The sequence below is a fragment of the Helianthus annuus genome, chromosome 15 (genome assembly GCF_002127325.2).
Source record: "Helianthus annuus cultivar XRQ/B chromosome 15, HanXRQr2.0-SUNRISE, whole genome shotgun sequence".
Classification (NCBI taxonomy): domain Eukaryota; kingdom Viridiplantae; phylum Streptophyta; class Magnoliopsida; order Asterales; family Asteraceae; genus Helianthus; species Helianthus annuus.
Genome location: NC_035447.2, coordinates 56340494 through 56477216, shown reverse-complemented (window position 1 = coordinate 56477216; position 136723 = coordinate 56340494). Strand labels below are relative to the sequence as shown.

The 136723-nt window shown below is 37.2% G+C and overlaps 3 protein-coding genes, 2 long non-coding RNA genes and 1 other non-coding gene across 8 annotated transcripts; 3 read left to right on the top strand and 3 right to left on the bottom strand.

Moving 5' to 3' along the window:
• The first annotated feature begins 58744 nt into the window (after positions 1-58744).
• On the top strand, positions 58745-61638 carry LOC110868629. The gene is made up of 2 exons (XM_022117837.2): positions 58745-58953; positions 59995-61638. Exons 1-2 carry the CDS (start codon positions 58770-58772, stop codon positions 61506-61508), a joined length of 1698 nt encoding a protein of 565 aa, XP_021973529.1. The 5' UTR covers positions 58745-58769; the 3' UTR covers positions 61509-61638.
• A 2698-nt stretch (positions 61639-64336) lies between these two features.
• LOC110868628 lies at positions 64337-65715 on the top strand. Its single transcript, XR_002552622.2, has 3 exons — positions 64337-64608; positions 65116-65262; positions 65440-65715. It is a non-coding gene; the product is annotated as an uncharacterized LOC110868628 (long non-coding RNA).
• An 11043-nt stretch (positions 65716-76758) lies between these two features.
• Positions 76759-79710, bottom strand: LOC110868625 (vacuolar protein sorting-associated protein 32 homolog 2). Of its 3 annotated transcripts, none has more exons than XM_035984594.1 (8): positions 79573-79710; positions 79292-79428; positions 78550-78676; positions 78213-78298; positions 78023-78114; positions 77611-77725; positions 77230-77427; positions 76759-76914 (listed from the first exon to the last, which is right to left on the bottom strand). In XM_035984594.1, the coding sequence occupies exons 2-7, from the start codon at positions 79361-79363 to the stop codon at positions 77236-77238; spliced, it is 684 nt and encodes a 227-aa protein (XP_035840487.1). In that variant the 5' UTR covers positions 79364-79428; positions 79573-79710; the 3' UTR covers positions 76759-76914; positions 77230-77235. The 3 variants fall into 3 exon arrangements, with proteins under 3 accessions (XP_035840487.1, XP_021973527.1, XP_035840488.1); XM_022117835.2 differs by having other exon boundaries at positions 78577-78676; positions 79573-79709; XM_035984595.1 differs by having other exon boundaries at positions 79292-79455; positions 79573-79685.
• A 20606-nt stretch (positions 79711-100316) lies between these two features.
• On the top strand, positions 100317-101025 carry LOC118487608. Its single transcript, XM_035984593.1, has one exon. It carries the CDS (start codon positions 100434-100436, stop codon positions 100860-100862), a length of 429 nt encoding a protein of 142 aa, XP_035840486.1. The 5' UTR covers positions 100317-100433; the 3' UTR covers positions 100863-101025.
• A 2365-nt stretch (positions 101026-103390) lies between these two features.
• On the bottom strand, positions 103391-103472 carry TRNAS-GCU. The gene has a single exon. It is a non-coding gene; the product is annotated as a tRNA-Ser (tRNA).
• Positions 103473-120674: 17202 nt separating this feature from the next.
• On the bottom strand, positions 120675-121667 carry LOC110865882. Its single transcript, XR_002551042.2, has 2 exons — positions 121469-121667; positions 120675-121398 (listed from the first exon to the last, which is right to left on the bottom strand). It is a non-coding gene; the product is annotated as an uncharacterized LOC110865882 (long non-coding RNA).
• Between the last annotated feature and the right edge of the window lie 15056 nt (positions 121668-136723).

Here is a 136723-nt window from a genome sequence, read left to right as displayed (position 1 = left end):
TGCAACGTCAAAAGGTTATAGCTTATGCCTCTAGACAGCTTAAGAGTCATGAAGAAAATTATTCAACCCATGATTTGGAATTAGGAGCTATAATTTTTGCCCTTAAAATTTGGAGACATTATCTTTATGGTAGTAAGTTTACCATATTCACAGATCATAAGAGTTTAAGGTATGTTTTTGGGCAAAAAGAGTTGAATATGAGACAAAGACGCTGGATGGAGTTACTTAGTGATTATGATTGTGATATCCAGTATCATGCAGGAAAAGCAAATGTAGTGGCAGATGCTTTAAGTAGAAAGTATCATGAAAAGCCAAAAAGGGTACGTTCTCTTAAATTAAATCTTCAAGTAGATTTAAATGATCAGATTAGGAACGTTCAAGAATCAGTAATCAAGGAAGATACTGAAAAATTAAAAGGAATGATTAAAGAATTAGAACAAGGAACAGATGGAATTTGGAGGTTCCATAAAAAGAGAATGTGGATACCTAAATTAGGAAATTTACGTCACCGTATATTAGAAGAAGCCCATAAGTCTAAATATACGATGCATCCAGGAAGTGATAAAATGTACCAGGATTTACGGAAAAATTTCTGGTGGGTAGGAATGAAAAAGGATATAGCAGCTTATGTTTCTAAATGTCTAACTTGCTCTCAAGTTAAAGCTGAACATCAGAAACCCTCAGGATTGTTACAACAATTAGAAATGCCAGTTTGGAAATGGGAATTGATAACAATGGATTTTGTTACCAAATTACCCAAAACAAGAAAAGGTAATGATACAATCTGGGTGATTGTAGATAGGCTAACCAAATCAGCTATTTCTTACCAATGAAGGAAACCTTTAGTATGGAACAATTAGCCAAATTGTATGTAAATGAAATCGTTTCTTTACATGGCATTCCTTTATCAATTGTTTCTGATAGGGATAGCCGTTTTACTTCTCATTTTTGGTCAAGTTTCCAAAAAGCAATGGGAACCAGGTTAAATCTAAGCACAGCTTATCATCCTCAAACGGACGGACAAAGCGAAAGAACCATTCAGACAATGGAAGACATGCTTAGAGCTTGTGTAATTGATTTCGGAGGTAATTGGGACGAACACTTACCTTTAATAGAATTTTCTTATAATAACAGTTATCACACAAGTATCAATGCTGCGCCATTCGAAGCACTTTATGGACGAAAGTGCAGAACCCCAGTCTGTTGGGCAGAAATTGGGGAAAAACAATTATCTGGACCCGAGATAGTACAAGAAACAACTGACAAAATCATTCAAATCAAGGAACGACTAAAGGCAGCACGTGATCGACAGAAAAGCTACGCTGATAACAGACGCAAACCCTTAGAATTTCAAGTAGGAGATAGAGTATTATTAAGAGTCTCTCCTTGGAAAGGAGTAGTAAGATTCATCAAAAGAGGAAAGCTTAGTCCCAGGTATATTGGACCTTTCAAAATTCTTAAAAGAATAGGACCTGTAGCCTATCAGCTACAACTGCCAGAGGAAATGGCAGGAATACATGATGTATTTCATGTATCTAATCTCAAAAAGTGTCTAGCTGATGAACCACTCGTAGTACCTCTCAAAGATATAGAGGTTAATGAACAACTCAAATTTGTAGAGAGGCCTCTACAGATTGAAGATAGGAAAATTAAGAATCTCAAGCATAAGAGATTAGTTCTGGTCAAAGTGAAGTGGGACTCCAAAAGAGGACCTGAATACACATGGGAGCTTGAATCAGAAATGCAAAAGAAATATCCACACTTGTTCCAGTAGATCTCGAGGACGAGCTTTGAAACAAGGTGGGGAGGATATAACAACCCTCGGTAAAACCGACACCCTCATAATATTTTTGACACCCTAATATATCTTAAAATATCCCAATATGTTTTTGTATATGCCCCGTATGTGAAAACCGAACCCAAAATACACATAAAATAAATCAAAAACATTAAAAAGTAAGCTGAGGCGGGCCGCGTAGGGCCTCACCTCAAGTTCATGCGGGCCGCATCAGGGTATAACCAGACTTCGCCAAAACCTTAAGTTCATGCGGGCCGCGTACGAATTCGTTTAAGTTAATGCGGGCCGCGAGCGACCTAGAATGTGGCGCAGCCCGGTGATGACACGTGTCATCACCGTGTCAAGTCTAGAGGGTGACCGGACCAAGCTATACGTTGACCGGAGGTTGACGCGGGCCGCGTAAGGGTTAGCCTTACTTAACGCGGGTCGCGTGAAGACGCGATTACAACCCTATAAATAGAGGCCATCAGCCTTCAGTCCGTCTCGCTCATTTCTTTCTTTCTTTCTCAAATTTTCTGTAGTGGCGTTATTATACCCGGGCATTATACCCCCTAAAATAGCGAGGTTCTGCTACGATGTAAGTATTATAACCCCTTGAGACGTATTAGATACGCTGCCCGATTGATCTAGGGTTCCGTAACGGCTGTCGTGGTTCTGCCCGACGTAGTCGTTGGAATGCCGTCTCGGGGAGGGTATTACTAATGTTAAAATGGGTTATTATACTAACACACGTGCATTTGTGTAAATTATAGATATTCACCAGGAAACCCTAAAGAATAACCTAAAACAGCAATGTGAGTGATCCTTCTTTTTATGTACTCATTTTTGTGAGTTGATCCACTTTTTGTAAATCTTTTTGTTACCTGTTTTTACAAAACCTTAAATATTTCTTCATGTGAAAGACAGTTATTGAGTATTTGTAAGGGTACAATTATGATGGTATATTTGGGGTTTTGTATACAAAATTTGTTACCACCTGGGGAGAGGAGTAACATGACCATAAGTCAGATGACAGTACCATGGATGTTAATTGGTATTACCTGTAAACAAATGTAATTGCGGATGCGCCCTCAAAACTGTACACTGTGAAAATGGTTTTATTTAAACTTCATTAAACTGGGATTCACTCACCAGTATTTCCCACTGACAAAATGTTTTTAAAACGCGTTTCAGGTAACAATATGTGAAAGCCAAATAGAAGCCAGCTGGACAGCACTGAAGGCTTGGAAAAGTGGCAATAAAGTTACCTAAGAATAAAAAGAGATGTTTTTAATAAATAAATAGGATTTATTCCTATGAAACGTGTGTATTGCAAACTTGGGTTTTACCCATATGTTTAATATTATTAAACGAGGTGGTTTACTCTGATTAAATATTTCCTAACTACGGTCCTGATGAAAATTTCCGCTGCCAAATTGGATAAATAAACGTGATACCACCGAAACTGGCTCACGGCCGCCCGTTCCCGGGAGATAGGGATCGGGGGTTGTGACAACGCCCGCGTGCTCAACGTGACCAGTAACTTTAATTAAAACGCCCAGATACAGATCCTGAACACGGGGCCGTGTTCACCCAACGCGAGGCCATGTCCAGCCTCTGTTTCCGTCTTTATTTTTGTTTTCTGGTCTCGAGACTCAGTTGTGGTCTGCTGAGTGATTCTTATGGATTAATACTCAGGAGGTTACAACTACGCCTATGAGGAGGATGATTATATGAGGGACTATTGCACTAATTGTGGAAACCCGCACTCGGTACAATATTGTAACTTGTTCCAACCATCCGCTTCATACAACCATTATGAGGAGCCCAGGTACGAGCCATCAACTTCATACACATCCTATGAAGACCAAAGGTATGAACCTTCTCCCTCATACTCATATTTTGATGAACCAAGGTATGAGCCTTCATACTCATACTTTGAGGATTCGAGATATGAGCCACCACCTTCATATTCTTATTATGAGGAACCATGGCGTGAACAACCCACCTCATATGAGTATTATGAAGAACAAAGTTTCGACCATTATCCATCATATACTTACTATGAAGAACAATGGTGTGAACCATCTACTTCATATGAGTACTATGAGGAGCCAAGGATCGAACAACGGGATTCAAGCTTTGAGGATCCCAATTCTTTTTCTCTCACTGAAGTGATGTGACACTCGAGGTTTTTTCCGAACGATCACCTTGTAATATTTTGTGTATATGATTATTATTAAATGAAAACGTGATCCTTTGTGCATTTTATGTGTTGTATGTATTATATATGTAGTATAGATATATTTATGAGAACCGAAACCACGACCCGAGACCACGACTCGCAACCACTCGGTTGCGAGTGGGTCACTCGGTTGCGAGTGGGCCTTTGGGCCGTAACCGGTTTGGGTCGAAACCCCAAGCCCAACCCGAAACATCCCCTTGTATATATCCAACCTTTCCCTCATTCCTTTCATTTGGCACTACACACAAACACATACACTTCTTATTCTCTCTCAACTAAGAAAACCCTCAAACAACAAACCATTCTCTCCTTCTCTTCTCGGTTCAAGCAAAGATCCCGGACAAGAAACTCGGTCAAGACTATCACTCGGACATACCATCTTCTCGGTTCTCTTTTCTTTGTTTTCGGCTCCTCTTTTCATAACCGGTTAGTGCTATCTTTTGTGTTATCTTTTGTGTATAAGATTTATGTGGGTTAAATGAACTAGATTTTTATGCATGTTTGGTTAGAAATATTTTGCTTGCTAGAAATACTATGCATGATTTTTAGGAAGTTTGTGAAGTTTTGACTATGTGTGTTAAACCTTATGAATGATACTTACTAACATGCTTAAATGGTTATGGAATAATGGTTTAAGGATGTTTAGGGCCAACCGAGTTATGTTAATGCCACTAAGTGTATGTTTTACTTGTTCTTGCATCATAATCTTGCTAGAAATATGTGATTTTTGGTTCATAAATGTGTGATTTGTTATGGTGAAAACCCTAGAAAAATATGAAGATAGGATGAACTTGTTTGAATATGACTTGAAGATGTAAAATGGCAAAGTTTGATCTATCTTTACTAGTATTCAGCTTTGGCAAAGTGTTAGTGAAACCTTATTGGTAGTTTCCTAAAATGGGCCTGAATTCTTGGTACAAAAGGGACTGATGCATCTGCATCATCACGTGTACATGAAAGTGACAGGTTACGACTCGCAACGACAGCCTTCCGACTCGAAACCGCACCGTTGCGACTCGCAACCAAAGCATGACAAGTCGAAACCACGTGATTGCGACTCGAGACTACGTCGGTTGCGACTCGCAACCACAGCATGATGACTCGAGACCACGGTTACGACTCGCAAACACAGCGTGGCAGGCCGAAACCACCTGGTTGCGACTCGAGACCAGCTGGTTGCGAGTGGGCTGTCCATTTTGGTTATTGGGCCATTCTGTGTTAACTTGGGCTATCTGTTAAGTGAACTAAGTGTTGCTGTGTTGCTGTTGACTGTTTAATGGTTTAGGCCGGCCCAATAACCCAATGACTGTTTACCTGTATGTATGTTACGTGCCTTGTATGTGTTTTTCGTAAATGCTTGTACACCGAACCTGACCTATACCGGTAACCATGTTAGGACGTGGTGACCAACGTGATTGACAAGTAACCTAAACCTACCGAGCAACCCAAGGTGAGTTCACAACTTAAAAGCATGCGTCCCGGTGGTTTGGGACACGAGACTGACAACCCTATCCCCTGGTAAAAGGGGATACCATTTACATACCTTCCCTAGTTATTGGGAGCACAACTCACTTTTCCTTCCCTGGTATTGGGAAACCTTTTTGGTTAATTACTGTTTATACGGATTGCAACTAACGGCACTAAACGAAACTCTATCACTCAAGTCCCTACTACAAATACCGATTAGTCGCCGGGTTAGGCGAACGGGTTATTAGTTGATAGCGCTATTTAGGTGTTTACCAGCCTCACACCGTGCCCTGGTTTGGGACGGGCGTGAACTAATGAACTCAGAAATCCGTCAATGATGATAGAACATTGACATCGGGGCATCCTGCGGATACGCAACGGTTACCTAGTGTTCGGTATTGGAAAAACAGTTTAGTCGCTAACTTTTGGGGTAGCTCCCCAGGGCATGTATAAACGGATAAATTAACCGGTGAAACAATGTTTTTGGTAATTATAACTGGACAACTAGTGGACTCACTCAGCATTATTGTTGACCCCTTACTGCATGCTTTGCAGGTAACCCGTGACGATGGAGCTTGCTGCTTGGGAACGTGTAGTGTTTGTTCACCCTTGTGTTGGGTGTTACCTTAATTTGAAATATGAACTTTGTTTTACTTATGCTTCCGCTACTTATTAACTGTTTGAACTTAAAACCTTAAACTCTGAACTTGATATTTGCTATGCTTATGAATAGTAAGTATTACTTTTAATATCAACTCAAGTATTCGGTATAATTGGTGGCTGGATCCTGGTCGGTCACGCCCTCGAAGCGGGTGCTATCCGCAGGTGGATTTTGGGGGTGTGACAGATTGGTATCAAAGCCATTGGTTATAGTGAACTTGGTTTTAAAAAGGGGAAAATCTTTTTGGAGAAAACCAGACTATAACCCGTGACTCGTAACGACACTACACTCCAAGTGCAAGGCTCGACACATTTGACCTCATAGCTCGGACCAGTGTTTACTTGTTTGCTTACTTTATGTTTCCTGATTTGCTATACGTACTAGTATGCTTAAACTAGATAGATACACCTCTCTCTTCTATCTCATTCTCGCTACACTACGACATCACACTCATACTGTGTTTTCTGGTTATGAAGACAATGAGTGGACGCGGAAGAGGAAACATTAACATGACGCAGGCTCAGTTCACTAACCTGCTCAACACAGTGGCTGCGGCTTTTGCAGCTCACCCTTTAGGTAAGCTCGTTGTTTTAGGATGTTTAGGTCCTACCGCCACATCGACTTTTCGCCTCTAAACCTATACGCTTCGCTTCTCACGAACAGGTCAGCATGCACCTGCGCAACCACCAGTGTGTACTTTCAAAACTTTCATGGATTGCAAGCCTCTCCCTTTCAACGGCACTGAGGGTGCCATAGGTCTTCTGCATTGGATTGAGAAAATTGAAGCTGTTTTTGCTGTTTGCGAGTGTTCCCCTGCGAACTGGGTGAAGTTTGCTACTGCTACGCTTGAAGGAAGCGCGCTTTCTTGGTGGAAGGCGCAGATTCAGATGTTTGGGTTGGAAACTGCTAATGCTACTGCGTGGGAGGATTTCAAGGATATGATTAAGGATGAATACTGTCATCGGGATGACATCCACAAGCTTGAGAATGAGTACTACGAGCTCAAGATGGTTGGGTCGGAAATTGAAACCTACACCAAGCTGTCTAATGACTATGCTGCTCTCTGCCCGAACATGTCACGACCAATGTACCGAAGGATCGAACTGTATATCAAAGGATTGGCTCCAGAGATTCGAAGCCATGTCACTACAGCCAACCACACTACCATTCAGCCGATCGTTCGACTTGCTCACAAACTCACTGATCAGGCCGTAGAGGAGGGCAGGTTGCCCAAAAGGATCAGTGCTACCGTCGGAACTTCTAGTGACAACAAGCGTAAGTGGGAAGGAAGTCAAAGCAAGGATGCTAACCCCACTCAGGCCCCAGCGCAGCAAAGGAAAACCGAAAACAACAAAGGCACCCAGCAACAGGGTGGCTATCGTGGAAACCACCCCAAGTGCAACAAGTGCAATCGACACCACAGCGGGCAGTGTGTGAAGGGCCAGTGTCAGCGATGTAACAAAATGGGGCATGAGGCCAAGGATTGTCGAAGTCAGTTCCCAGCTAGACAGAATCAGCAACAACCCCAACAGCAACAGCAGCAGGGAAACAACCGGGCATGTTTTAAGTGTGGAGCTGAGGGGCACTTTAAGAAGGATTGTCCTGAACTGAATCAGAACCGCAACAACAATCAAGGAGCTGGGAACAACAATCAGAACAACAATGCTGGGAATGGTGCTAGAGGAAGAGCTTTTGTGATTGGAGCTGGAGAAGCAAGGAATGACCCCAATGTTGTGACGGGTAAGTTCCTACTCGATGATCGTTATGTTTCTGTGTTATTTGATTCCGGTGCCGATGCTAGTTATGTATCCCTACGTATTAGTAAGAAGCTTAAGCGTCCGCTTTCGTTACTAAGTTCTCCTCATATCGTCGAGTTAGCTAATGGTAGAAACATCGAGGCCTCACATGTTGTCAAAGGCTGCAAACTAGAGTTGTCTGGTCAGACATTTAGTATCGACCTTTTCCCTGTTACTCTTGGAAGCTTCGAAGTCGTTATTGGTATGGATTGGTTATCCAAGCATCGCGCTGAGATCCTCTGTCAAGAGAAAGCAGTTCGTATTCCTCGCCGTTCTGGCGAACCCCTCATTGTACAAGGTGGCAAAAGTGGAGAAATCTCCGGCATTATCTCGTTCTTGAAGGCTCAGAAGTGTTTACGGAAAGGGCACACCGCTATCTTAGCACTTGTTACCAACACGCAGGAAAAGGAAAAGAGGATTGAAGACTTTCCAGTAGTGCGTGACTACCCCGAGGTATTTCCTGAGGAATTACCTGGACTCCCTCCCCATCGTCAGGTCGAATTCCAGATCGAGCTAGCTCCCGGAGCAGCGCCTATAGCTCGTGCACCTTATCGACTAGCCCCCGCAGAATTGAAGGAACTCTCGACGCAACTACAAGAACTTTTGGATAAAGGATTTATCCGTCCTAGTTCATCACCCTGGGGAGCACCGGTACTCTTTGTTAAGAAGAAGGATGGCACGTTCCGAATGTGTATTGACTACCGTGAGTTGAACAAGGTTACCATCAAGAATCGTTACCCTCTCCCGCGAATCGACGATTTGTTTGATCAATTGCAAGGATCAAGCTACTATTCTAAGATTGACCTGCGATCAGGCTACCATCAGTTAAGGGTCCGTAGCGAAGACATTCCCAAAACCGCATTCAGAACTCGTTATGGTCATTATGAATTCCTCGTTATGCCCTTTGGAATGACCAACGCCCCTGCAGTGTTCATGGATCTTATGAACCGAGTATGCAAACCCTACCTCGACAAATTTGTGATTGTGTTTATAGACGACATCTTGATCTACTCGAAAAGTCAGGAAGAGCATGAACAGCACCTACGCCTTATCCTCGAACTCCTTCGCAATGAGCAACTGTATGCCAAGTTCTCGAAATGCGACTTCTGGCTTCGAGAAGTCCATTTCCTTGGGCACGTGGTTAACAAGGACGGAATCCACGTCGACCCAGCTAAGATCGACTCTATAAAGAATTGGCCTACCCCTAAGACTCCGACTGAAGTTCGCCAATTCTTGGGATTGGCAGGTTACTACCGCAGATTCATTCAGGGATTCTCAAAGATCGCTCAACCCCTCACTACACTCACTCAGAAAGGCGTCACCTACAAGTGGAACGAAGCGCAGGAATCTGCTTTTCAGAAATTAAAGGATAACCTCTGCAGCGCTCCTATTCTATCGTTACCTGAAGGAACGGACGACTTTGTGGTTTACTGCGATGCGTCTATTCATGGGCTCGGTTGTGTGTTGATGCAACGCGAGAAAGTTATTGCTTACGCCTCTCGACAACTTAAGACACATGAAAGGAACTACACAACACACGACTTGGAACTGGGAGCAGTGATATTTGCGCTTAAGATATGGAGACATTACTTGTACGGTACCAAGTGCACCATTTACACCGATCACAGGAGTCTCGAGCATATCTTTAAGCAGAAGGAATTAAACATGCGTCAACGTCGATGGGTCGAACTTCTGAATGATTATGAATGCGCCATCAAGTATCATCCGGGCAAGGCCAATGTTGTGGCAGACGCCCTCAGCCGGAAAGACACTATACCAAAGCGCGTGCGAGCATTACAACTTACCATCCAGTCTAGTCTTCCTACCCAGATTCGAAACGCTCAGGTTGAAGCTCTGAAACCGGAAAACATCAGGGCTGAGTCCCTGCGAGGATCGAGGCAACAACTAGAACAGAAAGAAGACGGCGCCTACTATGTGGCAGGGCGCATTTGGGTCCCACTTTACGGAGATCTACGAGAGCTTGTGATGGACGAAGCCCATAAGTCCCGTTATTCAGTACATCCTGGTGCAGATAAGATGTACCACGACTTGAAAACCACTTACTGGTGGCCTGGCATGAAAGCCCACATAGCAGCCTACGTTGGCAAATGTTTGACCTGTGCAAGAGTCAAGATCGAGTATCAGAAACCAGCAGGCCTACTACAGCAACCGGAAATCCCGAAATGGAAATGGGAACAGATTTCCATGGATTTTGTTACAGGGCTACCTAGATCTCAACGCGGGAATGACACTATTTGGGTGATAGTAGATCGATTGACTAAGTCTGCACACTTTCTGGCCATTAAGGAAACAGACAAGTTTTCTACCTTGGCAGAAATCTATTTGAAGGAAGTAGTCTCCAGGCACGGGGTGCCAACTTCTATTATTTCTGACCGAGATGCTCGTTTTACTTCCGAGTTGTGGCAAGCTATGCACAAATCCTTTGGCTCACGTTTGGACATGAGCACCGCTTATCACCCGCAAACGGATGGGCAGTCTGAACGCACCATCCAAACCTTGGAAGACATGCTTAGAGCATGTGTGATCGATTTTGGCAAGAACTGGGAGAAGCATCTACCGTTGGTGGAATTCTCCTACAACAACAGCTACCACACTAGCATTCAGGCGGCACCTTTTGAGGCATTGTACGGTCGTAAATGCCGATCACCTCTCTGCTGGGCGGAAGTTGGTGATAGTCAACTCACAGGCCCGGAACTAGTGGTAGATACAACGGAAAAGATTTCCCAGATCAGGCAACGCATGGCGGCAGCTCGTGACCGTCAGAAAAGCTACGCTGACAAGCGTAGGAAACCGTTAGAATTCCAGGTCGGGGACCGGGTTCTACTTAAAGTCTCACCCTGGAAGGGTGTGGTTCGTTTCGGTAAACGAGGCAAGCTGAATCCACGGTATGTTGGACCATTCGAAATTACCGAGAAAATCGGTAAGGTTGCTTATAGATTGAACCTGCCTGCGGAGCTGAGTGCAGTGCACAACGTTTTTCACGTATCTAACCTGAAGAAGTGTTTGTCGGATGAGACACTTGTGATTCCTTTTAAGGAACTGACGATTGATGAACAGCTACACTTTACTGAGGAACCGATTGAGATCATGGATCGAGAGATCAAAACCCTCAAACGTAGCCAGATACCCCTTGTGCGAGTTCGTTGGAACTCACGGCGCGGCCCAGAGTTTACCTGGGAGCGGGAGGACCAGATGAAGTCCAAGTATCCCCAGTTATTCCCAAACGAAAACCCCAGCACTGAAGCTACAACCGAATTTCGGGACGAAATTCCAAACTAACGGGGGGATGATGTGACACCCCGTTGAAACACGCTAGCTTGGCAGTGGCTGCTTCAACTTTCGGGACGAAAGTTCTTAAAACTTGGGGATAATGTGACACTCGAGGTTTTTTCCGAACGATCACCTTGTAATATTTTGTGTATATGATTATTATTAAATGAAAACGTGATCCTTTGTGCATTTTATGTGTTGTATGTATTATATATGTAGTATAGATATATTTATGAGAACCGAAACCACGACCCGAGACCACGACTCGCAACCACTCGGTTGCGAGTGGGTCACTCGGTTGCGAGTGGGCCTTTGGGCCGTAACCGGTTTGGGTCGAAACCCCAAGCCCAACCCGAAACATCCCCTTGTATATATCCAACCTTTCCCTCATTCCTTTCATTTGGCACTACACACAAACACATACACTTCTTATTCTCTCTCAACTAAGAAAACCCTCAAACAACAAACCATTCTCTCCTTCTCTTCTCGGTTCAAGCAAAGATCCCGGACAAGAAACTCGGTCAAGACTATCACTCGGACATACCATCTTCTCGGTTCTCTTTTCTTTGTTTTCGGCTCCTCTTTTCATAACCGGTTAGTGCTATCTTTTGTGTTATCTTTTGTGTATAAGATTTATGTGGGTTAAATGAACTAGATTTTTATGCATGTTTGGTTAGAAATATTTTGCTTGCTAGAAATACTATGCATGATTTTTAGGAAGTTTGTGAAGTTTTGACTATGTGTGTTAAACCTTATGAATGATACTTACTAACATGCTTAAATGGTTATGGAATAATGGTTTAAGGATGTTTAGGGCCAACCGAGTTATGTTAATGCCACTAAGTGTATGTTTTACTTGTTCTTGCATCATAATCTTGCTAGAAATATGTGATTTTTGGTTCATAAATGTGTGATTTGTTATGGTGAAAACCCTAGAAAAATATGAAGATAGGATGAACTTGTTTGAATATGACTTGAAGATGTAAAATGGCAAAGTTTGATCTATCTTTACTAGTATTCAGCTTTGGCAAAGTGTTAGTGAAACCTTATTGGTAGTTTCCTAAAATGGGCCTGAATTCTTGGTACAAAAGGGACTGATGCATCTGCATCATCACGTGTACATGAAAGTGACAGGTTACGACTCGCAACGACAGCCTTCCGACTCGAAACCGCACCGTTGCGACTCGCAACCAAAGCATGACAAGTCGAAACCACGTGATTGCGACTCGAGACTACGTCGGTTGCGACTCGCAACCACAGCATGATGACTCGAGACCACGGTTACGACTCGCAACCACAGCGTGGCAGGCCGAAACCACCTGGTTGCGACTCGAGACCAGCTGGTTGCGAGTGGGCTGTCCATTTTGGTTATTGGGCCATTCTGTGTTAACTTGGGCTATCTGTTAAGTGAACTAAGTGTTGCTGTGTTGCTGTTGACTGTTTAATGGTTTAGGCCGGCCCAATAACCCAATGACTGTTTACCTGTATGTATGTTACGTGCCTTGTATGTGTTTTTCGTAAATGCTTGTACACCGAACCTGACCTATACCGGTAACCATGTTAGGACGTGGTGACCAACGTGATTGACAAGTAACCTAAACCTACCGAGCAACCCAAGGTGAGTTCACAACTTAAAAGCATGCGTCCCGGTGGTTTGGGACACGAGACTGACAACCCTATCCCCTGGTAAAAGGGGATACCATTTACATACCTTCCCTAGTTATTGGGAGCACAACTCACTTTTCCTTCCCTGGTATTGGGAAACCTTTTTGGTTAATTACTGTTTATACGGATTGCAACTAACGGCACTAAACGAAACTCTATCACTCAAGTCCCTACTACAAATACCGATTAGTCGCCGGGTTAGGCGAACGGGTTATTAGTTGATAGCGCTATTTAGGTGTTTACCAGCCTCACACCGTGCCCTGGTTTGGGACGGGCGTGAACTAATGAACTCAGAAATCCGTCAATGATGATAGAACATTGACATCGGGGCATCCTGCGGATACGCAACGGTTACCTAGTGTTCGGTATTGGAAAAACAGTTTAGTCGCTAACTTTTGGGGTAGCTCCCCAGGGCATGTATAAACGGATAAATTAACCGGTGAAACAATGTTTTTGGTAATTATAACTGGACAACTAGTGGACTCACTCAGCATTATTGTTGACCCCTTACTGCATGCTTTGCAGGTAACCCGTGACGATGGAGCTTGCTGCTTGGGAACGTGTAGTGTTTGTTCACCCTTGTGTTGGGTGTTACCTTAATTTGAAATATGAACTTTGTTTTACTTATGCTTCCGCTACTTATTAACTGTTTGAACTTAAAACCTTAAACTCTGAACTTGATATTTGCTATGCTTATGAATAGTAAGTATTACTTTTAATATCAACTCAAGTATTCGGTATAATTGGTGGCTGGATCCTGGTCGGTCACGCCCTCGAAGCGGGTGCTATCCGCAGGTGGATTTTGGGGGTGTGACAAGTGACCAATAAGATATTAGAACACATTAAAACTATCGAACGTTGCATAAAAGAATCTCGCACAAGGGAAGAGGAGTCCCGCGCAAGAGAAGAGTTAAATTGTATTAATAACGTAGAGATAGTTGAAAATGTAAAAATGGAAGAACAAGAAAGTGAAAAACCGACACATGAGTTAAACAACGAAAGGGGTGAGGTCGATAACGTTAAATTACAAGAAGAGTCTAATTTAGAAGAAATTAATCTCTTGTCACCTACTTTCGAAAATCATTGTTTAGTAACCCCTCATGCTAAGTTTTTAAAAGAGCTAAACACTAATACTAAAGTTGAAGAAATGGTAAGTGTTAAGTTAACTAATGATCAAACCTCGCTAATAAAAGAAGATCCTTTTGAAATTAACATTACACCGGTTCCATGTTTCTTTCAAAATTCATTTATTAGTAATATCACCATTGATAAAGATCTTTGTGTTAACATAATGCCTAACTATATTTTTGAAAAATTAAGTATTAGTGATTTTTCTCCACTTCAAATACCTATTTTTCTATCCGATCGAAAGGTAATAAAATCAATCGGTGTGGTTGAGGATGTCTTGGTTCAAACAAATCAAATGGTTATTCCAACCGACTTTGTCATCCTCGATGACGCTCCTCTAGTCTTAGGAAAACCTTTTGTGAAAACTCATGAAGCTTTGAAAAACCGAAAATTCAACAATCTACCTCTTCAATTAGGGGCATTCAAAAGGAGCATAGATCTTGAGTGTTCAATGAAGTATCCTTTTGGCAACAATGACCCCCTAATTGAAGATGAAGATGAACCACCCGATACAATTGAAGAAGATGACCACTTTGTTGAAGAAGAGATCGCCATAGAGCAAACCTTTAAGGTTCTTGATCTAGATGAGCCGCAAAATAAGGTGTCTCCTAAAGACCCACCCATTGAGCTCAAAGAACTTCCTAAAGGTTTGGAATATGCTTTTCTAGGCAAAGATGGTAGTTTACCTGTAATTATTTCATCTAAATTAAGTAACATAGAAAAAGAAAAATTAATTAGCCTACTTAAAAAACACAAAAACGCGATCGCTTGGAAGCTTGTAGATATTAAAGGAATAAGCCCTTCCATGTGCACGCACAAAATTCTAATGAATGATGACTACAAAACAGTAATTCAACCACAACGAAGAGTAAATCCCAATGTACAAGAAGTGGTTAAAAATGAAGTCATCAAGCTACTTGACGCCGGACTAATCTATCCTATCTCCGATAGCCCATGGGTGAGTCCCGTCCAAGTAGTCCCAAAGAAAGGAGGTATGACGGTAATAACTAATGAGAAAAATGAGTTAATACCAACAAGAACCGTCACAGGATGGAGAGTTTGTATAGACTATAGACGATTAAATGAAGCAACAAGGAAAGACCACTTTCCTTTGCCCTTCATTGATCAAATGTTAGAACGACTGTCCGGTCATAAATTTTATTGTTTCTTGGATGGTTTTTCAGGTTACTTTCAAATAAAGATAGCACCTGAAGACCAAGAGAAAACAACTTTCACATGCCCCTACGGAACTTTCGCCTATCGACGCATGCCATTCGGTCTATGTAATGCACCTGCAACATTCAAACGTTGTATGGTAGCCATTTTCCATGATATGATAGAAAAGACAATGGAAGTCTTCATGGACGACTTTTCTATCTTTGGAGACTCATATGACCAATGCCTCGATAACCTTGAACGAATGCGATCCCGATGTGAGGAAACCAACCTCGCCCTTAACTGGGAAAAATGCCATTTCATGGTAACAGATGGAATAGTACTCGGTCACAAAATCTCAAGCGAAGGTATGGAAGTTGATCGAGCAAAAATAGAAACTATTTCTCGATTGCCTCCACCAACCTCCGTTAGAGCAATCAGAAGTTTCTTAGGGCATGCCGGATTTTATAGAAGGTTTATCAAGGACTTTTCAAAAATTTCAAGACCTCTAACAAAATTACTTGAAAAAGATGCACCTTTCATCTTTGACAAGGAATGCAATCAAGCATTTCTAACCCTCAAGGAAATGCTAGTCAATGCACCTATCATGATAGCGCCAGATTGGAAATTTCCTTTCGAAATCATATGTGATGCAAGTGACTTTGCCGTTGGAGCAGTCTTGGGACAAAGAAACGAAAAGCATTTCCACCCAATTTATTACGCTAGTAAAACGCTTAACGATGCACAAGAAAATTACACAACTACAGAAAAAGAATTACTAGCTGTGGTGTTTGCTTTTGATAAATTCCATTCTTACCTTGTTCTTTCTAAAACTGTAGTCTATACAGATCATGCAGCTATCAAATACCTCTTCAAGAAACAAGACGCAAAACCCCGTTTGATCAGATGGATTCTACTCCTCCAAGAGTTCGACATTGAAATCAAAGATAAAAGAGGAGCAGAAAACACTGCTGCAGATCATCTTTCACGCCTAGAAGACCCAGCTTTGGAGGCGACCAGGGACGAGCAGATCAACGAAAAATTTCCCACGGAGTCCTTGGAGATGATGGAGAGTAGACAAGAACCATGGTATGCCGACTACGCTAATTATCTAGCTAGCGGTATAGTCACCAAAGGATGGCCGCATCACCAAAGGAAGAAATTCTTTGCTGATGTAAAGCATTACTTTTGGGAAGACCCTTATCTTTTCAAAATGTGTGCCGACCAACTCATTCGAAGATGTGTCCATGGTAATGAAGCATGAAGAATTCTCCGTCATTGTCATGAAGGTCCATTCGGAGGACATCATGGTGCCACTAGTACCGCACGAAAGGTATTTGATTCAGGATTTTATTGGCCAACCATTCACAAGGATGCACAAAATCTTGTAAAGACATGTGACGCTTGCCAAAGATCAGGTAATATTTCTTCCAAAAACGAAATGCCTCAAAACGGCATTCTCGTTTGTGAAATTTTTGATGTGTGGGGCTCGATTTCATGGGACCTTTCCCACCGTCAAAAGGAAACAAATATATACTTGTGGCAGTCGATTACTTGTCTAAATGGGCAGAGGCTGAATCTCTTCCAACAAACGATGGAAGAGTAGTGGTAAAATTTCTGAAAAAATTATTATCTCGTTTTGGAACACCAAAAGCTTTGATAAGTGATAGAGGTACCCATTTTTGCAATCATCAACTCGAAAAAATATTAACAAGGTATGGGGTCTATCACCGGGTCTCAACAGCATATCACCCTCAAACAAATGGGCAAGCCGAAGTGAATAACCGAGGTTTAAAACAAATACTTGAAAAAACCGTAGGTTTAAATAAAAAGGAATGGGCTGATAAATTAGACGATGCTTTATGGGCTTTTCGAACTGCTTTAAAACCACTATAGGCACAACTAGAGGTGTACAAAAAAACTGGTTTTAGAATCGGAACCGGAAAAAAAACCGAAACTGGTTTTTTTTTAACCGGTTTTTTTTATAACAGGTTTTTTTTAACCGGTTTTTTTTAACCGCCGGTTTTTATACCGGTTACTATTCTTGATTTCAAAAACCGGTTATTAACCGAACCAGTTATTAAAAAACCGGTTAAAACCGGAAAAAACCGGTTTTTTTGGGAAAAACCGGTTAAAAACCGGTCCCAACCGGTTATACCGGTTATTGTTTTGGACCTCAAAAACCGGTTATTAACCGAACCGGTTATTAAAAAAACCGGTTTTTATTTTGGGTGAAAAAAACCGGTTTTTTTTAACCGGTTTTTTAAAAACCGATTAACCGATTTGTACACCTCTAGGCACAACCCCATATAAGCTCGTCTATGGAAAAAGTTGTCACTTGCCGGTAGAAATAGCTCACAGAGCCTACTGGGCAATAAAAAACGTAAACTTAGACTAAGAAACTGCAGGTAAAAATCGATTCTGTCAAATGAATGAATTAGACGAATTAAGGAACTACGCATACTCTAACTCCGAAATTTACAAGGAAAGAATGAAAAATTTACATGATAGATATATTAAGTCTAATGAATTTCGGGTAGGAGATCAAGTTCTGGTGTTTAATTCACGACTTCGATTATTTCCGGGTAAACTAAAATCTAGGTGGTCAGGACCTTTTTCCGTCACCCATGTTTTTCCTCACGGTGCAGTAGAAATTAAAGCTCGAAATGGTATACCATTTAAAGTCAATGGCCAACGGCTAAAACTCTATCGAGGATCCATTGAGGATGAAGAGGAGGAGATCTCACTTCAAACGGTTGACGAATGAAAAGCATCCACATCATACCCGACATGTTACGAACAAACGAGTATACATCAAAAAAAGGGTAAGTCTTCTAACCATTTTTCGGAAAAATGGGGGCCTACACACGAGCACAAAAAAAAAACTAAAAACTTTTGCTCAGCACGAGGCCGTGTCGAGGCAACTGTCGGGATAAAACCCTCTTTTCATAACAGTTACCTCATTCCACACGCCCCGTTTTGCCGAAAACGCTCTGGTTCAAGGCGATTTTCCGCAGATTTTCGACGTTACCTCCACGTTTAACAACATCAAGGTATGATTCTATCATCATTAGTAGTTAGATTAGTTACTTGCATGTAGTTAAACATCCAAAATTTGGGGAAAAATCTAGGGTTCTTCAAGTTCATCCGGATCGAACTTCAAATTTTTGATGAAATCTGTTAGTATTAGTTTAGATTAGTATTATGGAAAGTAAATACACTTGTATTGTTGATAGATTTGTCCGATTTCTCACCAAAACCTCAAACCCTTGTTTTTTAACCGAAAAAGATGAAATTGGAAGGGTAAACGGGTTATTTTGGAAAAAACGATACTTAGGGTTTCATTTTCGGGGGAAACCGCACATACTTGGCCAAAAATTTTCAGATTTTCGGGACCGGGACGAAAAATGAAGTTTTTGGGTTACAGACATCTGGACACGGGGCCGCGCCCGCTGAACACGGGGCCGTGCCCGCTGAACACGGGGCCATGCCCAGCCCGCTGTTTGCAGTTTCTTTAAAAAATCTCATTGTTTCGTGCTGACTTTTGGTGTATTCTTTCAGATGGCAAAGTTCACAAGGTTCAACGCAAGTGAGCTCGATGCTAGGGCAAGATACGAAATACTTCAAACAAGACTCGAAGAGTACCCCAGGCGAGCATGCACGGACCTGTTAACCTTAGTAAACCAGCTGGACCGATTCAACAACATCATTACGGGACCACTAGCAGTTACATTGAACACTCGGCTTCGGTCGGTGCATCAATGCACCATGGAGTTCTACAGTACTTTCACCTTCACTTCAAGATGTGACCCGTTCGACAATGAAGGGGTTGCATTTCGGTGTGGCGGGACAAAGTACTCGATCTCTATGGCACAGTTTGGAGCTATAATAGGACTGTACGGGGAAGAGGAATCGGGAAACGAGGAAAATACCGGGGGATTACGAGACTTGGATGAAAATGAACGTCAAGCCGCATGGGCTCAAATCGGTGAAGGAATCTACAACCCTAGCAGCACCAAGAGTACTAAGCTGAGGGATCCGCTCTATCGCTACATTCACAGGCTCCTCACATACTCTCTTAACCAACGTCACGACAGTAGTGGCGTTGTAGGGTTGAAAGATTTGGTTGTCCTTCACTGTATCCACAACCGGAAGCCTCTCGATGTTCCATATCTCCTGTTACGCAACACGCATCTCAGCCGCCTTGCTCGCGCTCCAACACCTATCTTCTTTGGAGGGTGGGTGTACCGTCTTTTCAAGCATTTCACGCGAATTCCGAGGTCCTTTGAAAGAAGCCCATGGTCGGGACGAGTTGACTACCACATTTGCCGAGCCATGAACTTACTTTATGAGGCGGAAGACGGGTCGGTGAGCTTCCAAAGGACGCAAGGCTATGCATGGAACCCACAGGAGGCCCTAGTTCTTCACGCACCACCTCCCCACTACCAGTATCAACCCCATGGTGATCCGGGTCAATCCTCCTCACAAGGAGGCGGTTTTCCTAACTTTCAAAGCTTACATGATCTTTTGCAGGAAAACCTCATGTGTACCAGGAACACCTACAACCTCGCCAACAACACATACCACCGGGTTGGAGCTGTGGAACGCAACATCAACGATATACAAGACGATATCAGCAGCATCCGGGAGTATATGGCGGGGCATGGGGATGGAGGTGATGATAGCGATGAAGACATGGAGTAGGGGGTTTGAAGGAGCAGGAGCGGGTTGATGGCGAGCCCACAGGTTTAAGTCCCTTTATCTATCGAACAATTTGTGGCCTGCGTGCCAAGTGTTGAACAATTTACTTTCCTTGACTACTTTTATTTTCCGTTTTATTTTTCTTTTACTTTATCCTTGAGACAATTAACTATGGTAATGTAGGATGTTTGTGTTGCTTGGTGTGGTATTAAGTGATGAAACAGGTACAAACCAAGGCTTGGAGTGTTAAGCCTTAGCACTTATAAAGCCAGGATGGAAAAACCAGGGGAAGAAACCTGTTTTTCAGGCTTACAGACTGTCCACACGGGGACGTGTCCAGCCAACACGCCCCCGTGCTCACCTCCCAGGCCTGCTGTTTGGTTACTGTCCTGCAGATTTTTGTCAGACACGGGGCCGTGCCTAACCTACACGCCCCCGTGTTCGCCTTCTGCAAGTTTTCGTTACTGGCAGTTCACCACGGGGTCGTGTCCAGCGGACACGGGGCCGTGTCCAGACTGCCAGTAACATAAATTTTTGCTTTTAACACCATATTACACATCTAATCAACCAAAAAATTTATTTTTGGGACACATTGAGGACAATGTGTAATTTAAGTGTGGGGGGGAAGCTAAAACCTTGAAATTTTGCAAGTCCTAATAACAAGCCTTACACAAAACTCCATTGGAACCGCTAAACACCCCAAATTTTTCAAAAAAAATTCATTTTTTTTACTTGTCTAAAGTTTAAGTTAGGAATCCTAAGATTAATAAGGTTATATTTTTACAAATTTACAACCGAGAGCGTCGTGATAACAAGAACCAACATAAGAAAATTATGAAAAGGCATGACAAGCTTAGTTAAAATTTGATTATATATACTTGATCACATAGAAAAACCCATTCCCACAAAAAAGTGTGTTTTGAGCCTTTATTGAGCATACAAATTTACATCTTTAGACTAAATGCTCATTTTTCGTTTCTTGTGTGAATAGCCGCTTGGTTCTTACGACTCTAGAACTTGCCACGACGATTCATTCCCGGTCCTTACCAACTTAAACCCAAGTAAGTAAATGATGGAGGCATTAGGACTAACCATTTTTCTTTCTACACCATTATTTTTCAAATTTTTTACCACCTACCCAAAATCTCCCTAGTTAACCCCTTTGAGCCTAAACCTTTCATTTCTTTACCCTAAAAACCCTTTTACCCACTAAAACCCTTTTTATTTTTACCCTTTATTTTAGTAACAAGCTCGGTTTTTCGTGTGACTAAAAAAAATGAATGATGAAGTTAGAAATAAACAAACAAAGCTCTTAAAACAAAAAGCTTGTTTGGAGAAATACTTCAAAATAAAAAGTCACTAAAACAAAGTGTTTTACGAAAACCGACGCTTTTTACGCTTTTCGCCCTTTTCTACTAACCCATTCACCCACCTTTAGCCCAAGCCTTTACCCAAAAAAGTCCTCTTGATATTTACAAAGGTAACAAGTTAAAAAGGAGGAGGATTGATTGCTTGGCAAGCTTATGGTAGGAATAAGTTCCATGCCGCTCTCGAGTGATTCACTAAAATACACCTTCGGCCGAGTGTGAGTGATTTCTCCCGTGAGGTATGTGAACTTGTATATAAATGGAATTTTAAAAAAGGCATGTTATGCCCAAATAAGTAATTTCTCCTATGAAACGTTCTAAACAAATCATAACGAATAGGATTGTAAATAAATAAAAATAAAACCCAAAAAGATCTTGGATTCTCAACACTCTATGACAAGCCAAAACCTTCTCTTCTACCTATTCCATTTGGGAGTGTAAGCCACATATTAAAGAGTTTTGCTTGAGGACAAGCAAAAGTTCAAGTGTGGGGGTATTTGATGTGTGTAAAATGCAACATATAAATTACATCAAATGAGGCATAAAACTAACCCTTTTTAAGTACTAATGTTGGAAAAAGAGTGTTTTTGTCTTCCTTTTGTATTTTCAGGATGAAATGAGCTCAAATTCACAAAAGAAGCAAAAAGACAGCTAAATCTAACATAAATACAAGAAAAGGAACATAAGCGGACTGCCCGACCCCTCAACGGCATCCTCCCAAGCAAAATAGAGAAGGCAGAAGACTGAACACGCCCCGTGCTCAGCCAGCACGGGGCCGTGCCCAAGAAGCAGCAGAAAAGACAAACCTATAGAAGCTTCTATTGCCCACCACGGGGCCGTGTCCAGTGGGCACGGGGGCGTGGCGAAAGTACAGCAGGCGCATTAATTGTAATTGCAAATTACAATTAATGAAGAGAGAGATTGTCAGACGGGCACGGGGGCGTGTCTAGCGGACACGGGGCCGTGCCCAGCCTATAAATAGGAGTGTTTGGTTTCATTTCAACTCATCCCTTGGCACACCACCTCTCTCACACTTCATCCACCACCCACCACCATCACAACACCATCATCCACCACCATCATCCATTTTCCATCATAGAGTGTGTGAGTCGTCTCGGGATCCAATATTGATCGTAAGAGTTCTTGACAATCAAGGCCATGTTTGCCTAAGTCTCTTACATCACTTGGTGAAGACAAGTGTTTAGTATAATACTTTTTATTTTTAATCTTTTGCACTTTTTATTTGGTTTTGTATTAATGACTTTAATAACTAGTTACTTATGTTGAAGGTGATCTTTCCTTATCGTTTGTCCGTGGTGTCTTGGCATTATTTTACTGTCTATATAAAATAAAAGATTTTCACCATTCATATCTCCACGGTCTATATGGAGGTATGTTGGCTACCTGGTCGGGGGTTAAGGGAACGGTTTGGTAAGGGTCTTGCCCTTGTTCAGCGTTTAGAGGTCCTGCAAGGGACCTGGGTTAAATTTAGTAGGATCTCCTTCAATGCCCATAGGTATTGGATGGCGGGGATCCAAACTCTTTGACCCCCTCATAAGTTAACTACTATTAATACTATAACCCGGCTATTTAGGACTGTATCCCTGCTGACTCAGACTACTTAGTCGAGGGTAACGTCACCGCCAAAAGCGGGGCCTACCATAATTTGCATTAATAACTTAATTCATTATCTTCCAATAATCCAACCCTTTAGGATTGTATCCTTGCTGACTCAAACTACTGGGTTGAGGGTAACGTCGCCTTCAAAAGAGGGGCCTACTACAATAACTAAGATAATCTCTTAAACAAGTGCAAAAGTGCGAAAATAATCAAAGGTTATACTAATACACGAGTCGGATCCAAGTGATTCATCTTGTCTATCTGTTTTTATTTTTATCTTATTTTTCAGCATTTAGTTAGTTTTTATTTTCTTAGTTTAAAAACATTTTCTAACATTTTGATTTGATTAGACGTTGAGGATAAACCGGTACTAAAAGCTCTTGTGTCCTTGGACGACCTCGGTATGTTACCAACACTATACTACGTCCACGATGGGTGCACTTGCCCATATGTGTGTTTAGTGTTAGTAAATATCGTGTTTTATAAATTTAAAATTTGGCTAAAAGTGTAAAAAGGGCTTAAAATATACATCAAAAATATATTACACTACACGCACATCAAAGGACCACAAAACTACTTCACTAGGTGATAGTTTAAGTGTCGGGAAGTGTCTAAAACCCACATAAAGTGCAGAATTCTGCATATTTCAGCAAAATTCCGCAATTTAACAAGCTAGTTACATGCAAAAATATGGCAAAATGGTCCTGAATGCTTTCCTAAGTGTCGGGAATTAAAAGTGTCACAAAAGGTAACATAAAGATCACTAAACGGAATAGTTTGACACTTTAACGAACAGGTATCTAACCGAACAACCTGACACTACCCGAAACACTAAAATTATACTAGAAGCATTGTTTTATTATTTCTAAGCTAGTTATGATCCCCGAACACCCAAACATACTATATAACATAACATACACATAAACACTAAACTTTACACTTAAGATCCTAACTAGACACTTAACTTACCATTGAAAATAAACTAATACCCCCCCCCCCTTTCACATTTACGGTCACCAAGGGAGTGGCTCCACCTCCAAAATCTTACAAGATTTTCCCTAATCTTCCTTGATCTTACTTGGATCCTATAAAGATTATGTTGTGTACTTTACAAACACAAGAACCATTGGATAAAAGAGTTAGGGATTATAAGATGGACCAAAGACTCATCATTCTCACACCACACCCAACACCACAACTCTCTCCTTCTCGCTCTCCCCCCTACGGCCGAGAACAAGCACACACCCACCACCACCTTTCATCCACCATCCATCCATTCCAAGATCATTCTAAGGTGTAAGGAGCCATACAAGGGAGCTTGGTGCCTGTGGATCTTGAAGGACCTTCATCATTTGCTTTTATCCATCACTTTTGTCATCACCATCATCAAGTGTTCTTCCCTAGCCTTGTGCTAGTAGTAAGGCTCTTATGATCTCTTGATCTTTCATATATAGTTGGTTAATAAGTGATGAACATTGTTAAACATGATGAACATTAAAAGACATAATCATAAATCTCTAACATAAGCTTATAAACATATGAAATCTTGTTGATTTATGATTGTTTGCTTCTTGTTGATTGATTATTAGTGTTAGTGATGCTAGACATCATAAGTAACCTACTAGATTGTGATTAAACACATGATCTAGTAAGTTAAAGTGGTGATCTTGTGAAAGACCAAGATCATCATGCTTTATGTTACATGAACTTGAATGATAAAAGTTGTTTTCATAAGATGATGATTTAAACAAGATAAAAGTCTTGTGAGTTGATGATTTCTAAAATAGTTTTCCAAAGGAACCAAGGTAAATAACAAGATTTGCATAAACATTGTTTTAAGGAAAACCAATCATGTTTCTAGTATTGAAACAAGTATAAGAACACTTTGTTTACAAGAAAAATCCAAAAGAATGATTTTTGGAAAAATCATCTAGTAAGTTGTAAACACTTAAAACTTTTAAGAATGAGATCTTTAAAGAAATACACACACTTTAAAGGGTAACTAAGTCTACTAAAACATACTACCAAGTTACTACAAGTTTTTATGAAAACTCAAGTTCATGATCATTATGTAGATAGCTTTGTTTTAGCACTTGGTAAGTGTAGATTGATTGTTGATTGTTTGGGATGATTTTTGAAAAGAAAATGATATGCTTTAATAGCATGGACACCTCCATTTTTAGGGGGAAACTATGGCGAAATTTTCTAAAAATACAAACACTTAGAAAAATATTTTTAAACAAATATTTACAAGTATGTTTAAACTATGGTTTTCAATATAAACTTTGCCATAGATCTTGTTACAAAAATAAAATTATCGGGGGTTGGTTTTTTATAAATAAAAATGGATAAATATGTATTTAGAATATATATTTTACTTTAATAACACATTGTGTGTGATTATTTATGTACTTGGTGTAATAGTTATGTTATTTTAGGATCTAAAGTAATATAACTTAACAAAATACCAAGAATTTACAATCCAAAATAATAAATATATAAGTTACACACTTAATATTGTGAAATCGAATGCAAGAACGTAACTTACAAATATTCCGGAAAATACCGTTACAAATATATTTTTGGCAAATATTATTTTGGATGCAAGAAACGAGAATATGATTTTTATTATTATTACAAAGTATATCATATTTTCGACAAGGAGAAAATATATTATTTTTGAAAGTTAAAATATATTTTCTTGAGTACTTAGAAGATATATGATTTTTGAGAAAAATATATATATATATATATTCTTGAAATACATTATTTTTAGACAAAATAAGTTTATATATATTTTCTAAGTAAGACTTGAAAATATATCATTTTGGAAATATATTGGCATATTTTTATTTGGAATAATACATCGGAATACGACGCCAATACGTGGCAAGTTATACAAATACAAGAATACGAAAATACGTGTATAAGATACCCCCATCCTTGGGAAGGAAATACGAAAAAAATACTTGAGAAGTATTATTACAAAATATTGTTTAAACAATTATTCCAAAACTAAATATAATTTAAAGTTAAAATACTAAGGCAAGGCATGGCCTGTTAGTCTAATAGATATTAGTACATTATAGGGAGTCGTGTTTGTCACACCCCAACCGATGGCGGAATCATCGGGGCGTGGCACTGAGCGAAATAGATTGTCCAGAAGTTTCCACAACAACTATCATTACCATTTAGTTTAATTAATACGTCCCATACCGTATCCCAAATAGTAAACAAATTATTACAGATAACAACTAGTCAAATATTCTGTTCCGACAACTCAGATTCAAATATAAATATAAAAATTGTTCAATTGCCTCTAGAGACTCGATCTACAAGATCTATAGACAACTATGCTCTAGACGCTTATTCTAAGCTCGTCTTCCTAGCAGATAAGCATCCTAATTGCCTGTCACATACGTTAAAATAAAGTCAATACATAAAATGTAAAGGTGAGCATACAAGTTTGATAATAGCATATAGAGTTCGAAATAGTTTACGCATAACCAGCACGTACACAGAGGAAAACGATGCATGTTAATTATCGACATGGATCTATCGATACCAATGACTGCGGGTTGACTGTTCGAGACAGTTCGCAATACATGGTTACCACCGTAATCCATGCAAGTAAATGTCCTTAACAACCCCCGTGTGAACGGGTGCTGAGTCCAAACTATAGTACTACGTCGTTAAGGCAGGTAGACAGCGTTCCACGTGTAAACATAACAACAAGCATTCATTTAATCACGTAATACATGCAGAACGGTTAGCGTTTAAATAATTGAGTAGTGTGTTCGATTGTGATTTTAGATAAGTAACGTATGTAACACCCAAAAGTGCTAAAGCAAAAAGGGTTCGAGTATACTCACCGCGATTGATTGATGGATTGAAGGGAGCGCTTGAGAGTAGGGTTAGCCTGAATAGTTCGATAGTATAACGATGAGTAACACGCCAAATGGAAACAAGTGATGATGGGTCGAACAGCCTGGTCGATCGAACTGCAGGTTCGATCGAACGGGTTGTTCGTTCGGTTAGACAGTCCGTTCGGACAACCTGTTCGATCGGCCGGTAGGCTCGATCGGTTGGACTGTTCGAGTGGATTGTTTCTTCCTTTGAGTAGGATGTGTTTATGTATGATGGCTTGTCCTTTTGAAGTTTTCGTTGTAGTATTTGAGAACATTGAAGTGTTCTTACCTTTCAAGTCGATCGATCGAACGGTCTGTTCATTCGGCCAGCCTAACTGATCGGTTAGACACTTCAGTAGTGTGTCCTCAGCAGGATTTCACCTGATCGAACAGCATGTTCGATCGGGTGGCACTCCAATACATCGAACAAGTTGAAAATCGATTAAGTGTTGAAGCATAGTATCTCATGATCCGAAGAGTAATTCAACGCAAACCATAGTTCGGTCGAACAGCACTTCGTTTAATACTAGACTTCATGAAATTGTTAAAGTGTGGGGCCATGTGCTAGCCGATCGGCTGGCCTGGTCGATCGGCTTACATGTCCGATCGGTTGGGCTGTTCGTTCGAACAGCCTGTTCGATCGGTCAGCATTCTGACCTGGTCGGCCTGTTCGTCTAACACTTGGCTGTTCTGATTGTTTGACGTTATATCAAGGTATTTTGATAACGAGCTGAACCATGGTACCTTCGTTCTTACTTGTTTCCCCTGGTCGGACAGGAATCACCCAAGTCCGGCCGGTGAACGTTTCGGAACAGTAGTTTAACGTTTAACCCGAAATCGGTGAACCTCGTAGATAGAATCCGAATCTTGAACCACACAACCATTAGAATGATTAGTGAGTCGGCTCAAGCTCCGTTTCTACCAGTTTGAAGGCATTGAGTGTAAAAGAGTTGAAAGAAAGTTGGAAATCCTTCTTTCAATCCTTCACACCATGTAAATGTTCAGATCTGTTATAGATCTTAGTTTGTTTCTGTGGAAATCGGCTAGATCCAAGTGATTCTTGGTGGATTGAGGCCAAAACATGAAGTTCTTGAAGAACACCATGATGACATCATCATAGAACACTTAGATCTTGATGATTTCACGGTTAGAAATCAAGATTTGAAAGGTAGAAAGTTGTAGGAGTGTGCATAGATAAAAAAACGTACAAGATTTAGGATGAAATCTTACCGGGATTGAGAGAAATCTGAGAAATAGTGAAGAGCATGAGCTGGTCGGTTAGAGGGTTTCCAAAAGTGGAAAGAATGACAATGACAGGCCTATTTATAGGCTTCCAAAAGGGGAAAGAGCTGGTCGATCGGCCAGGCATCCCGATCGGACAGCCTGCTCGATCGGACAGTCCGTCCGATCGGCTGGGCTGTTCGATCGGCTAGGAGCCTGATTGATTCACAGCCTGCTTTGAGCATTCGGTGCGACGATTTCTGATATTTCGATTTCGACTGAAGACGATACGAATACGATAGAGTTTCCTATTCAAATTACTTTTAATCCCAACCACTATATCTACATACAAGCATCTATATTTCACACTATCATTCATCATAATTCGATTTCGATTGAGTTCGATTGAGTTTCGAGTTTCGATTCGATTGATCACCACACATAACATAAAGTAAACACGCACAGGTAACACGTAAGGCACACATACACGTAATATAACACCAAATTCGCATAATTCGAGTTTCGAGTTCGATTGATGATTCGATTAGCTTGATTATTGATTTATTAACTTTATCGCATTGTTACTTCCTACGATTCACAGTCGTAAAGCGTTTCGCGTCGATTAAACATTCGATTCGTTCGATTACTTTGATTAACAACACTTACTCCACATAATACAAGTAATAAAACATAAAATAGACTAATTACAGTCAAAGAAGTCAGACTTGACTTGGACTTAGACTTTGACTTTGACATTAGGTAACACGGGGTGTTACAGCCTCCCCTTGTTTAGGGAATTTCGTCCCGAAATTAGGCTGAAAGCTGCACAGCTCCGTGAATGATCTTACCAATTTCTCGCTTCAGATCCTCATTTAAACAACTGCGGGTACTTAGCCTTTATGTCGCTTTCGAGTTCCCAAGTGAACTCTGCGCCTCGTTTGCCTTCCCATCGGACTTTCACGATAGGGATGCGCGAGCGTCTGAGTTGCTTGGTTTGGCGATCCATGATTTCGACAGGCTTTTCCACGAAAAGCAGCGTTTCGTTGACTTGAAGGTCGTCGAGAGGTACAATCAGATCATGATCAGCTAGGCATTTTCGGAGGTTTGACACATGGAAAGTCAGGTGGACGTTACTAAGTTCCTCTGGTAGTTCGAGTCTGTAGGCGACTTTTCCGATCCTTTCCAGAATCTTAAAAGGTCCAACATATCGAGGCGCTAGTTTCCCTTTCTTGCCGAATCTGACCACACCCTTCCAAGGTGATACCTTTAGGAGTACATAGTCGCCAACGTCAAATTCAAGAGGCTTGCGACAAGTTGTCTCGAATCTGGAGGATTTTGTCAGTCGTCTCTTGTAGTAGCTCGGGACCAGTTAGTTGCGAATGACCGATCTCGTGCCACACAATAGGTGAACAACATCTTCTTCCATATAAGGCCTCGAATGGTGTCATTTGTATGCTGGCATGATAACTGTTGTTGTATGAGAATTCGACCAACGGTAGGTATTTGTTCCAACTACCACCGAAGTTTATGACACACGCGCGGAGCATGTCTTCAAGAGTACGGATTGTTCTTTCAGTTTGTCCGTCGGTTTGCAGATGGAATGCGGTACTTAGGTTAAGCAACGTACCGAGAGCTGCTTGAAACATTTCCCACAATCGCGAAGTAAACCGAGCATCACGGTCTGAAATGATGTCACGAGGCGTACCATGATTACAAATGATCTCGTCGGTGTAGATTCGGGCTAGTCGTTCTACCTTGTAGTCTTCCCGTATTGGCAAAAAGTGGGCTGATTTGGTCAAGCGATCAACTATAACCCAAATGCTGTCATTACCTGATGGCGTGGGCGTAAGTTTGGTTATGAAATCCATAGCTATACTCTCCCACTTCCATATAGGGATTGGAGGTTGTTCGAGTAAGCCAGAAGGTCGTTGATGTTCAGCCTTAACTCTCGCACAAGTCAGGAAACTTCCAACATAAAGAGCGATATCCCGTTTCATGCCCGGCCACCCGTACTTATAACGAAGATCCTGGTACATTTTATCGGCACCGGGATGAATAGAATATCAGGATTTGTGACCTTCGTCCATTATAATCTTTCGCAAATCGGTCCGCTTAGAGATCCAAATTCGATCCAGATAATAGAAAATCCCATTTGCTTTGCTTACCAGCTGAGCTCCATCGTGATAGATCCTCTCTTTCTTCAAAGTGTGTTCGTTAAAACAAGCATGTTGGGCTTCGCGGATGAGGGTTTCGAGATCATGCTGGGCTTGGGTATTGCGAATACTGAGCAAATAACTCCGTCTGCTGAGCGCGTCGGCAACAACATTTGCTTTGCCTGGGTGATAATGAATCTCACAGTCGTAATCGTTAAGAAGTTCTACCCATCGGCGTTGACGCATGTTAAGTTCTTTCTGATTAAAGATGTGTTGTAAACTCCTGTGATCGGTGAAGATCATACACTTGGTACCATACAGGTAGTGTCGCCAAATCTTCAATGCAAAAACAACTGCGCCTAGCTCGAGATCATGGGTCGTATAGTTCTTCTCATGGATTTTGAGCTGACGAGATGCGTAAGCTATAACCTTGTCCCGTTGCATGAGAACACAGCCAAGACCAAGGTTGGAAGCATCACAATAGACAATGAAATCGTTGTTTCCGTCGGGCAATGTGAGAACATGAGCATTGCAAAGCATATGCTTGAGGGTTTGAAAAGCAGACTCTTGTTCGGTTCCCCAAACAAAAGGCTTGTCTTTATGAGTAAGGGCGGTAAGCGGCACAACGATCTTAGAGAATCCTTCGATAAATCATCGATAATAGCCTGCTAGTCCGAGAAAAGAACGAACTTCAGACGGGTTCTTAGGCGTAATCCAGCTCTTAACTGCTTCAATCTTCGCGGAATCGACATGAATACCTTGACTATTAACGATGTGACCCAGAAATTGAACCTCCTCCAGCCAGAATTCGCACTTGGAGAACTTGGCGTAGAGTTGATTCCCTTGGAGTAGCTCGAGAACCAAACGTAGATGTTGCGCGTGTTCGGCTTTCGATTTAGAATAGATCAAGACATCGTCGATGAACACGATGACGAAACGGTCTAGAAATGGCTTACACACGCGATTCATCAGATCCATGAAAACCGTGGGTGCGTTGGTTAAACCAAAAGGCATAACAACGAATTCATAGTGGCCGTATCGAGTACGAAAAGCGGTTTTGGGGATGTCTTCCTCTTGAATGCGCAATTGATGATATCCTGAACGTAGATCGATCTTCGAGAAACACTTGGCACCTTGCAGCTGATCAAATAAGTCATCGATTCGAGGCAAAGGGTAACGGTTCTTGATGGTTAACTTATTCAACTCCCAATAGTCGATGCACATCCTGAACGACCCATCCTTCTTTTTAACGAAAAGGATTGGTGCGCCCCAAGGAGAGGTGCTCGGGCGAATAAAGCCTTTTTCAAGTAACTCCTGGAGTTGGTTCGAAAGTTCCCGCATTTCGGACGGCGCGGGTTGATATGGGGCTTTGGCAACAGGGTTAGCTCCAGGAATAAGGTCGATACGAAAATCGATATCACGACTTGGCGGTAGTCCATGAAGATCATCAGGGAATACCTGAGGAAATTCTCGGACCACTGGTACGTCTTTGACTTCGGCCTTCTTTTTCTTTTCCTTCTCCGCTACTACAATGTTGGCCAAGAAAGCTCTGTATTTGTAACACCCCGAAAACGGGTTTGGTAATCAAACCACGTTTATATTAAAAGACGGGTAATTTACCTTTAGTGGTAAAAGTAACCCGGTGAATATTGGGATTATTAAATAAACAAGAATTTACTAACTAGGAATTTTAACCTAGTTAGCTAATAGTCTAGAGATAACTTATAATAGGGTTAAAATTTAGCCAAACTATAAGTTATACAAAAGTGGAGGGACCTAAGTGGTAGAACTAGAAACTAGAATTTAATAAAACAAATAAAAATAAACCAAACACCCCAATTAGAGGTGTCTGGTCGATCAGAGAAGAGAGCAGGTCGATCCCCACTCTTCAAAACCCTAGAACTTCACTAAACTTGCAAATTGAAGGTCCAATTCAGTCTAAAATCGAAATTAAAGCATGGATTATTGATCCTCATCACAAGAGGATTAAAAGGTATGTAAAATTTGATGAAAACTCTTAGCTTGAAATTCTCATGAAATTGGGAATTTCTGAATTTATGGTTGCATGTGTATGTTATGATGATTTAGGAACAACTATAGTGTCTAGGGACAAACCCTAGACAAACACAAGCTGAAATCATGTGAAATTTTAGTGAAAACTATAATCACCATTGTAGGTGATTAGTGAGTTATGTGGAATTTGATGAACACTAGGAAATAGATTGTTGATCTAGTGTAAATTGACAATTTTGAAGTGATTTCGAAAATTATAGAAGTTAACCACTTTGTAAGATGGTTGATTTATGTGAAATTAGGGCTAAGAGATAAGCTAGAGATTTGATAAATAAACATGCAAAATTCTGCCCTTAAAGTGTTTGTTGAAATGCCTCAAAGAAGGCTCGAAACTAGAATTTTTGTAGTTAAAACACCTAGTTGTGATGTTTTGGCTATTATGCAAAATGTGATTAAAAAGAGTTCCAAATGTGATGAACGTGGTTAGAACTTTGGTTAAAACGGTGGTCTAAAGATAACGCCTATCAGGTAATTAAAGAATGCTAGAACTAGATGATGAACTCGAATATGCAATTAGTATACTAATGGGCATTTGACTTTTAAAAAGTCATACTGACCTATAATTCGATAAACGGTAAATTTTGATATAAAATGTGTAAGGTGGAATAATCGTATTAAATTATGATTAAACTAACCACCTTGAAAACGAATGATGATAGTTTGACTCTTGACAAGCTAGAAGGAGACTTGGACAAGGAACGGGTTAAACGGTTCGTGTATGGGAAAAAGAGCATAACCGGAGGCAAGGTAAGCGACGCTTACATCCTTTTTGTAGAATATGCATTATTTTGTAAATTACTAATGCGATTAGTGTAATATCCGAATTAAGGGTTCCGACGCTATTAACATGAGTCGGAACAAACAAAAATGATAAAAACCATGTATTATGGTAAAAAGAGGCGAAACGGTAATTTGGTCATGTAATGACTAATAACTAAGAAGTTTTCTTAAGATTATTTTAAATGCAACTAATAACGAGAAAATGAGTAAGAATGGAAATTTAGTCAAGTATTGGCTAAAGTAAATTAGAGTTAAAAAGGGGCACCCGTGGCGTAAGCCGAATGGGTGAAAACATAAGAAAGGTGTTTAAGAGAAAAAGGGGTCTAGTAGCAAAAATCCGAAATGGGTCGGATGAACAAATTGGCAATTAATAACCATGTTTTGCTACTTATGAAAATGCCTAGTCTTATAGGCCAAACGGGTCAAATGGTGTGATAACACCATTTGACAATATCGACTAATATGGTTGTCAAGTCTTATGCTAACAGGACCGATTAGCAAATCAGATAATTTCGTCACTATTGATTGTGTGATAATGAAAACAAGGTATAAAACGGGTCTACTTGTTGATCCGGGCCAGGTACGCATATTCATGTTGTAGTTTAAATTGCTATTTTGGTCGAATAAATGGGAAAGAGAATCTTTCGTAGTAAAAAGAACAAAATCGACCCAAACGCCCTTGTTGGCTAATTCGAACAAACAACCTTTAAAAGTTGTTTGGAAACGAGTTCTATGATTAGGTAAATACTTAGAATAAGTATAGAAGCTGAAAGAGGTATTATTTTTAGTTAAATGGCACTATTAGAGTTTTGCCGTAAAATATGGATTCTAGAGGTAAAATTTGGGTTATATAAGATCACCACAAGAAACCCACTTTAATACAGTCGAGGTGGGATATTATAGGGTAAGAAATGTGGTGATGGTATACTAGAAGCAATCGAAAAGCGTTTTTTTGGCTCGAAAGTGCGTATATACCCTTAACGGGTCAAAATAAACATTTGAGTAATAACGGGTTCAAAAATGTATGTAAACCGGGATTTTGAACCTCTTATAATAAATAACAATGAATTTATGGAATTTATAAGAAATCGGAGTCAAATAAATATGATTGTTTGACAAATACAAGAATGGGTCAAAATTGGGTAAAAGGGCGATAAGCCGAAGACTTAAAGGTCTGAATTTTTGTTAAACCGAATGTTGGATTTTAACCTCTAAAGGTGAGGAATCAAATTAGAATCACGTAGGAAGAAACGGTAGGTCAAACGGACAAGCGGTTTGAAAGATACGAAAGTTTTCGTGTCAAAATGCGGCAAAATGGAAAGGATGGATGCAGGGGCCGCCGTAACTTACGGTGCCACCGTAAGTTACAGTTGAGCCAAAAATGCTACGGTAGGATACCCCTGATTTACGGTAGGGGAAATGAGGATTCAGGGGCCACCGTAACTTACGGTGCCACCGTAAGTAACGGTGGAGGCCAGAAATCAATTGTTTGTTGTGGATCAAGATTTAAATGTTGGATTTTCTTGATTTCCTTGTTATATTAGTTAATTAATTATCAAAACTGACCTTTAAGTTGGTTTTGATCACAGGTGGATGTCGAGAGTCCCGGATGAAGATCGAGCATCGAGCAAGAACCGAACACACATTAAACAAAGCTTCCGCAACGTTGTTTTGTCGTTATTCTAAGCGGCGAATTAAATCACATTATGTTTATCACTTAAATTGTAAAAGTTTTTAACAAACCCGTATTTCCGATGTATATGTAATCTTAAATTACATGATTATTTTCGCAAAATATACGTTAAACCTTGATTTACAAGAACGGGTGTTACAAGTTGGTATCAGAGCCTTGGTTTAAGAGATTCGAGTATGGTGGGGAGGAACCATGCTTGGACTTAAACCTTATGCTCTTGACAAAGAATAGTGTTCGGTTCGAGGCTTGATCGCAAATCCGGTAAGTGCATGTATGCTAATGGTTTAGCGTATTAAAGTGTTGTAGACAACACATAGGGTCACCGTGTAATACACGCTACCCCAATTAAATGATTGATATAGTTGACAAAAATACGCGCGTTGACGTGTATAGTAGAAAAAGCCTTGTATTATAATACAGGAGATTATTGAAGTTGATATTACTAACTTTTGTGAATATCTTGATTGAAGGATACTTGCATTTAAAGATGACAAGAGTTGAACAAATTAAGGATATGATAGAGGAACGGTCCGAAGTATGACGATAGGAGCATGCTCACTAAGGACTAAATCGCGTAACGACCGCAAACAAGGTTAATGGCAAGAAACGCCCGTTGGGGCAAGCATTACCAGGTGCGTGTTTTTAAATATAATCGCACAATTAGCAATATGCAACAAACATGTAGAGAATGATCATTGCATAGGTAAATTAGAAACTTGGAAAAAACCTGAACAGAAATACATATCCAGGATATAATTTCCAAGAAAACCGAATAGAGGCGTTACTTACATAGGGCGTGATGTGAAAACTATAAAAAGGTCGCGTATGTCATGTGTTAAATCGCTTACTCTGGCCAAGTAAGTAGTGGCATATGATACCATGAGTTTCTTATAGCGGACACATTTACATCCGATGTAGTAAGGGCGGAGTGAATGGGACTAATTAAAAAGTACCCAAATGAATCAGATAAGCAAAATGTTTGATAATAATGTAAACGCACAACCGAGTGGCGGAAGCGTATTACATCAGGATAATGAGCCCGAATGAAGGGACAAAGAAGCATGTAAAATGATTCAGACAAGTATTGGGAGGGAGTGTACTTACACTCGAACCCAGAAAACACAAGCATGAAAAGTGATTTAGACAAGTATTGGGAGGGAGTGTACTTACACTCGAACCCAGAAAACGGAAGCTGTAAAATGATTTAGACAAGCATTGGGAGGGAGTGTACTTACACTCGAACCCGGAAAATGCAAATATGTCCCTTAACGGGTCGTTTTTTTTTTGTAAAACGTCAAACTTAAAGACAAAGTCGGAATATAAAAATGAAGCGAGGTCTTAATGCATACCGGGAGGGTTGCAATAATAACGACTTCAGTAAAACACCCGGTGGATGGGTAAGAATTAAACACATGCGTAAACCAAGAGACGTGAACGCGGGTTGAAAAATCAAAGTAACTTGGATTACGAGTTAGGAATATAAAATCTCGTATATAGAAATTGTGAGTAAATATGTTCAACTATTCAAAGTCGAATGGGTTGAATAAAGAATAAAGTTGATTGTTTATTAAGTGATGGATTTCACATTAATAGGTCAAACATGTTGAATACAATATAACGCCGAATGGCACAAATGAGCGCTAGCCAGATAAAGGTAGCGTTAAATGCAAGAGAATAATGAGCCCGGTAATGGGATATAACCAAATAAGAATAAATTAGGGACTGTCAATATCCTGGTATGGATAATTGACAAAAATTAAAGAGAAGATCCTAAAACTAAAACTTCGGTTTTAGTAAGAAATAATGTTTTTACAAACATAAATTCTGATAGGAATTTAAATAGTAAGCATGAAAGATACAAGTCTTGACACTGATAGGCGCAAGACGATATATTCGAAAAGTGATATTTTCGAAAATGAATTTTGATATAAATTAAACATGATGTAACACAATCACGGTCAAGAAATGTAATGTGAAGTAGAATCACATTATAACCAAGCAAGCGGTAAAAAGTAACTGGACTAATAAGTCTAGTTAGCGAGACCGGTTAAGGCCAGCAATTCAAATCAATAAAATTTGGCTTGCTTGTAAGCGATGGATTCGGTATAACTAAACCGAATGAATAAATCTGAAAACAAAAGAAATTATTACTGAAAGTGAAATATTTCACTAAAGACCTTTAAACGGGTTAAAGTAACGGATTCATAAAGAATTCGATATTATATGAAAGCAATGGATATCGCTAAGTTAACTAAACCAGTGGAAATAACGAGATTACGTTATTTCAAGTTGCACTATGTCGTATGAGTAAAGTAGACAATTAGTAACTGAAAAGATGTTGTCGTACTTTTCTGGTAATACTAACTATTGGATAAAAGAACAAGTAATGTGTAAAAGATTTCGCGGATCGGATACATTGGGTTAAACTCAATAAATTATGTAAGAAAAGGTTTCGAGGACGAAACCTCTTTAAGGGGGGTAGACTTGTAACACCCCGAAAACGGGTTTGGTAATCAAACCACGTTTATATTAAAAGACGGGTAATTTACCTTTAGTGGTAAAAGTAACCCGGTGAATATTGGGATTATTAAATAAACAAGAATTTACTAACTAGGAATTTTAACCTAGTTAGCTAATAGTCTATAGATAACTTATAATAGGGTTAAAATTTAGCCAAACTATAAGTTATACAAAAGTGGAGGGACCTAAGTGGTAGAACTAGAAACTATAATTTAATAAAACAAATAAAAATAAACCAAACACCCCAATTAGAGGTGTCTGGTCGATCAGAGAAGAGAGCAGGTTGATCCCCACTCTTCAAAACCCTAGAACTTAACTAAACTTGCAAATTGAAGGTCCAATTCAGTCTAAAATCGAAATTAAAGCATGGATTATTGATCCTCATCACAAGAGGATTAAAAGGTATGTAAAATTTGATGAAAACTCTTAGCGTGAAATTCTCATGAAATTGGGAATTTCTGAATTTATGGTTGCATGTGTATGTTATGATGATTTAGGAACAACTATAGTGTCTAGGGACAAACCCTAGACAAACACAAGCTGAAATCATGTGAAATTTTAGTGAAAACTATAATCACCATTGTAGGTGATTAGTGAGTTATGTGGAATTTGATGAACACTAGGAAATAGATTGTTGATCTAGTGTAAATTGACAATTTTGAAGTGATTTCGAAAATTATAGAAGTTAACCACTTTGTAAGATGGTTGATTTATGTGAAATTAGGGCTAAGAGATAAGCTAGAGATTTGATAAATAAACATGCAAAATTCTGCCCTTAAAGTGTTTGTTGAAATGCCTCAAAGAAGGCTCGAAACTAGAATTTTTGTAGTTAAAACACCTAGTTGTGATGTTTTAGCTATTATGCAAAATGTGATTAAAAAGAGTTCCAAATGTGATGAACGTGGTTAGAACTTTGGTTAAAACGGTGGTCTAAAGATAACGCCTATCAGGTAATTAAAGAATGCTAGAACTAGATGATGAACTCGAATATGCAATTAGTATACTAATGGGCATTTGACTTTTAAAAAGTCATACTGACCTATAATTCGATAAACGGTAAATTTTGATATAAAATGTGTAAGGTGGAATAATCGTATTAAATTATGATTAAACTAACCACCTTGAAAACGAATGATGATAGTTTGACTCTTGACAAGCTAGAAGGAGACTTGGACAAGGAACGGGTTAAACGGTTCGTGTATGGGAAAAAGAGCATAACCGGAGGCAAGGTAAGCGACGCTTACATCCTCTTTGTAGAATATGCATTATTTTGTAAATTACTAATGCGATTAGTGTAATATCCGAATTAAGGGTTCCGACGCTATTAACATGAGTCGGAACAAACAAAAATGATAAAAACCATGTATTATGGTAAAAAGAGGCGAAACGGTAATTTGGTCATGTAATGACTAATAACTAAGAAGTTTTCTTAAGATTATTTTAAATGCAACTAATAACGAGAAAATGAGTAAGAATGGAAATTTAGTCAAGTATTGGCTAAAGTAAATTAGAGTTAAAAAGGGGCACCCGTGGCGTAAGCCGAATGGGTGAAAACATAAGAAAGGTGTTTAAGAGAAAAAGGGGTCTAGTAGCAAAAATCCGAAATGGGTCGGATGAACAAATTGGCAATTAATAACCATGTTTTGCTACTTATGAAAATGCCTAGTCTTATAGGCCAAACGGGTCAAATGGTGTGATAACACCATTTGACAATATCGACTAATATGGTTGTCAAGTCTTATGCTAACAGGACCGACTAGCAAATCGGATAATTTCGTCACTATTGATTGTGTGATAATGAAAACAAGGTATAAAACGGGTCTACTTGTTGATCCGGGCCAGGTACGCATATTCATGTTGTAGTTTAAATTGCTATTTTGGTCGAATAAATGGGAAAGAGAATCTTTCGTAGTAAAAAGAACAAAATCGACCCAAACGCCCTTGTTGGCTAATTCAAACAAACAACCTTTAAAAGTTGTTTGGAAACGAGTTCTATGATTAGGTAAATACTTAGAATAAGTATAGAAGCTGAAAGAGGTATTATTTTTAGTCAAATGGCACTATTAGAGTTTTGCCGTAAAATATGGATTCTAGAGGTAAAATTTGGGTTATACAAGATCACCACAAGAAACCCACTTTAATACAGTCGAGGTGGGATATTATAGGGTAAGAAATGTGGTGATGGTATACTAGAAGCAATCGAAAGCGTTTTTTTGGCTCGAAAGTGCGTAAATACCCTTAACGGGTCAATCTAAACATTTGAGTAATAACGGGTTCAAGAATGTATGTAAACCGGGATTTTGAACCTCTTATGATAAATAACAATGAATTTATGGAATTTATAAGAAATCGGAGTCAAATAAATATGATTGTTTGACAAATACAAGAATGGGTCAAAATTGGGTAAAAGGGCGATAAGCCGAAGACTTAAAGGTCTGAATTTTTGTTAAACCGAATGTTGGATTTTAACCTCTTAAGGTGAGGAATCAAATTACAATCACGTAGGAAGAAACGGTAGGTCAAACGGACAAGCGGTTTGAAAGATACGAAAGTTTTCGTGTTAAAAAGCGGCAAAATGGAAAGGATGGATGCAGGGGCCGCCGTAACTTACGGTGCCACCGTAAGTTACGGTGGAGCCAAAAATGCTACGGTAGGATACCTCTGATTTACGGTAGGGGAAATGAGGATTCAGGGGCCACCGTAACTTACGGTGCCACCGTAAGTTACGGTGGAGGCCAGAAATCAATTGTTTGTTGTGGATCAAGATTTAAATGTTGGATTTTCTTGATTTCCTTGTTATATTAGTTAATTAATTATCAAAACTGACCTTTAAGTTGGTTTTGATCACAGGTGAATGTCGAGAGTCCCGGATGAAGATTGAGCATCGAGCAAAAACCGAACACACATTAAACAAAGCTTCCGCAACGTTGTTTTGTCGTTATTCTAAACGGCGAATTAAATCACATTATGTTTATCACTTAAATTGTAAAAGTTTTTAACAAACCCGTATTTCCGATGTATATGTAATCTTAAATTACATGATTATTTTCGCAAAATATACGTTAAACCTTGATTTACAAGAACGGGTGTTACAGTATTCCTTGCGGAGACACTTGCTAGCTTGGATTCATGTCATGAGCTTGAGACCTTTCAAAGCTGTTTCACCGTATACACATAATAGATCACCATTCGATAGCGAGAATCGAATCATTTTATCAAAGCACACAACTTCAGCATGGTTTTCGCGAAGAAAGTCCATGCCTACTATGATATCAAAGCTTCCGAGCTGCATTAGAATAAGGTCGATAGGGAAGATATGATTGTTGAGCTCGAGAGTACAATCACGGAGAACAGAGTTAACGGTGACAGTTCTTCCAGTAGCGACTTGAACTTCGAATGACGAGGGGAGATAAGAGCGCTTACGACTAAGGAGCTTCTTGAATTCAAACGACACAAAGCAGTTATAGGCTCCAGTATCAAACAAACATGATGCATAAATACCATTCACAAGGAACGTACCATTAACCACGTTGTTGTCAGCCTGGGCTTGACGGGCATTGATGTTGAAGGTTCTGGCACGGGCTGCTTGTTGCTGCTGCTGCTGCTGTTGGGGCTCTTGTTTCACCACCCTGTTCGGGCACATGTTTGCAAAATGGTTAGGATCACCACATGTAAAGCAGACTCAAGCATTGACCGCGGGTGCTTGAGCTGCGTGTTGGCCTTGAGGGGCTGGGAGTAGAGCTTGAGGAGCGGCGGCAGGAGCTGCGGTGTTATGGGGACCATAGCGACAGTTCGCAGTGAAATGACCGTAGAGATTGCAGTGAGCGCAGAAACGACAGGCGATTCCCACCGGATGATGGTATGAGCATGTCGGGCAGAGCGGGTGGGGACCTGTGTAAGCACGCTTTGCTAGCAGTGCATTGGTCACTGGAGCTGGTCGGTGATGAGACTGCTGCTGAGCCTGTACGGCTTGTAGAGGAGCAGCAGTTGTTGTAACAGCACAGTTCTTGTTGCTGGAGCTGATGTTGTTGTGCTTCTTCTTTCGGCGTGATGACTTGGATGACTGAGCAGTGGAGTCGGCGGTCGGTACAGTAGTAGCTTGATGCAGGGACTTTGATGGCTTATTCCAGAAACCAGACTTTACCCGCTTGTCATTGATCTCGGCAGCAAGCAAGTAGGTTTCCTCAATTGATGATGTCTTGGCGGCGTGAAAAAAGTCGGCAACACAATCAGGTAGAGCTCGAATGTACTTCTTGATGGCCATGTCTGGCGTCTTGACTTGATCGGGACAGATAATGCTAAGCTACTTGAAGCGGGCAGTTAGAGCAGCGTTGTCTCCGTCCTTCTGCTTGATGTTCCAAAACTCATCCTCCAGCTTTTGGCGTTCATGAGGAGGGCAGAATTCGTCCAGCATGGTGGCCTTCAGCTCATCCCAAGTCAGCTCATAAGCTGCATCATTCCCGCGTTTGTTTCGTTCGGCCGTCCACCAGTCTAAAGCTCGGGACTGGCAGACACCGGTCACATTGAGGGTACGGAGATTTTCAGGACAGCTGCTTTGGCGCAGAGTGACTTCAACCGAATCAAACCATTGAAACATGGCGGTAGGGCCATCTTCTCTGGTAAACTCTTTTGGTCCGCATGCCTTAAACTGTTTGAAGCTGAAAACGGTCTTGTTAGCATCTTTAGGAGCATCGGTTCACGACTCCTCAGACGATTTGCTGACGTTTTCGTACACCTCGCTCACAGCTTTTGCCACTTGCTTGGCGATGATAGCAGCGAGATGCTTGTCTCTCTTTTCTTGGCGAGTAAGAGGGGTCCGGTGTCCAGATGACGACATGGTCTGCAACGGACATTGTCGTAGGTCTCAGACACAACAAATCGAATCTCACCTCACACGTCTACTACTTACTAAGGCTCAGGAACACGATAAGGTATGAATCACATAAACACATAGGCACAAAACCACAAATTCATGTATTCACAGAAGCACAAAAGCACATAGAGCACAGAATCACAGAAGCATAGAAGCACATAAGCACATACGCATTTAAGCACAGATGTAGTCAGAATACAGAAACCTATCCTTCCAAGTTCACGTGTCATTCGAATATAGTGATCGCGAATAGCATATCGGGTAGTATAGTATAGTCGTATAGCGTGTCGAGTAGTATAACATAATCGTAGCATAATATTGTCTAAAATTGCAGCGACTTGTTAGCGTCTTGAGATAGAATAGCAATACGAGTCGTGTATGTCGATTGAAGTGATAGCAAAAATCGAATAATGCTCAAAATTCAAACACGTAAACAGACAAGTACACTTAAAACACATAAAATCAACGAGTTATCAGAGTTGGCAGTTGCAAGATGAGAATCGAAACACATAAAATCGAGGAATAGACTGTCTGCGGCTACTATACATCGACTACCCAAAGCGATTCGACTATTCGCAGTGGACTTGTCGTCACTTTTTGACTTTCGGGTTCGCGTTGCTGCCTCGATTCTTGGGCATTCAACACGCATTCCCTAGGTCATACTTGTGAGTTCAGGTCATTGGAGTCCGTCGAGGCTTCGGTGAGATAAATAAAAATCCGGATCAAGTTGTCAAGGTTAGGGTGTCACCCCTAGCTTAGCAACTTCTTCCTTGTTTTAGTAAAATTGAGGAGATTATTCATCAAAATATGGATTTCACTCCTGATTTGGTATAATTCTCCTCATTGGTTTTGAAAAATTAATGAAGAAATCATCGATGAATTGATAAAATCAACATTGATCAAGCAATTTAGTCGAGATTTTGCGGTTGTCACACCTAATCCTGACTAAATCGCTTGATTCTATTTGAATATTCGAGTGCAGTGATAGCGAAGAGTAAAAGGATATAGCACATAAGCTTGGTCTATTGGTTCCTAACTATAGTCTAGCTCTCTAAGACAGCGACCCGGACTAGGTCGTGTCTAGCCTAATTCCCTATAGTTATAGCTCTGATACCAATCTGTCACACCCCAACTGATGGCGGAATCATCGGGGCATGGCACTGAGCGAAACAGATTGTCCAGAAGTTTCCACAACAACTATCATTACCATTTAGTTTAATTAATACGTCCCATACCGTATCCCAAATAGTAAACAAATTATTATAGATAACAACTAGTCAAATATTCTGTTCCGACAACTCAGATTCAAATATAAATATAAAATTGTTCAATTGCCTCTAGAGACTCGATCTGCAAGATCTACAGACAACTATGCTCTAGACGCTTATTCTAAGCTCGCCTTCCTAGCAGATAAGCATCCTAATTGCCTGTCACATACGTTAAAATAAAGTCAATACATAAAATGTAAAGGTGAGCATACAAGTTTGATAATAACATATAGAGTTCGAAATAGTTTACGCATAACCAGCACGTACACAGAGGAAAACGATGCATGTTAATTATCGACATGGATCTATCGATACCAATGACTGCGGGTTGACTGTCCGAGACAGTTCGCAATACATGATTACCACCGTAATCCATGCAAGTAATTGTCCTTAACAAGCCCCGTGTGAACGGGTGCTGAGTCCAAACTATAGTACTACATCGTTAAGGCAGGTAGACAGCGTTCCACGTGTAAACATAACAACAAGCATTCATTTAGTCACGTAGTACATGCAGAACGGTTAGCGTTTAAATAATTGAGTAGTGTGTTCGATTGTGATTTTAGATAAGTAACGTATGTAACACCCAAAAGTGCTAAAGCAAAAAGGGTTCGAGTATACTCACCGCGATTGATTGATGGATTGAAGGGAGCGCTTGGGAGTAGGGTTAGCCTGAATAGTTCGATAGTATAACGATGAGTAACGCGCTAAATGGAAACAAGTGATGATGGGTCGAAAGAATGACAATGACAGGCCTATTTATAGGCTTCCAAAAGGCGAAAGAGCTGGTCGATCGGCCAGGCATCCCGATCGGACAGCCTGCTCGATCGGACAGTCCGTCCGATCGGCTGGGCTGTTCGATCGGCTAGGAGCCTGATCGATTCACAGCCTGCTTTGAGCGTTCGGTGCGACGATTTCTGATATTTCGATTTCGATTGAAAACGATACGAATACGATAGAGTTTCCTATTCAAATTACTTTTAATCCCAACCATTATATCTACATACAAGCATCTATATTTCACACTATCATTCATCATAATTCGATTTCGATTGAGTTCGATTGAGTTTCGAGTTTCGATTCGATTGATCACCACACATAACATAAAGTAAACACGCACAGGTAACACGTAAGGCACACACACACATAATATAACACCAAATTCGCATAATTCGAGTTTCGAGTTCGATTGATGATTCGATTAGCTTGATTATTGATTGCTTAACTTTATCGCATTGTTACTTCCTACGATTCACAGTCGTAAAGCGTTTCGCGTCGATTAAACATTCGATTCGTTCGATTACTTTGATTAACAACACTTACTCCACATAATACAAGTAATAAAGCATAAAATAGACTAATTACAGTCAAAGAAGTCAGACTTGACTTGGACTTTGACTTTGACTTTGACATTCGGTAACACGGGGTGTTACAGTGTTCACTGAGGAGATTTGGGTTACGATTCTGAAGACGCAATACTGTGAGTTCATGTCCCCCTTTTTCTTTTAATTGTTTTCAGTTTTATAACTCCGGGGGTGAAATACATGTTACAATTGTTTACAAACGTTTTATACATGGTATGATTAGCTTAAGGAGGGTTACTGCTTGATCATGGGAAAGGTGGGTACAACACTTAAGGCCATTAATCCTCATTGTAGGACCGAGGGACATGAGTGATAGATCTATTTGGGTGTAGCGAGCCCACACCCATGCGGACCAGGATGGCCCATGGGGTGACTATGTCTTCATCCCGGAGACAAATTTGCTAGGTTTGAGTTTTCCTGCACCATTTCACACATGCCATTGGCCTTGCAAACCATTGGTGATCTGTTTTTCGTTATTGCTACATACCAGGGACATACATTCATACAGACATACTTTGCAGGTTTATTCATACACAAACACATGAACTTGCTCAACTTTTGTTGATGTTTTTCAAGTTACATGTATTTCAGGGAACTAAGTGGATCTGGCAGTGTTGCATGTTTTTCAATGTAACGCCTCGCGTTTTTGAACTTTCTATTTATAGCTTGTTGACTTGTACTGTCCTATTTTAGACGATTGTACTCTCGTTTATTCCCAAATTTCATTCCGAGACTTGAATCCTAATGAAAAATGCATGATTTTGTTCATATTTGTGTTTATATACTATGTTATGTTATTACACGATGAAACACGTTGAAACTATGTTAAGCTCGTAAAAACAGTGAAATTACATCTTAATCTCAGCTCTTAACTTCGTCGTTGCCAAGAGATTACCCTAAACTGTACGAAAATTTGGAATTTATACGTCAAATCGGGGAAAATATCAAGATTTGGGTTAAAAATGATTTTTATATTATTTTATTAATATTTTAAATAAGTAAATTAACAATTAAAATTAAAATAATAAATATTTTTCTAAATTTTTATTGATTTCTAAGATCTTTGTTAACTATTTTAACCCCGTTAGTGAAAACCCGGTTAAATGAGCCTAACCAGGTTAGTTTTATTAAAGGGCAGCACTAACTGAGTTAGAAAACTCAGTTAGTGGCTAACCCAGTTGGTTGGTTAGTTATTTAAAAAAAATGGGATCCATATGCGTGGGACGGGGATCGAACGCGCGCACATCAAACCAAAAACACACGCATTAACCGGTCGGTCATTGGCCTCATTCGATCATTTATGGAAACTAATTAAATCTTATACGCGTTTTCTGTTCAAAGCAACTTTCAAACTAGGCGCCAAAAGGCTGTAACCGTGTGAAAAACCAAAACCAACCACCGGATTCTTTCCTTTTTCTGTTGATTGATCTTCGCAACTTCCATATTTCACAACCAAATTCCGTCAATCAAGCTCGGTTACCATTCGAACTTACCTCGTTTCCAAACGAGACCCGACACCACTCGACTATATATACCCGACTCCACCCCTCTCCGAAACCACACCACCACCTTCCTTCAAGACACCGGAATACAAGCTTCGCCGGAGAGGACAACCTAGCCGGAATCACACACCTCGACACCCGAATTCCGAACCAAAACCAAAGCAACCCGGACTCAAACCGACTCGAGCCTTCGACGCCGGAACTACCGCTTCGCCGGAGAACCTCCGCTCCACCGCACCTCCATCCCGTCGCCGGAGAAGACGACCGGTAACCCGGCTTTCCTTCTTTCTTTCTGTTTACGTTTCTTTTTTTCGGATGTTCTTATTTCTTTTCTTTTTGGTCACTGTAATACTATTAATATTATTATTATTATTATTATTATTATTATTATTATTATTATTATAATTATTATTATTATTAATATTATTATCATTATATTATTACTAGTATTATTATTAATATTATTATATTCTAAATCAGATTTATTTATTGTTAACTATTATTATCAAAACAGATTATTAATATAAATAATATTATTAAAAACAGAATTATATGTATTATACTATATAAAACAGTATTTGTATTATTTATTTCAGAATTTATATTAAAATCAGAATTTAAAACAGAAATATTATTTCAAAATAATATTCAGAATTTATATTTTATATTTTAATCAGAAATTGTTATGATTTATTTAAATCAGAATCTTTATTTAAATCTGAATTATTACTTAATTTCCTATTAAATCAGAATTTTTATTTAAAATTTACAATTAGGAATGTTATTCAGAATTTATATCTTTATTTTCATTAAATTAGAATTATTATTTTATAATAATTAGAATTATCAAGTTATATATATATATATATATATATTAATGGGAATTATTATATAAATAGATTTATCATTTGATTTAGCAATATTATATATATGTGAATCAGATTTATTATTTTAATTATTAATCACCATCTTATTTATTTATAGGTATATATATATATATATACACATATCATAATTACTATTTATTTAACCCAACAATCTAGTAATAATATTTATAACATTTTGATTAAATCAGTAATATTATTATAATAACATATAAAAATCAGTATTTATTGTGATTTACTTGTTTATAAATAAATTGCCATTTATTTTTTTATTAAATACACAATATATAAAATAAGGGCATATTGTTATTAAATATTTTAGGAATATAATTTTGCCTTGTTATTTAAACAATCCCCAAATTCCCAATATTTAACAAATACTCAAAATTAATAGGGTAAATCTCTTGTGCAACGACACTTGGAACAATCCTCATATTCTCTTTACAAGAAATCGCAACGCAACCAATGTGAGTATACATGACCCATTTTCGTTTTACACTTTTGGGTGCAATATGTATTACATAACAAACATCACAACACATTAAACATTTTATGCACACTCATTCCATATTCTATGTGACACACTCTATTCATGTTAGACATGTTATGCTACTGTAAACACCTAATGACTATGTATTCATTAACTTCGTATAAGCCTCCCCTAACAATGGTAGCGCTATAGGTTGAGAAACGCCCCTCTTGTTCTTTGAGCAGGTATTGTTAGGTTAAACTATGTCAACCTACTCAAACTCGTTTGGGTACACTTTAATTGCGTTAAACTTTGGTTTGGGCACATAGAGTAACATCGTTTCGAGTATATACTGTCAATATGGTTTGGTATTTCACATTTGGAATTGAGTAAACATTTTAAACATGTATATACTATGTATGAAAACTTGTATACTCGCCAACATGCTTTTGTTGATTTTATTTTAATACATATTGCAGGTTAATGTTCAAGAAATAAAGAAATCAAGCTAGGATGGAACTAGAAACCCATTTTAGCATAGTATTTTATTATGTTTGGTTTATGATGTACTTGAAAACAATGTATTCCATTTGATATTTATGAAATAAATTTAAATCATATTGTCACAATAGTGTTATGTTGTTTTGAGCAATTTGTACGTCTCATCCCGATGTTTCCGCCATCGGTTGGGGTGTGACAGATTGGTATCAGAGCCATAACTATAGGGAATTAGGTAGGATTGCCTTACTTTTCCCTAGTCTATAGTAGGAATACTCTGATACCAGATTGGTATCAGAGCCATAACTATAGGGAATTAGGAATGCCTTGCCTAGTCTATAGTTTAGGAGCTTTCTCACTATGTGTTGCTTAAAACAACTTCCTTTCTCTCTCCTTTGCTTCCCTCTACTTTCTTTTGGACTCTAATATACATGTCTTTCCTAAGGCTAACACAATACACACTTGGAGGCTTTGAAGACACTCTTACAACACAATCGAAATGATTCATCAAGATAGGGGTGATTCCCACACTTGGTGATGATTTTCACTCAGCTATACTTTGATTTTTGCACGAAATCTACCCTCAAGTTAGGAGTGATATCCAAACCTTGAAGGGAGTTTTCCATTTCATACTCTAGTGGACCCTTATCTTTTGATAAGTACCAACCACGTTAGGGTACGACGTTATCAAGTTAGAGGTGATACTCGCATCTTGTTTAACTAGTCCCACTCCTCGATTTTCGCTCTCGCCAAAGTCTCGATTTCCCAATCGATTAAGGATGTGTAGTAACTGGAAGGGTTAGGTACCGGTAGTCGGGACGTCCTGTCTAGGCTTGGCATTCGTATAAATCCATTAAGGACCCGTTGCCTACCTGGGGACCATCGATGAGAGTACTAATACCTAATAGGCCATAGCACGTTTCCTTAATTCGAGAAGGTCTTCGATTCACTTTGGAAGTGTCATATGTTACGTTCCGTGACAATCCATGTTTTATGTTAAATATCTTTTATGTTATCTCAATTTCTATGTGATTTTACATCGAGCGTTATCTTCATTTCGAGCTAGGAAGCCACAATTTGCACTATTGTCGCAATCTAAAACAATTAATGATACTCTTTCGTAAACAAATTAAATTTATTATGCTTTCATCATACATGTTACACTATGTGAAAATCTATGACATTTCATTCATTTTATTCTATGTGAACAACAATGTGAAACAATGTGCTACATGTTGCATTCATAAAAACAAATCCTTTTAAACATTATGATCAAGTCTCATTCTCGTTCTCATTTCATTTGGAAACTCATAGATGTCTTCGTCGCGTCAACTCTCAAGCTCGTCCAGAAAATCAAAGGCCAATTCTCAAAAGAAGATGATGGCATTTATGGCCAAACAGTTCGCTCGTCTTATCCCCAAGGTTGTGACCGAAATCCAAGCTTCCAACACCCCAAACTCTTCCCATGATTCCAAAATTGCCCAACCTAAGCCAATTACCTTTAACTACAAGCACTTTGTCTCTTGTCACCCAAAACCCTTCACTGGTACAGAGGGTGTGACCGCTATGTTCGAATGGTTCGACAGCATAGAGGTCACCTTTATCAATAGTGAATGTCCTGATGAGCTCAAGACACGTAATGCTACTGGTGTCTTCCAAGCAAGGGCCCTAGAGTGGTGGACGAATGAAAGGAACATACGTTCAAACGAGTTGGCATACGCATTGTCATGGGAGGAATTGAAGCAGCTCATGATGGAGGAATTCTGCCCTCCTCACGAGCAACAGAAGCTTGAGGAAGAATTTTGGGCCCTCAAGCAAGTTGGAGACGATAACCTCGCGTACACCACCCGCTTTAAGCAACTTAGCTTTGTTGTACTCCACCTAGTCCTCACCGTTGATCGTATGATCAAGAAGTATATCCGCGGTTTACCCCCTACCATGAGAGACACCATCGAGGCAGCCCAGCTTGACAACATCGAGGCTGTTTATCGACTTGCTGCCAGTTTAAACAATAATCGTGTTCGTGATAAACAAGCCGCAACATCCACTCGAGTAGCCCACCAAGTTACCATTGACCTTGAAGCCCCAACAAATGGCGACGAGGGTAGAAAACGAAAATTTCAAGGCTCAGAGGCAAACAACAGAGTTCGCGCGTGTTTCAAGTGTGGAGACACGACTCACCTTCGTCCACACTGCCCTCTATGGAATCAAGAGCGACAACCAGCACCAAAAGATCCAGCCCTAAATGCTAACCAAGCTCAAGATACCGACAACTAATGGTGAAGTCGTCACGACCAGCGTTGTTCTTCAACTATTGCATCGTTTCCCTTCTTTTGGTCTTTCATCTTGATTTCGAGGACGAAATCTCCTAAAGTAGGGGAGACTGTAACGCCTCGCGTTTTTGAACTTTCTATTTATAGCTTGTTGACTTGTACTGTCCTATTTTAGACGATTGTACTCTCGTTTATTCCCAAATTTCATTCCGAGACTTGAATCCTAATGAAAAATGCATGATTTTGTTCATATTTGTGTTTATATACTATGTTATGTTATTACACGATGAAACACGTTGAAACTATGTTAAGCTCGTAAAAACAGTGAAATTACATCTTAATCTCAGCTCTTAACTTCATCGTTGCCAAGAGATTACCCTAAACTGTACGAAAATTTGGAATTTATACGTCAAATCGGGGAAAATATCAAGATTTGGGTTAAAAATGATTTTTATATTATTTTATTAATATTTTAAATAAGTAAATTAACAATTAAAATTAAATAAATAAATATTTTTCTAAATTTTTATTGATTTCTAGGATCTTTGTTAACTATTTTAACCCCGTTAGTGAAAACCCGGTTAAATGAGCCTAACCAGGTTAGTTTTATTAAAGGGCAGCACTAACTGAGTTAGAAAACTCAGTTAGTGGCTAACCCAGTTGGTTGGTTAGTTATTTAAAAAAAATGGGATCCATATGCGTGGGACGGGGATCGAACGCGCGCACATCAAACCAAAAACACACGCATTAACCGGTCGGTCATTGGCCTCATTCGATCATTTATGGAAACTAATTAAATCTTATACGCGTTTTCTGTTCAAAGCAACTTTCAAACTAGGCGCCAAAAGGCTGTAACCGTGTGAAAAACCAAAACCAACCACCGGATTCTTTCCTTTTTCTGTTGATTGATCTTCGCAACTTCCATATTTCACAACCAAATTCCGTCAATCAAGCTCGGTTACCATTCGAACTTACCTCGTTTCCAAACGAGACCCGACACCACTCGACTATATATACCCGACTCCACCCCTCTCCGAAACCACACCACCACCTTCCTTCAAGACACCGGAATACAAGCTTCGCCGGAGAGGACAACCTAGCCGGAATCACACACCTCGACACCCGAATTCCGAACCAAAACCAAAGCAACCCGGACTCAAACCGACTCGAGCCTTCGACGCCGGAACTACCGCTTCGCCGGAGAACCTCCGCTCCACCGCACCTCCATCCCGTCGCCAGAGAAGACGACCGGTAACCCGGCTTTCCTTCTTTCTTTCTGTTTACGTTTCTTTTTTTCGGATGTTCTTATTTCTTTTCTTTTTGGTCACTGTAATACTATTAATATTATTATTATTATTATTATTATTATTATTATTATTATTATTATAATTATTATTATTATTAATATTATTATCATTATATTATTACTAGTATTATTATTAATATTATTATATTCTAAATCAGATTTATTTATTGTTAACTATTATTATCAAAACAGATTATTAATATAAATAATATTATTAAAAACAGAATTATATGTATTATACTATATAAAACAGTATTTGTATTATTTATTTCAGAATTTATATTAAAATCAGAATTTAAAACAGAAATATTATTTCAAAATAATATTCAGAATTTATATTTTATATTTTAATCAGAAATTGTTATGATTTATTTAAATCAGAATCTTTATTTAAATCTGAATTATTACTTAATTTCCTATTAAATCAGAATTTTTATTTAAAATTTACAATTAGGAATGTTATTCAGAATTTATATCTTTATTTTCATTAAATTAGAATTATTATTTTATAATAATTAGAATTATCAAGTTATATATATATATATATATATATATATATATATATATATTAATGGGAATTATTATATAAATAGATTTATCATTTGATTTAGCAATATTATATATATGTGAATCAGATTTATTATTTTAATTATTAATCACCATCTTATTTATTTATAGGTATATATATATATATATATATACACATATCATAATTACTATTTATTTAACCCAACAATCTAGTAATAATATTTATAACATTTTGATTAAATCAGTAATATTATTATAATAACATATAAAAATCAGTATTTATTGTGATTTACTTGTTTATAAATAAATTGCCATTTATTTTTTTTATTAAATACACAATATATAAAATAAGGGCATATTGTTATTAAATATTTTAGGAATATAATTTTGCCTTGTTATTTAAACAATCCCCAAATTCCCAATATTTAACAAATACTCAAAATTAATAGGGTAAATCTCTTGTGCAACGACACTTGGAACAATCCTCATATTCTCTTTACAAGAAATCGCAACGCAACCAATGTGAGTATACATGACCCATTTTCGTTTTACACTTTTGGGTGCAATATGTATTACATAACAAACATCACAACACATTAAACATTTTATGCACACTCATTCCATATTCTATATGACACACTCTATTCATGTTAGACATGTTATGCTACTGTAAACATCTAATGACTATGTGTTCATTAACTTCGTACAAGCCTCCCCTAACAATGGTAGCGCTATAGGTTGAGAAACGCCCCTCCTGTTCTTTGAGCAGGTATTGTTAGGTTAAACTATGTCAACCTACTCAAACTCGTTTGGGTACACTTTAATTGCGTTAAACTTTGGTTTGGGCACATAGAGTAACATCGTTTCGAGTATATACTGTCAATATGGTATGGTATTTCACATTTGGAATTGAGTAAACATTTTAAACATGTATATACTATGTATGAAAACTTGTATACTCGCCAACATGCTTTTGTTGATTTTATTTTAATACATATTGCAGGTTGATGTTCAAGAAATAAAGAAATCAAGCTAGGATGGAACTAGAAACCCATTTTAGCATAGTATTTTATTATGTTTGGTTTATGATGTACTTGAAAACAATGTATTCCATTTGATATTTATGAAATAAATTTAAATCATATTGTCACAATAGTGTTATGTTGTTTTGAGCAATTTGTACGTCTCATCCCGATGTTTGCGCCATCGGTTGGGGTGTGACATTCAAGCTGCGTATAAATAAGAGATGTCATCCAAGTCTTTAGAGTTTAGGAGATGTATCTTACTCCTAGACGAGATACATGGTTCTAAGCTCAGGTTTGTTTAAGTTATTTTGTCGAGTCTTTGTGAACTCATTAAATCATGTTGTGGTTTGTATCTTGAATTTGGTGTCAATGTTTCAAACAAGTATGTTGTGTTATTTTCAAACTTAACATACGGATGAACATCTTATGGTTTTTATCATATAGCGTTGTTATGATTGAATGCCATGGTATTAAGAAAGTCACACCAATAATCACGCTTCCGCAAAAGTCAGGGTGTGACACCGGTGGTCCTCCCCGCCCACCCCCTGGGCCGGCCATGGTGGTCCCCACCGAATCTTGTTAATTACTATCGAAGTAGAAGATCGGTGGGACCTTGGTATTGGATATCATGAATGTAGGATGATTTATGGTTATTATGAAAGGGTCAGTTTCCGAGCTGTTGCCTACTAGTTCGGTCGACGAGGTCATTACCTCTGCAATATGAATAAGAGAAATAATGTCGAGAATAGTTCATGTTAACAAGTGTAAGAGGAAAGTGCAATTTCCGTCGCTGTGATTTGATGGTGGGATCAGCTTGCATCCTTATTTTGAAAAAAGGGGATACCTGAGTCCCTGTGGTTTACGTTTTGTTATACTTTGAGAGTCCTTCCGTCAAGTGGATGTTAGTTTGACCATCAGTTGAAAGGGTATTTTTGTAATCTTGCACTGCACAGCACCCCCACTACCACCACACCACCACCACCACCATCTTCTCTCTCTTTATCTTAATCTATAAAACCACCACCACCGTCAACTACACCTTCATCATCAATTCACAAACCTTCATCAATCTTAATCTCATCATCCCCACACACCAATTTCTTAACAGAACCAGTAGATCTTGCAGACAAAAACCCCCAAACCTGCAATCAACCACCATCGACCATCTTCTCCACCGAAAACCCTAACCCCTCAATCAAGATCTGTGGAGATCAACTACAACAATCAAAACAAACACAATGCTAATTTCATTCAAATACAAAAACAATTATAATTCCATTCAAAAACATCAACCAATCAAAACAAACCTAAGCTTCACCCATCAATCAAGAACGTCCACCTCACCCACACCATATTGACTCATTAACATTTATAAAAGCTAATATAAGCGGTGGATGTACCACTAACATAAAGTCTAAACTTGGTTAAAGAGAAAGAAAAAAGAACAAAAAAGGAAAAAAAATCATTAAAACATATTCATGTCATGTGGCGGGCAAAGGTTTTTTTTCTATACATGTGTCATAAACCGTGGTTGTGTAATAAGTCGTGTGGTTTTAAAATGAACTAAAAGAATAGAAAAAACAAATTGATACCCTTTCGTGTTTTCAGCAGTGCTAGAAACACGTCGAATTATTCATGAAGTTATTTGAGAACGACTTTTTAAAAGTTAAATCAATTCAAGCGTATACTATCTCTAAATCGACATCATTAGCATTAATTATTAACAGAATAACCTTTCAAAATCAGTTTGATAGTGATTGATACAATTAGCCAATTACATTTTTGCGTTGCTAAAGGAAAGTTCGAATAAAATTGTGAACATACCATGTTATGGGAATCGGATTTGATTATTCACTTTACAATTGTGGCAAATATACATTTTCTTTCTTTTACGACACCACATTCGATATGTTTAACTAAATTCATTTTATTCAAGTTAATCTTTATTATGTTTGGAGTAATATCATAAATTAACAATATATTTCTTTTTCCTACTCGACAAAAATTACACCATTGATTTGTGTGGTTTCTAAAAATTACACCATTGATCTTTGTGGTTTCTACCAAATTTTAATGTCGGGTACTAATAGTTTTTTGTTGCAAAATCAGGTATTAATGTTCTAATTTGTCACAATGTTGAGTATTAAGGCCAAATCTTGTTAACTTTTTTGTTAAAGTCTTACTAAAATGCCCTTTAATAACTAGAGGATTTTTTTTTAATTAATTATATTTGACTAAAATAATTCAATTTTTTTTTCTGTTTTATTTATATTTTTTATAAAATTAAATGGATTTGAAGTTTATTATTTATAAACTTTGAGTTTATAAATAATATGCTAGTAAAATAAATATTTTAACTTAATCCAAATAATAAACCAAGTTAAGATTTAAAAAAAATAATTAAAACAAATTTCTGACTTAGGGATATAACAGTTTTGTAAGTTAAAATAAGTATGTGGCTTTGGTTTTGTATGATAAAAGGAACAAATAGCATATAATATTAGTACCACTTTGCGATGTTATGTACAAGAATTGCATCTTCGGAGTTTCGGTATTCTAATTAGGGCGGATCTAGCATACCTCAAGGGTAGCCTGCGCTACCGCTCAACTTTCTTGGCGAATTACATTTTTAGTGTAATTTTTTTTCTTCTTCATTTTTTTCTAATGCGTCTGATTTGATTTTCGTGTTCGTGTCGTGTTCTAGTTCATATGTCTAATATGATTTCGTGTTCGAGTTCATGTGTCTGACACGATTTGCGGGTTCATGTCCATGTGTCTTATACGGTTTTCAGGTTCGTGTCCATGTGCCTGATAGGATTTTCAAGTATGTTGGGTTCAGGTTCTAGGGTCTCATGCGTCTGATATGACTTTCATGTTATAGTGGGGTTCAGGTCATGTGTCTGATATGATTTTTATATTCTTGTGGGCCTCGTGTCATTTTTGAGTTCATGTTTCTATACTATTTTCAGAGTTGGTTGTGTTCATGTTAACGTAAATTTTCATGTATAATCCATCAACCCACATACACATCCTATTTAAAATCCATGTTTGTGATTTGGAAAGATGTTCAAAGTTAGAGTTGTATACGAACACGAACAAAGCCTTGTTCGTGTTCGTTCATTAAGGAATGAACATGTTCATGAACTGTTCAGAACGCTTACCAAACAAGATTTATTGTTCGTGTTCGTTGATTAAGGGAATGAGCATATTCATGAACACTTACTAACCAAACGTAAATAGACGCAAATTAATACAAACAAATGTTCATGAACATAAATGAGCACAAACAAACGTCATATATCTATTTTAAAATAAAATATGCATTTTTCATAAAAAGATTACAAAGAATCAACCAAAAATAAACAAATACTTAACATAACTATGCGAACATAGTTGACATAATTACCATAAACAAAATTAACAAAAAAATTAACATAGTTTATCAAGTTTTAACATAAACTGAATTTGAAATGGTCAATAATAATTATCGTATTTTTAAACATAACTAGTGATTGATGATAATTGGCAATGATTAAAAATTTGTTAGTTTATGTATTATTTTAGCTATGTGTTTAGCAAAACCAATAATATAGGATACGTCAACCTAATATGACATGACAACTCCTTAAGCTTATTTACATGATATAGGTTGTGCTCATGTTACATGTTTTTAAATATTTTTAACGGCCAATGAATCTTTAAATAGCCTACGGCGAAATTCAACACACCGGGATACAATCACCTGTAAACTGGGAAAAACCCTCATCTAAGGCCAAAGCCCGTAAACACTCGCCCGAAGGCACGATAGTGCGGTCAGGTAAAACCCGCTCAGTTCAAGAATCGAACTAGTGAATAATGGGGAGGGCATGAATCGAATTTGTATCCCTTAGAACACCATGTCTCTCTCTTACCACTCCACCACCACCACCACCTTATTGGCACATGTTTTAAAAAAAAATTAGGTTAAGATTAATATCAATCAAACGTTTTAATCTGTCAACCCTATACGTTTTTTTAACCCTGTGTATGCTTAGACAGCTGTTATTATAAAAGAAATGTGCAAAATTAGTTAACTTTTGATAAGATGATAAATAGGTATATGGTTCACATGCATCGTCACGGGTTAAGCAAATAAAATAAAACCAAACAAAACGACACAGAACATGGCTAGTTTATCGATCCACGAGGCAAGCATAAAATATGGTCTTCCATAGTTACACTTTCTTATCATAAAATTATATAATCACTGAGGTAGTGTTTGGTATGCAGGAATGAGAGGTGGAATGGAATGGATGATTACGAGGGAATGAAGAAAAGGATGTTTGCTTGGTCAATGGAATGGAATCACTCATTCCAAAAGGCATTCCATTCCCTCAAAATCATTCCTTCCACCCCCCATGTTTTTTTTCCATTCCATCCCCTCTTGCACCATTCATCAACAACACCACAACCCACCACCTTCGCCACAACCCACCACCACTATCCACCACCGACGCCATCGCCGCCACCCGCCACCACCTCACCCCGACAGCCACCGCCGCCACCCGCCACTGCCGCCGCCACCACCCACTCGCCACCATTATCACCCACAGCTGCGACTAACCGCCATCGCCACTCGCCGCCGCCGCCCAACACCATCGTCGACGCCACCACCACCGCCACCGCCACCACCAACGGCCGCCGCCGCCGCCACCAACGGCCACCTCTGCTACCACCCACCACCAACGACCACCTTGTCACAACCACCACTCGTCGTCACCGCCGCACCGCCACTCGCCGCCACCACCACCACCCATCGCCGCCACCGACACCCACCACCGCCACATATAACCACCCGCAATTACTACCACCGGCCACCACCACCACTCACCGCTGATTTTATTACTTTGTTTTTCTTGCCTATTGAACAACACACAATAATAATTCATTCCATTCACACATGGTAACCAAACAAGACATAGAATGGTAATGATCCATTGCATTCCCTCGTCCATTCCATTACCTCGTCCATTCCATTCCTTCGTCCATTCCATTACCCCATACCAAACAGACCCTGAAAGTATATTCAAGTATAATGGTAATACAAAATTATACATTATAACTTTTATTTGATTTAATTCTAGTATCATCGTGTGGACGTTCCACTACCAAGTATTAAGTTATCCATATTTGACTCTTTTTAACATTTTATTTTATTTATTTATTAATTTAAGGGTGTGAATTTATACTAAAATATAAACATATCAAATGAATCTACCACTAAATGCACATATTTGAGCTTATTCTAAACAAGTTTGAATAAATTTCATATTGAACTCTAGAACTAGTTTATATAATTGTTGTAACTTCTAACATCACAAATAATCTAATAAATGTTTAGAATAAAAGGAACATATAAACCTTACTAGATGTCGGAGCTTGTTTAAAAGAGAATAAAACTTATAAAAAAAATTCAAACAATACATAAAGAAAGAAAAATATTATTTAATCTGTAAAAGTAAACAACTAAAAAGGCCATTCATTCAACTTTTTATATTTGGTATTTGTTTCTTCCAATAAACATGATTGACAAATCACAAAAGCATCATTTGTTGTTCACCAATATTGTTTCCTTACAAAAGATGCATTCATCAGTCACCACTACCCTCCTCTCTTTGTTCTTCATCCTCTGTTTCAATGGCCCAACAATGGTGCATTCACAAGACACCTTCAACCTTCCTTCTCCTTTACCCAAATGGCCTCCTGGTACCTCTGTCTCTCTCTCTCTCTCTATCTATAAATATATATGGGTGTTGTATGTATGCATAGGTTACATTACTAACATCATAATATGAGAGTTGACTTTTGAAATCTCTTTTTTTTTTTTTTTTTGAAATCTCTTGTTGTTCATCCCTGACATACCTTATTATTCATATACTTTTGGAAGGGCGGATAATTTTATAAAAGTAAAACTAAGGAAGGTAAATGTAGAGTGCCATTTAAGACTTACATCACATCATTTTAGGCCATGTGTGTTATAAATCCCTTTATGGGGCGTTATGCGACAAGTGGCGAAACGCATAAGAGAGGGGCTTTATGGAGTTTTAATAACTTGAGTGTGTAGTAGCGATATATATGTATGTGGCTTTATATATATGTATGTACATATATGTGTGTGAGTGGAGAAGAAAGGGCCACGCCGTGATGGTGTTCGCGAGGAGGAGGGAGAGGCCACACATGACGCCCCCATAATGGTGTTCATGAGTGTATGGGGCGTTATGGGAGGATGAGGCGCCATATACAGCCCCATTACAGGTGTTCTTATATGACCCTTTCTATAGGAGTGTTATAAGCTCAAATCTTGGAATTTAATATGGAAAGAATAAAGGTTAATTAGAAAGCTAAGTAAACGTGTGACATAATGAAATACATGAATTAATTAACACGTTTTACAACTGAAAACCAAATCAAATGAAAGTGCGAAAATCGAGGTTGAAGGTGAATTAATTTGCCGGGCATACCATCTATGGGGACGTAGCAGTGACATGGCGGGGCGTTATGTTAAACCACAACGCATAGCCTGAGACATTTTTGCTCATATTCGATGGGGAATAATTCCAAATGTATAAAAGTTATATACATTTAAGTTGGGTGTTTATGTTTCTCACTCTTTTATTCTTCATTAATTCGTCTTTAATTGATTTATTATATAAGAGCCTCCTAACGTTTGGATCAAGTATGTAGTATTTGTGGTTGATCATCTCATTTATAATTATTCTTATCGTTTGTGCATTAATTTTATTATAGGTGAAGGGTTTGCAAGTGGAATCATAGATTTGGGAGGATTGCAAGTGAGTTATGTAACAACATTCAACAAAATATGGGCCACAAATGAAGGAGGACCCGATAATCTTGGGGCAACATTATATGACCCGATTGCAATCCCACAAGGATTTTCAAGTTTAGGATCTTATGTCCAACCAAACAATATCCCACTTTTTGGGCATATTCTTGTGGGGAAAGATATATCAAATGACCCTTCAAAACCCACTCTAAAATCACCAATTGATTACACTCTTTTGTGGAGTAGTGAGTCTTTAGACATCAAAAAAGATGGAGAAGGTTACATTTGGCTTCCAATTGCACCCAAGGGCTATAAGGCGGTCGGGTATGTACTTAGTGGCTCATCAACGAAGCCACCACTTGATAAAGTCAGTTGTGTCCGTGCAGACTTCACGGACACAACAGACAGGACAAGTGTTGTTTTGGAAAATGAAAATGACCTTTATCTCAATGGGTTGAACTCTTACCATTCCGTGGGCGGTTTTGTAGTTGGAAATGGAAGTGTGGCAACTTTGAAGGGTAGTTTAGCTAATTCGATGCCAAATTTGGATCAAATCAAAGCATTGATTCAAACTTATTCTCCGGTTATTTATTTTCATCCTGATGAACAATACCTTCCCTCATCAGTCGATTGGTTTTTTCAAAATGGTGCATTGTTATATCACAAGGGAGACGAGTCCAAACCGAACCGAGTTGACACAAATGGGCTTAACCTTCCGCAAGGTGGTTCGAACGATGACACATATTGGCTAGACCTTCCACTTGATGGTTCAAGCAAAGATAGAGTCAAGAAAGGCGATTTACAAGACGCGTGTGCTTATTTCCATGTTAAACCCATGTCGGGGGGACTATTTACCGATATTGCCATTTGGGTTTTCTACCCTTTTAACGGAGGATCAAGGGCAAAAGTGAAATTTCTAACTCTTTCATTAGGAAAGTTGGGTGAACATGTTGGTGATTGGGAACATGTCACATTAAGAGTAAGTAACATCAATGGGGAGTTAAATAGTGTCTTCTTTTCACAACATAGTTGGGGTAAATGGGTGAGTGCTTCGGCACTTGAGTACCACACGGGCAATAAACCGGTGGTATACGCGTCATTACATGGGCACGCGTCATACCCAAAACCCGGGTGTGTCCTGCTTGGCTCAGGAGGCTCGGATATTGGTATTAAAGATGACACGGCCAAAAGTGATAAGGTAATGGATACGGGCGTTAGGGCGGTGGTGATCGCGGCTGAGTATTTGGCGGCGACAATGGTGGTTGAACCACCATGGTTAAATTATGAGAGAAAATGGGGTCCTAAAATTGATTATGATGTTGATAAAGAAGTTAAGAAAGTGAAGAGTGTGTTGATGTGGAGATTAAAGAAAGCATTTGAGAGATTAGTGGAGAGTGTACCAAGAGAATTGTTGGGTGAAGATGGGCCAACAGGACCAAAAGCTAAAACTAGTTGGAGTGGTGATGAGGGTGTTTGATTAATTGATATGAAACTTTAAAGTGGTTGATAAACCTTAAAAGGTACATCGATTTTCAAGAATATACATATGTTTTTTCTTCTTTTACTATTAATATAACTATATATATGATTCCAGTTGGTTCTTCGCTTCTTCTTTTATCATATTGGCCTCATCGGTTTTAACTATTTTTTATTTTTAGATTTTAGTAGGTTTATGCTTTTCAAAAATTTCAATAGTTTAATCACCACTAAAAGCTTTTTTGTTGTTATATTACATTACAGTCAAGAATAAAAATTAAAAAGCCCTAGCACGTGACAGCTTTAATGGTATATAAATTAATTTAAGCTTTAATGGTATATAAACTAATATGTAAGAATCTTGGTGGTACTAATAAATTCAAATGAGAAAAGTATATATGTAAGAATCAACTATATTTTGAAATTGAAACACTAGTTTTCAATCTTCTTATTTAATCCGAACACAACTCATGTAAGAAGATGATGTGATTCAGGCATGATCTACTTGTCGTGTTAGCTATTGTTGCGTATTAGATATTTATACCATATTATAATACGTTGGGTTAAATACCCATATAATACATGGGTTAAACAATTTAAAATATGTAACTAAAAAATCTATAAATAAAATAGCGTATAATATTAAATAAATACAAAACTATAATATTAAAATATGTTACCTTTTGCTTTGCCGTTAGCGAGACGAAAAACGGTATAGAAAGATAATATTTTTTAGACATAAGTTGATCAATAAATGCTTGTTTAAACGTGTATTTTCAAAATGATTTAAATGAATATCATGGTAATAAATTAATTTTAAACTGACTGTTTGGAGAAATTATAAAACTTTAGTATCTTTTCTTCTAAAATAATAGATAATTAAGGTAATCTCCTGCATAAAGTAAAGAAGTCATCTATCAATAATCGATGTATTTTATAAACAAAACTGAAGTCACGTATGAACATTTTAGAATACAATTATTTTGCTAAAAATAAAAGGGAAGAATGAAAAACAATCATGTGGGAAGTTATTTTTATTTATTAACTAGTATTAAGGCCCCCACTTTGAACCTCACGCGCACACGTTGCGGCGTATTAACTCGCAAAATTTTGAATAAAACGTAAAACAAAAAAACTTGCGAAAGATAAAAACTATGGGGGCCAAAGTTGAAAGTAAAAAATTATTGGGGTTAAATTGAAAAAGATGAAAAGCTTTGTAGTAAAAGTAAAAAAACCAAAGGGGCTAAATTACAAAGATAAGATGTTTTGGGTTAGAAGTGAAAAATATTAAAAACTTTTTTGAAATACCCCCTAAACATAGGGTACAACAACATAGAGCACATACATGTTGTTAATTTATAGTATGGAAATTAGAGATTTGGGAGAGCCATTTTAAGATTTCACCCTTATAAAAACTAACTATCTCTACGATTTTTAAACGGCTATAACTTTTGCGTATGTTAATATTTAAAAAAATATATATACTCTTTAAGTGAGTATGGTATCGCTATATTTTTTTAATTAAAAAAAGATAAGTTACGTGATTTATAGTGTCTATGGGTGAGAGCAATAATTGTGTCGTTAATCAATCGAACCGAAAACAAACGAAACTGAACTTAAATCAACCAAAAACTAAATTAAATTATAACCAAATAACTGAGAAACCAAATTAACCAAAAATCGGTTAGCGGTTTTTTTCTACCCTCGTTTAATCAAAATTAACTAAAACAAACCAAACCATTTATGTCTTCATATATATATATATATATATATATATGAATGAAAACCACCTTGAGTTGTAAGAACCGCGAGAACTACACCCCACGGAGCGTCGTTCGCCATGATTTTTTTTTACAAGTAGATGTGTATATTATAAACACAGCCGTAAAAAATCATGGCGAACGGCGCTCCGTGGGGTGTAGTTTTTTACACCACAAGTTTGGTGAAAAAAAAAAGAAAAAAGAAAAAAAAATTAAAAACACCAAACTTGTGGTGTAAAAAACTACACCCCACGGAGCGCCGTTCGCCATGATTTTTTACGGCTGTGTTTATAATATACACATCTACTTGTAAAAAAAAAAAAAGCATGGCGAACGGCGCTCCGTGGGGTGTAGTTCTCACAGTTCTTACAACTCGAGGTGGTTCTCATTCTAGCAGCCCCCTATATATATATATATATATATATATATATATATATATATATATATATATATATATATATATATATATATATAAGGTAGTGCTAGACAGAAAACCCTTATATTCTTAGGAAACTCTGGAAACTCAAAGCTCCTGACTTTTTTTTTTGAAAAAATAACACATGTAATATACATGTTTTTAAGAGTTTTGGGCCAAAAAAAACAAAAAAGCGCCAAGTACTTTTTTTTAAAAAAATAAACAAGTTTCAAAAACTTCGTTGACTAACATGTGTTAGACAAAAAATGCTGAAAGTTGCTGAAATTTGTTTTTTTTTTTTAAAAAAAAAAAAAAACCCTTCGGCGCTTTTTTGATTTTTTTGGCCCAAAACTCTTAAAAACATGAATATTACATGTGTTATTTTTTTCAAAAAAAAAAATCGGGAGCTTTGAGTTTCCCGGGTTTCCTAAATATTTAGGGTTTTCTATATAGCCCAACCCTATATATATATATATATAGGGAGCCGCTAAAATGAAAACCACCCCCAGTTGTAAGAACCATGAGAACCACTCTCAACCAATCAGATTATAACAACCAAAAGGGTGTTTTAGTCCTTTACCACAAATGTCAAATCTATTTCTCTCTCTTCATTTAAATCATCAGACTTTTTATATATATTTTATCTCTCATCTCTCTTCTTTCTTGTCACAATTCTCTCTCAAGCTTATCTTCCCTCTATCATCTCTTTCTTTCTTCTTGTTCAAAACAAAAACAAAAATCAGAACTTTGACAAAGAAGCTCTAGATCGATCTTGGTTGCATGTTTTACAATGAAGTGCTAAATCGATTAACCACCTCATGAAGAGTGTTCTGTTTGAAGATCCGGATCCGCTAATGCTTTTGATGCAATAAAGACCCGGATTCGAATCATTCGATGAAGACCCATATTCAATGAAGAGAAAGATTGTAGGTTCATCTTTTTTTTTTCTACTTTGTTCATCTATTTCTTTTTTCTGGTTAAAAATATTAAAATTCTTCAAACCCCTTTTCAATGTTCATCAACCAAATCCAATTCATATTCTGGTGGAAAACACATAAATTGAAAGTGATTTGGAACAAGTAGGTTGTAGATATCTAGAAAACTCATATAACATTTTACATCTTAAATTCATATTTTTTTTGGGTGAAGTCAGATGCCACTAAACCTCATTTCTAAAAATCATTTTGCTGCTGAATGAAATTTATAAGTGGGGAATGTGAGCTCCTTCTTTTAAAAATCATTTATTGTAGAACATTACATGTATCCGATGTTATTTTTCTCATATTTTTTCATTTTTTTCTTTCCGATGAATGACGGTTGTGTGTATGAGAGAGGTGGGTTGGGGGCGTCGGTGGGTTCAAGTGAAGGGTGGTTGGTGTGTGTGAGTGGTGTCTATGGAGATGTCTATGATGAATATGTGGTCTATGTTGCAGGTGGTGGTGTATTGGCGGTGTGGGGGTCAAAAGGTTCGATTTGTTTTTCTTGGGGGGGGGGGGGGTTCTTCCGGTGGTGGTGGGTTTGACGGCGACTGTGGTGGTGGGTTTTGACGGCAGTGGAGCCTGGCGATGGTTTCCTTCCTGGTAAGCCTGAGTTTTTATCCTCTTTCTTTCTCAGATCCATTTATTTTTCTTTCCTTCTTCGGGATTGTCACGTGATGTTTCAGAAGGTGTTCAGTTCGGTTCAGTTCAGGTTAGTCGGGTTTCAAGTATTATATCGGTTAAGTGTCGATTCAAGTCCGGTTGTTTTTGTTATTTCAGTTGGTTCGGGTTTCACGGCACGGGTTAGCTCGATCAAACAGACAACTCGGTCAACTGTCGGGTGCACTCGGTCAAAGCTGGTCAGCCGTTTCAGTCACGGTTCAGTCTTGCTTCGGGTTCGGGTCAGCGGGTTAACTTGTATTTATAATTTGTTGCTTCGGGTTCGGGTTAGCGGGTTAACTTGTATTTATTAATTGTAAACGTAGAATCATATGTTTATGTTGTTTCGTTTATTGTGTATTGAATTTTGAAAATTATAACGACAACTTGTATTGTCGGGATCGTCCAAAAATAGAGGAAACTCTGCCCGTTTTTTGTAAAAATCCGTTTAATGTTTAACGTAAAACGTAAAAATGTAAAAAGTTTAACACAAAACGTAAAACGTAAATAGCTGACATAAAACGTAAAACATAAAACTTAAAAAGTTTAACGTAAAACCGTAAACTTTTTAATGTAAACCGTAAACTTTTTAACGTAAAACGTAAAACATAAACCGTAAACTTTTTAACGTAAAACGTAAAAACGGTAAACGTAAAACGTTAAAAGGTTTACGTAACACGTAAAAAGTTTAACGTAAGCCGTAAAACGTAAAAAGTTTTACGTAAAAAGTTTTACGTAAAACGTAAAACGTAAAAAGTAAAAAGTGAAAAAATTGGCGCGTTAAAAAACGGGACATAAAAACGGAACGCTAAAAAACAGTGCGTAAAACCGGGAATAAAAAACCGCACGTAAAAACCCGGGCGCAAAAATGGCGTGAAAAAACGGGGCGTAAAAAAACGGCGCGTAAAATGGGTCGTATAAACGGCGCATAAAAACGGGACATAAAAACGGGACGTAAAAACGGGACGTAAAAAATGAGGCGTAAAAACGGCTTCTAAAATCGTGAAGTAAAAAACGGCGCGACAAAAAACGGTGCGCAAAATCGGCCATAAAAAACGGCATTTAAAAACCCGGTCGCAAAAACGGCTTGAAAAATGTTTTGTAGAAAAAAAAGGTATACCGTAAACTTTTTTAACGTAAAATGTAAACTTTTTAACGTAAAACCGTTAAACGTAAAATGTAAAAAGTTTTATGTAAAACGTTAAAAGGTTTACGCAACAGTAAAAAGTTTTACGTAAAAAGTTTTACGTAAATCGTAAAACGTAAAACGTAAAAAGTGTTACGTAAAACGTAAAAACGTAAAAAGGGTTACGTAAAACGTAAAAAGTAAAACATAAAACGTAAACAAATAAAACATAAAAAACCGGCGCGTAAAACGTAAAAACGTTAAAAATGTTGAGGTAAAAAACCGGCACGTAAATCGTAAAAAACGTTAACGTAAAAAACCGGCGCGTGAAACGTAACAAAACCGGCGCGTTAAAACGTAAACTTTTTTTATCGTAAAACGTAAACTTTTTGACGTAAAACGTAAAAAAACGGCGCGTTAAAACGTAAAAATTTTAACGTGGAACGTAAAAAAACGGCGCGTTAAAACGTAAAAAAACGGCGATTTTCTGTTGCGTTCGTTTTGCGTAAAAACGTTTTTGTAAAAAAAAATATAAACCGTAAACTTGTTAACGTAAACCGTAAACTTTTTATCGTAAAACGTAAAAACGTGAAGCGTAAAAAGTGTTACGTAAATTTTTTCGTAAGTTTTACGTAAAATGTAAAAAGTTTTTCGTAAGTTTTACGTAAAGTTTTTCGTAAGTTTTTCGTAAATTTTTTTCGTAAGTTTTACGTAAACTTTGTCGTAAGTTTTTCGTAAAACGTAAAAAGTTTAACGTAAAACATGAAAATTTTAACGTAAAACGTAAAAACTTTTACGTAAAACGTAAAAAGTTTAAATTTTTAATGTAAAATGTAAAAAGTTTTACGTAAAACGTAAAAAGTTTTACGTAAAACGTAAAACGTAAAAAGTTTTTCGTAAAACGTAAAAAGTTTTACGTAAAACGTAAAAAGTTTACGTAAAACGTAAAAAGTTTAACGTAAAACGTAAAAACTTTTACGTAAAACGTAAAAAGTTTAAATTTTTAACGCAAAACGTAAAAGGTGTACAAAAAGGGGCGCGTTAAAAAAAGTGAAAAAAACGGCGCGTTTAAAACGGCGTGTAAAAAACGACGCATTAAAAAACTTGGAGAAACGGCGCGTTTTAAAAAAACGACGCTTGAAAAAACGGCGCGTAAAAACGCGTAAAAAAACGGCGCGTTAAAAAACTTCGGAAAAACGGCGCGTTAAAACGGCGTGTAAAAAGTGTGTAAAAAATTTGGCGCGTTAAAAAACGTGTAAAAAACCGCGAGTTAAAAAACCGCCGACTGAGAAAAACGACGACTTAAAAAACGGCGCGTTAAAACGGCGCGTAAAAAACGGCGTTAAAAACAGCGCGTTAAAAAAACGCCGATTGAGAAAAACGACGCCTTTAAAAAACGGCGCGTAAAAACGGCGTGTGAAAAACGGCGCGTGAAAAACGGCACGTGAAAAATGGCGCGTAAAAAACGGCGTTAAAAAACGGCGCGTTAAAAAACGGCGCTAAAAAACGGCGCGTTAAAAAAACAGTGCGTTAAAAACGGCGCGTTAAAAACGCCGATTGAGAACGGCGCGTTAAAAAACGGCGTGTTAAAAAATCGGTGCGTTAAAAACTGCGCGTTAAAAACGCCGATTGAGAACGGCGCGTTAAAAAATGGCGCGTTAAAAAAACGGCGCGTTAAAAACGCCGATTGAGAACGGCGCGTTAGAAACGGCGTGTTAAAAAAACGACGATCGAGAAAAACGACGCCTAAAAAAACAGCGCGTAAAAAACGGCGCGTTAGAAACGGCGTGTTAAAAAAACGCCGATTGATAAAAACGACGCCTTAAAAAAACGGCGCGTAAAAACGGCGCGTAAAAAACGGCATTAAAAACGGCGCGTTAAAAAACGGTGTTAAAAAACAGCGTTAAAACGGCGCGTTACGCTTGAAAAACGGCGCGTTAAAAAACGGCGTGTCAAAAAAACGTAAAAAGTTTAACTTAAAACTTAAATTGTAAAAAGTATAAAAATCTTTTAAAAAAAATCTGAATTTAAAAATGTTTTTAATAAAGAAATTATGTTTAAAAAATAAAAGTAATAAAAAGTAATTAATGAATAGGAAAAAAAATGTAATTTAAAATTGATATATATAAAAAGACAAAATAGAGTTATTTTACTTAAATACCCTTTTGTATTATAATATTAAAGACATAATAAGACAAAAAACTTTTAATATTAATATTAACTACTTTTAATCACATCCATCCATCTAGTTGATCTAAGGGCCATAATAAGACAAAAAACTTTTAATATTAATATTAACTAGAGGTGGTTTTCATTTTAGCGATCCCCTATATATATATATATATATATATATATATATAAACGGGATCGGGAGAAACGCTCAAAAGTGTGAGAACGGTGAGAACGCTTCCTGACCCAACACGTGTCACCCGGCTTAGAGAAGGGCGGAGGGGCTTTTTTGTCCTTTCATCTTCTGCTTTTCCATATATTGTTTTAATTTTTGGTTTTTAAGATTTTTGGCGTTAACCAAATTCAATAATTTATGGTGTTTTAATGGTTTCATTGTATCAACATTTTGGCGTTTATAGCGTTTATTCACATCGTATGCCACTGGAACCCAGGGGGCAGGAAATCTATTTGAATGACGTTTTTCGAGGGGTTTTAAACAAGATGGCCCATTGTTCTATTATTTTTTATAAACATTTTGGCGTTTGGGTTATCTTGGCGTTTTACAATTGTTGGATTATATTTCAGCCATAGTAAAAAAGAAAAATACAAGCGAAGAAAATAAATTAAAAATCCTAATCGGATCTCTCTTCACAATATTCACTGTCATCAGTCTCTCTATTCTTTAATAGTACAATAATTGACACCTAAATATGGCGTTTTATGTAAAACTTAACAAACCCATCGATTTGATTATTTTCCCTGCTCGTCTGTTGAAGTGGCTTTTTTTGTGGATGTTTTGGGACATAGATCTATGACGTGTGGGTGGGTTTTTCGATTTTTCTTCATGTTGATCTTCATCTTTATCATCATCCCACTCTTTAGTGTCATTGATCTCTTCTCCTCATCCAAGCTTTCTCCAAGAACAAAAAATACAAAATGCCATATGACTGGCATTAGTATCTTTTTCTTGAATTTTTGTCCATCTCATGCAGCAAAATCTTACTGAGTTACTCGCATCCCCTAACAATTCATTCAGTGAAACTTGACGAATAACAATACTGAATATCCAAGAAAGCATATTAGCCATCTTTGATTTTTTTTGGCGTTTTACAGTGAGTGGTATTTAGTAGTATTGGCGTTTGTTTTTTTTTTTTTTTGGTTTGATCAAATAGAAGTTGCTGAGATGTATCATTTTATAGGATCTCTTTTTGGCGCATAAGTTAGGCAATGCATTATTATAATAAAGTATTCGTCTTTTCAGTTACTGTTTGTAATTATTGTTTTTGACAAGCTTTATCTCTGAAGTCTGTAACACGTCCCATCTTTCAAGTTTGGCGTTTTATATTCTAGTATAATAAATTTCCCCTATCTTCAGTTTTTCCGATTTGAAATTACTGTTTCTAGTTACATTTTCAAGTTTGTTTTTATTTTTTACTTTTTTTGGTTTTTTATAATATTTTTGAAACTAATTTTATTATAGTTTGGGAGTTTTTGGGGGGCGTTTAACATGATGATATCGTTTAAACAAGCATTTTGGCTGTTTTGGCGTTTTTATTATATATGGCGTTTTTATTTATACAACAATCAACTGAAAAGGAAAATAAAAAAAAGAATTCATAAAAAAAGTTTTTTTATAATACTTGTCCAAAATAATTTTATGATGGTTTGATAAACGCCAAAGGTGTAAGACATTTTCCTTTTTGGCGTTTTTATTAGATATGGCGTTGTTTATTAAATAACAATCAACTGAAAAAGAAAATTAAACAAAATAAATATTGATCTTCAAATCTTCACTGTCACCAGTCTCTTTCTTCTTTTGAAGTATCTTCACTGGCTGTTTCGACTTTCGTATGAAATCAACCTCTTTTTCTATAATTTTTGTTCATCTCATGCAACAAAATGTTATTGAGTTTACACCCTTTCAGCCAAAATGTTATCTTTTTTGGTGTTTTACCGAGAAAAAGAACGCCACAAAATAAACCATCTTAAAACTGTAAATTTGATCATGCTAAAATCAATAAAGTGTTGCTGTATGGTGTTGGATAACATTGTTAATCCTCAGTTAAGAAAGATAACTGACAATGTTGTCCACACCATACAGCTACACTTTATTGACAGCAATATATTTGATGTTTGGGTTTTCTAGCGTTTATCAGTCGAATGGTATATATTAAATATGCCGTTTGGGGTTTTTGTTTGTGTTTTTTAGTTGAAGGTCTGAGTTGTTGTATATATAGGATTTTTTTGGCGGTTTTTTTAGGCGGGATTTTACTATAATTAAGTTTGGCGTTTTATATTTAATGGTGTTTTTAGCAGAATGCTGTGTGATTTTTGTTTTGGCGTTTTATTTTCATGAGATGACGTTTTGTTTGGAGTAGTCAAAAGACGCTTTTATCCTTAATGAAGCGCGTCCATGTAATAAAATTGATGTTATTTACGAAAATGCCACCGCGCCAATCTAGTGCATAGATTGTTTTGATCGGATGATCGATAAGCGTTCTCACCATTCTCACACTTTCTACCGTTTTCTCTAAATCCCGACCCTATATATATATATATATATATATATATATATATATATATATATATATATATATATATATATATATATATATATATATATATATATATATATATATGTAGTGAATTTCAAGTTTTGTCCTTTATCTTTATACCCAATTTCAGGCGTTCTCCTTGATCTTTAAAATTGACGAGTTTTATACTTTATGTATCAGATTGTTGCACGGTTTGTCCTTTAGCCTTAACTCAGTTAATTTTTTCTGTTACATCAGATAACACAAGGGTAGTTTAGTCTTTTAACTAATTTATTTAAAAAACTAACAAACAAAAATTAGAAAACTAATAAAACATAAAACAAATGAATATATAAAAAAACAAACCCTTTCTCTCTCTACTCCTCCATCTCGCTGCCCTCTCTCTCTCTACCTCTCTCCACCACCACTCTTAATATCACCGCCACACCGCCATTGTCACCATCAACAACCACTGCTCTCAATATCAGAGAAGCCCAAAAATAAAAGCCCTCATTGTTGACCAACATTAGATAAAACCCAGTACCCAAAAAAAAATCTTCACAAAAACAAAAACAACAGATAGATAAAGCGCTGGAACAAGGGGTAGACGCGGTGAGGAGCCTCATCGTTTTTTTCCAGATATAGATAAAACCTAGTAGACGCGGTAAGTAGCTTCATCGTTTTTTTTCAGATATAGATAAAACCCAGTACCGAATAAAAGCCCTCATTTTTAAGCCAATTTGCTTTGGTATCAATTTTTTCAGCAAACAATCCGGCAACCACCGTGCAAAATCACACCCTGCTTTGTTGTTATTGCCGCCACCGTTGCAGGCTTTTCCGGCGAGAAACCATCATAATTAGTGCACCGATTTGAGGTGAGGTAGCCACCATTCTACTCGTTTTCATTTTCCAATCAAAAGCCCTAAGGTTTTATCCATAAAATGTGATCATGGAACTCGAATTTGACGTGAAATTGAAAGGGGCGAATTAGGGTTCAAACCCAAAACTCACCATCTGAAGGTCTGGTGGTGAACAGGTGGTGCGGTGGTGCTGTGTGGGTGGTGCGGTGGTGCTTGAAGGCGGATCTCCAGCTGTGGGGGTGCTTGAAGGCGGATCTCCGGCTGTGGGGGCGGGGTAGTGTAGAGAGAGAGAGAGGCAGAGAGAGGATGAATGGTGGAAGGAGGTTGTGGTGGTGGTGCTTGAAGGCGGTTACGGTGGTGGTGGTGGTGGTGGAAGAGGAGATGGTAGTTGTGATGGTAGAGAGGAAGAAATGAGCTGATGATGATATCTTATATATATATATATATATATATATATATATATATATATATATATATATATAGGTAAAGGGTACTGTACAAATTCCCTTATCGTACATTACGTACGCTACAATCTCAGCCGTCCGATCATCTTCCCGCAATGAAAATCGCATGCTGTTTTTTTTTTGTAATAATTTCGCATGTGATAAATTTGATGAAATAGCAGGTTTTTTTTGTAACAATTTCGCATGTGTTAATTCAATTTCGCATGTGATAATTTTAATGAAATAGAAGGTTGTTTTTTGTAATAATTTCGCATGTGGTAATTCAATTTCGCATGTGATAATTTCGATGAAATAGCAGGTTGTTTTTTTTTGTAACAATTTCGCATGTGGTAATTCAATTTCGCATGTGATAATTTTGATGAAATAGCATGTTGGTTTTTGTAACAATTTCGCATGTGGTAATTTTGAAGAAATCGCATGTTAAAAAACCAACATGCGAAATTGTTACAAAAAAACAACATGCGATTTTCAATGCGGGAAGATGATCTGACGGCTGAGATTGTAGCGTACGTAATGTACGATAAGCGCATTTGTCCGTTAACCAGCCCCTATATATATATATATATATATATATATATCTTTTAAAAGGTTTTTTAAAATAATAGGGTAAAAAGACAAAACTACCCTCATGTGCATTGCACATGTTCTGATTTAACAGAAAAAACCAACTGGGTTAGGGCCAAAGGATAAACCGTGCAACAATCTGAAACATAAAGTACAAAATTCGTTAATTTTAAACATAAAGGACATCGCCTGAAATTTGATATAAAGATAAAGGACAATTCTTGAAATTCACTATATATATATATATATAGGGTAGGGCTAGATAGAAAACCCTATATATATAAAAAACCCGAGAAAACCCAAGCTCCCGACATTTTTTTTTTTTGAAAAAAATAACACATGTAATATACATGTTTTTAAGACTTTTGGGCCAAAAAAATCAAAAAAGCGCCGAAGGGATATTTTAAAAAAAAAAACAAGTTTCAGCAATTTTCAGCGAAATTATGGATTTTTTGCTTAACACGTGTTAGGAGCTGAAATTTGTTTATTTTTTTTAAAAAAATCCCTTTGGCGCTTTTTTGTTTTTTTTGGCCCAAAACACTCTAAAACATGTATATTACATGTGTAATTTTTTTCAAAAAAAAAAAATGTCGGGAGGTTGGGTAAAAATGGCTTCCCATTTGGGTTTCCAGAGTTTTCTAAGAATTTTAGGGTTTTTTATCTAGCATTATCCTATATATATATATATATATATATATATATATATATATATAGGGAGAAGATCATGCGAGAACCACCTCTTATTGTGAGAACCGCGAGAACCAATGTGAACACATCAAAAATGCATAAAAATAGCTAAAAATCACACAAAAATTTTTTTTTTTGAATTTTTTATAAAAAAATCGCTACTTTTCGAAGCCAAAAAAAAAATTTAAAAAAAAAAACATTTTTTTTGTCTTCTAAAAGTAGCGATTTTAACATGAAAAATATTAAAAAATTCAAAAAAAAAAATTTAGATTTTTTTTTTTGATTTTTTTAGATTTTTAGGTTTTTTGGGGGTTTAGTTTTTAGCATTTTAGCTTGGGGGGGGGGGGTTAGGTTTTTGGGGGGTAGGGGAGGGGGTTTAGGTTTTTTTTTTTTTTTTTTTTTGGGGGGGGGGGGGGTTAGGTTTTTTTTAGCATTTAGCTTGGTCGGGGGTTAGGTTTTTTTTTTTTTTTGCGGGGGGGGGGGGGGGGGGGGGGGGGGTTAGGTTTTTTTAGCTATTTTAGGTTGTGTTCACATTGGTTCTCAAGGTTCTCACAATCAGGGGCGGATGTAGCTTATACCAGGGGGCAATGCCCGCTACGGCTTGGCGCGGAAAAAATTGGAAAAATTAGAGTAAATTTCGGAAAAATTTGACGTTTTTTCGATTTCGTTACGGCTTATTTATAAAACGTTACGGCTACGATCCGTTTCTAGATCCGCCACTGCTCACAATAAGGGTGGTTCTCGCATGAGCCCCTCCCTATATGTGTATATATATATATATATATATATATATATATATATATATATATATATATATATATATATATATATATATATATAGGGGAGGGTTTAAATGAGAACGCTAAATATTTGTGAGAACCGTGAGAACAAATGAAAAAACCGCGAGAACTTGGTCAAAACCGAATCAAATTCAAATTTTTTTTCTACACTTATCATTATTATTCGAGTACAATATTAGAAATTTAATTTACACGTTTAAATTAACGTGAATTCGTAAATAAAGAAAATTTACACATGTGTAAGTTTGCCATTTACACATGTGTAAATCTGCTATATTTACACATGTGTAAAAAATCTAAAAATAGTGATTTTGAAAGGAGAAATGAATTATTTGATGTTGTAAATTCTTTTTTTGATGTTGTATCTTAATTACAATGAGGTTTGTATTAAAAAAATTGGTTTTGATTGGTTTTTTCATTCGTTCTCACGGTTCTCGCAATATTTAGCGTTCTCAAGATAACCCTCCCCTATATATATATATATATAACTTTTATACCTCCATTTCATGCATTTATACTTCCACCTCATCTATTTATACCTCAATATTCATTTATTTTTAAGCAAAAGTTTTAGCCCAAATTTGATTTTGATTGTTAATCGAAATTAAACAAACTGGACCAAAAACCATCAATCTAACTTAACAAACCAAACTGATTGGTTAGTAAAATAGACAAATTGACGACTTCGGTTTCAACTTTGATTGAGGATATTAACCAAACCGACCGAACCATGCATACCATGCCAGTGTTTATGTTTCCTACCGCGTTACGCAGACACCCTTTTAGTCATTATATAGTATATATTTTGGCTCGTTACAATTTAACGAGAACGTGAAAAAGAATCCGACTTCCATATTGTTTTTGTAATTTTGTTTAATATGTTACCTAGATTTTCATTTACTTAAGAGATGTTAAGCTAATTTAAACATATCTATTTGTTGGGCTCAAGTAAGCTAATTTAAACATATCTTTTGGTTGGGCTCAACGTCTTATCAGGCCTAAGAAAAATGGCCGACTGGGCCTAACCCAATACTGGATAATGGATATTCTTATCAAGGCTAGCCCACTGCTTTAAACAAGGTCTGGACTACCCTCTCTTGGACTAGGGATGGGTACCGGTCTCGTACCGAATGTTTTCGGTATCGGTACCCACTTTTTAGCATTTTCGGTATTGGTACCAGTTTGGTACGGTACCGGTAAAATACAGAATTTTATTTTCAAATACCTTGTGAGAGGTGAATTTCTGACACAACACGAACCTAACACAAAATTTGATGGCGTGAGTTTGTTTTACATGGGTTCGAGTCCGTTTCAAGTCGACTTACATGCACGTTTAGCTAACGGGCCGTGTTCGTGTTAACATGACGGTTTCATCGGTTGCTCATTTCACCAATTTATTTACTTTTTTGTTTTTTTAAGGCAAATTGGAAAATAATAATCCCATCTTTCTGAAATTGGCCGATAATAATCCCAAGTCAGTTATTAGCCAATAATAATCCGACCTCGTCCAATTTTTTTTTTTTTTTTGTAAAATAGTCTGTCGTTAAAGTAAGCTTAACGGAGTTAAGTGTTTTTCCGAATTACAAACCGATGTTTTAGGGCTTTTGATCAGAACGAAGATACGAGTCGATTGATGTAAAATTTACCTCGAAATTGTGTTCGAAATGGCTTGAATTTTGTTAATTGGAAGTTAAACACCCGAATTGAAGCACCGTTTTCGTGGGTTGGGGCAGTATTTCAAGTAAGTTTTACATCAATCGACTGGTATCCTCGTTCTGATCAAAAACCCTAAAACATCGGTTTGTAATTCGGAAAAACACTTAACTCCGTTAAGTTATTTTAACGGCGGACTATTTTACAAAAAAATTAGACGAAATCGGATTATTATTGGCTAATAACTGACTTGGGATTATTATCGGCCAATTTCAAAAAGATGAAATTATTATTTTCCAATTTGCCTTTTTTAATGTGTCTTGTGTGATAGCTTAAACCATTTGGGATCAAAATATAAAACTTCGAAAATAAAGTTATCATTAGTTAAGTTTAAAATCACTTTTTCGTTCACCCTATAGGAGTACAGATGTATTAAATATTGGTATTTACAACATAAACACACAATTATCTACTTTTTACACTATATGTTATGTCTATATTGTTTGATGTGTGGTTATGCATCTATTCTGCGTGTATGTGTCTGTTTTAGGTGAAACTTACATAAGTAATATATAGCCGAAATTAATCTCAAGAAACAGTATATTAGTCCCTTATGATCTTCAATGTATAATACAACAAAGCCAGCTTGTTATTTGGTCTACAATCACAACTGTACAAGATATAATTTAACACACAGTTCATCCATTTTTTGAAGTGTATGAGTACATCTCCAGTGACCTGCAAATAGAGTTCGGATTACAACTGAATCAATAAATCACAAAAACCTACAAGTGTCCATCTCAACTTGTTTATTCATGCATGAGTCAAGTCTAATTTAAATGATACAGCCTGCCAAATTGATTAATTCAAAGACTAAAAATAATATTGTAATAGTTTTGTTCTTGTGACCATAGTTGACGTAACATTTTGAAAATTTGGTATTAGAAAAAGCGTTTGGTGGTCAACCCGACCCGTGCCAAAAAAGATCTATTTCAACCTCAATCTGTTATCCGACATACAGTAAGGAAAGGGCAAATCCACAAGGCAACTAACCTTTTCTTAAAGTGCCATTTCTGCTTGCAATGCAGCAAGTTCATCTTCCTCCGCTTTGTTTTGGCGAGGAGCTGGACGTGTTGGTTGCTTGCCAGCTGGCACATGCACCGGAGCAGCAGGGGCGGTTGTGGCAGGCTGGAGAAGCTGTTCCTCCAACTCAGCTCCTTCTAGTTCCTCAAGTTCAGCTTCCAGTTCATCCTGTTTACAAAAAAATCTCAGTATCATTTCCGTAGTTTCGTTTAAAAAAAGCTCAGTAATTGACAGCTTTAAATATGTAAGATATTGTAGATATATTGACCAAAATATATTTTAGAATTAAATAAAAAGTAAACAAATAATTTTATTTTACCCTTGAAGATTAATAGAAAGTGGGAATGGTACCTCATCAAAATCAGCAGCTGCACCCAGTGGTGTTGCCAATGCCTCCTGAATTTGCTTCATATTTTCAGTTTGTTCGTTTATCTCATCCATAGTCTTGTCAACATCATCGATATTTCTGCATCATGATAGTTTTCAAATCAAATAATTTTGTCCCATTCGAGACGAAACGAAATTGTGCAAATGATTAAATGAAGCTAAGTTGTACGGCTAATGAAATAACAACACATGTTCTTGAGAAATATTTCAACATTGGCTTTTATAAAGTTTTTGGAGCATCATTAAAAATAAAATATTACCCAACTAACTCGGCCCATTTTTAGGTGAACGAGTTGAAATTACCACCTCAGCCAAATGGTATAACTTTCTTAACTTCATCGTATAATAGTTAAAGATTAATAGGAACAAAACTCACGTTGCCTTTTGCATGGCCTTCATTGCTGCGGCACCGGTTCTCAAAGCATCAACAGTCTCTGTGGTAGCTTTTGCACCTTCTAGCATAATCATCTAATATTCAAGTGCAAGCAGTTCATTAAAATTCCAATTTCCGTACACCCGTAATCCTTATAAAAAATGCATATTTACTTAACATCACTAAATGTCACCTGGTCATGAATACGCAACTGGAAGTTCCCAAGCTGTTCAACTTGTTGCTCATACAGCTTCTTCCTCTTTAAACATTGTATTGCCGCTGTTTAACATCGGAATATCAAAAGATCAACATTTCCTTACAATACTGAAAAAATCAGGTGCATAAACTAGCTTTTTAAGTGCATATGACACGAGTACGATCTGTAAAAGAATAAGATATTATTTTAAAACAGTCTTTATCAACGGGAAAATGAACGAATGTACACCAACAGTTGCATGCATCATTTTATCTTTAAAAACTTTATGCCGGCTGTATTCGTGAAGTTGAAAACGAATAAAGTAGTTTATTACTTTGTGTATAAAGCAGCGAGTACGAACCCCTTTTATTATGTGCTTTTGTATACTCTTTGGCCTTCTCCACCTCTGCAGATGCCTTCTTCAAAAGTACTTTCTCTTTCTTCTCCAGCATTTCAAGTGTCTGTAAAAGAACAAGATAAGGCGTGTGTCTAAAGATATAACATATGTTAACATCGCTATCTTCAAGAAAGAAGGATGATTATAGAGCTGAACGTATAAAAAGATAAAAACTTTTCTTCCTGACCATAACAATAAGTCAAGGGAAACGTGAACTTTAATGCCCAAAACAATACGTCGTGTAACATGATAATATTGTCCCCTCACGATAAAAGATATCGAACAATCACAATACTTTACACCTATCAACGCAAGTTGCGTTTTACCTGAAGTTAGCAGGATATCGATGGAGCCTCGTGAGTTTTCAGGAAATTTAGGCATCCCTTATGAATCGATATCCAAACTCGTGTTTGTTATACTTGTTGTACTATACTCATTTACCATCTAGCAAAATTAAAATCTTAGGATCTAATGGTGACTACAGGCACCCTAATTCAACACTTAATAACAAAGTTATCAACTTAATTTAAAAATTAAACAAAAAAACAAAATGAATTAAAGAATATTGATCAATAATAGCTCATAATATTCCTTAATATAAATTCCACTAAAACAGGTACCAAATTGCTACAATCTACAAACTGATCAATAATTAGATCATGAAAAAAACAAATTTTACCTCATTTAATTTGTCTAATGTTGTCACCGCATTAGCTTCTTGCTTAGGTTTTCCAAAAACGCGCGAAAGCATGATTGCTTCTATAGAAATTTCGTTTAATTGAATCAACGAATCAACAGAGTAACGATCTTCAACACCTGTATGTGCAATCGATGAATTTAGATCTACAAATACAGAACTGAAATTTAATTAAAAAACGCCTAAATTGAATCATGAAGTTTGCATATATATATGTAATTTCAGTGGCTGGAATCAAAATTCGATTATCGGAAAAAGTTTACCTCAAAATTATTGAAGAATTAAAGTTGGATTGAAGTGATATGATCAGAGGAAAAAGGGAAAAACGATTGAGTTCGATGGATTTGATATGGGTTTAAAGTTGAATGTTAATGGGTGTGTAACAATAAATAAAATTAAATTAAAAGCAGGATGTTGAGCGAACCCGACCCGAAATAAGGAGGAAAATTACGGTGAGTAATCCAAATAACCGATCCAAAATAGATGGACCCGCACCCGCAACCGCAACCAACTCTTATCCAAAAAAAATATACTCCCTCCATCCTATTAAAAGTATCATATTTTTAATTTTCAAAGTCTTTATTTATAAACTTTGACTTTAATTATATATTTTTTGTGTTATATAGAACTTGATGAAAAATTAACCCAATAAAAACACTTCTAAAACACACTTAAATCATATAACTTTCATCAAGTATTATCTAACACAAACAAAATTATTTAAGATCAAAGTTTATAAATAAAGACTTTGAAAATTCAAAATATGATACTTTTAATGGGACGAAGGTAGTACTTTCTAAAGAAAATCACAATAAAAAAATGCAACTTCAAGTGGTATGATATGTACTGTGGTAGACTCAGGAATTTTTTTTTGGGGGTGCGAAATATTTTCAAAGATTTTAGGCCCCTAGCTGTATAAAAATATCGGTTCATAACGGGCCGGGTCGGATCATGTAAGACAAAAGAACATCAAACTAAAATTTATAAATTATAAAAAACACATCAAACATCATTACAAATTACAAACGTATTTAAAATTGTGCCCTACATGTTTTTTTTTTTTTGAAATATATCCAAAATATCATATAAAAATACTAAACACGCCATAAGTCCATTAGATTCTTACTCATTGTTCCTAAGACATAAAATTTGCTCCATAAGTTCATAAAACAACACTAAACACTTAAACAAAATAAATAATCATGTTCAACCATAGCCCATAACTTTCAATTATATTTTTAAACATTCAAGCCCTAATATTAAATGTTGATTACTTGTAGCTAATCATTTAAACAAACAAAACTATAAATAAAACAACAAAATCATTTAACTATAAGTCTAGAACAACAAAAAAATAAAAAAATATATAAAAAGATTAAACCCTTACACATCTATATTTTCTCCTAATCATCACATAAAACAAAATAAAGTTTTTCCGGTGAAAAAAGCCACCAGGTCGTGAGCAGTGGCGTCAAGTCGCTGGGAGTTTTTTTGGGAGCGGGATTTGGAAATGGAATGGGTGGATGGGTTTGGGTTATTTTATTTAGTTCAAATTTCTTTAGGTTGGGTTTAAGCTTGTGTTAATAAAAATTGATTGCAGATTGAGCTTTGATTAGATTAAATAATTAAGTGAATAAGTGGTTAATAATATTTTTTTGGAAAATTGGTTTTTAATAAACCAACCTTTGTCCCGTTGGTAAATAATAATCCTACCTACGTAATTGGTATACAATAATCCTACCTATCAACATGTTGGTTCTTAATGAACTTCCGTTAATTATTTTTAACTGAAGTTAGTTTTTAAGTTTTATTTATTACACAAACAACCTTGTAGTTATAATTAACTAGTTTTAACTATTTTGTAAAACAAAAAAACGTCAAAGGCCATGTAACGAAGTTTGTTTTTTGTTTTATAAAATAGTTAAAACTAGTAAATTACAACTACAGGGACTGTTTGTGTAATAAATAAAACTTAAAAACTAACTTCAGTTAAAAAAATTAACGAAAGTTCATTGAGTACCAACATGTTGATAGGTAGGATTATTATATACCAATTACGTAGGTAAGATTATTATTTACCAACGGGGCAAAGGTTGGTTTATTAAAAACCAATTTTCCTAATTTTTTTAAGTGGGGTGTTGAAATTTTTCAAGGGGTGCGGGTGAAAAATTCCAAGGGGCGCGGTCGGGATTTACGGCGAAAAATAACACTAAAAAATATTTTTTCATGGGGTGCGCCTGCCCACCCTTGGCTTAGGGTGGGTACGCCCCTGGATATGTAAGTTACTTTTGTTGGATACTTAGGTAGTGTTTGGTATTCAAGATTAAGTGACGAGAAAAATGCCCGGATAGTCCCTGTGGTTTCTCCTTTTATCACCTATAGTCCCCAACTTTCTAAAATTACCTGAATAGTCCCCAAGTTTTCAATTTTTGTTCCCCGATAGTCCCTGGTTTAACTTCAGTTTGTTTTCTCTGTTAAGAGGGTGTGAAATGTCAAAAATACCATTTCCTTAAAAAGCCAAACCACAGGGACTATCCGGGCATCTTCTTTATTTTTATTTATAAAACCCCACCACCACACTTCATTTTCAACCTCCACCCACCATCACCCTCCTCCACCCTCCACCATCACTAAGGTGATTAAGCAGCAACAGCCACGGCACCGGTCGAACCGGTCAAACGGGAGTAACCGGACCAGTCCCGGTGGTGGTGAGGAAGTAACAGTTTGCTCTGCGAATGCTTCGTTTCGCGGGAAATCGAGCTTGTTACGGACGAAAACGAAGTCGAGGTTGATAGATCCGCCGGAGGCGGATCAAAGATCGGGTCGGTTATCGAAATCGGGGTTGTTAAACAAATGGGGTAGCGAAATCGATGAAGATGAACCGTTTTTGGATGAGGATTTACCAGATGAGTATAAGCAGTTAAGGTATAGCAAATGGACTTTACTTCAATTGTTTAGTTTTATATTGATTCTTGCTGCTTTGACCTGCACACTTACAATTCTGTTTTGTAGGTAAGATGCCATGGCCATCATTCAATCACCACCCTCTCATTAATTGCACTCACTATCAAAAATCCCCCAATCACAGCTCCTCCAGCAATCAAACCAAGCGAGAACTCTTCCGAACCGGACGGCGGTGATTTCCCCCACGACAACCGATTAAACGGTTCAGAACTAGCTATAGCACCGGTTAGTATCAAATCACGATCATCCGATCCAAAATCAAGCTTGAACACTTCGAGATTTGCAGAAGAACTAAACGACAAGTCCACAGCTCCGGCTATGGTTCCGGCGGCGAAGAACGGTGCATCGGGAGCAAATGCGACCAATGCGGATCGATCTACTTGCTTTATGCACGCTGATGTGCTCATTTTGAGTCGATTAAGTGGTGAATTTTGAGATCTAATTGAGGATTGTGTGGTTCTAGGGTTTGGATGTGGTTTAATTGGGGGTATTTTGTGGTTTGGAGACTTGAATCTGTTGTGATTAACGTCTTGTTGTTGTTGATTCAGGTCTTCGTGGTCAGCGAGCGTTTATAAGTTGCAGTGCTAATTTGAGTGTGGTGGTGGGGTTTTATACATAAAAATGAAGAAGATGCCCGGATAGTCCCTGTGCTAATTTTTGACATTTCACACTCTCTTAACAGAGAAAACAAACTGAAGTTAGACCCAGGGACTATCCGGGAACAAAAATTGAAAACTTGGGGACTATTCAGGTAATTTTAGAAAGTTGGAGACTATAGGTGAAAAAAGGCGAAACCACAGGGACTATCCGGGCATTTTTCTCTTAAGTGACTGAATGAAATAGACTATTACAAAAGAATGAAAAAAAAATTGTTTGGTTTGTCAAGGTAATGAAATCATCGATTACACAAGACATTCAAATTTTTTTAAAAACCTTAAGTTAATTACATCCATCACCCTTGTTTCTTTTTCGTAGTGAGTCAGTTGTTATGTAAGGTTGTATAAACAACATATAACCTTTGTTCCATAGTTGTGAAAATAATGTTATAATTTCGTTGAGAAAACCAGAACTTCTTTATTAGAGGGTTATTATAAGACTTTTTTTATCTACTGACCAGAAATTGAGGGTCTAAATAATATTTTTTCTAGAAAATCTTGGATTTTATATATAAAAGTTCAGCAAATTTCCGCACCATGTTGAGTTGAGAAAACCGTGAAAACCTTATGTTAGAAACCCTTTTTATAGAAATTATAGGTAGTAATATACATGTTTCTGAGCGTTTTAAGCTAAAAAAAAGCGTTGGGTGGATATTTAAAAAAATAATAAATAATTATGAAATTAATTTACATAACAAACGGTAAAGAAATATAAAAAATTAATTTTCATTCCTTTATCTATTCATTTACCTAGTCGATTCCGTTCTATTGTCTATTTCATTACCTCATACCAAACAGTTAAGAAATAGAGTTATTATATAATGGAATATTATATAAAAGAAAAAGTATATTCTTCATTTTATAAGACCATGCGTAATGGTTAAACATTATAATGCCCCCTCCATGGGGCGTTTTGCGCCATGTGGCAGCCCAGTCAGCAAGGGGCATTATACCATAAAATGGTGTAGTGGGGCATTATTCAAATAATGCCCATGCAATCATTTCCCAATTATTTTTTTTTAATTTAAAACATAAAAAATACAATACTAAAAAATTAAAAACAGAACTTAAAAATAAAGAAAATAAAAATACAGAAAATAAAAAACAGAAAGTAAAATACAGAAAATTAAAAAAATACAATACTAAAAAATTACTTTAGGGCCTAATGTTTCAAAACAGAAAATAATAAAGTTTAAAAGTATAGGGGCCTAAGTGTCAATATCAAAGTTTAAAAAAAAAACCTTTCTTCTTCTTCTTCATGCCCTTCTTCTTCCCTTCTGCAAACCCAGAAAATCCGGCCAAAAATCCGGCCAAAAATCCGGCCAAAAAATCCGGCCACAACCCCATCTCTCTCTCTAAACCCACATGTCCTCAATTGATTGGGCATTCAAACCATTGTTCAGCGTTTTAATAAACACGCCGGAGCCATTTTTTTTTCAAAAAAAACGCCCGGAAACGCCCCATGTAATGGGGGTTCCGGCGTTATCCGGCGTTTTTTTGCAATTTTTTTTAAAAAAAACGCCCCGTTACGGGGGGTCTAAACGTAGCTACAACATCTTCAACGGATGCCTGTGAGGCGCATTTGTGTTTACGTGGAGAGTCATTTACCAGAAAGTGTATTAGATTTCCTTTTGTTTTGTTGTCACTACAAAGTATAAGAATGGAAATAAATCAATAAAATGAAAATTTCATGTTATTAAACAAGAAAATCAAATTACTTCATACTTCATAAACCTTGAAGATCTTATTAACATCCAAAGACAACCCAAGTGAAATCAATTTTTTAACCGATCATTTGTTTCGTTGTTCGATGTCACTTATTTTGTCCGACATATAATAAGCTTAAAAGTCTATATTCTTGTTGATGTATATGCAGTAGATATAGCAATATACAAGAATAAAAAAGTAAACCAATAATGTAAGAGGAGAAACATGAGTGAGAAATAAGTTTAACAACTCTTGAACTACTATCATACGCAGGGGCGCAGCTTCCTTGGGCGGGAGCTCCCCCTCCCCCCGGAATTGAGAAAAATCGACCCCTAAGCTTCGCTAATGATCATACGCATAATAAGATATAGTTTAGCCAAGCCCACTGGTTTGATCGTCTTCAAAGTGATTGGAAGACGTGTGAGAAAAGTGTAGAAACAATGTCACATAAAATGGCTTCAAAGAGAAGACTTCAGTTCTGTTAACTAAATAGGTTATTATAAAATGGTTTAACCGAAGCCAAACCATAAATTTTGGTTTTAAATAAACTACTTAACCAAATCATTAACAACGTTGTAACTGAACTGAGCCGAGCCCGAAGGGCTCGTATTAATTTTTTAAGCTCGAGGTCAATCTTGGTTCGAACATGGTTTTTTAATATCAGCTCAGCTTGTAACATATTATATAGGCTCGGCTTAGCTTATTTGACCAATTCAACAAATTAGGAAAACCCTAGCAATAACCTCTAATCAGATCGACAAATCAAAAAACGTAAAATAGTTTACATTATAAAGATGTCAGGTACAAATGGAAAGCAAATAGTTGACTCATTATAGCTCGACTCTTTTCGTGTTTTTACTGATTAGATTACGAGTAGCTCATGGACATAAATAACATCGTTGACCAGTTCAGTTCACTGTATTTGTGTTTGATACATTGCCTATTCACTTGTCAAATCGGCCCATAGGTCTTTGGTACAATAATGTTGGTGAATTGTAGGGGTGTTCGTGATCCGGATTTATATGATTTTATGTCAAACCATGAGCCTGACCGTTAGTAATTGTTTTTTATTATCGAAACCAAAACCGAACCATTGAAATTAAAAACCATACGCATAATAAGATCGACAAATCAAAAAACGTAAAATAGTTTACATTATAAAGATGTCAGGTACAAATGGAAAGCAAATAGTCGACTCATTATAGCTCGACTCTTTTCGTGTTTTTACTGATTAGATTACGAGTAGCTCATGGATATAAATAACATCGTTACTGACCAGATCAATTCACTGTATTTGTGTTTGATACATTGCCTATTCACTAGTCAAATCAGCCCATAGGTCTTTGGTACAATAGTGTTGGTGAATTGTAGGGGTGTTCGTGATCCGGATTTATATGATTTTATGTCAAACCATGAGCCAGACCGTTAGTAATTGTTTTTTAATTATCGAAACCAAAACCGAACCATTGAAATTAAAAACCAGACTACTACTAACGGTTTAGTTCTCGTTTAAGTTCACTGTTTAGGCAATATGTAACGCTCCGCATTTTCTGTACTTTCCATATTTAAAAAATTGTATTCACATTTTTATTTTTAGAAACTTGTATTCTTACTTCATTTCAATCCTTGTAATCTCGAGACTTTGATCATAATGGAAATTGTATTTTTATATCAACCTTGTTTAATCGTACATGCATAATATGTAATCAGTCGTGAAATACACGTTTTAATTTAAAACCGAGAAATACATCGAAGTTATATTTTCTCGGAATCACATTCATACATGTATTATATTTATAATATACATGCATACACCTTTATAACATAAAATAACTAACAATACAAGCGCAATGACTAAAAATGAAAATTTTCATCTCCCCAACCACTTTCTTTAATGTCCTAAACTCCAACCAACTCATTTAATACCCCAAACCCACCTTCTAAGGCTGGACGGTATGGGGTTAGTCCCCGGTTCGTCCAGGTCCGGCGCCGGGCCAAACACCACGCCGCCCCCTCCCGGCTTCGTCCTCCCCGTCCTTTACAATACGTTTGCGACGGTCCACAAGAGGACAAAAACTATCCCCCCTCTCTCGCACACCTATACATACAATATATACATATACTTTTTAGGTCCATCCCCCTATTTCCATACCTCCATCCTTTTTGCTCCATCCTCATGCCCATCCTACGTAGCGCTTACGTGGCGAACCATCCTCCAAGGGAGGACCATCACCATACCGTGTAGCCTAACCTCCAACCAACTCATTTAATACCTCTCCTAACTCCCAACCACCTTCATTTAAACCCCAACCACTTAACCCTCTTATAAATATCAACTCTAACACCTTCCAAACACTTGCACCACCTCCAAATTACTTCCAAACTCTCTCAAATCTCCACGATTTTCAACTTTGGGCAAAAAGTTCAAGAACCAAAATTGGTAACTTCGGTGTTCCAACAACTAAAGACTCGTTAAACTCACTAAGGGGAAATTTCTTTGCAAACCGTGAGTATACTTGACCCTTTTTTCGCTTTAACACACTTTTGGGTGTAACATGTTAACTTATCAAAATACACAATTCACACAAACATACTTTATTCACTCAATCCGGCATACATGCTATTTGTTATGCTTAGGTTCTATGCTAGAATACATACATGTTATTTGTCATTAACTTAGCTAGCCCATCTTAACATATTTAGCGCTATAAGAGTAGCACGCCGCCCGTCGTGGTATTGTTAAGTTATTATATTTTACGGTCTCGTTCACTTCAGTGACGAGGGATGCACATTACTCTCGTAGACACTCGGGTTTGGCCTATAGTTATGCATGCTAGCTACAAGTTGTATATGAATTGCCATGTTGGATTTGAGACAAACTTTTAGTATATTATGCTAGTACTCAAAACTTCTATACTCGCTAATGCTTTTGTATTGAACTATACTTTAAAACCTGTTGCAGGATTACGATGATGATGATGCACGGAACTTAGTAGGATGCCTAGAAACGCATTTTAAACTTTAAATACTTGTTGTAATGTAATTCATTTTGTTTCAACTTGTTGTATTCGATTTCAAACAATGTAATTGATTCTTTTAGCAATGAAATGAAATTTATTATTAAATACTTGTCACAATTTAGTGTTATGAGTAATGAGCAATCTATTTCGTCTCACTTCGATGTTTCCGCCATCGGTTGGGGTGTCACAGATTGGTATCAGAGCCATAACTATAGGGAATTAGTCTCTTGTGTTTGAGATTCTTGATCTTTCTGTCTTCAATCTGAATGGGTTTTTCTACAAACTTAAGTTTCTCATTTACCTCTATGTCCTGAAGAGGTATTACCAAAGATTCGTCTGCTAAGCATTTCTTGAGATTACATACATGAAATACATCATGTAATCTTGCCATTTCCTCTGGCAGTTGTAGCTGATAAGCTACCGGTCTTATTCTTCTAATAATCTTAAAAGATCTAACATACCCGGAGCTTAGCTTTTCCCTTTTAACGAATCTGACTACTCCTTTCCATGGAGAAACTTTTAACAATACCTTGTCTCCAACTTGAAATTCTAATGGTTTTCGTCGGTTATCTGCATAACTCTTTTGACATCTCATGCTGCTTTTAGTCTTTCCTTGACTTGAATAATCTTGTCCGTTGTTTCTTGTACTATCTCTGGTCCAGATAGTTGCTTTTCTCCAATCTCTGCTCAACAGACTAGAGTGCGGCACTTTCGTCCATAAAGTGCTTCAAACGGTGCAACATTAATGCTGGTATGATAGTTGTTATTGTAGTAAAATTCTATTAATGGTAAATGATCGTCCCAATTTCCTCCAAAATCAATTACACAGGCTCTAAGCATATCTTCCATTGTCTGAATTGTCCTTTCGTTTTGTCCGTCCGTTTGTGGATGATAAGCTGAGCTTAGATTTAACCTGGTTCCCATTGCTTAGATTGTTTCACGGTTTCAATCAAATTGTAAGCAACCCTAGTGAATTCCCCATGGGTAAAATTATTCTATAAAGGCTTTTAAAAATAAGAAGTGTACAAAGACACAATGGATCGCAAAATATAACACAATGAGTGAGAAATAAGTTAAACTCTTGAACTACTATCATACGCAGGGGCGCAACTTCCTTGGGGCGAAAGGGGGCGCCCCCACCCCCCTCCCGAACTTTTCGACGCGTAGTGTTATGAACAGTACCTTCATATAGAAATTTTTAGGTATATACGTCCGCCCCCCCCCCCCCCCCGGAATTGGGAAAAATCGACCCCAAAGCTTCGTCAACGATCATACGCATAATAAGATATAGTTTAGCCAAGCCCACTGGTTTGATCATCTTCAAAGTGATTGGAAGACGTGTAAGAAAAGTGTAGAAACAATGTCACATAAAATGGCTTCAAAAAGAAGACTTTAATTCTCTTCACTAAATAGGTTATTATAAAATGGTTTAACCGAAAGCAAACCATAAATTTTGGTTTTAAATAAGCTACTTAACCAAATCATCAACAACGTTGTAACTGAACTGAGCCGAGCCCGAACAAAGCTCGGCTCGTCATAATTTTTTAAGCTCGAGGTCAATCTTGGTTCGAACATGGTTTTTTAATATCAGCTCGGTTTGTAACATATTATATAGGCTCGACTTAGCTCATTTGACCAATTCAACAAATTAGGAAAACCCTAGCAATAACCTCTAATCAGATTGACAAATCAAAAAACGTAAAATAGTTTACATTATAAAGATGTCAGGTACAAATGGAAAGCAAATAGTCGACTCATTATAGCTCGACTCTTTTCGTGTTTTTACTGATTAGATTACGAGTAGCTCATGGACATAAATAACATCGTTACTGACCAGTTGAGTTCACTGTATTTGTGTTTGATACATTGCCTATTCACTAGTCAAATCGGCCCATAGGTCTTTAGTACAATAGTGTTGGTGAATTGTAGGGGTGTTCGTGATCCGGGTTTATATGATTTTATGTCAAACCATGAGCTAGACCATTAGTAATTGTTTTTTTATTATCGAAGCCAAAACCGAACCATTGAAATTAAAAACGAAACTGTTACTAACGGTTTAGTTCTGGTTTAATTTCACGGTTTAGGTAATATGTAACGCTCCGCACTTTCTGTACTTTCCATATTTAAAAAATTGTATTCACATTTTTATTTTTAGAAACTTGTATTCTTACTTCATTTCAATCATTGTAATCTCGAGACTTTGATCATAATGGAAATTATATTTTTATATCAACCTTGTTTAATCATACATGCATAATATATAATCAGTCGCGAAATACACGTTTTAATTTAAAACCGAGACATACATCGAAATTATATTTTCTCGGAATCACATTTATACATGTATTGTATTTATAATATATATGCATACACCTTTATAGGATAAAATAACTAACAATACAAGCGCAATGACTAAAAGTGAAAATTTCCATCTCCTCAACCACTTTCTTTAATGTCCTAAACTCCAACCAACTCATTTAAGGAATTTTTACATATTTCCCCCTCCTAAGCAGTTTTATTACATATTTCCCTAACCCATAAATTTAATTACATATTTTCCCTTTCTAAAGAAGCCTTATTACATATTTCCCCAATCTCTAAATTTTTATTACATATTTCCCCAATCTCTAAATTTAATTACATATTTCACCTTCCTAAACCGCATATATTACATATTTATCCATTTCATTAAAAATACTCTTATAGAATTACTATTTTACCCCTAATGAGTTTATTAAATAAATAACTACAATATATTTCCTAGCTTCTCCTTTGAACCCGGATATTTTCCACCAGCTCATATTAATAGTAACTATTTATTTATTTAAAAGTAAAAAAGTTAGATTTTTTCGTTTTATTTTATTTAATTGGCGTGTTTATCCTTTTGTTATTTATTTTATCGGTTCATTATTTTTTTAATAAGAGGTTGTTTTTCATTTGAATATTATCCTTTTGTTATTTACTTTATTAGTTCATTATTTTTTAATAAGAGGTTGATTTTCATTGAATATTTTAATAACATTTTTATTGTATAGATTCTTTTCTAGTTTTTGTAAACAAAATAAAGAAAAATTTTATCAAATTCATAAAGTATCGATAAAGCAATGTTAATCATTCATGTGTGTACATCGATTATTAGAGAAAAAATTGGCCCACATACGATTAGATTAAGAGTAAACATGTATTTTTTTAGAAATCTTAAATAAGAAACCTAAATATCAAACAAAATAACAAAAATATTATTAAGATTGTTATAACAATAAGTAGTGATATTGTAGTTATTTATTTAATAAACTCATTAGGGGCAAAATAGTAATTCTATAAGAGTAGTTTTAATGAATTGGATAAATATGTAATATATGGGGTTTAGGAAGGTGAAATATGTAATTAAATTTAGAGATTGGGGAAATATGTAATAAAAATTTAGAGATTGGGGAAATATGTAATAAGGCTTCTTTAGGAAGGGGAAATATGTAATTAAATTTATGGGTTGAGGAAATATGTAATAAAGCTGCTTAGGAGGGGGAAATATGTAAAAATCCCCTCATTTAATACCCCAAACCCACTTTCTAACCTCCAACCAACTCATTTAATACCTCTCCTAACTCCCAACCACCTTCATTTAAACCCCAACCACTTAACCCTCTTATAAATATCAACTCAAACACCTTCCAAACACTTGCACCACCTCCAAATTACTTCCAAACTATCTCAAATCTCCACGATTTTCAACTTTGGGCAAAAAGTTCAAGAACCAAAATTGGTAACTTCGGTGTTCCAACAACTCAAGACTCGTCAAACTCACTAAGTGGAAATTTCTTCGCAAACCGTGAGTATACTTGACCCTTTTTTCGCTTTAAAGCACTTTTGGGTGTAACATGTTAACTTATCAAAATACACAATTCACACAAACATACTTTATTCACTCAATCCGCCATACATGCTATTTGTTATGCTTAGGTTCTATGCTAGAATATATACATGCTATTTGTCATTAACTTAGCTAGCCCACCTTAACATATATAGCGCTATAGGAGCAGCACGCCGCCCGTCGTGGTATTGTTAAGTTATTATACTTTATGGTCTCGTTCACTTCGGTGACGAGGGATGCACATTATTCTCGTGGACACTCGGGTTTGGCCTATAGTTATGCATGCTAGCTACAAGTTGTATATGAATTGCCATGTTGGATTTGAGACAAACTTTTAGTATATTATGCTAGTACTCAAAAGTTGTATATTCGCCAATGCTTTTGTATTGAACTATACTTTAAAACATGTTGCAAAATTATGATGATGATGATGATGATGCACGGAACTTAGTAGGATGCCTAGAAACGCATTTTAAACTTTAAATGCTTGTTGTAATGTAATTGATTTTGTTTCAACTTGTTGTATTCGATTTCAAACAATGTAATTGATTCTTTTAGCAATGAAATGAAATTTATTATTAAATACTTGTCACAATTTAGTTTTATGAGTAATGAGCAATCTATTTCGTCTCACTCTAATGTTTCCGCCATCGGTTGGGGTGTGACAGATTGGTATCAGAGCCATAACTATAGAGAATTAGTAAAATTACCATGCTTTTGACCTAGTCTATTGTTATGCACCATACTCGACCATACTTGATTTATGTGCTAAATTCTTGAAACGTCTTTTATATGCTCATAACTATTTTCCTATTTTAAAATGTACGCCTTTCCTGAGGCAACTTTACACGATTATGTTAAAACACGAAAACACTCGTATTATACAAACAAGATAACTTCACCAAAATAGGCGTGAAACCCACAATTTGGTGAACGAATCTCAATCCGCTCTTTCGTTTTTGCACGAAATTCGCCATCAAGTTAAGAGTGAAATCCTCACCTTGATGGAGAATTTCCATTTCAAATTTAGTGGACCCTCGTCAACGTGTCGGAATTAAGTTTTTTGACCCGACGAGTACTAACCACACTTAGGGTACGATGTTGTCAAGTTAGGGGTGAAACCCGCATCTTGTTAACTAATCCCGCTCCTCGATTTTCAAAATCCCGCCAAGTCTTTAATTTTCGATTGATTAAGGGCATGTAGTAACCGGAAGGGTGAATACCGTTAACCAAAATTTCGACGAGAGTATTCTACCAATTAGGCTAAAGTATGCTTCCCAGACTCAAAAGAACTTTCGACCACTTTGGTTTAGTCAAAGTTCCATTTCGGAACAATCCATGTTTTAATCAAACCTCCATTTTACTAGTGTCGCAACCCCCGACCCCTACCCCGGGAGCGGAAGTCGCGAGCCAGTCAAGTGGTATCGACGTTTATTAATTTGGCAGTGGAATTTATATATCAGGACCGTAGTTAGGAAATATTTATCAGAGTTTAAAACACCAAACTTTTATAATAAATAAATGGGATAAAACACAAGTCCCATTACAATACATTTATAGGGATAGACCCTAATTTATTGAAAACAAAATCTCCTTTTTATTTAGGTAAATTTTATAGCCACATCTTTAAGCCTTCAGCGCTCTCCAGCTGGCTTCTATTAGCTTCACATTAAGTTACCTGAAACGCGTTTTAAAAAAGGTTTTATCAGCAAGAAATACTGCGAGTGTATCCTAGTTTAATCAAAACAATTTTTTTAACTTTACAACTTTATAGTATTAAGATTTACAATGTTTATATCGATCCAATTATTCAATACAGTATTGCTACTAGGCAACCTTTGTCCCCCCGTGCTTGCGGTCATGCTACTATTCGCAATAGTAACGAGTGTCAAGTAATGCATACAAAACCCCACATACTGATGATAATTGTAGAATTACAAAAACTTAATCACTGTAAGTATCTTGATAAACATTTAGGGTTTTGTAAAATATTTAAAACAATGACTCATAAAAAGGGTTTACAAAAAGAGAATGTACTCACTTTGCTGACTTAGATAATACTATAGCTTCCTGATGGTTCTCCTGGTTATTATCTATTAAAAATTAAACAATGCACACGTGTTAGTAAGATAACCCAAATCACATTAGCCATACAACACGAGACAGAACTCCAACGACTGAGTCAGGCAGAGCCTTGACATGCGTTACGGAGCCCTAGATCAATCGGGTAGGGTAACAAATACGTGATCGGGGGTTATAATACTTACAACGAGGCCGAGCTTCACTTTTTAGGGGTATTATTCCCGAGTATTATGTCTACTATATGTCAGAGAAAAGAAGGAAATCAGCGACGTTGAACTGAGGCCTTTGACCCCTTTTATAGGGCGGCTCGCGCCCCGCGACGCCCTCTTGCTTCTCTTTCGCGGCCCGCGAGGCCACTAGGCTAGGGCCTAGCTTGGTCGAGTCAACCAGGTAGCCTTCACATGCGTTAGGACACGTAGCTCAAGCGGGTTCCGCCTGGTGTCACTCCGTCGCGCCCCGCGACAGACCTGAGGGTCCGGGTCGCGGCCCGCGAGACCCATGTATTTTTGTTTTTATTTTATTTTTATTAATATTAAGGTTATTTGGGACCGTTAACGAGTATACGGGTCATGTTTAGGGCGTTAGGGATGTTTTAGGATGTTTTAGGAGGGTTGTTATATCCTCCCCACCTTGATATAAATCTTGTCCTCGAGATCTACTGGAACGGGTGTGGATATTTCCTTTGCATTTCTGATTCGAGCTCCCAAATGTATTCCAGTCCTCTCTTAGAATCGCATTTCACTTTGACCAGAACTAATCTCTTGTGTTTGAGATTCTTGATCTTTCTGTCTTCAATCTGAATGGGTTTTTCTACAAACTTAAGTTTCTCATTTACCTATATGTCCTAAAGAGGTATTACCAAAGATTCGTCTGCTAAGCATTTCTTGAGATTACATACATGAAATACATCATGTATTCCTGTCATTTCATCTGGCAGTTGTAGCTGATAAGCTACTGGTCCTATTCTACTAATAATCTCAAAAGGTCCAACATACCTGGGGCTTAGCTTTCCTCTTTTAACGAATCTGACTACTCATTTCCATGGAGAAACTTTTAACAATACATTGTCACCAACTTGAAATTCTAATGGTTTTCGTTGGTTATCTGCATAACTCTTTTGACGATCTCGTGCTGCTTTTAGTCTTTTCTTGACTTGAATAATCTTGTCCGTTGTTTCTTGTACTAGCTCTGGTCCAGATAGTTGCTTTTCTCCAATCTCTGCCCAACAGACTGGAGTTCTGCACTTTGGCCATAAAGTGCTTCAAACGGTGCAGCATTAATGCTGGTATGATAGCTGTTATTGTAGGAAAATTCTATTAATGGTAAATGATCGTCCCAATTTCCTCCAAAATCAATTACACAGGCTCTAAGCATATCTTCCATTGTCTGAATTGTCCTTTCGCTTTGTCCAACCGTTTGTGGATGATAAGCTGAGCTTAGATTTAACCTGGTTCCCATTGCTTAGATTGTTTCACGGTTTAAATCAAATTGTAAGCAACCCTAGTGAATTATATATATATATGGTTCCCATTAAGTCTAACCGCTTTCTAACTCGATATCCACCGTCGGATCATGCTGAGATGAAATCTCAGCTGTTTAAACTCCAAAAAATAACCGCTGTAGTGGCGGTTTAAAGTGGTTTAGGACGGTTTTCTTAGTTGGTGGTTTTTGCTCCACATTTTTCTCTCCATGATCTCCACTTCTCTGGTGGTTATCACTTTATTTTAGAGCCTAAACCAGTTCCAGACGGTTATCTAATGGTTTATTGCCATCCCCACTCTCGCATGATTCTAGGGTATTGGTTTCTCCTCCTCCCCATAAAACTCCCCCTATGTTCAATCACCATTCCAGTCGTCATTCCAAGTTCTGAGAAACCATTGATTCCATCAGCCACTGCCCTCTGCGTCTGTTTGAGCCTAGCTCCACCGCCATAGCGCCACCGTCTGCCACCAAACCAGGTAATGACGATTCGTGATGTGTCATCTCTGTCTTTATCACTCCCATTTTGAACCCCCACAATTTTATTACCGGTACGAGACTATTAGGTTCCCCTAATCCAGAACTCATATCGCTCTTTCCTTTGTCGCTATATGTATATGATGAAGCCTTGCGTTTCCGCTTAAAACCTGCATCATAGAACCGGCGATACAAGTAATTTGTTCTACTCTATTAAAATTTAGTTTGGATTTGATCTTATTTGACCTAATTTTAACCCATTTTTCATATCTGATGTTGCAGAGTTTCAATTTGTTTTCTATCTTAGATCACCTTGCATTAAAAAAATCTTCCTTTCAACCCCAGAATCATTCATTCTCCTCTTTTTTTTCTCTGAAAAGTCTAGGGCTCCGGTTTTGGGGTTTCTTGGTGGTATTTTCTATCGTCAAGGAACGAAATCAAGGGAGAAAAAGGCGTGTATAAGAAAGCATACTCATTGAAGCCATTCTCTATCAATCAAGTAAGAAATCACAACCCAAAATCACTCCCAAATGTTGATTTTTTATAAGGTTTAGGGTGTGGTAGCGGCGAGAGGAGGCGTGATGATATTGAGGTGTTTTGTAGACCACATTAGTGCATCAAAGAGTTCTGGTTTCTGGCTAAGGTTTTTTGTTTACGAATTTAATCCCTTTTTTGTCTCATTTTAGGATGAAAAGGGATTTGGTGAGACTTTGGCAAGAGCTTACCCGGGCCGTGCTTTGAGTTTGTTTTAAAAGAAAGACAGTCTTGACTACCCAAAGGTATGATGTTTCAACCGATTTTTTTAAGTAACACTGATCTGTATTCTTATAATTGTTTTATAAGGAGATCAATAGTAGTTCAAATCAAATTCAAAAGGCTATGCTGGTGTATAGGGATGAGCTCGGTACCGAAAATCCCAAAAGTGGGTACCGGTACCGGTATTTGAGGGTAAAAACCGGTACCGGACCAGTATTGAACCGATATAAAAAATGTCAAAAATGGGTACCGAAAATGTACCCGGTACCACTTGGTCATCTCTACTGGTGCATGACTTTATGATTGCATAATTAATATTTTTACAATAATAGTTCAAATCTTTTGAAGAAAAATGATTTAGGGGTGTTTAGGATTAATTGACTAGCTTATTGCATTTTTTTTAAATAAGATAAGCAATTTTATGGTGTTTTTATAAAGTAGACTGAGATTTGATTATATCAAACTGATTATTATTAGTGGATCCAAAATTACAGCTTTACCCTACGCATTAAGGAGGCTCTTTTTTGTATCAAATTGATTATTCTTGGTCGATCAAAATTACAGTTTTACCCTTTGTGCGAAAGAAGCTTCTTTTCAATAATCTGATTATTTGCTTTTGCTTATAAGCAAAGCTTACTTGCTTATAGTATTTTCTAAAAGCATACAACCATTTTTTTAGTCTCTTGAATAAGCGGTTCCAGATTGCTGGTATCAAACTCCTGATTATTTTTTTGTTAGTTTAAACTTATAAGTTGGGTTCTTTGTTGCTTTCGCATGTCATAGAAACCAGATCCTATGATATTTCTAAAAGCAATATATGGTGAACACGCTTCCAATTTCTTAAATTAAAATGCAAGCCTGCAACTCAATAGTATATTATTTAGTATTGTATTTTTCATGCAGACAAGGTCAACTGATGTTGCTGAAGCTTTGGTAGCTCATGGTATAAATGCTTTTGTTCTTCATGGATGTCAGACTCAGAGTGAAAGAGAAGGTGTATTGCGTGATTTAGACATGGCCCCACTAATATTTTGTTAAGTCAGGATGCTTGTAATGTGTAATTAAAATATTTATACAAAATATATTGGTTTTTATATTATTTTGCACTCTGATTTTCAGGTTGCTACTGATTTTGCATCTCGGGTCCAAGATGTTACAGAAGTTGCTCATGCAGCTAACCTGGACCTTCGAAAGGTACGTCTAAGTATATAGGTTAAATTTTATTGTAGTTTATTTTTTTATAAATTCCAGTAAAAGTACATGGAGTTGGTTTCGTCCAACATCAACATTAAGTTAATGTTACTTGAGATTTAAACTTTAAAGTTAAAACTAGCATCTAAGGTCACATAATCCATTTTTATTTTTATTTTTGTGAAAAATGACATGATCTAAAATTCATCTACATTTAGCTAGAAATAGTGAATAGTGGATTATTATCAACATTAAAGACCCAAGTTGCGTCAACGAATGGTAGTTACTGGTTTGTCATTGTCATCGTCATCATCCAAGTTTTTATAGTTATACTTAATTAATTGCGAAAATCTTGTGGCAGAGATTTAAATGAGAGAAGCTAGAAACAGAGATAAACAGCGATTCAATGTGTCAATAGGAGGCAAAATGCAATATTGTTTTAGCTAATGCCTTTATCACATTTAAATTGCAATTGCGTTTGATAGGAGGAAAAATCTCAGCCTCTCGGAAGCAACTGCCGCTATGACAAATGTGGGCATTTAACATGTGAGTTGATTTTATTTTCAACCGGTAGATATGGACTTTTAACATGGGAGTGGACAAAAGGGAGACGTAGCTACTTGCATCCAATTTTATTTGCAATTCTCTATTTCCATTTTACGTCTTGATACTCCATCCTTCATGGTAAGTAGAGGTGGCAAAATGGGTGGATTGGGATTAAAATCTTTTAGTATCGGACGCGTCAGGTTGGGTTGACTCACACACTTTTTTTTTCTTTTTTAAGTTTTTTCGTCATATGGTAATAGGCTAAACATGACTACAAAACTGTTTTTTCAACGGGTATGATAACATTTGATACTTAAAATTAAAACGGTAATTGTTGCACATAGCTTTGTTTAAATATAGATCATTATTTTTGATAACGGTGTTTGTATAATATCCATGCTATAACTATTTATGAAATCTAAGAAAAAGGATAATAAGTTGTTGACGTGTCAATGTGATCCGACCCACTAAATATCTACCTTTTTTGACCGTTTACCCAACTCGCTCATTTTTTTGGCTACACTCAACATAACTTATTTCTTAAAGTTTTGATTGTATGAGTGGAACGGTTTAGAAGTCTTACATAGCACACTCAAAATTGTCTGTTTTGAACGGTTTAGAAGTCCCACATAATTGCCTGGCGAGGGCAACGAAAGCAACTTATGTGATCAATTAGAAGCAGCCTATGTGACCGATTAGAAGCAAGTGAAAGACAAACTATTGGTGACGGATTCAATGTATACGCAGTAATGATTGAAGCAAAGCAGGTATCTATTGTTTCAGTTTTAAACTTAAATTGGAATTGTTATGTAATAGTAATAGTAATATTGTCCTGACTTTTTAGATGAATTAGTTTTGAAACTGGGCCCAATTCTATGCATCTTCAGGCTCGATTTTCAACGGGTCCGCATGGGTAAATACTCGAGGCCGACCCGAAACCGATTTGGCCGAAGACCGACATGCTATGTTAGAGTCCGTCCAGTCTCAGGAATGAAGGTTTGTTGAAGTTGATTCAATTATTTTAATTTGTTTTTAGTAACTTTGACCATCTACTATGGTTTGAAATGGCCAAAATTGGTGAATGCATTACGATTTTTTATGAAACAATCAACACATATTAGCTCTTTTTAAACAAATAATGTGCAAAGAAAAAAAAAACTTATCTTATTAAACATCAAAAAAGAGAATGAGTTATTGCGGTTTAAAAAGAAGAAAAGGAGAAGCAGTCAACACATATCGGCTCAATTTTTGTAGTGTTTGGAAAATGTGTTGAGAATGAGTTTTTGTGGTTTGAAAAGAAGAAAAGAAAAAGTTGGATGGTTGTAACTTTTTCAAAAAGGAGATGGAAAAGAAGAAAAGGAGAAGCAATCCCAAACACACTCAATATACATTATCTTTGTTCGTTACGTTGTTAGCGTAACCCGTCCACCGGACGGGTATTAAACTAGTTCCCCATGGGTAAAATTATTCTACAAAGGCTTTTAAAAATAAGAAGTGTACAAAGACATAATGGATCGCAAAATATAACATAATGTCAAAGAAAAAAAGACAAAGTGAGTCACATAAAAGACACAATGACACATATATAAAAAAGACACAATGATAAATAAAAAGACATAATATTGTAAACAAAAAGTCTAAAATCTACAAGCTAAAAATCTCAAAATAAAAACCTAAAATGTCACATCGTAAAGTTCAATGAAAGGATCCAACACCGCTTAAATGAGGTTAATCGAAGTTCGTCTAATACCCTACTTGCAACTTCTTAATTTTAAGAGACTTTTTATTTGATTGTAACTCGTTTCCCACAACCAAAATGATAGGGATTTGGGAATTAAACGCTATAAGAATATTTAAGTAGATTTTAAGTGTTATAGGTAGTGTTTTCAGATCTGGACCGGACGGTCGGACCGGGAACCGAATGTTGAGCCGGTTCGGGTCATGGTATCAAGCCGGAAACGCATTGAACCGGAGTTGAACCAGCGACCCGACGGTTGGACCGGGAAACCGGCCGGTCGGACAGGTTTTTGGAAGGATTGGATCGGCTTTATATATATCTTTTCAGATTTAACTCTATTAATTTTTATAATATTTACGACACCTTCCAGTTCTTACGTCCGGTCAAAACAGGTAAAAAAAACCGATTCCACGTCTTGTAGAATTCTGAAATCATTGGTTATAGGTTCGTGTGTCACGTTGTAATAAAAAAATCAAACACAAATAATATCATCATTTTTCTAGTTCACATATTTCGTCGGCATCAAAGATTCTGTATTCCACTAACATACCTGATCTCGACCTTATCTCCTCACCATAAATAACACTATCTTCACTACCCAACTTCACACTCACTAAACCCCACACACAACCCAACTATGGGCGTAATAATAATCGACGGTTCCACCGTCCGCGACTTCGTAAACGACGTCGTTCAGTTCCAAACCAGCGTGGACGCTCAATTCACCGCTCTCGACGTCAACAACGACGGCGTTTTATCCCGATCCGAGATGCGAAAGGCCTTCGAATCCATGCGCTTACTTGAAACTCACTTCGGCGTCGACACCGCCACGCCGCCGGAGGAACTCACTCGTATTTACGACTCTGTGTTCCGGGGCTTCGACGGAGACCAAAACGGCACCGTTGACCCGGAGGAGTTTAGATCGGAGATGAAGAAGATCATGCTGGCGGTTGCCGACGGGCTCGGATCGTCGCCGATACAGATGGCGGTGGAGGATGATGATCAGAGTTTTTTGAAGAAGGCGGCGGAGCTTGAGGCGGCGAAGATCTCCGGCGGTGGTTGTTGATTGATCGGACGGTTGTAGTAATTACTGTGATGATGTACTGATGTTTGTTTGTTATATGGTTTTTACTGTAATGGTAAATGAGTCGGAGTAACCGCGGTTAAAAGTATGTAATGTATTTCGCCATTTCGGTCGTATAATAACTTTGGAATTGTTTTTGTTACTACTCACTCATTTGTTTGAAGACGTTGGAAAAATCAAAAGTTTGAAGTAGAAAAACTAAATATTCGAAAAAAAACCGAAAAATGGTTATATGGTTACACGTTTAATCAATCGAGTTAAATAATCGAAATAAATCATTAATCGATTGAGATGTTAACTAATTGAAGTTTGACATTGAAATTGACCCCATGTTTAGTTAGAACTTTTGTTTTCGGTTGTTAATTGTCATAGATAACACATGTTCAAAGCCGCCGGGAAACTTGAGCTCGAGCTTGGCTTGGTGTATAAAAGAAAATGCCTTGGTTGAGTTTGGCTATACTAGACTATTAGAACTAGTAACAAGAAAGGTCTCAATGTAAAATGGACTCAATGATGATGGAGAGTTGAATCTAAGATTGACGGTCTTATATTCAAGCTCGCCCTAGCTCGGATGAGCTAAAACTTTGTACCGAGCTGAAAACATTCGCTTGAGCTTGGCCCGACTGAGTTTAAGCAAACGGCTCAGCTCGGTTAGTAGACTTGAGCTCAACTCGATTTGGCACAATTCAAAAGTAGTGACTCAACTTGAGGTTGACTTGGTTGGGTTGTTATAACTTAGTAGAAAATGAAGGATTTGATTTAAATTGGACTTATAAAAGATGGAGAATTTTGTTTATAGGATTAAAATTCCTTATACTCAGGCTATAAAATTTTAAGAGTCGAAGTTTATTTGATTAAATCAAATAAGCGACACTTCGAGTGTAAAGCAAGCTTTGGGCCATGGGTTATTTATTCTTACCAGCCCATTAAAAAATCCAGATATACATCCTACTTTTGGTGACCCCAACACATAATCAGAGCCCCAGCCTTCAAAAAATTTATGATGCAATTTGCCTCATAATTCACAAACGAGTAAATTGCTAAAATAGTCCCTAACGTTTGTTTACATTTGCTAGATCCATCCAAAAAAAGATTTTTTCTCATATGAACCACTGAGGTTTCAAAAAAGTTGCTAAATCCATCCAAACTTCAGGGACGATTTTAGCAATTTAATAAAACAAACTTTTTTTGGATGGATTTAGCAAATGTGAACAAACGTCAGGGACGATTTTAGCAATTTACTCTATTTTTTTATTTTCATCTTTTTATTATATCTCTTAATTAACATAAAATCTATTTATTTTCATCTTTTTATTAAATTTCTTATTTAACATAAAATCTACTAGTTTTTTTTTCTTTGAACGACGAATTTCTACAACAGGCGATAGATTCGCACATGCTTTTGCAGGCCCTCCACCCCACTCTGGCCAAGACTATGTTGTCTTAACCGGGCTCACGCTTGGCATCAGAGTTTGGCTTGGCGCTCCCCGACAAAATTTCCAGCCTACTGCCATATGCGAGTGGTTGCACCCTCTACAAGGGCCGAAAACTCTCTGGAGTAAATGCACTGTAATAGAAAACTCGGGTGTGCTCTGCGGGTTTCGAACCTGTGACCAGGCCTTCACCCACTTCATAATAAAGATTAATCATTTATATTTTACAATTATGAATACGGTTTTATATTTATAATCATCTAACCAAGTCTTTTAAAATGTAAACATTTTACTCATTACTAATCCTTTAATAAAGTTAATTATATGACAAAATGTTTTCAACGGTTTAATTTGTTACCTGTTTAGCAAGAACGTTTATTTTATTTTATAAATGAACAAAAAAATACTGGGTGAAGGCCTGGTCAAAGGTTCGAAACCCGCGGAGTACACCCGAGTTTTCTATTACAGTGCATTTACTCCAGAGAGTTTTCGGCTCTTGTGGAGGGTGCAACTACTGGCATATGGCAGTAGGCTGGAAATTTTGTCGGGGAGCGCCAAACCAAACTCTGATGCCAAGTGTAAGCCCGGTTAAGACAACATAGTCTTGGCCAGAGTGGGGTGGAGGGCCTGCAAAAACAGGTGCGAATCTATCGCCTGTTGTAGAAATTCGCCGTTCAAAAAAAAAACTAGTAGATTTTATGTTAAATAAGAAATTTAATAAAAAGATGAAAATAAATAGATTTTATGTTAATTAAGAGATATAATAAAAAGATGAAAATAAAAAAAAAAATAGAGTAAATTGCTAAAATCGTCCCACACGTTTGTTCACATTTGCTAAATCCATCCAAAAAAAATTTGTTTTATTAAATTGCTAAAATCGTCCTTGAAGTTTGGATGGATTTAACAACTTTTTTGAAACCTCAGTGGTTCATATGAGAAAAAATCTTTTTTTGGATGGATCTAGCAAATGTGAACAAACGTTAGGGACTATTTTAGCAATTTACTCTTCACAAACAAAATCCAAAAATAATCAAATCAACTTTATTACAAATTAACACAAAACAACAAAATCTTAAACGTCGCCTGAGAGATTCGAACTCTCGCGGGGAAACCCCATGTACTTAGCAGGCACACGCCTTAACCACTCGGCCAAAGCGACGTTTTTGTTAAGTACTCTATAACTTATAATATATTCATTTCAAATCAAATTGCAAGACACAATAGGCCAATTTTGTCGTTACCTCCTACATACAGTTTCCATGACAACTTTTGTTAGACATGAAACAAATTTAAAAACTGAAACATTTTTTTGAAGTTTATAGTTATCAAATCTCCTCCTTTACCCCACTTCGAAACCAAACAGTTTATACTTTATAGTTTGAGAAATGAAAAAGTTACTTAACACATCTTTTTTTTTTATGTGTATGTACTAGTATCAAATATATGGCTATACATCTAGGCAGTAATCTATTATGAATTGGACCGAGCCCACATTATGTCATTATCCCAGTAAAGGCGCTCACATTATGTCATTATCCAAGTAAAAGCGGCCCTAAAAGCGAAAGATCTTATAATATAATATAATATAATATAATGAAGCAGACAAGAGTTGAAGGAGGAACGAATATGATGAATAAGTGTGTGTATCTTCTTCTCCCATCTACCTCTGTAATATGATTTTCCCATCCCGTCTTCTACGTTGATTGGTTTTCATTAGGGTGTAATCGTTTCACTAAATCAATAGGATCACAGTTTCTTACTTCCTAATTTGATTATCAACGTTGTGTCAATTTGAGGTCACAACATAATCTTTAGTAATGAAAACTAACATGTAAAGTGTAACTAACGGCTACTAAATCTCTTATAACTAGTTATTTTCCGCCTGCGCGTTGCGACGGGACCCAGTGACTACAAAAGGCGTGTCAGCAACGGCAAACAGATACCGAATATCAAAACATAAATAAAATGGCGTGTAAGGATAGTCACTCCGTCATAAAAAATGATTTTAAATAACCTAATATATAATAATAATGGGACCCACACGTCCTACACGTTGGAAATTCGATTGTTTTCAGTTCAGTTATTACGGTGCTAACACGTTAAAATATGGTTGCGAAAGTACCGATCCGGAAAATCATCGAAATTAGGTACCGGCATCGAAAATGCTCGGTACAATACGGTATGGTATTTGAAGGTAAAAGTCAATAAATACAGGTATGGTGCTAGACCGGTGTCGAACCGAAAGTGACGATTCTAAAAACGCCAAAAGGTGGGTACCAAATTGGTACCGAAAATGATTTGGTATAGTAAATTTGGTACCGATACGATACCGGTTCGTTTACAGGATTTGATACGATTTGCTCATCAATTTTCTAAATGTCCAAGTTAATTTTACATGCTACAATTCATTCATTACAGAAAAAGACAAAAAAGAAAGCATAATAAGTTGTTGTGTATATAAAACCTCATTCAAACGAAATACAGTTTACTTACTGTGTGTATGAAAAGTAATCTAAACGGTACAATTACTTGCATTGCTGCGTTGCTACAGGATTTGATGAGCTCGGTACCAATCGGTACCGAAAATACCGTTACCGAAATCCCCAAAAGTGGGTATTGGTACCGAATATACCTAGTATGGTACGGTTCGGTACCGGTCGGTACTGGTACAACACCGGTATTTGAGGGTAAAAACCGGTGAATACCTGTGCAGAACCGGTACCAAAAATACACCGGTTTGGTAAATTTGAGACCGGTACCTATACCCGATACCATTTGCTCTTCCATTTATTCATTCACTGTTCATTCACTTTCTTTTTTATCATATATAGATTGTGTTAGATTTTTGTTTGGTTCCCAACACGTATAAATGAGTATTATTTATAATAATTAAAGAAGAAACAAAGGGCAACAAAATTTATTTTGCCCTGGGCCTCCAAAAAGGATGGACCGGCCTAGTGTCATTCTATACATGAGAACTTATAACGGTTCTTAAACAATAAAAATCGCAAAGTCTTAATTTCTTGAACCATGATAACCGGATCCGCTTTGTTGTTGTGGGAAATGATTTGGTTCCTTTGCTTCCATATGCACAAGCTTCTTCTTAACCCCCGATTCCGAACCTTGAATGATAACAACCGTCAGAATTTGATCTTTAACTTTGCATTTCTTTGATATAAATGGTTGTAACAATAACAACATTTAGAATAAAAATGATAATTATAATAATTATTCATTATATTTGTAGTTGTGGTAGCAACGTCAATGGAAGTGGTTGGAATAATTATATTTTATAATAAATTATTTATTATTATTATTATTGTAATAACTAATAATAATATTATATGTAATATGAATTAATAATTTTAATTAATATAATATGATATAATAATTTTAAAATTGTTACGAGATTATATAATAAATTTAGGCCTGGTCTATTTACACACACTGGTTATCTATTTGCACACTCTGAAGCGCCCCGCTTTGGCCACAGAGGGGCGCTTTGGGCTTGGTCAACAGACAAGGACTGACAGATCAGAGTGTTTTTGTTTGTGTTTTTGTTGACCAAGCCCAAAGCGCCCCTCTTTGGCCAAAGGGGGGCGCTTCAGTTCAAATTTTTTAGCTATGCACCCCTCTTAGATCATAGCGGGGCGTTTAGGTTTTTTTTTTAATTTTTTAAAATTGTTATTAATTCACAAACGCATCGTACTTGGCTAAATTTTACGTTTTTTCCATTACACATCATTTTTTAATATATATGGACTATACGGCAAGTTCCGGATGTGTTCGGTTACGTGTGATGTCGTATTCCATTATATCGTATCATTCTGGTTTGAAACCACAAGTACTACTTCGTGTCGTGTTATGTGTATACACCCCGTACCGGATAAGTACCTGGCGTATTTTGTCATTAAATGTAGTATTATGACGTATATTGTCATTTTGGGTTCATACAAGTGCGTATTTCATCCGTATTGGTCGTGTCGGTGACATTCGGTATCGAGACGTTAATGTCTGTTGGTGCTCGTATTAGTACGTAGTCTGTTGCTATGGAGTATTATATTTCATTTGTCTTATTATGATGTATTTTTGCCGAATGGGTCGTGTCGGTGACATCCGGTATTCGGTGTTGTACAAAAGCGCATATATTTAGTAAACACAAACACACACTTGGATTGTAAATGATTTAACGCATAAATTGAACAAACACAAACGTACTCTTGTATTGTAAATGAATAACGTGATTATTATTACACACATTTAACCTACATCTTGAACATATGGCGTTACATTAAGGTCCGGGGGTTTGTACGTAAACATTTCGTACGCGCTGATCTGATCCCTGTATAATGTATGCCAGGCTGTTGCGCTCTCTGTTCTGTTCGCTGTCCACAGTATGTTTGGGGGTGGCATTGGATACCATCCTCCAAGCTCTACATGGATGAAATGACCACCGTCGACGAACACAACCGCAACCACCTGATGTGGTTGCTCGGACTCGTCTGGCCCGCCCAACAGAGGGAAAATTGAAGGTTAAATGTGTGTAATAATAATCACGTTAATTCATTTATAATCCAAGAGTACGTTTGTGTTTATTCAATATATGCATTAAATCATTTACAATCCAAGTGTGTGTTTGTGTTTGGTAAATATATGCGCTTTTGTACAACACCGAACACCGAATGTCACCGACAAGACCCATACGACAAAAATACATCATAATAAGACAGATAGAAATATAATACTCCATAGCAACAGACTACGTACTAATACGGGCACCAATAGACAATAATGTCTCGATACCCGAATGTCACCGACACGACCCATACGGATGAAATACGCACTTGTACGAACCTAAAATGACAATATACGTTGATGTGTGTAAAATGCAACATATAAATCACATCAATTAAGGCATAAAACTAACCCTTTTTAAGTACTAATGTTGGAAAAAGAGTGTTTTTGTCTTCCTTTTGTATTTTCAGGATGAAATGAGCTCAAAATCACAAAAGAAGCAAAAAGACAACTAATTCTACCATAAATACAAGAAAAGGAACAAAAGTAGACTGCCCGGACCCTCAACGGCACCTCCCAAGGCAAAGGAGAAGAAACAGAGTCTGAACACGCCCCGTGTCCAGCGAACACGGGGGCGTGCCCAGGAAGCAGCAGAAAAGACAAACCAGTAGAAGCTTCCATTGCCCACCACGGGGCCGTGTCCAGCGGGCACGGGGGCGTGGTGAAAGTACAGCAGGCGCATTAATTGTAATTCGCAATTACAATTAATGAAGAGAGAGAATGTCAGACGGACACGGGGCCGTGTCCAGCGGACACGGGGCCGTGTCCGGCCTTCTGTTCAGCCTATAAATAGAGGAGCTTGGCTTCATTTTCTCTCATCCCTTGGCACACCACCTCTCTCACACCTCATCCACCACCCACCACCACCATAACACCATCATCCACCACCATCATCCATTGTCCATCGTAGAGTGTGTGAGTCGTCTCGGGATCCAAGATTGATCGTAAGAGTTCTTGACAATCAAGGCCATGTTTGCCTAAGTCTCTTACATCACTTGGTGAAGACAAGTGTTTAGTATAATACTTTTTATTTTTAATCTTTTGCACTTTTTATTTGGTTTTGTATTAATGACTTTAATAACTAGTTACTTATGTTGAAGGTGATCTTTCCTTATCGTTTGTCCGTGGTGTCTTGGCATTATTTTACTGTCTATATAAAATAAAAGATTTTCACCATTCATATCTCCACGGTCTATATGGAGGTATGTTGGCTACCTGGTCGGGGGTTAAGGGAACGGTTTGGTAAGGGTCTTGCCCTTGTTCAGCGTTTAGAGGTCCTGCTTGGGACCTGGGTCAAATTTAGTAGGATCTCCTTCAATGCCCATAGGTATTGGATGGCGGGGATCCAAACTCTTTAACTCCCTCATAAGTTAACTACTATTAATACTATAACCCGGCTATTTAGGACTGTATCCCTGCTGACTCAGACTACTTAGCCGAGGGTAACGTCACCGCCAAAAGCGGGGCCTACCACAATTTGCATTAATAACTTAATTCATTATCTTTCAATAATCCGACCCTTTAGGATTGTATCCTTGCTGACTCAAACTACTGGGTTGAGGGTAACGTCGCCTTCAAAAGAGGGGCCTACTACAATAACTAAGATAATCTCTTAAACAAGTGCAAAAGTGCGAAAATAATCAAAGGTTATACTAATACACGTGTCGGATCCAAGTGATTCATCTTGTCTATCTGTTTTTATTTTTATTTTCAGCATTTAGTTAGTTTTTATTTCTCTTAGTTTAAAACATTTTTCTAACTTTTTGATTTGATTAGACGTTGAGGATAAACCGGTATTAAAAGCTCTTGTGTCCTTGGACGACCTCGGTATCTTACCAACACTATACTACGTCCACGATGGGTGCACTTGCCCATATGTGTGTTTAGTGTTAGTAAATATCGTGTTTTATAAATTTAAAACTTGGCTAAAAGTGTAAAAAGGGCTTAAATACTCATCAAAAATATAACACACTTCACGCACATCAAGTTTTTGGCGCCGCTGCCGGGGACACAAGGATTTTAAGAAAGCTTAAAATCGACGGCCTAATCAGTTTTTCAAAAACCTTTTCAAAACGCGCGCATTTTTTCTGCATTTTTGTTTAGTTTTGCATTTACAGTAGCCTGAACACGGGGCCGTGCTCGCTGAACACGCCCCCGTGCTGCATATTTTTAGAGTAGATACCCAGATACAGAGTCTGAACACGGGGCCGTGCTCACTGAACACGCCCCCGTGCTCAACGTGACCAGTAAATTTAATTAAAACGCCCAGATACAGACCCTGAACACGGGGCCGTGTTCATTCAACACGGGGCCGTGTCCAGCCTCTGTTTCCGTCTTATTTTTGTTTTCTGGTCCCGAGACTCAGTTGTGGTCTGTTGAGTGATTCTTATGGATCAATACTCAAGAGGTTACAACTACACCTATGATGAGGATGATTATAGGGGTAATTATTGCACTAATTGTCGTAACGCACGCTCGGTTCAATATAATAACTCATATCAACCATCCAATTCATACAACCATTATGAGGAGCCCAGGTACGAGCCATCAACTTCATACACATCCTATGAAGACCAAAGGTATGAACCTACTCCCTCATACTCATATTTTGATGAACCAAGGTATGAGCCTTCATACTCATACTTTGAAGATTCAACATATGAGCCACCACCTTCATACTCTTATTATGAGGAACCATGGCGTGAACAACCCACCTCATATGAGTACTATGAAGAACAAAGTTTCGACCCTTATCCATCATATACTTATAATGAAGAACAATGGTGTGAACCATCTACTTCATATGAGAATTATGAGGAACCAAGGATCGAACAACCGGATTCAAGCTTTGAGGATCCAAATTCTTTTTCTCTCACCGAAGTAACTAATAGGATATTGGAAAAACTTAAAACTATCGAACGTTATATAAAAGAATCTCGCGCAAGGGAAGAGGAATCCCGCGCAAAAGAAGAGCTAAAAAATGATAATAACGTAGAGATAGTTGAAAGTATAAAAATGGAAGAACAAGAAAGTGAAAAACCGACACATGAGTTAAACAACGAAAAAGGTGAGTCCAATAATGTCAAAAATCAAGAAGAGTCTAATTTTGAGGAAATTACTCTCTTGTCACCTACTTTCGAAAATCATTGTTTAATAACCCCTCATGCCAAGTTTTTAAAAGAGTTAAACACTAGTGCTAAAATCAAAGACTTAGTAAGTGTTAAGTTAACTAATGATCAAACCTCGCTAATAAAAGAAGATCCTTTTGAAATTAACATTACACCGGTTCCATGTTTCTTTCAAAATTCCTTTATTAGTAATATCACCATTGATAAAGATCTTTGTGTTAACATAATGCCTAACTACATTTTTGAAAAATTAAGTGTTAGTGATTTTACTCCACTTCAAATACCCATTTTTCTATCCGATCGAAAAGTAATGAAATCAATCGGTGTAGTTGAAGATGTTTTGGTTCAAACAAATCAATTGGTAATCCCAACCGACTTCGTCATCCTTGATGACGCCCCCTTAGTCTTGGGAAAACCTTTTGTACAAACTCATAAAGCTTTGAAAAACCGGAAATTCAACAATCTACCTCTTCAATTAGGGGCATTCAAAAGGAGCATAGATCTTGAGCGTTCAATGAAATATCCTTTTGGTAACAATGACCCCCTAATTGAAGATGAAGCTGAACCACCCGATACAACCAACGAAGAAGACCACTTTGTCGAGGAAGAGATAGCCATAGAACAAACCTTTAAGATTCTTAATCTAGATGAGCCACAAAATAAGTTGTCTTCCAAAGACCCACCCGTTGAGCTCAAAGAACTTCCTAAAGGTTTGGAATATGCTTTTCTAGGCAAAGATGGTAGTTTACCTGTAATTATTTCATCTAAATTAAGTAACATAGAAAAAGAAAAATTAATTAGCCTACTTAAAAAACACAAAAACGCGATCGCTTGGAAGCTTGTAGATATTAAAGGAATAAGCCCTTCCATGTGCACGCACAAAATTTTAATGAATGATGACTACAACGAAGAGTGAACCTCAATGTTCAAGAAGTGGTTAAGAATGAAGTCATCAAACTACTCGACGCCGGACTAATCTACCATATCTCCGATAGCCCGTGGGTAAGTCCCGTTCAAGTAGTCCCAAAGAAAGGAGGTATGACGGTAATAACTAACGAGAAAAATGAATTAATACCAACGAGAACCGTCACAGGATGGAGAGTTTGTATAGATTATAGGCGATTAAATGAAGCGACAAGGAAAGACCACTTTCCTTTGCCCTTCATTGATCAAATGTTAGAAAGATTATCCGGTCATAAATTTTATTGTTTCTTAGATGGTTTTTCAGGTTACTTTCAAATACCGATAGCACCAGAAGACCAAGAGAAAACAACTTTCACATGTCCCTACGGAACTTTTGCATATCGACGCATGCCATTCGGTCTATGTAACGCGCCTGCAACATTCCAACGTTGTATGGTCGCCATTTTCCATGATATGATCGAAAAGACAATGGAAGTCTTCATGGATGACTTTTCCATCTTTGGAGACTCATATGACCAATGCCTCGATAATCTTGAACGAATGCTATCCCGATGTGAGGAAACTAACCTCGCCCTTAACTGGGAAAAATGCCATTTCATGGTAACAGAGGGAATAGTACTCGGTCACAAAATCTCAAGCGAAGGAATGGAAGTTGATCGAGCAAAAATAGAAACTATTTCTCGATTACCTCCTCCATCATCCGTGCGAGCAATCAGAAGTTTCCTAGGACATGCCGGATTTTATAGAAGGTTTATCAAAGACTTTTCAAAAATTTCAAGGCCTCTAACAAAATTACTTGAAAAAGATGCACCCTTCATCTTTGACAAGGAATGCAATCAAGCATTTCTAACCCTCAAGGAAATGCTAGTCAATGCACCTATCATGATAGCGCCAGATTGGAAATTTCCTTTCGAAATCATGTGTGATGCAAGTGACTTTGCTGTGGGAGCAGTCTTGGGACAAATAAAAGAAAAGCATTTCCACCCAATTTATTATGCTAGTAAAACTCTTAATGACGCACAAGAAAATTATACAACTACAGAAAAAGAATTACTAGCAGTGGTATTTGCTTTTGATAAATTTCGTTCTTATCTTGTTCTTTCTAAAACAGTAGTCTATACAGACCATGCAGCCATCAGGTACCTCTTCAAGAAGCAAGACGCAAAACCCCGTTTGATCAGATGGATTCTACTCCTCCAAGAATTCGACATCGAAATCAAGGACAAAAGAGGAGCAGAAAACACTGCTGCAGATCATCTCTCACGCTTAGAAGACCCAGCTTTGGAGACAACCAGAGACGAGCAAATCAACGAGAAATTTCCCACGGAATCCTTGGAAATGATGGAAATTAGACAAGAGCCATGGTATGCCGACTACGCTAATTTCTTAGCTAGCGGTGTAGTCACCAAAGGATGGCCACATCATCAAAGAAAGAAATTCTTTGCTGATGTAAAGCATTACTTTTGGGAAGACCCCTATCTTTTCAAAATGTGTGCCGACCAGCTCATCCGAAGGTGTGTCCATGGTAATGAAGCACGAAGAATTCTCCGTCATTGTCATGAAGGTCCATACGGAGGACATCATGGTGCCGCAAGTACCGCACGAAAGGTATTTGATTCGGGATTTTACTGGCCGACCATTTACAAGGATGCACAAAACCTTGTAAAGACATGTGATTCCTGCCAGAGATCAGGTAATATTTCTTCCAAAAACGAAATGCCTCAAAACGGCATTCTCGTCTGTGAAATCTTTGATGTGTGGGGACTCGATTTCATGGGACCTTTCCCACCTTCAAAAGGAAACAAATATATACTTGTGGCAGTTGATTACTTGTCTAAATGGGCAGAGGCCGAGGCTCTTCCAACAAATGATGGGAGAGTAGTGGTAAAATTTCTGAAAAAGCTGTTCTCTCGTTTCGGGACACCAAAGGCTTTAATAAGTGATAGAGGTACCCATTGTTGCAATCATCAACTCGAAAAAATATTTACAAGGTATGGGGTCTATCACCGGGTCTCAACAGCATATCATCCTCAAACAAATGGGCAAGCCGAAGTGACTAATCGAGGTTTAAAACGAATACTTGAAAAAACCGTAGGAATAAATAAAAAAGAATGGGCCGACAAATTAGACGACGCTTTATGGGCTTTTCGAACTGCTTATAAAACCACTATAGGCACAACCCCATATAAACTCGTCTATGGAAAAAGTTGTCACTTGCCAGTAGAAATAGCTCACAAAGCCTACTGGGCAATAAAAAACGTAAACTTAGATTTAGAAAATGCAGGTAAAAATCGATTCTGTCAAATAAATGAATTAGACGAGCTAAGGAATTATGCATATTCTAACTCCGAAATTTATAAAGAAAGAATGAAAAATTTACATGATAAATATATTAAATCTAATGAATTTCGGGTTGGAGATCAAGTTCTATTGTTTAATTCACGACTTCGGTTATTTCCTGGTAAGCTAAAATCTAGGTGGTCAGGACCTTTTTCAGTCACCCATGTTTTTCCACACGGTGCAGTAGAAATTAAAACTCAAAATGGGACACCATTTAAAGTCAATGGCCAACGGTTGAAACTCTACCGAGGATCCATTGAGGATGAGGAAGAGGAAATCTCACTTCAAACGGTTAACGAATAAACTCATACCAGACATGTTACAGGTAAGTGTACGTTTAAAAGCCGGTAAATCTTCTAACCATTTTTTTTCGGAAATAAGGGGCATGCACACGAGCACATAAAAAAAAAAATTTCAAAAACTTTGCCCGGCACGGGGCCGTGTCCGCTGGACACGGGGCCGTGCCGAAGCGACTGTCGGGATAAAACCCTCTTTTCCTATCAGTTACACCATTCCACACGCCCCGTTTAGCCGAAAACTCTCTGGTTTGAGGCGATTTTCTGCAGTTTTTCAACGTCACCACCGAATCTAACAACGTCAAGGTATGATTCTATCCTCATTAGTAGTTAGATTAGTTACTTGCATGTAGTTAAAACATCAAAAATTGGGGAAAAATCTAGGGTTCTTCATGTTCATCCGGATCGAACTCAAAATTTTTGTTGAAATTTGTTAGTAGTAGTTTAGATTAGAGTAATAGAAAGTAAATAGACAAATATTGTTGACAGATTCGTTCGATTTCCAACTAAAACCCCAAACCCTTGTTCTTGAACCGAAAAACACGAAATTGAAAGGGTAAACGGTTTGTTTTGGGAAAAATGACACTTAGGGTTTCATTTTCAGGGGAAACCGCTACTATTGGGCTAAAAATTTTCAGGTTTTCGAAACCGGGACGAAAAATGGAATTTTTGGGTTACAGACACCTGGACACGGGGCCGTGTCCGCTGAACACGGGGCCGTGTCCAGCCCACTGTTTGCAGTTTCGCTCTGTTTTTTCTTGTTTCGTGCTAATTTTTTATGTATTCTTTTCAGATGTCGAAATTCACGAGGTTTAACGCAAATGAACTGGACGCTAGGGCACGGTACGAGGTTCTACAAACAAGACCGGAAGAGTACCCAAGGCGGGCGTGTACTGATTTGCTAACCATGGTGAATCAACTTGACCGCTTCAACAACATTGTGAGGGGTCCACTGCATGTCGCATTGACCACCCGACTACGGTCGGTACATCAATGCACGATGGAGTTCTACAGCACCTTCATTTTCAACTCGAGACGCGAACCGTTTGACCATGAGGCGGTCGAATTTCGATGTGGAGGGACCACGTTTAGAACCTCCATGGCACAGTTTGAAGCCATCATTGGGCTATATAGTGAAGAGGAAGCGGGGAATGAAGAGAATATTGGGGGATTACGAGACTTGGATGCAACTGAACGCCAAGCCGCATGGGCTCAAATAGGTGAAGGAATCTACAACCCGAGCAGCACCAAAAGCACCAAACTGAGGGACCCACTATACCGATACATCCACAGGCTCCTATCGTATTCGCTGAACCAATGCCACAACAGTAGTGGCGTTGTTGGGTTGAAAGATTTGGTCGTCCTTCACTGCATCCACAACCAGAAGCCTCTAGATGTTCCGTACCTCCTACTGCGAAACATGCACCTAAACCGCCTTGCTCATGCTCCTACACCGATCTTCTTCGGAGGATGGGTGTACCGTCTTTTCAAGCACTTCACGAATATCCCAAGGTCCTTCGAAAGGAGTCCATGGTCGGGACGGGTCGATTATCACATTTGCCGATCCATGAACTTGCTTTATGAAGCGGAGGACGGGACGGTGAGCTTTCAGAGGACGCAAGGCTATGCATGGAACCCGCAAGAGGCTCTAGTTCTTCATGCACAACATCCCCATTTTCAGTACCCACCCCAAGGCGATCCGGGTCAATCCTCCTCTCTAGGAGGTGGTTTTCCTAACTTTCAAAGTTTACATGATCTTTTGCAGGAAAACCTCATGTGCACAAGGAACACCTACAATCTCGCCAACAACACACACCACCGGGTTGGAGCTATCGAACGCAACATTAATGATATACAAGATGATATCGGTAGCATCCGGGAGTACATGGCGAGGCACGGGGGTGGAGGTGATGGTAGTGATGAAGACATGGAGTAGGAGGCTTGAAGGAACAAGGGGCTAGTTGGTGATGAGCCCACAGGTTTAAGTGCCCTTCTATCTATCAAACAATTCATGGCCTGCGTGCCATTTGTCGAACAATTTACTTTCTCTAAATACTTTTTATCTTTGTTTTATTTTTACTTTATGTTTGGATGATGCTTGACGATGGTAATTTAGGATGGTTTGTGCTTGTTTGGTTGGTATTTAGTGTTTAAACAGGTGCAATGCGAGGGTTAGAGTGCTAAACATTAGCACTTGCAGCCCTATGATGGAGAAACCGGGAGACAAAACCTATTTTTCAGGCTAACAGACTGTCCACACGGGGACGTGTCCACCCGACACGCCCCCGTGTTCATCTCCCAGATCTGCTGTTTGGCTACTAACCTGCAATTTTTTGCCAGACACGGGGCCGTGTCCAGCCGACACGCCCCCGTGTTCACCTTCTGTAAGTTTTCGTTACTGGCAGTTCACCACGGGGTCGTGTCCAATGGACACGGGGCCGTGTCCAGACTGCCAGTGACATAAACCTTTGCTTTTAAACCCACTTTTACACATTCTAATCAACCAAAAACATTATTTTTGGACACATTGAGGACAATGTGTAATTTAAGTGTGGGGGGGATGCTAAAACCTTGAAATTTTGCAAAATCCTAAACACAAGCCTTACACAAAACTCTATTGGAACCGCTAAACACCCCAAATTTTTTCAAAAACTTTTTCATTTTTTTTATTTACTTGTCTTAGTTTAAGTTGGGAATAACAAGTTCTAAAAAGGTTATATTTTTACAAGTTTACAACCGATAGCGTCATGATAAAAAGAACCAACACAAGAAAATTATGAAACGGCATGACAAGCTTAGTTAAAAATTCGACTATATATACTTGGTCACATAAAAACCCATTCCCACAAAAGTGAGTTTTGAGCCTTTATTGAGCATAAAAATATACATATTTAGACTAAATGCTCATTTTTCGTTTCTTGTGTGAATAGCCGCTTGGTTCTTACAAATCTAGAACTTGCCACGACGATACATTCCCGGTCCTTACCAACTTAAACCCAAGTAAGTAAATGATGGAGGCATTAGGACTAACCATTTTTCTTTCAAAACCATTATTTTTCATTTTTTTTATCACCTACCCAAAATCCCCCTAGATAGCCCCTTTGAGCCTAAACCTTTCATTTCATTACCCCAAAACCCTTTTTACCCACCAAAAACCTTTTTATTTTTCACCCTTTATTTTAGTAACAAGCTCGCTTTTTCGTAAACTCGCCTTTTTATGTGATGAAAAAAAAAATTGATGATGAAGTCAAAAACAAACAAAAGCTATAAAAAAAAAGCTTGTTTGGAGAAATACTTCAAAATAAAAAGTCACTAAAAACAAGGTATTTCACGAAAACCGACGCTTGTTACGATTTTCGCCCTTTTTACTAACCACTAACCAACCACCCACCTTTAACCCAAGCCTAACCCTTCACCCCAAAAGTCCTCTTGATATTTACAAAGGTAAAAAGTTAAAAAGGAGGAGGATTGATTGCTTGGCAAGCCTATGGAAGGCGTAAGTTCCATGCCGCTCTCGAGTGATTCACTAAAAATATACACCTTCGGTCGAGTGTTGAGTGATCTCCCGTGAGGTATGTGAACGTGTATATAAATGGAATTTTAATAAGGCATGCTATGCCCGAATAAGTAATTTATCTTATGAAAAGTTCAAAATAAATCATAACGAATAGGATTGTAAATAAATAAAAATAAAACTTATAAAGACCTTGGATTCCCGACACTCTAGGACAAGCTAAAACATTCTCTTCTACCTATTCCATTTGGGAGTGTAAGCCACATTTAAAGAGTTTTGCTTGAGGACAAGCAAAAGTTCAAGTGTGGGGGTATTTGATGTGTGTAAAATGCAACATATAAATCACATCAATTAAGGCATAAAACTAACCCTTTTTAAGTACTAATGTTGGAAAAAGAGTGTTTTTGTCTTCCTTTTGTATTTTCAGGATGAAATGAGCTCAAAATCACAAAAGAAGCAAAAAGACAACTAATTCTACCATAAATACAAGAAAAGGAACAAAAGTAGACTGCCCGGACCCTCAACGGCACCTCCCAAGGCAAAGGAGAAGAAACAGAGTCTGAACACGCCCCGTGTCCAGCGAACACGGGGGCGTGCCCAGGAAGCAGCAGAAAAGACAAACCAGTAGAAGCTTCCATTGCCCACCACGGGGCCGTGTCCAGCGGGCACGGGGGCGTGGTGAAAGTACATCAGGCGCATTAATTGTAATTCGCAATTACAATTAATGAAGAGAGAGAATGTCAGACGGACACGGGGCCGTGTCCAGCGGACACGGGCCGTGTCCAGCCTTCTGTTCAGCCTATAAATAGAGGAGCTTGGTTTCATTTTCTCTCATCCCTTGGCACACCACCTCTCTCACACCTCATCCACCACCCACCACCACCATAACACCATCATCCACCACCATCATCCATTGTCCATCGTAGAGTGTGTGAGTCGTCTCGGGATCCAAGATTGATCGTAAGAGTTCTTGACAATCAAGGCCATGTTTGCCTAAGTCTCTTACATCACTTGGTGAAGACAAGTGTTTAGTATAATACTTTTTATTTTTAATCTTTTGCACTTTTTATTTGGTTTTGTATTAATGACTTTAATAACTAGTTACTTATGTTGAAGGTGATCTTTCCTAATCGTTTGTCCGTGGTGTCTTGGCATTATTTTACTGTCTATATAAAATAAAAGATTTTCACCATTCATATCTCCACGGTCTATATGGAGGTATGTTGGCTACCTGGTCGAGGGTTAAGGGAACGGTTTGGTAAGGGTCTTGCCCTTGTTCAGCGTTTAGAGGTCCTGCTTGGGATCTGGGTCAAATTTAGTAGGATCTCCTTCAATGCCCATAGGTATTGGATGGCGGGGATCCAAACTCTTTGACCCCCTCATAAGTTAACTACTATTAATACTATAACCCGGCTATTTAGGACTGTATCCCTGCTGACTCAGACTACTTAGCCGAGGGTAACGTCACCGCCAAAAGCGGGGCCTACCACAATTTGCATTAATAACTTAATTCATTATCTTTCAATAATCCGACCCTTTAGGATTGTATCCTTGCTGACTCAAACTACTGGGTTGAGGGTAACGTCGCCTTCAAAAGAGGGGCCTACTACAATAACTAAGATAATCTCTTAAACAAGTGCAAAAGTGCGAAAATAATCAAAGGTTATACTAATACACGTGTCGGATCCAAGTGATTCATCTTGTCTATCTGTTTTTATTTTTATTTTCAGCATTTAGTTAGTTTTTATTTTTCTTAGTTTAAAATATTTTTCTAACTTTTTGATTTGATTAGACGTTGAGGATAAACCGGTATTAAAAGCTCTTGTGTCCTTGGACGACCTCGGTATCTTACCAACACTATACTACGTCCACGATGGGTGCACTTGCCCATATGTGTGTTTAGTGTTAGTAAATATCGTGTTTTATAAATTTAAAACTTGGCTAAAAGTGTAAAAAGGGGCTTAAATACTCATCAAAAATATAACACACTTCACGCACATCATACGTAATAATACTACATTTAATGACAAAATACGTAAGGTACTTATCCGGTAGGGGGTGTATACACATAACACGACACATAGGAGTACTTGTGGTTTCAAACCAGAATGATACGATATAATGGAATACGACATCACACGTAACCGAACACATCCGAAACTTGCCATATAGTCCATATATATTAAAAAAATGATGTGTAATGGAATAAAAACATAAAATTTAGACAATTATCGATGCGTTTGTGAATTAAAAACAATTTTAAAAATTAAAAAAAAAACCCTAAACGCCCCGCCATGATCTAAGAGCGGCGCTTAGTTGAAAAAATTTGAACCGAAACGCACCGCTATGGCCAAAGTGGGGCGCTTTGGCCCTCGTTTTAGCCCCATTTCAACACAACACACAAACACACACTAAAGGACTGACAGAGCTTTGGCCACAGAGGGGCGCTTAGGACTTGGTCAACAGACAAGGACTGACAGAGTCAGTCCTTGTCTGTTGACCAAGCCCTAAGCGCAGTCAGTCATTGTCTGTTGACCAAGCCCTAAGCACCCCTCTTTGGCCATAACGGGGCGCTTTAGAATGTGAAAATAAGGGGAAACGTGTCTAAATAGCATGACCCTAAATTTATCATAAGAACTTGGTCAAACAAAAATAAATATTCTCAAATGTCACGAGGAAATGAGCCTTTTGTTTGTTATTTTATATAACTTTTAATTTTTATAATATTTGTAAAAAGTAAAAACGTTATTCAAGTAAATTACCAAATCAATATCTTAACACGCGATTTAATAAGCAGGATAAAGTTGAAACACGTTTTGAAGGTTAACATCAAAGTCAAATATATCAAATCAATCAAATCTAACTTATAATAAAATAAAATACTATAAATAATGTCACATGTCATTTTTTTCTTCAACCTTATAAATTTTATTTATATTTATTTTATATATTTCATTTAATATTAATAACTAATATATATATATATATATATACACATCTTTATCCTTATTTTTATACTAGATTGTTGCCATAGCCGCGCGTTGCGGCGGCAACGTCATAGTCGTTTATACGTTGTGGCATGTTATGTGATGGGTTAAGACATGTCCGATTTAACTCAATATAACGTATATAAGCAATGCAGTTACAAAAGAAACAAAATCGAATTCGTATTGTTTTATTTAGTGAGGGTTCCACCTAACCACCACACCACCTTACCTTTGCATCAAAACATAGCGGCGTCAAAATGTACAGTAACTCGAACTTATCCGTCGAATGAAAACATATTATATTTGCCCGACTCGTTTCTAAACACAGTTTACGTCAAAACATATACTAACCGAAAAAGTAGATAAAAATAAGCATGAAAACGTATTATATTTGACAATACTTGTTTTACGGAAATTTTTTTGTCCAAACGTTGGGAGGTCGTTTTCATAGGTGGCATTACCTTAAAAATAGTTATTATCAAATAACTTATTAAAAAATAAGAAATCGTATGCTTTTCAGTTATAAGATATAGAAATTTCAAACTCGTACCATACGACTTTTTAATTTTTTTTGATGGACTTCAAGTATTGAACCAATTACTAAAGTACTAAACATATTTGATCAATAAATGAATAAAAGTATATGAACTGGGAAAGAAGAAAGAAATCACAGAGTAGTCATTTGACTTTCATCTAGTAAAGTTAAAGCCCTTACTTAATTCACCTCTCTCTCTCCTCTCATTACATCAACAGTCGCAACACCTACCTCCGCCTCCTTGACACCACCGCCATCGTGCCACTGTCTTTAATTTTTTGGGTAAAGATCTCTCTTCCAGATTCTAGAAAGTTTTTCCTACCATTTCTCTACCAAAGACTCCACATTCACTTTGTAGAGAACTCTGTTAAAGATCAGATCTGAACCACTATCACCTTGACCGTAAAATTCTCTCTCTAGAAGACCCAGCCAACGTCGCCAGATCTGAACCTCCATGTTCCTTTAGCTCTGATTTCTGTTTATCCGGCGACCGGCGTTTAAGACATCCCAGCCATTTCCGACTGTTTAAGGCCACCACAGGCCCGATCTAACATTGCATGTGGTTTTCTCAACCCGATTTGTTGCCGCTAGAGTTTCAAGGTAAGGTTCCTGATCTCTTTTTTTTTCCACCAACATTTTTTGTTGTTTTCAGCGTTTGACATTCCCGTTGTCTTAGGGCTTATGCTGATAGCGGCGGTGGAGTAGTACTGTTAGCACAGTGGTTTCGAGTGTGTTTTGGCAGTTGCAATGGAGTCGGCAGGACCATCAAACGCATCAAAATTAATACTACAACATATAATAAAGCTAAAAACAAAGATAATAGAAACGTGAAACAAAATAATATAAAAGATCTAACCTTTTTATAGCCAGATTTGATGCAAAAACTCAAGTTTCTTTCCTTCAGAAACTAATGGAAAGAAAAGTGAAAAAATGGATTTTACTTTGATAAGATAGAGGGTGTGCAATTGAGGGGGGATATGAATGAGAAAAAGGGGGTTTGGGAATGGTTGGCTGAGATTTGTCTGGTCGCCAACAACTGATGCCAACGAAGGACATTAGAGTAATTTTATAAGAAAGGGTAATATTGTAATTTGGTCGATGCACCGACCTTTCATTTTAAGATATAGTAAATTACAATAAAGAATTTCAAAAAGAAAAATATTAGGATTTCAACGAAAATTAAAAATATTACATTAAATAATTCCTCAATTACCAAAATATGAGAATACCGATAAATAAAATTCCTCGAACAATTGGTAAATCAACACACTGTATATCTATCTATACTATATAATAAAAGAAACCTGTTTTTGGGACACTTGTCATTCTCTCATTTAATTGATTAAAATTTTTAATAATACTAATAATAATAATATTTAATCTAAATTAATTCAAATTATAAAGGATCAATTTTGATCGATCCTGACGTTATGATCCATTGAATCATTATCCACAAATTTGGTGGTGCACCCAAACTCTCAGGTGGGTAGTTTGATATTATAAGGCCCATTAACTAACTTAATTACTAAATACTCCAATAACCAATGGTATATAGTATAATAATGATAATAACTAATATTAATAAGTGTAGATTAATTAATGATAAGAACAGAAAAAGACTATATAATAAAAAAAAACATATGTGGTATATGTATCATTTATTGGAGCTATATATATATATTTATTTTGTTTTCCTGTCTCTCTCTCATACTTAACTAGGTTATGGCCCCGTGTGTTACACGGGTTGATTAATGAAAACGATATAATTTATTATTTGTAAATACTTATTAATTTTAATCTACTCTTGATAGTTTTGATTAACATATATGATAAATTCATCGGTTGTCATTAATAACATTGAATTTCCTGGGACAAACCTCTAATAACATGGGGATAAACCTCCTAAAATTATAAACTAAAAAACAAAGTCATCTAGATTCACACCAACAAAACTTGGGAAAGTTGAACTAAAGAAAGAAATATTGGATTTTAATAATCTCAACTATTCGTCGTTGGCCGCTAACAGTTCCAATTTCAAAAATAACTACTGGTTGTCACAACTATTAACATCCAATGGACTCTGACTAACGAAAACCTAATGTTGTTAGTCTCTGATCGCCGGAAAAAGGTTCCTAAAGGTCTGATCTAAGGTTACAAAAAGGTTTTGGACGAAAATGTTGAGTGGCGACCTCAATAATTGGGGCTTTTAGTAGAAAAGGGTTCCTAAAATAAGTAATAAGGTTACAAAGAGGTTTAGGACAAAAAAAATTGAGTTTTCCGGCCAAAAACGCTTTTACGGCGACCGGAGACTAACAACGTTAGGCAACTGTTAGTCAGGGTCCATTGGAGGCCAATACGTTAATGGTTGGGACTACCAGTGGTTATTTTTTAAGTTGAAACTGTTGGTGGCCAACGACGAATAGTTGTTATTATTGAAATCCAATATTCCCTAAAGAAACATGCAACTATTTTGATTCTTTTTTTACTCAATTTTACTATTTTGTGTGCGTTACTTATTGAAAAGAAAAGTCTTGGTATCAATACATGCATCTCAACCCAATGGAAAATGTCCCCATTTTAAAAACCCTATGTATTATACAGGTTGAATAAATGTAATTTTGTATACCAGATAATAAAAAAGTTATATCACTAAAAAATCACTCGTGTATTGTAAATGTTGAAGTAGGGACTGAATAAATGTAATTTTCTATGTCAAATAACAAGTTTAAGTTTGTATATCTTTAAAAAGTCTCGTGTATTACACAAGTTGAATAAATGTAATTTTATATATTAAATAATAAAAAAGTTATATCTTTAAAAATCACGTGTGTTGTACGGGTTGAATAAATAAAATTTTATATATCAAAAAATAAAAAAGTTACATCTTTAAAAACCTGTGTCTTGCACAGTTTGAATAAATGTAATTTCATATACTAAATAATAAAAATTATATTTAAAAAACCCTGTGTATTGCACGTGTTGAATAAATTTAATTTTATATACCAAATAATAAAATGGATAAACATATATGGAAAACAAAACAGTAAAAAATAAAAAGATAAAATTATTACATGTATTTTCATTTATATTTTTACATTAAAAATCTAAAAATTAGTAGATGCCATGAGTTACCTATGCTTATTTTATTATAATTCAATTTTATTAATCCCTATTATAAAGTAAAGACATGATAAATATAAATGGAACAAAAATAGTAACATATAAAATTCATAGATTAAAATAATATATTCTTTTTTTGAATCTTATTAACAAATATTATCTATATCTATTTGTTTAGGATATATTCTTTATTTGAATCTTATTAACAAATCTATACTATATAATAAAAGAAACCAATAAGTGAACACATGTCATTCATAGAAGCTATCTATTTTTTAGTTTTTTCCTCTCTCCCCTACTTAATTATAAATAATTAATATTAATTAAAAGATAATTATAAAATTAAATTTAATATAAATTTAAACAATTCGTATAGGAGATAATATAATATTTTGAAATATTTATTAGATTTTAAAATTATTTATTCTGAAATTAACAAAAGAGGTACACTAAATATAGATTAGAGTAAATTACGATTTTGGCCCCTATGGTTATATCACTTTTACCCTTTTAGCCAAAAAAAAAATCTTTTAACATGTGAACCCCCAACGTCTTTTTTCTAACCCTTTTGGCTCCTAACACTAATCTGATCCATTTATTTTTAGGGGCCAAAAGGGCAAATCTGATATAAACACAGAGGCCAAAATCGTAATTTACTCTATAAATTAATATAATGTAAATGATTTATTTATTTTATTAAACTAAGGTAGTTAAGGGTAGAACTTATTTAAAAAATGTTTATAAGGGGTAAACAAAAGCATTAATCAATGTTTATTGGTTCTATACTTTTATTTTCGTGTTCAACTCTCAACTCAAATACGGTATTCACTGTGTTTACGTGACATTTATAAGAATCATTACCGCAATCACCTCATCTATCATATATCGAGTATATCCGTTAGTTTTTTTAAAGATATAATTTTTTTATTTAAAAAATGTTTATAAGGGGTAAACAAAAACATTAATCAACTAGTTTAATACCCGTCCGTTGGACGGGTTACGCTAAGGCAACAGACAAAGACAATGTATATTCATGGTTTTTCGGTTTGCTTCTCCTTTTCCTCGTTTCCATCTCCTATTTGAAAATAGTACAACAATCGAACGTTTTTTTTAATTTTAAAACCAGTGAAACATATTTTGCAAAAACATTATCCAAACACTACAAAAATGACATATTAAATTTTAAGAAGCCAAAAACTTAAAAGCAGGTCAAAATAATAATTACAAACGCACACATTAAGTGAACACAAAACTAAAGTGGGGATGAGCGAATACCGATCCCATCCCGCCCCGATCCCGCCCCGACACCGATAATTCCTATACGAAATTTCATGAATACATGATACAAATACAGAAACATGTCGGTTCGGTTAGATATCAGTATTTTAAGGGAAAAATCGGTATTTTACCGGTACAACACCATACCGATAACGAAAAAACCAAAATGTGGATACCAGTTCCAATACCGAAACATGTCAGGATCAGAATTATCGATATCAGGATCGGGATGACGTCAATATTTTATACCATTTGTTCATGGCCGGTCTAAAGAATATTATAAACAAAAATAACAATTTTAATTTATATACAAAAAACAATATTTACCCTTATGGATAAACATCAGGTTCACCATTTATATGCTACCCACCGTTTGGTTTTCTCCATGCACCTCAATAGTCAATAGGCTATTATAACAGCCACCCACTACTTCCATTTCTCGATACACATCAAGTCCCCCTCAATCCATCAGATCAAAACACAGAGAGAGAGAGAGAGAGAGAGAGGAAGAGAAGAAGCACAGACACTACGACACAGAGAAGACGGTGAACTTCCGATCGGCGAGACCACTCCGGCAAATGCACATCTTCAACTGCTAAATCGCGGAAAGCTGCAAAGGTCAGATTCGTATATGGCATAATTAGGGTTTCGTGGTTGGGTTGTGATCAGAAAAAACAATGGACCTTCATTTACTTTTGTTTTGTGTTGATCTAGGTTCTTCAATACACAAAGAGAAACCTGTTTGTTGGGGTTTCTTTCTTTTTTTCTTTTTATGCTTATTATTACTATTATTTTTTGGATGTAAATCTGCGATTAAAGTCTGAAAAGGTATTAGTACGATTCATAGATTTGATATTTGTTCCTGTTGTACGCCTTTCTGAGCATACTTAACTTTCAAAATCGTTTATATCTTGTGTTTTTACATGAAGAATGTTAGATGTAACATATGGACTACTATTTGTGAGGCCAAGGTTTATGTGATGAAAGAACATGAACTATTCTGTTGATTTTGATTATATTGAACTTATGACTAATTTTAAATAGTTGTTTAATTTTTAACTAAATACATGTTAGTAATTTCCTGTTGATACATTATACATGAGTGTTCTAATACTTATGGGCTTATTCAATAGTTGAACTTGCTTCTTTTGACATCGGTGTATAGTTAGTAAGATTGTTTTTTTTTTCAGGTGCATAAATGTGTTTTAACTGTGTCTACATGGTTAAGTATTATGCCTCTGTGTCTACTTTACTTTCATCTTTGTTTTTAATGTTGTTTAACAACACACCTTGTTGAGGGGTTTGAAGCCAATAACACACCTTCACAAGATTCTGGACAAAGGCTGTTGTTTAACTTATTCTAAACCCACAAAGATTTTACCTTGATGCATACTACTATACTAATAGTTGTAATGAACTGAAAAAAGTTTACACAGGAAATAGAAGAATAAACTAAAGTTTAACTTATTAACTAAAGAACAAAAAATAAGCAGTTTTAATATTTGATCAACGGTGAAAAAAAAATAACATCAGCCATTAAAATAAAAGGTTCATTCGTTCATTTCCTCATCACAGTAGGTATGAAAATTTATACCAGTACATGAATTTCGGTTCGTCTTACTATGGATGTTTTTATTGTACAGAATGGCTGCGGATGTAAAGATACGCAAAAACAAAGTACGAAGGCGAGAACACTTGACAACCTCCTAGAAGATTGTGCGGTGCACATAAGGAAGTGATTGATGAGAACGATCAATTGCATCTGAATGAATATAACCCTAGTGGTGGCAGCTACGTAATTAGCGAGCTCTGGAATTTCAAGGAAAACCGAAAAGCTACACTAAATGGGTTATCAGCTACATTCTGAAGTGCACCAATCAATAAAGATCCACAATTTTGTTAGACCAGTACAGCGTCTTGTTTACGTTGTATGTTACGGTGTATGTTACGGTGTATGGTACGCTGTATGTTACGGTGTATGGTACGCTGTATGTTACGGTGTATGTTACGGTGTATGTTACGGTGTATGTTACGGTGTATGTTACGGTGTATGTTACGGTCTTTTGATATCAAGTCTGAAAGTTCTGTCAAGATTACCAAGTTTTACTTAGTAATATGTTCTGTCCATGTTTGATGCTTGACTATTTAACTTTTAGTCTTGAGCTCGTTTAAGCTCGATTGGAACGCACCGTGAGTTAGTTTTCTTGAAGCATTTCAAATGATTGGTCTTTGCATTTAAGGAACTTATAACAACCTGGTATTAGTTGATTAAATTTGATTAAAGTAAAAAAAAAATTTCGTCTTATATCTTACCTTAATGTAGAAGAAACTTAAAATAGTAAACCCATTGTCTTCGAATCTAATTGAGGTTATTTTACCATGTGATTATCGTTGAAACTGAACTAATTAAGCTTCTTTGAATGTTTATTTACTTACATTTGATGAATTGGAGTGTTTAAAGTTTTTCATGTGAAACTAATAAAGGGGTATCATATAAAAATAGGGTAACATGGGAATGACAATTATGTCACTACAATGGATTTTCTGAAAATAATTTTTTTTAATAACGAAGGACTCAAACTGTTATGAATTTATAAGCTCAGCGGCTAAAATAACCAAATAATAAATTTACGAGCTTAGGTTGATGTCTCACACATATCAAAAGGACGCAAATTGCATTTTGCTCTAATTTATAAAAGGAAAACCTACGTGAACGGTGTACAACCAGAAACAATATAAAATAAAACTGATAGAGAGATAAAACTTGAAATATTGTCGTTTTAATGCAAAAGTAAATGTTAAACAACACGGTGGAAAAGTGTTATAACAATCAAACGTGGTTTACTGCTTCAATTTTCTCGGCTTTTGGATCGTCCTCTTTAACCTCGAAGATAGCCTCTTTTCGACTTGTTGAGTTGATGCACGATGCTCATTTGTCAAAGATGGGATATTTTTGGCATCGTCTACTGACACATCCTGATCGTTCACATCAACAACCACTTGAAAGTTAAGTATGAAAGCAAGGAATAGAAAGTATAAATATGAAGTTTGTTTACATGTAAAAACAACTACCAATTCTTCTTGACTTGTTGCATTGTGAACATCTGATGAAGTTGGTGTACATCTAGCATCATCTACCCGGGAACATTTAGAACTGCCAGTGTCGACCTCATGTTCCACATTATCAACCACCTAAAGTTGTTACACAAATTTGAATGTAAGCAATATAAAGTATATGCACAAAGGTTTTTAGATATAAAAAAGATTACCGATGACGTATTTTCTTCTTGTTGAGTTGTCGTCTGCTCCGCATCTGACAAATTTGGCGTATTTTTGGGATCATTTGTTGGGGCAAACTGAGAATTAGCATAATCAACCTCATGTTCCGTATCAACAATCGCCTAAAGGTATTACACACACATTAAGAATAAACAAAAAAAGTATATATAGGAAGTTGATTTACACGTGAAATGAATTACCGATGACAACGACGTTTTAGATTCTGTCGGCAAAATACGTGGTCCCCATAATGACTCGTGTATCATGTCCCATTCATCATCATTGATCCGACATAAAAACTCGCTAGCTTCGTCATGGAGAAGATCACCAGAAGGACATGTTGAAGGAAGTAAAGTGGTAGCAAGATTATTAATATCGTCACCCAAATATTTTGATACGGTGAAGCGTGGACTGTAAGTAGGTGCCAAATTGTAATCATCAACTCTTATCCTAAAAATCACATGCCGAGCACATAAAGCGTCCATCAGAAATTCATATATCCAATACGGATCATTAGCACCCTATAAAAACACCAAGACACAGTATTATAAATTAGAAAAAAAAGATAACATAAGCATGAAAAAAAAATCATGAATGAGTATATAGATATGGCCATTTTTAAGTATAAAGATCCGAAGACATATATGTCATAATTAGTACATGATAATATAAAAATTTATACCTCTGATAAGGTATTTATAATCAATTGTTCAGCCGTAAGTCCGAGAAGAAGATTTGCAGCATCGTCAAAGAGAACACATGTAATCTCTTTTTCTTGGTTCCATAATTGAACAGCCATTTTATACCTAAATAAAGAAAACGATAACAATATATAACAATAAAAAAGTCAGATCCACGAATAATAGTCAAAACCCTTTGTGTGTAACACAACAGTATTAAAGTATCAACCGGAACCGGTACCGAATGTCCGAATCAACTGAACGGGTACTTTACCGGTACCAAATCAATACAAACGGACTACACTTTTCCGGTGCCGCTTACGTTATTGGTCGAAACCGGTTTTACCAATTTATGTCGACAAATATATGTGCCGTTCAGGAACTGAAACGTACCGTACCAAGTACATTAGGTATCGGTACCGCTACCCAGTTGTGGGACTTTTAGGTACTGTTTGTTACCGAAGTGATCCCTAGTTGTAAAATCCTACAGAAACTTATGAATGACGGGGATTGACGACATATCTATTGCATTTCAAACAAAGGTAGCGTGCATCTGAAAAAGTCGTCTTCTTACGACATATGGTACACCTTCCAATCCTCCTCCAAATCAACACCAATTATTGTGCCCTCAACATTGTACATTTTTCCCTTTAAAAAGATATGAAGAAATTTAGGCATGACCATGGTAAAAGCTGCTGTTTGTAGACTAAAAAGCACTAACAATACCTTAGCAAGACCATCTTTAATATAATTATAGATGTCAAATACACTAACAACAGACATGTCCTCGTTGCTTTGATCATCCAATGTGAACATAACAGGCGGCACTACACTGTTAACATAAATAAATAAATAAAGTTAGTATTTACAAGTAGACTAATCATTTGTTACAATGAACGGAAAATTAGGAAAGAATTGCTGTACATGTTTTTGAAGGCCTCAATGACAATAGGGAAATCCAGATTGAGATAAAGTTCAGTCGCAACCGTTGACACTAAACACGGACCCCCTGGTATAATTTGACACAATTATATATAGGTTGAAATATTAACTGATGAAAATACATAGTATTTTAGAAAAAACATACCGTCGAACATTCGGACCTTGCAACCGGTCAAAATAACCAATTATTTCCATAACTGCGGATAGCCTCGTCAGTAAACTTGAGAGCAGCTTTGCCCCATAACGTAACATTAAGTTTGTTGCCACTATATTGTTTAAAGAAACAATGAAAAAAAAACATAGTTACATTATATAACTAACATATACAAAGACAAAGTACAATAAAATTTACCGCTCATCAGATAAAACTATGTGACGAATCTCCCGATTACATGACTGAACGTTTGAAGATTCAGTGTTAACAGGACCCCATGCGCGTAGTGCACCAAAAACATCTACATTTAAAAGAAAGTTACACATAATGATGTAGATTAAAACAAATGATAGCGTCGTCGGTAAAACCTGTCAGATAGTGATCATCATTTATGCGTTTGGTGAGATCCTCAAATGGAGCCAAATCAAAAACATAGCGTTTAAACAACCACGGTTCAATAGACGAAGCAGCGACTCTCGTCCACCGCGAAAATTCAAGATACTTACAACGTCGCAAAGGACGGTACAACATATCATAGGGATGAACAAAAAAGTTATCAATCATATACACACAGCCCTCTTCCAAACGGTTCTTGAAAATGTAAATCAAATTAGCAGGTATCCTTGCATGAATTGTAAAACCCTAAAAAGAAACAATGTTAAGTCTTAGAAAAAAAATGTTATACCGCTATCTATGCACCTAAATATTAGAAGGGGCAATCTTTACACAAAGGCTTCCAAGTGGGTCAATTTCGGTTACGTTTAATATTATATTGGTTCACTTGGGTAAAGATATAATATCATTCGGCCCAAAACTCATACTGACCCGAAACGTTCCCATCCAAAAAACGTTCGGTCCCAAACCCGTTCCATCCCGAACCAAAAACAACCCTTTAGGTAGTTGACCCGGTTATAACAAAACCCATTTCAAACTGAAGTTCAACCCATGAGTCGACCCAATCCGGCCCGACCCGTTTTCCTGGTCTAAAAAATATGATCTTACACGTTCATCTGAAAAAATGATGTCGTTAGAAAGAACACGGTTTGTTTTGGGGTTGTATGTTGTCCATATGCGCGAGACCATAACAACTATTCTCCGGTTGTCAGTACGATTGCACCGTAAGTCTGTAATGAAATTATAAGCCATGCTATGGTGATGGGAAACCTGAAAAGTTGGGGAAACATGAGTAAACACAAATATGGTAAACATGAAGACAATATTTTCAAATACACACGTTAAACGAATACATTAGTGACAAGAACAATAATATTGAGTACACAGTAAAATACCACCTTTTATACTATGAAAAGAAGATAGTCCATATTTATTCAAAACTATACAATTACCATCCAGCGACTACATTACACCACGTGTTGCTACAGATGGTAAATTGTAGAACACTTCTTTGTAAACAACATTCCTTGTGAGGTTGTTATTGCACTTCCCAGTATTGTCAATGTAAAACCTTAGGCCATCACGAGACGTGACACGGGATGCAACGACGTATAGCTGACCATGTGTAAAGACAGGATTTACCAAATACGCGCAAACATGTTTAAAAGTTTGCCCTTGACTTTTATTGATAGTCATAGCAAAGCAAACCTTTATTGGAAACTGCCTTCTTTTAAAAGAAAAAGGCCAACATGTATTCGTTGGAGTCATATCGATCCTACCAATAAATGCCTTTTCGCCAACATGTGTACCGGTAATAATTACTGCCTCAATAACACGCCGACTAATTTGTGTAACCACCAACCGTGTACCATTACACAAGCCCTTTTGCAAATTTAAGTTGCGCATCAAAATAACCGGTGCACCGATCTTTAACTGTAACCTATGGTTTGAAATCCCAGAAAAATTCAACGTGTTAAGAAACTCAGGTGGATACAAAGCACACATCTCGTCATAGTTGTTTGTGCTTTGACATATTTCATCAGCACTTAACAATTCTTGAAGTTCACCTGGCATTTTTTCAAGAACGTGAAGGTTGATCTTATCGACCTCATCATTCGTTGGGCACAAAATGCAGCGTTCTTTTAAATAGTGAATGTCATTGACTCTCTCTAAAATATCAGGAAAGGTATTGGAAACCACTGCACCAATCGGATTTTCAGAAACCGGGATGAAAAGATCATTAGGCATTTTGATCCACGTAGGTTCATCTTCCCCCACCAATGAAATTGTAGGCAAGCGACCGGCCCCCATGGCCAAGATCCAATTGCTGAACCTTTTCATTTTTTCAAGCGAATCTCCACTGATATTTGGATTGTGTAAGCGCATATTAGTCGTCAAATGAAATACCTTACATGCATTCCATATTATGTCTGACTTGTTAACAACAGACGCGACAATCTGACTACGTGGGGCATGCGGAACAACCGGTAAAATTTGACGAAAATCACCTCCAAGAACCACAACTTTTCCCCAAAATACTCGATGCCGAGCGTCAACCATGTTATCACGACAAACATCTCTAAAGGTTCGGTCAACAGCCTCAAATGCATACCTGTGTTGTAAAGGTGCTTCGTCCCAAATTATTAGATCAGCAGCGTTGATTAACTGAGCAAGGTTGCTGCCGTAGTCGATCGAACAACATGAATCATTTTCAATATCTATAGGAATGCGAAACCGTGAATGTGCGGTACGACCCCCAGGTAACAACATAGATGCAATTCCGGACGATGCAACGGATAATACAATTTTCCTACGTGAACGAAGGCAAGCAATAAGTGTTCTCCACAAGTACGTTTTACCTGTCCCTCCGCTGCCATATACAAAAAAAACGCCACCATTGTTGTTATTCACTGAATCAAGTATAGCATCAAACACTTGCCTTTGAATCGCATTTAACCCGCTATGTAGCTCATTGAATTTCACAGCTTCTTCTTGCACATTATATGTTTTTTCAGCAATAATCAACCCATTGGAACCATCATCCGTTAAATGAGGATCAAGCTGAGGTAGAGTTGGAAAGTCGGCCAATGATTTGTTGTGATTGTTTAAAATTGAATTTATCTCAAGCAACGTGTAGTTAAGTATCTCCTCATCCGTGAACACCACAAGTTGGTTACCTAGAAGTTCTCTCTGTTTGAAAGCAACATCTTCGGATAAGTATTCAAGACAGTCATAAAATAACTTCGACTGATCACTAACTGTGCAGAATAAAAGAATCGTCACAAACAACTCACGCAATTGATTCCCTAACTTCCACTGGTAGGCTTCACGTATAGCCTCAACCCATTCAACATCGTCTCCAAGCAAACTTAGTGCTTTACAAGCTAACATATAATTTGGATACTCGACACCGTCAACAGTACGAATTTCTTTGAAGCTACGTGGACCGCGAACAACATTTAATAACAAACGAAGATAATACTTCTCACCCATAGAAGGATTCACATGATAAATGCGACCAATAGTATTACCACCATACCTTGGCATCCATTGCCTATCCTTTTCATGCCACGTGTAATGAGTTGGGTACTCAACGTAGGTTAAATTCCGACCCTCTGGGTGATTCCGATTTGCCTCCATCCATGCAGTGAACTTAGAAAAGGCAGATGTTGATCGTTGTGCTACATCAGCAACATCAGCATCATCTCGGAAGTAGACTCTATTACAACCTTCTTCATGGAATGGTAGTCTTTCAACCGCAACTGAACGGTAATTCATGTCAAATGAAAACAGCTTCCAACACGCTTCTATTGCTGAAATGTACCGACAATTTATATATTCTTCAATTTCATTTTCGTTTCGTAACAACGATGCAAAAGACGTTCTACTGTTAGGACCTTCCAAGACTGCAGTTGCACGATCTGGACCTTTGTTAAGATACGTGAATAAGTACTTAACCAACATACCCTGGTTACACCACTCCACATTTATATGGCAACCATATTTGACAAGTAAGTCACGGTTATAAGGAACCACATATCGATTATCAAGCCTAATATCTTGACTACCAACCCGGACTGTTCTTGAATTGTTCGGCCTTTTATAACAGGGCCACCCATCATTTCTTATAAATGTTTCATCACAATAGTTCTTTGGATACCCTTTCGTACATTTCTGATTATGCATACAAGGACTGGATGGATTTAGTTCACCACATGGTCCATGCATCATTTGCTTGCTAATAACTGCAAAAGCAGCAGGATCTTGCAATTCAGAAGGAAGTTCAGCGGATATATATCTATCAATATCTTCCGTTGTACCAATCTTATCCACAGGTTCTAGAAAAAGCAAAGCATGACAATGCGGAAGTCCACGTTTTTGGAATTCAATTGTGTAAATAACTACAAATTAAGCAAAACATATTTTTTAGTTATGAATAATGAAATATATGTTCAATTAAAGAAGGTAAAGTTAAAAAAATAAGTAACGTACCAGCCTTCGTCTTGCCAAAATGATTTTTTTTCCTTAAATCTTTAATAAGCTCATCAAGCCGAATTTTAAAAAACGCGTGCAAGAATGTCTGGTCTATCTGATGCTGTCCGCCCAGGTGTGGTAGCACTAATGTGACGGTCAACTTCAGGCCATCTCGGGTTGCAAGTCATGGTAATAAAAAGATCTGGTGTCCCAGCCCAACGGCAAATCGCCATTGCATCTTGATATTGTTGTAGCATATACCTTGGCCCCCCAGTAAATGACGCTGGTAGAATAACCCTGCGTCCAACAAACTCACACGTTGTTTCTCCATTACATACATGATCATACAATCCGTTATATAGATCTGAACGAATCGTAGCTTGGTTTCGCCTATACCAATCTAATTCACTCTCTAGAACAGCACTATAAGCATCAACGACATACGTCTGAAACAAACGGCCAGATAAGTGCAACGTTCTAGCTTCAGTATCCCTAACATGTAAACGATACTGATAGTATTCCCTTAAAGATATGCTTTTCCTCCTTGCCGACGTATTACGTGATAAGGGAATGTTTGGATGGTACCCATCCTCTCCATAAGGAAAGAGCAGTGGATATTGCAAAGACATGTAACTTGGGTGCAGCTCCGAAATGCGTTTTGTAGTATAAGTATCTCGCTCTTGAATAAGAATGTCACGCGAGTCAGTTGGATTACCATCACTTGGAATTAATGCAGCCACTTCCGAAGCTGTGGGTAAATTATATTGACGAGGCTGTGTATTTCGTGTGCCAAGCAACCGAAGTCTAACTGGTTGCCTAGACGAATCGTCAAACCTTTCCCTAGCCATCCTAAACGCTTGTACTAATACATTATTTTCATCAAGCATGGCCAGCAAGTCAACCACCAACGAACGAAAAAATGGATTCAGCAGAAGATGATGGAACACAGTTTCTTAAAGCATAAAAGCGATTATCAATTTCATGGGCCGTGTCATAAATATATAATTGCGCAAATCTAGGCCGACCATCATCATGAGTTGGAATCAGAGAGCCAATTCTATGATGGTTGTGTCCATTCAAGCGAAAGGCATACGGACCACGACTATCATTTAATTCCGAACATACTCTCCCACCGGTTGACGTCATCGAAAAAAGTGAATTAAAAACTTTGATATGGTCTCTATAAACTGATGACCGTGGCTCAGAATTGTGATTCAGTAAACTTAGCAATGGCTGCGGAGGATTCATAAGTAAAGGTAAAATGACATTCCCCTCACCGCAACATAAGCTGAATCTAGGAACAGACGGTGCAAAATGTTTCAAAGTTCGTTCTGCATACCACACCATTGCATCACAATGCGAACATACATGATCTGCATCACCACAATCCCAGTATGATTGAACACGACCTTCAATAAGAATGATCAAAGTATAAGTGATGATAAAATTACGAAATCAACAAAAAAATATGAAAAAAAAGTTACATAATGGTAAAAACTTTACCTTGAGTGTTTTCATCTTGATACTGACCATATGCACCGTTTCGCATTTGGTTTTGAGGAGTACATACAGGGACGTTTGAATTCAAACTGATACAACTTGAGGGAGATGGTACTGCAGAAGTTGCTGGAATTAAAGGGCTTATTGCACTTCTACCAACAGCACGACGACGAATTTGTGAAGGTGTGTTATCATTATTCAAAGAAAGTGGCCGATCTCGTAAGCGAGGACGACCCATTCGTCTCGTAGCTTGTAGTACTCCTTGTGAGCAGAAAATATATGTATTGTGAGACAGCATGTATCGGACTAACTATGATAAACGAACATTTGTTACATTTGTGTAACAAAACCTATCATTTACCTTCATTAGTCATATTGATTATATGGCACAAACATATATTTCATTTTATCTTATATACCTTGTTTCACCACGTATCACACAGCTTATCCAATTCATACCTTCTTTCCCCACATGTCCAGCATCATATCCACTTCATCTTATGTAACTTTTCTTAAATTTTATCACGTACAATATAAAACAAAGACCTGACCATCATATTCCGAATCCTAATCCTAATTCCTAAGTACGAATATCATAATGACATAAGTATCTTAAACACGTGTGTATCCAACTAAAAAGATATGATTGATGAATCCAAGCAACGAATCAAATATATAACCTGTTTACTACTTTTATGAGTTCATATAATGATACTTTAAATCAAAATAGACGAACAGATAACACAAAAGATATTATCATACCTGTTAATTAGCAGGAAAACTGTAGATT

Excerpts from the sequence above, each read along its gene's own strand:
- LOC110868629 (XM_022117837.2), top strand. The coding sequence starts at position 58,770 with ATGATTGACAAATCACAAAAGCATCATTTGTTGTTCACCAATATTGTT. Across the intron at positions 58,954-59,994 it reads TTTACCCAAATGGCCTCCTG|GTGAAGGGTTTGCAAGTGGA; the intron begins GTACCTCTGTCT and ends ATTTTATTATAG.
- LOC110868625 (XM_035984594.1), bottom strand. The coding sequence starts at position 79,363 with ATGCTTTCGCGCGTTTTTGGAAAACCTAAGCAAGAAGCTAATGCGGTG. Across the intron at positions 78,677-79,291 it reads CATTAGACAAATTAAATGAG|ACACTTGAAATGCTGGAGAA; the intron begins GTAAAATTTGTT and ends GTTCTTTTACAG. Across the intron at positions 78,299-78,549 it reads CTCGCTGCTTTATACACAAA|CGGCAATACAATGTTTAAAG; the intron begins GTAATAAACTAC and ends GATGTTAAACAG.
- LOC118487608 (XM_035984593.1), top strand. The coding sequence starts at position 100,434 with ATGGGCGTAATAATAATCGACGGTTCCACCGTCCGCGACTTCGTAAAC.